The sequence below is a fragment of the Biomphalaria glabrata genome, chromosome 5 (genome assembly GCF_947242115.1).
Source record: "Biomphalaria glabrata chromosome 5, xgBioGlab47.1, whole genome shotgun sequence".
Lineage (NCBI taxonomy): Eukaryota > Metazoa > Mollusca > Gastropoda > Planorbidae > Biomphalaria > Biomphalaria glabrata.
The window spans coordinates 12,236,195-12,380,373 of record NC_074715.1 but is presented as its reverse complement, the minus strand read 5'-3'; the positions used below and the strand labels follow the sequence as shown (position 1 = coordinate 12,380,373).

General features: G+C 37.8%; 3 protein-coding genes across 10 annotated transcripts in view; 2 read left to right on the top strand and 1 right to left on the bottom strand.

The window, feature by feature from the left end:
* Positions 1-2,177, bottom strand: part of LOC106053995 (uncharacterized) — a 23,801-nt gene extending 21,624 nt beyond the window's left edge. Inside the window, exon 1 of the mRNA XM_013209696.2 lies at positions 1,356-2,177. The gene's annotated coding sequence lies outside the window, so the exon portion shown is untranslated. The remainder of the gene's footprint in view (positions 1-1,355) is intronic.
* A 1,354-nt stretch (positions 2,178-3,531) lies between these two features.
* On the top strand, positions 3,532-12,410 carry LOC106053996 (uncharacterized). 3 transcript variants are annotated; one of them, XM_013209697.2, is made up of 3 exons: positions 3,532-3,906; positions 8,533-9,181; positions 11,783-12,410. In XM_013209697.2, exons 2-3 carry the CDS (start codon positions 9,067-9,069, stop codon positions 12,088-12,090), a joined length of 423 nt encoding a protein of 140 aa, XP_013065151.2. In that variant the 5' UTR covers positions 3,532-3,906; positions 8,533-9,066; the 3' UTR covers positions 12,091-12,410. The 3 variants fall into 3 exon arrangements, with proteins under 3 accessions (XP_013065151.2, XP_013065152.2, XP_013065153.2); XM_013209698.2 differs by having other exon boundaries at positions 3,532-3,910; XM_013209699.2 differs by lacking the exons at positions 3,532-3,906; positions 8,533-9,181 and adding an exon at positions 9,225-9,434.
* Positions 12,411-29,568: 17,158 nt separating this feature from the next.
* LOC106074072 (high affinity cAMP-specific 3',5'-cyclic phosphodiesterase 7A-like) lies at positions 29,569-133,932 on the top strand. Of its 6 annotated transcripts, none has more exons than XM_056029294.1 (15): positions 73,077-73,758; positions 75,545-75,968; positions 94,200-94,260; positions 113,145-113,225; positions 117,490-117,635; positions 118,011-118,074; positions 118,222-118,317; positions 118,741-118,841; positions 119,755-119,886; positions 120,097-120,188; positions 120,785-120,866; positions 123,004-123,069; positions 123,597-123,693; positions 124,130-124,210; positions 125,214-133,932. In XM_056029294.1, exons 2-15 carry the CDS (start codon positions 75,852-75,854, stop codon positions 126,140-126,142), a joined length of 2,145 nt encoding a protein of 714 aa, XP_055885269.1. In that variant the 5' UTR covers positions 73,077-73,758; positions 75,545-75,851; the 3' UTR covers positions 126,143-133,932. The 6 variants fall into 6 exon arrangements, with proteins under 6 accessions (XP_055885266.1, XP_055885271.1, XP_055885269.1 ...); XM_056029293.1 differs by having other exon boundaries at positions 75,477-75,968; XM_056029292.1 differs by having other exon boundaries at positions 75,390-75,968.
* The last annotated feature ends 10,247 nt before the right edge of the window (positions 133,933-144,179 follow it).

Below are 144,179 nucleotides of genomic sequence, written 5' to 3'. Positions count from 1 at the left end.
GCGGCGAGTTCCTCATTCCCGCCATCCTGTCCGACGGGGGCTGGGACTCGGGGTTAAACTTAAAGTTTGTTTTGCGTTCTCTTCCAATGGACACTCCGGACTCGTGGACTAGACACGCGCCCGATGGCCGCACCACTGGGACCCCCGTCGTATTCGTATACTGTACCTGGCTAACCCCTATTCACCAGAGTTCGAACTCGTAACCCTTCGGTTAGAAAGCCAAGCTCCTTAACACTCGACCACCAAGCCTCTGAGATAATTGTAACGAATGAGAAAAATCCGTTCGGCAGATAATGTGCTACGAGACATTATTAAACAAGGTTACAATGACAGTTAGTGTGGAAACACAAACTCTAAATCGGCCCCCGAAGTGGTCCACCCAGGCAGGTAAAAAGGAAGGTTTCAATATTTTCAGAAAGAACATCAGAATGAAATTCTATCAAAGGCAAATGACAGAGAAGAATGGAGAAAGAAGGTTGACAGATCTTGTGTGGTACCCAGATAGGTGAAAGTGAGTGTGAAGTTAGATGTGAAACTAGCCTAACTAATGTCTTATATTGAATATTCTAATTGATCTAATTGTTTTGTAAAGGGTCAATCTCTTATTCAAAGTCTCAAGGAAAAAAAACATTTCTGTAAAGCAAAAATTCCTTTAGTTAAAAAAGAGTTTTATAGCCGCAGGCCTGGGTATATAGACATAATGCAATAAAATAGAAAAATGAATTAACCTAAAATGGCAAACACTCTGCGCAAGCCTGCATCCAACATAACTAGCAAAGCCCTAACCTGGAACCTCCAAGGAAAGAGGAATAGGGGACGGCCCATGAATACATGGCGCCGCGATTTGGAAGCAGATGCCAAGCAGATGGCAAGACGTGAGGACAGTTGGAGACACTCGTCCTGCTGGTTGGTGGCCCATGCCCCAGGGTGGGGGGGGGGGGGGCACGGGCAGAGATGATAAGATTAAAATGTCCAACACGCTCACTATTAAACTTCGACATTAGGATATGCAAAGAAGCAGTTCGAATCTTATAATTAGGTCCCGGTATCAATCCCCTTACACATGATTCTCTCTGTATAGCCTTACATATCAAGTGTACATGAGAAGAAGTGCTTAGCATGAAGAAATAAAACCATGTACACATCCAGCACTGCAAGTCATACCTCTGTGTAAAGCACAGAGATTAAACTATGTAAACATTTTCATAGTTTTGAATAGAAACATATTGAGACTTAACCCCACTTACCCCAGGTAAATGGTATTCACACACCATGACCTAGATATTTTTTTTATCAATCAAAAAGTAAATTGATTATTTCAGAAGAGTAACAGGTAGATCTATGGGTGAACTTACCTTCCAGCTTCTGTTAAGAAGTTCTAGATCTAGAATTTTTTTTAGTTTTATCCTGACCGTCGTATCCGAACACACACCAAGTCTAGAGTTTCACAACATAACCTGGTAGAGAAATACTGACAACTGTACCGGATACAGCCCACAGCATAACCCGTTCTCGAAGTTGGACAAATTATGTGACATGGGGCAAATTAGTCTCTCCAGCAATAATCCTGATCTACAGGTTCCTTTTTTTTTCTTTTTTAATTCTCTCTCAAATCCACCTCCCCCCGTTTTTTTTTTCCAGACTTTCTCACCACCAGCAGTTCTCACAACCCCCCCTTCCTCTGTTGTTGTGCTTACCCCAGTCCCTTTGTTCGAGGAACAATAACTCCGGTGCGAACCAAGGCCCACAATTCTTGTCAAAATCCAATATTCCAAGCGAGCAGCAGGGGCGAGAAACACAAAATGAACAAATAAAGAAATAACGAACACTCGATTTAAAACAAGATTGCTGGAATATTTAATATGATTCTATTTATATCAGACTATAGCAGCACAATAAAATGTCTCTCCCTTCATGACGTTCACAGAAGAATATTATAATAGAAACCATATCAACACATAATGCTTATAGTGAATGCTGGGAAAAAAACAACAACTGATAATCCATTCCGTCACGGAGACGAGGCTTTAAAAACAAAAAAAAAGTGACAGGTATACGGAAATGTGTTCGTTTTAAATATACATCCGAAATTAACGCTATCACCTGTTGAGGTCTGGCCAAACTTTGACTTGTAAGGCCCGAGTGACAATCCTATAATGTCTGCCACACTGAAATCTATGTCGCGCCCTAATAGGGTTGAGGGGGGGGGGGGAGGAAGCGGATCTTCGTCGTCCTTTTATCGCCTGCTTCGCTATTGTCGCAAAGTGACTGCGCAGTTATATCCCCTACCAGTCTGCAGATATCGTATTGGCGGGAATATAATCAATCAATATTGGGGGGGGGGGAAATCGATATTCGTCCTATTGATTTTAGCTGTTATTTTTTTTACGTGGCAGTGGCACAGGGTCGGATTAACAATTGCGTAGGCCCTTAGCTTTTTGACATATGGGGGCCTTTCTTTTAGGTGAGGTACCCATTAAACGTAGGTGGACTCAGCGGCGCCCTAAAAATCCCGAAATACAAAATCCCAGTCTTCACCAAGATTCGAACCCAGGACCCCAGGTTCAGAAACCAAGCACTTAACCACTCAGTCAAGGCGCCCCCTCCCCACCCCCACCCTCATTACGGTGCCGTCCTACCGACTTAAGCCTGAATACCTACACGACCAGTCTGCCCCATGAAGCAAATGAAATATGATGTCAAAAGACATTGGTGACCGTTGGTGTTCGGATTCAGAAACTAGAGATTACAATGTTTTCATACTAAACCAGTTGTATTATTTACAGTGTCATATTTGGGTCGACGAATCTTGCATGGTGCCCCAACGGTCCAACAGACTAAGGGATAGGTAAAGGTAAAAGGTAAATTTGTGGAGATCGAACCCGATGTCCATTAAAACTATTAAGTTTCCAGCTTTCTCTTTCAGAAGCTATTTGTTGACAGGTTTTCTGTCAAGCTGACACATGAGCTAGTCTGCGTTTCCGGGGAGAGGGAGCTTCTCTGTTACGCCGTCCTCCTTATCTAATAATAATTGTCTCATAATCCGCGTGAAAAGCAAAGTCGTATATTTATATTAAAATAAACCTGCCATGAACGTTTCGGGATATCCATACAAAAACTGGAGATAATTAAGCTCTACATCCTAGCTCAAACTTCCTGCTTTTCGTATGCTAATAGGACCTGTCAAAATGGGAATTTAGCTGTAGGCTAACTTAATCGAGCACCGGCGGGCAATTGTTATGCTTGCCCTCGCTGTGGCAAAATATGTAGGCCACAGCTGGGGCCGCGTAGCCACGGGAAATACTGCCTTTCTCATTAATCTTCGGACTCGAAGACAAGCCTTATTAATGCAGGCTAATTATGTTTGTTTAAGTAAAAAAGACTTTTTGATGCTTTTGTAATTCCGAGTGAAAAAGAACTCGAAGTTATGTAGGGGGGGTTTTATTTCAATTCACGCCTTCTTCACTGCGACATCATTGCGCGCCAAGCACAATTCAGCACAGAGAAGCCTGCACCTTCTAAAAACCCTCACGTCACATCCCTTTGCCGTGACGTGAACAGCGCTTGATGGCGGCTGTGGAAGTGTTGCACGTCTACCCCCCCTTTTGTTGACAGCAAGACTTTCTTCTCCACAGCAGCATCAAAGTTTTGTGTTATTTTAGAGCATCACCATGGACGCGCTCAGTAGCCATTAAACAGAGCCGAGAGACCTACACGCGGCGATGCCCCAGCACTAGAAGCAGACGAGCGGATCATGTTGATTACGTTGACCCTGCTGTTTCACGAATTGTGCAGATACCTCTATTCACTGCTGTGTCCTGAGCCTGAAGACACCCCCGCCGTAGAACAAACTCCAGCGCACACCAGCTCCACAAAGTCCGCGTCCAGATCAAAGTTCGTGTGCCCGTAAGTAGGTCAAGATCTACAATCTAGAAATCTAGATCTAAATCTAAATCATAATTTACATCAAGAGTCTCGAGTCTATAAACGTTATAAAATTACAAGGTTCAACATTAGTCAACAAATTAAATGACTGAAATAATGACTAGATCTATATCTATCTAGATCTATATAGATCTAGTTGTAGATCTATCTGTAGATTTAAATCTAAAATGTAGAGATGCTCAAAATAGGCGTATTCTAGACTAGATTTTAGACTCATTAGCCTAGAGATCTAGATTAGGATTGGGAATTAGTCTATATAATCTAAATCAAATAATGAATCGATTTTAGCCTAATTTAAATTTAGGTCCACATAAGGGTCTAAAGTCTAAAACTAGATCTAGATCTAATTATCAAACCTTACAGATCTACTTAGGTTCTTACGTACTAACACTGTGTTGAATATACTTTTTTTTCTATACAGGCCGATATCTTATAAAATGCAGACGTTACTTCAAAAAAGAAGTCCCGCGCGTGTTCCTACGTCAATTTATTCATGCATGTTAATCAATGACTTAAATTCTGTCAATTCGCTTGGTCTCTAGGCATGGATCTAATATATAGTAGGCCTATTGATCTTATCCTATTTAAAATTTAGTGGTCTACATCTTGATTTACTCTAGATCTACATTTAGATTTTAGATGATAATAGATCTAATTTATTCAATCTAATTTTCATAATTTAGATTTTGTATTTAGATGTAATTTACACCAAGATCTAGAATAATCTAGATAAATATCTAATGAACAAATCTAATGAGAAATGTCTTGGGGACTAAAAGATTTACCCTAATTTTATTAGAGGTATGCATCTAATCTTGATCTTGATTTTGATTAAGAACTTGAATATAAATCTAGATCAAGAACTAGATTAATCTTAAGATAGAACATAAAGGCCTATATCTTTTCTAATTGATGTTTCTTTACAAATATTGTCTAGATATTAGAGATCTCTATATTATCGATCTATGTAAATTACACACGTTACATAAACAAAATTATTTGATATAGTTTGATCTAGTTTTGTAGATCATCTAGCTCTAGAACTAAACATTTAGATATAGGCGGAGTTCTAAGTTTTTGTTTATATGGATCTCCGTTAAGATTTGAAGATTATGACCAATATGACATCGTAACCCAAACCTCCCGCATGTCAAAAGGGGATGGCAGCGGGCAGGTTTTGAACCCGGGACCATCTTGACCATCGAACGACACTCCAGAGCGCGTACCGCACATCCAGGCAGACGCCCCTAGTTTTTAGTAGGCCTAGGTACTTCCAATACACAGATTAAGCTAATGAGGAGACATTAGTATCTTGTGAAACAATTGTCAGTGAACCAATAGTTGATGCACCAATGTCAGTGAACCAATAGTTGATGCACCAATGTCAGTGAACCAATAGTTGATGCACCAATGTCAGTGAACCAATAGTTGATGCACCAATGTCAGTGAACCAATAGTTGTGCGAACCGTTTTTGGTGAGCCAGGTGTCGGTGAACCAGATAGGCCTATAGTTTCTTTGGTAAACCAGATAGGCCTATAGTTTTTTGGTAAACCAGATAGGCCTATAGTTTCTTTGGTGAACCAGATAGGCCTATAGTTTCTTTGGTGAACCAGATAGGCCTATAGTTTTTTGGTGAACCAGATAGGCCTATAGTTTTTTGGTGAACCAGATAGGCCTATAGTTTTTTGGTGAACCAGATAGGCCTATAGTTTCTTTGGTGAACCAGATAGGCCTATAGTTTCTTTGGTGAACCAGATAGGCCTATAGTTTCTTTGGTGAACCAGATAGGCCTATAGTTTTTTGGTGAACCAGATAGGCCTATAGTTTCTTTGGTGAACCAGATAGGCCTATAGTTTTTTTTTTGTGAACCAGATAGGCCTATAGTTTCTTTGGTGAACCAGATAGGCCTATAGTTTTTTTTTTGTGAACCAGTTGTCGATCAAACCATTTGTTTTATGAGCCTCTGTCGATTGAACCAATTGCCCGTTAAACCGATTGCCAGAAACAAAAAGTAGTTCAACCACTCGTTCATGAATCATTCGATGAATCATTTGTCGTGACTTTATGTAATCGTGCGGTAAAAGGGGAGGGGGGAGGAGACCTATCGTTCGAGTGTGTTAGGATTTCCCAATGACAGAAGTGGGCCTAACAAAGAGCTATATCACTTATATAGATATGTCACATTGCTTTTTGACAATGTTATATTAAACAGTTGAACTACACATTTATATCTTACGGTTATATCAAACAGTTGAACTACACATTTATATCCTACGGTTATATTAGACAGTTGAACTACACATTTATATCCTACGGTTATATTAGACAGTTGAACTGCACATTTATATCCTACGGTTATATTGAACAGTTGTATTTCTGTAGAGAGTTTCACTGGCGCTAAGGTGCATGACACTTCAGCCTTTCAGGTTCAACACATAGTAACATAGCTAATGGATAGAATGCAATGTGTTAGGATGTATTATCATGTATTATCTAACTCAAAATATCTATAATACAGTACAAAATAGTTGCTACCATACGTTCGCTTCTATAAAATGCTACTCTGTTTTCCTTGATAAAAACAAACAGCGGACATTGACGTTGCATTGTGTTTACATAGTCATGTTTAACAGTTTTGTTTAAATCGATGTTTAAGAAATCATTATTGATAGGTAGGTCAATATTTGACTGCCACGTTTCATGCATAGTTTCCATGGACTAGAGCATTAGTAGTCAAAATAGTCAACTAAACTTTGTTTCAAATCAAGTTCAAACGTTGTGTAAAAGGCCTCAACAATGATTTGAGACGTCGCAGAGCTATTGGTCTAAACAGTCCACAGGATGTGACGTCGCAGCTCAGAGTTCAGGTCTTGTATAACGATGGGTCTCGCCCAGACTCCTCTCTGAAGCAGCTTGATTTGTTGCCCATTGCATTGTCATTAACGTCCTTCTCTAGTAGCACATCGTGTTAGATAATGAAGTCAATGCAAAAAGAAATGTTTATTTTATCACCCAGAGGTAGTTCATTACTAAGGTTTCAATAATAATAATAGGGCATTGAAATAACTTTTGAATTTCCCTGGTGGGATGGGACTAAGTGGTTAAGCGTTTGGCTCTGAAACGAGGCGTCTCGGATTCGAATCTGGGATTTTAAACTTTGAGACTCTCCAAAGACGCCCCTGAGTCCAGCCAACGGTCATGTGACATTAACATCATCTGCAGTATACATCGCAAGGTCTGAAAAGGATACTTTACTTTTTTCCCAATTGCGCAGAATATTTAAAGCTCGGAATAGTTTAACTCATGGCTGCTCGAGCCTTAAGGCTAAACATGACACGATTAGGAAACAGTTTCAGCAGTCTGCAGACTAGTTTATAATTTTCTCAAGCATGCATCTAAATATCACTCATTCATTTCATTATCCTCAAATCGCTTATTGAGCTTGGTTTAGGCCAGGGATACATTTTAGGACAAGGGGGGCTGGGGCTGGCGTTCTCCTTGGGGGGGGGGGGGGGAAGATGTGAAAAAATCGAAAAACTATCCTGCTTCGGTTATATCCTCCTGTTATATTGAATGTGTCAGGAATAATATGTTAGAGTAGATGTGTCTTAACTAATGTGTTGAGTTACAATAAATGCGTTACATTTAATTTGTTTGGAACAATATGTCAGGTTTGTGTGTAGGGTTATAGTGGATTTGTTAGAATTTTCTGTGCTAGGATCAAAGCGTCAGGACTAAAGGGCTAGGATCATATTGTAAGAGTGGACATGTTCAAATAAATATGCTAGGATTACAGAGTTATTATTAATGCGTTAGAACTGGGAGGTTTTTGTTGTTGTTTTTTTAAGGTTAAGGTTTTTAATTCCCAATAGAAATGATGATTTCTGACGAACTTGTTTTAAAGCGAACTTTTTCAGAACAAAAAGTTAATAGGAAATATTTCTCATGGCATATATCACTGAATTACGTCTCAATGAGTTGGGACTCGAACTGAATTGTGAATAGCTGTGCACGGAAACCTTCTTCCAGATATCCACCACCCCCTCCCCCCACGTCTACTAAAGAGCTTATATCAACTCTGTCTGTCTGGTAAAAAGTTTGAACATGTTGGTTTTTATCTCCCAATTTCCATTCTCGGATCAAGTTAAAAAATTTGCACAATTATTCATTGAACCTGACAAGATATGACTCAATCAAAAAAAAAAAAAAGAATTAATTAGTTCATTAAATGCTACTTATAATGGATTCAGTCCCCTGATTACGTTTTGACACGTTTTGTTCTCCCACTTCTCATTCTCGAATCAAGTTAAAATTTTGCATAATTTGTATAGTCGATGACAATACACGAATCAATTCAAAAATTAACCAATTATAGTTAAACATTTAGTACTAATTAATTAACTTTGTTTTATATAGCAGTAAGGGAGCTAAACCCTGTAATTTGTATATAAATGTCAGTAATTGGCGGTTATTTCCCCTTACATAAGTTTTTTTTTTTTTTTTTAAGTATTCTTTTTTTTCTATTTCTTGTTCTATTTTGTTGTCCTCATTGTATTCAACCATCTTCTATTGTGCTTCTCTTGCAGATAAACATTTGATACAGTCGTACCTTCAAATACAATGCTAATTACTGCTACCATCTTAATCTACTGGCTGATGGCCGGTTTTCAATATCTTTTGGGCAGACCGGTTGAAGAGGAAGTTGAGCAGCCACCACCACGTCGTCAGAACTCCAAGCAAACCCAGAAGCCACCGTCCAACCACAAGCTGCCCACTGACCAAGAGTGCCGAAGCCTACAGCTGCGCGACATCTGCAACAACTGCTCGTTACCGAAGGCGGTCAGGAAAGCACAAGGAAACGGTGTGTCACCTCAGCTGAGAAACGTTGCGTCCTCCGCCAAGTGACATTCTTAATTAGCCAGTTCTTCCAATTCGCTCATTATTTCATCCTGATCCATAGTCTACTTTCATCACATGTGCAGCATTTAAACCTGTTGGTAATCGTACGTAGTTAGCTGTTGAGCTTCAGGCCAGATATATTGAATTGTTGAGATTTAAGAGTGTTCATTAGGGCGCAAGTGTCTTTTATTGGCCGTGCGGAGGAATTTGTCAACCCCAAAATGGCTGGCCACTACTCGTGTGAAAACGTCTTGATTCAGTGCTACGACAACCAGGCAGCACTTGAGGACTACAAGTGCAGAATGAAGCTAGAAGAGTTCTACATGACTGGAGCAAGTGAGTATATGATTATCTAGATCTAGTCGTCTGCTATAGAATAGGAAAATGGCGGAGGTTCCCGGTGTACGCGACCTCTGGCAGCATCAAGTCCGCGAGTTTAGGTGATCATGTCACTGGAAATGACAGCGTCAAAACAGATATCAATAAGAAACCTCCGCCAGAGAGAATATACAGTTCAATCAGGCGTGTTAGATGGAGATCTTGTTCGCTTTTGCTGGCCTAGAGTTTCAAGACTCAACTCTACCTGATAGTTAAAAGTACAGTCTCGGAAGGTTCTCAGCCTTTATTCTCCCAACAAGTAGGCCTACTTCAGTGTACTCTTCGTGTCTTATCTCAAAGCAGTGGTTCCCAAGCTTTGTCCTTCGCGGAACAATTCGCACATTCTGAGTATTTAGCGGAACACTTTGCTTTTTTTTTTTAATGAAAGGTTAATTTCCGTGGAGAGGGGGGGGGCGCTGTGACCGAGTGGTTAAGCGCTTGGCTTCCGAACCTGGGGTACCTGACTTTAGTTGGGGAAAGTAAAGGCGGTATGTCGTTGGCCAAAGAAACAGATGGCCTTAACATCATCTGCCCTTTAGATCGCAAGCAAGGTCTGAAAGGGGAACTTTACTACTTTTTTACTATTCACTTGGTGGCCCACTACTTAATTATTCCAGTAGCTCGGGAAACACCTATTCACGCCTCGCAGAACGCTAGGGTTCCGCGGAACACAGTTTGGGAAACACTGCTTTACAAAATCGCTAAATTAAGAAAATGTAACAGTTTTGTCTTTGCTTCAGCATAACCAACTCATTCCTTCTGTCCGTCTGTCTGGTCAAAATGACCTGTTATTTCTCCCACTTCCCATTCTCTAATCAAGATAAAACTTGCACAATTATTCAGTGTCGATGATAACACGTGAATCAATTTATTTTAAATAACCAGTTTGTGAATCGATTAGTCGTAATTAATTAATGTTGTGTTATAATTATATGGAGCATATATAAAGCTAACAGGAGACAGAGTGACTTGATATAATCTTTGTTATAAAAGAATTACACACTGGAGACTGGTGTAATAACAACTTGCTAATGTTAAGGCGCCGAATGGTGAGGAATCAATGTAAACAAGGTTTCTTTACTTTTTCTTTGATTTTACTTACGATAGTTAGGTTACCCTGTTGCATTTCTTTCTGAACAGAGCTTTATTGTTTATTTTTGTGTGTATTAGTATTAATTATTATGGCTACAATGAACGTGACCAGATGAACTGCAGAAACAGAAGTGTCTCCTGGGCCTTAGACAAAGGGATGATGGGTTGCCCAAGTGTCATGGTCCCTATCTCGACTGGGAGAATACCTGCAACACCATCTCAGTTGAACTTTCAGGAGCTCATTTTCGGGAAACACCATAGTTGATAGTCCCAAGGGGCGCCACTCCTGATTTTCCTTGAGGTCGAGCCCTTCGTAATTGTCCTAGGTGTTGAGTCTAAGATACTTACATTTCCAATCGTCTCCTCTAACGACCGTTTCCACCCTAGCGCCACTGTTAGGCTGAGAAGCATTGCGAGGTTGAGGTCAAGTCCTGAAGAGTTAGTAGAAAAAGGGGACTGTACATTGAAATCAGAATAAACTTCTCTTTTCGCGCCGCGCCACATCTGACAAAGTTCCAGGTCTTAGAAACACTTCACTCCTTCATCTGACAGTAGAAGCGTTTGTGTAAGGCTTAATGTCTAAGTCTCAAGAGCAGGCATAGTTGTTAGAGGCTTCCTTCGTTTGTTTGTGTGTGTAATCGGTAGCGATTCGTTCTTTAGCTTCTTTTAACTATTTCCGATGAATGTACAATACAAGTAAAGTAACCCTTAGGGATTGTGCGATATATATATGCAGAGGATGTAAAGCTTATCTAATACCATGTCCGACGGTTAACAAGGGTGTTGTGTGGCCTGCATAACTACCAACTGCATTAACTTTACCCTACAAATGAACATCCCGATGGTCAATATCCCAGTCAATATCGCAGTCAATATCCCAGTCAATATCGCAGTCAATATCCCAGTCAATATCCCAGTCTTAAATGGTTAGCATAGATTCGAACCCGAGATCCCTTGGTTCGGAAGTCATGCACCAGGCCCCTGTGTTGTTGACGGTCGTTGACTAATAGCACCAAACAGCTGGTAGACAACTAAACCTCTGTATGTGTATTATATTTTAACTTATAAAATCTGAAATGACTTAAACAACTTCTTTGTGAAGAAAACTAAATATAACTTTTATTACAATATCGACAAATTTAACCTGAGATGAAATGAAATAAACATTAAAACTAATCTATCTCACTACCAAAACACGTCTTTACACTCTGGCATCATGGAGTCGTCTCTCGTACTTAACACAGCTTACGACAGTCCCGCTTATCTTGCATCATTCTACAAGACTAACATTAAATTAATGCTCTCTCTCTCTCTCTCTACAATTAACAATTAGTACTCCCTTTTTATATCACCTAGGAAATACACACACACTTCATAAAACCCTGTTATACATTTTACAAATATTTATTACATTCTGACATTTATTTGGTAGTACTGAACAATAACAATGTCATTTCCGGTCTGCAGATTGCTTGAATTCCCCTGAGAAAGAATCAATGAACGTGTCCACGTCAAGGGAAGCCCTTGACCAACACCAACCTACACAAGGGTCTCCGGTATTGGAGGGAATAAAGATGGTCTCTCTGGAAGGGGATCCCGCGCCTGGAGTAGGAGTCAAGAACATTGATCAAAATCACTCATCTAGCCCTTGGAACAGGTGCGGATACCTCGTGCGCGGGCTCCTGTTCTGGAAGTATCAAGGCACTCCCCTCAAATATCGGACGCCCTTGAAAGACGCCACGGCCAGCGGAACACCATCTCTACCTCGATGGTAGCCAGGAGTTTGTATTTTTTTTTCAAGGTGCATTGGGTGATCACGTGATCGTATTTTGGAACATTAGGGTAATAGAGTGTCGAAATAGATTTCTTATCAAAGCTATCATACACGAATGAGTTTCTTGAATATCTGAGAGATTGTTGACTTGATTTATAGTTATGGCAGTAACCGATACTAGTGTCTTGAATACAGCTTCTTAAGACAAATATACTGGCTTATAAGAAAAAAAAAACACAGAAGAAAGCAATGTCAACTGTACATAAAAACATTAAAATTGTTGTGTAGACACATTAAAGTGACGTGCGGCTCATTCATTTATCAACCTGTGTTATCATTTATGTCTATATAGAATTATGTATACGTGAATTTGTGTTTTTATCGATTTGTGAGAATGTGCTTTCTTAGTTCTACTCATTATCTAGCTAAATGCTTGTTAGCTTATAAATTACACACGTGAATTTGATGGTATTGAGAAGTTTAAATAATTTTAAAAACGTATCTATATATGACGATAACAATGTTTCAGAACAACGAATTTCAGATATAATAAAGAAAATAATAATAAATAATAAAATAAACTAAACAGCCTCTTGAGCATAAGGGAGGTAATTGGTACGTGTTTTCTTAAGTTAAATATTTTTAAGGTTATCCTTCTTGGAAGACCCAACTGTAACGTTGAAATTTAGACTTATATTAGTCGCCACACTCTTAATTATGTTATATTTATTTGTAAGTTTTAATTTGATAAAAAAAAAATTGTTCGCACGAGTTATCTGGTTCTTAAGATAAGTCTTGTACAATGCAGCTAAATATAAGTTACAGTTAGGTCGTTAGGTCTAGCCTCCCTTAGAAGCAATGAGATCACCCACGTCTGCAAAAGAATTCAAGAGAATGTTCTATTATTCAACAAGCAATACAGTAATACTCAGAAAGACGAATGTCTTCCATCCCGAGGATTAAGAATGAGTGCAATGTTTCACATGGCCGTGTAAGCCCAGTTACGACCTGCATTAAATTTTTTCACACTTGGAGCGGACAAAGCCGTTGCCCGCCGGCAGGACCAGCCTTATGGTTAGGCAAACTAGGCAGCCCCCTAGGGCCTCCAGTTGGGAGCCTCGCACAGGTCCAAAAAAATGTTTTTGCAAAATGAGAGTATTGAAGTACACTAGCTTTTAAATACATTTCGTCATTTAGGTTTTTTGGGCAATTTTTATTTTTTTGTATGTCTAAGGCCGTCCCTGCAGCCGGGGAATCTATTTCAATGTTCTACTGCATCTACTGCGCCTGTCTTGTAAAGGGGCTTTTCTTCGGATTTCGTGAGAGCTGCTGATGTACAAACTAAACGATAAAAGCGTAGTGTCTGGTCAATATGGGGGGTTCTGTTCTCCAGAGTTAATGTTCATTAATAGTTCTATTACAGATGACTCAACTTTGTACAGATAAAATGCTTACTTCAATGATTTAAAAAAAAAAGTAGTTGCCGTTGATGCACAAACAATTTACATAAATATCTATTTCTCAGAAACTGCTACTAATTTTTATTTACAGGCTCATCACCATGTAGCATATATATATATATATATATATATATATATATATATATATATATATATATATATATATATATATATATATATATATATACAAAATAATGTTCCCCCTTTCAGACCTTGTGGTCTATGGGCAGATGATGTAAGGGTCATCTGTTTCTGCGGCCTACGATTGACGAGGGTGTCATGTGGCCAGCACAACGACCAACTGTCTTTACTCCTCTGGGACTTTTTCTCAATGTCAGGTACCCATAGATACATATGTATTTCTAAACTCTTGGAAGTGGTCAAATGGATGCATCATTGTAGAAATGCAACATGAAAACATATCAATTTATTTTTTATTAATATTATTATATTTTTTACCTCCAAATAATTATACGGCGGTTAAAAAAAAAGCTTTTATAAAATTGTCAGTGAGTCACATTCAAGGGACGGAATCGTATTCTTCTTTATTATTTTTATACTTTGTGACCATATCAGTTATCTCCCCTGATAGTGAAAATCAATAGTGAGCTTTGCATAGCTTAAAAAGAAATGAGGGGGGTGAGGAGAATTCCTATTAAATTTTGTTTTCATTTAATTTTTACAAAGACTGAGATTTCTAGCTTCGGGATCTTTGGACGCCTCTGAGAACACCCAGCACTAATGGGTGCCTGACATTAGATCGGGAAAAATAAAGGGGGTTGGTCTTTGTGCTGGCCACATGACACCTTCGTAAACCGAATATCAGCTCATCAGCTCCCTCTGTCTGTCTAGTGAAAGGTTTGAACACGTTCTTTTCTCTCAGACCCAATCTCGGATCAAGCTGAAATTTCGAACAATGATTTCTTTTGCCTGATAACACAAGAGTCAATTTAAAAATATTCAAGATACGGTGTTGCCTCCAGCATTCGCAAAGTATTTTTTAATTGATAATTGGCTCGTGCAGACCCAAAAAAACAAAAAACAATTAGCTAATTAACAATTGGTAGGCTAATTAATTATTTTGTTTCATATCTCGAACAAGGGAAAGAAATTGTACTTGACTGAAGCGGTGATATAAACTGAATTAGTTCCTTTTAATGGTCGCTGCTCTTTCTTTCTCTCCCTTCCCCCTGTCCAACTGGTCCAGTCAAGTGATCATAGCGTAGTGAGAAAGCTAAAAGCTAATAGCTCTAAACAAAAACTATTCGTAAATATATATTAGAAATCATACATATTCATTGTCATTGGTCCAGATCTATTACAAATTTAATGACATGACTGATCCAAACTAATTAATACAATTACACTTCATATAAGCTTAGGGTGTTGTTGTTTTTTTTTGGTGATATTACCTCCTAGCTCCAGTGCCGGCCTTTATTAATTGAAGGCCCAAGGCGAAGTGAATTTGGTGGCCCTAAACGAAATAAAATAAATAAGAAGAAACAACAACAACAAAATTACGCACCTGCCCAACTAGAGCTATATCTAAATCGACAAAAAAGTGAAATTCAAATATGGCAACTTCTGGAGTAGAGACAGAGTTAAACTAGCAAACATACAGTCCTAATACTCTACTTTGTCTGAGATCTGATCCTAGTTAGGCAATTTTTTTTCTCTAAATTTTTTTTAGTCTTGTGCGAGGCACCCACCATTTGGAGACCCTAGGCGGCTGCCTAGTTTGCCTGTGCCTTAAGCTGACCTGACCTAGCGTGCAGTGTTCAAATCCAGGACCAGTTCGGCGACAGTATGAAATGCATACTACAGGGCCAGGTTTTAAAAACATGCCTTGATTTTGTGACTCCCAGTGGAGCATAGCGCCGCAACAGTATTTGGCCATCGGACACTAACCTGTGCATTTACTCTCTTTTGGCCATTCTGCTTTAATCTGGAATCAAGTGGACACAGGAGAGGTATTTAAACTGATGGCTAAATGGGAAGTGGAAATGGGGGGGGGGGTAATTTTTCTTGCCCCCACCCCCTTGTTATGGAGTATGTGTTTGTCTGTGTTTCTATGGTGACGGTGGGAAGAGGTTAGCTATGCAGTGTGAATGATGCAAGATAGGCGTCATTGCAGTCTTAGGTAAGAGATTACTCTAGAACGCCAGAGTGAAAAGACGTGTTTTTGTAGTAAGTTGGATTTGATTCAAATTACTATTTTATACTATAACTTAAGTCTGCTGCATTTATTTCATTTTACCTCAAGTTGATTTTGTCTATATTGTAATAAAAGCTATTTATAATATTGTTAAAAAAAATGTTATTTCAAGTTTTATAAGTTAGGATATAACACGCCCTACAGCGGTTTCGTTGTCTGACAGCAGTCTGGTGCTAAAACTCAACGACCGTCCTCAACACCTGTCACAGTAATATAAAACTGACTCATTGAAGACGTTTGTTAATACTTAGGTCAAAGTTCAAATTGTCATGCCTTCGGTTTGGGAGTCGTTGGGGTACTAATGCTGATTCTTTCACGACCTCGCGCCACCTGTCTCGGCCCTCTGCTGATCTTAACGAGATATCCAAGAAAGGTCGGCCTGGGTGACACCGACCCTAGTACGCTACTGCGTTCGTTTTTTTTTTTAAAGCTTTTTAAAAAGTATTTTTTTAAATGTTTTTCTTGTCTGTTTGTTATCGATGCCATCTGGACGAACTATGAAGAGCTTCTTTGTTATCATTATTAGTCTTATTATTCAATCTTTATCAGACGACACGGAAAAAAATTCGCGCCATTTTCAACGCATGTCGAGACTGTTTAGTAGTCCAAGCCTACCGCTTACGGTGTTGGTTGTCAATAATTTAACACCGTCAAGTGCAAATATGAGATCGGGGCCGGCCCATCAATAGTGGAGAGCCTGGGCATTAATCATACGGGGATCTAGACCACGTGATCTCGGCCCGTCTCACTACACTTAATTATACAGGCGGCAAATGACGTCAAACCAGAGCCAGAACAATCTTTTTTTAATATCTCATTTGTATATGTGTGTGTATGTACGCGTGTGTCGTTGCCATGGAAACGCCAATGTTTAAATACCTTACACGGTGTTCAATAATCTTAGCAATCATTTTTTTTTGTTGTAAATTTTTGGTTTTGAAAAAAAAAAAGATTTATTTAGGTCTAAACTTGATTGAATTTAAAAAAAAAAACAAGGCCTTTCTATTACTAACAATTAATATTTTCTAGGTTAACATGTGTGCATGTTTAGTGCCTATATTTCTGTTTTAGTGCATGTATCTACTATGTATGTATCATGTATGTATGTATGTATGTGTGTATGTATGTATGTATATATGTGTGTGTGTATGTATGTATGTATGTATGTATATATGTATGTATGTATGTATGTATACTTATGTATGTATGTATGTATACTTATGTATGTATGTCTGTATACTTAAGTATGTGTGTATGTATACTTATGCATGTATACTTATGTATGTATGTATGTATACTTAAGCATGTGTGTATGTATACTTATGTATGTATGTATGTATACTTATATGTATACTTATGTATGTATGTATGTATACTTATGTATGTATGTATGTATACTTATGTATTTATTTATGTATACTTATGTATGTATGTATGTATACTTATGTATGTATGTGTGTATACTTATGTATGTATGTATGTATGTATACTTATGTATGTATGTATGTATGTATACTTATGTATGTATCTATGTATTATTAATGACGCAGCCTCTGTTTTTCTTGTTTTGGATGTTCCTTCAGAATTGAAGAGTACTACATACTAGTCATAACCTCCCGCTGGACTGCGGGGGAATTGGTGGGCATTGTATGTATGTATATAAGTGTTTGTGTGTATGTGAATATGAACACTGTCAATCTAAGGCTTTTGATTCATGCACCACTTTGGTATGCCCAAGCCTAGAGACGCCGTCTGCTACGATCCTAGAAACACCCCTACTTGGTCTGCTATGGAGGGCGGGGGGCCTGGTGGCTGAGTGGTAAAGCGCTTGGCTTCCGAACCCGGGTAAAGACTTGAATTTTTCTAATAGGTACCTGACATTAACTGAAAAAAGTAAAGCGGATGGCCGTTGTACTGGTCACATGACATCTTCGTTAACCGCTGGCTATAGAAACATCTGGCCTCATGAAAGGGGAACTATAGGTCTACTATGAAAAAAAAAAAAGACAATATTTAAAAAAAAAAAAAAAAAAAGCTTATCTTAGTGGATAGCTCCACATTTCCAGTAATTTATCTCCATGGTGTAAGATTTATTTCCCTTTTTGATATCAAACAAAATTAGTTAATTTAATAATTTATATTAAACAAAATTAATTTATTTATTAATTGATTAACTTTTAATGATTAGCGTTTTGTTAGGATCAATAAATAATTGTGAATAGTTTCAACTTGAGAGAAAGGGAAAAGAGAGAGATAACGTGTTCATAATTTATAACAGACAGACAAACGGACAGACAGACAGACGGAGTGAGTTGATAGAAGGTAAAAAGAAACAAGTAATATAAAATTTTAAAAAAATCAAACAATATAATAGTATTTGAAGTATTGTATTTGTCATTGTAAAAATAAACAGAAGAAACATGACCAGAATGGGAGAACGAATCCATGACATTCACTTTATTGCAACTTAGCCATCCAGCTATGCTACTACGACAGACAGTCAGATTGAGTTAATATAAGCTTTGTGATTAGCATCCAGAGGCAAAGAGATACAGACAGGAAGAGAAAGGAAACATTTTTGTTACATTACTGCGTGTTAAAAATCGTGAGTCGTAGCTTGAGGTCGATGACCTATACAATGAAACCAGTGCAGAAGTCATAGGTGGCGATGGTGATCCATGGTCACGGCATGAGTGGTAAACCTAGAGCAGAGGGAGGGCGTTGGAGGAAATAAAAGTTAAATAAGAGTCATGTCTTACAATGCATTCGCAGAAAAGAGAATACATCTTATAAACAATGACAAAAAAAAAAATTATATGATCTGTTGAATAAGTGCAGTTTCTAGATCTAGTTTTTTTTTTTTTGCGATCATAGTGGACCTCATTCACCAAAACGAACGGCTACGTGATAATATTGATAAAACAACGGGAACACAAACTGTCACGTGATACTCCATTGTTGATTAAAATTAGATCGTAATTTGTATAGCAGAGAGAGAGAAGCATGTGGCTCAATGTTGTTTCTTTACGATTGGTGAATGAGGTCCATTGAGTCGTATTTAACTTCATCAACTCCTTGTGAGCGAGGGCTAGATAGACCTATTAGATGGAATGCTTAACTCCTTATGAGTGAGGGCTAGATAGGCCTATTAGATGGAAGGCTTAACTCCTTATGAGTGAGGGCTAGATAGGCCTATTAGATGGAAGGCTAAACTCCTTGTGAGCGAGCGCTAGATAGGCCTATTAGATGGAATGCTTAACTCCTTATGAGTGAGGGCTAGATAGGCCTATTAGATGGAATGCTAAACTCCTTGTGAGCGAGCGCTAGATAGGCCTATTAGATGGAATGCTAAACTCCTTATGAGTGAGGGCTAGATAGGCCTATTAGATGGAATGCTAAACTCCTTGTGAGCGAGCGCTAGATAGGCCTATTAGATGGAATGCTTAACTCCTTATGAGTGAGGGCTAGATAGGCCTATTAGATGGAATGCTAAACTCCTTGTGAGCGAGCGCTAGATAGGCCTATTAGATGGAATGCTAAACTCCTTGTGAGCGAGCGCTAGATAGGCCTATTAGATGGAATGCTTAACTCCTTATGAGTGAGGGCTAGATAGGCCTATTAGATGGAATGCTTAACTCCTTATGAGCGAGCGCTAGATAGGCCTATTAGATGGAATGCTTAACTCCTTATGAGCGAGCGCTAGATAGGCCTATTAGATGGAATGCTTAACTCCTTATGAGCGAGCGCTAGATAGGCCTATTAGATGGAATGCTAAACTCCTTATGAGTGAGGGCTAGATAGGCCTATTAGATGGAATGCTTAACTCCTTATGAGTGAGGGCTAGATAGGCCTATTAGATGGAATGCTTAACTCCTTGTGAGCGAGCGCTAGATAGGCCTATTAGATGGAATGCTAAACTCCTTGTGAGCGAGCGCTAGATAGGCCTATTAGATGGAATGCTAAACTCCTTATGAGTGAGGGCTAGATAGGCCTATTAGATGGAATGCTTAACTCCTTATGAGCGAGCGCTAGATAGGCCTATTAGATGGAATGCTAAACTCCTTATGAGTGAGGGCTAGATAGGCCTATTAGATGGAATGCTTAACTCCTTATGAGCGAGCGCTAGATAGGCCTATTAGATGGAAGGCTAAACTCCTTATGAGTGAGGGCTAGATAGGCCTATTAGATGGAATGCTAAACTCCTTATGAGTGAGGGCTAGATAGGCCTATTAGATGGAATGCTTAACTCCTTATGAGTGAGGGCTAGATAGGCCTATTAGATGGAATGCTTAACTCCTTGTGAGCGAGCGCTAGATAGGCCTATTAGATGGAATGCTTAACTCCTTGTGAGCGAGCGCTAGATAGGCCTATTAGATGGAAGGCTTAACTCCTTGTGAGCGAGCGCTAGATAGGCCTATTAGATGGAATGCTTAACTCCTTGTGAGCGAGCGCTAGATAGGCCTATTAGATGGAAGGCTTAACTCCTTGTGAGCGAGCGCTAGATAGGCCTATTAGATGGAATGCTTAACTCCTTGTGAGCGAGCGCTAGATAGGCCTATTAGATGGAAGGCTTAACTCCTTGTGAGCGAGCGCTAGATAGGCCTATTAGATGGAATGCTTAACTCCTTATGAGTGAGGGCTAGATAGGCCTATTAGATGGAATGCTTAACTCCTTGTGAGCGAGCGCTAGATAGGCCTATTAGATGGAAGGCTTAACTCCTTATGAGTGAGGGCTAGATAGGCCTATTAGATGGAATGCTTAACTCCTTGTGAGCGAGCGCTAGATAGGCCTATTAGATGGAAGGCTTAACTCCTTGTGAGCGAGCGCTAGATAGGCCTATTAGATGGAATGCTTAACTCCTTGTGAGCGAGCGCTAGATAGGCCTATTAGATGGAATGCTAAACTCCTTATGAGTGAGGGCTAGATAGGCCTATTAGATGGAAGGCTTAACTCCTTGTGAGCGAGCGCTAGATAGGCCTATTAGATGGAATGCTTAACTCCTTGTGAGCGAGCGCTAGATAGGCCTATTAGATGGAAGGCTTAACTCCTTGTGAGTGAGGGCTAGATAGGCCTATTAGATGGAAGGCTTAACTCCTTATGAGTGAGGGCTAGATAGACCTATTAGATGGAATGCTTAACTCCTTATGAGTGAGGGCTAGATAGGCCTATTAGATGGAAGGCTTAACTCCTTATGAGTGAGGGCTAGATAGACCTATTAGATGGAATGCTTAACTCCTTATGAGTGAGGGCTAGATAGACCTATTAGATGGAATGCTAAACTCCTTATGAGTGAGGGCTAGATAGGCCTATTAGATGGAATGCTAAACTCCTTATGAGTGAGGGCTAGATAGACCTATTAGATGGAAGGCTAAACTCCTTATGAGTGAGGGCTAGATAGACCTATTAGATGGAATGCTAAACTCCTTATGAGTGAGGGCTAGATAGACCTATTAGATGGAATGCTAAACTCCTTATGAGTGAGGGCTAGATAGACCTATTAGATGGAATGCTAAACTCCTTATGAGTGAGGGCTAGATAGGCCTATTAGATGGAATGCTTAACTCCTTGTGAGCGAGCGCTAGATAGACCTATTAGATGGAATGCTAAACTCCTTATGAGAGAGGGCTAGATAGACCTATTAGATGGAATGCTAAACTCCTTATGAGTGAGGGCTAGATAGACCTATTAGATGGAATGCTTAACTCCTTATGAGTGAGGGCTAGATAGGCCTATTAGATGGAAGGCTTAACTCCTTATGAGTGAGGGCTAGATAGGCCTATTAGATGGAATGCTTAACTCCTTATGAGTGAGGGCTAGATAGGCCTATTAGATGGAATGCTAAACTCCTTGTGAGCGAGCGCTAGATAGACCTATTAGATGGAATGCTTAACTCCTTATGAGTGAGGGCTAGATAGGCCTATTAGATGGAAGGCTTAACTCCTTATGAGTGAGGGCTAGATAGGCCTATTAGATGGAAGGCTAAACTCCTTGTGAGCGAGCGCTAGATAGGCCTATTAGATGGAATGCTTAACTCCTTATGAGTGAGGGCTAGATAGGCCTATTAGATGGAATGCTAAACTCCTTGTGAGCGAGCGCTAGATAGGCCTATTAGATGGAATGCTAAACTCCTTATGAGTGAGGGCTAGATAGGCCTATTAGATGGAATGCTAAACTCCTTGTGAGCGAGCGCTAGATAGGCCTATTAGATGGAATGCTTAACTCCTTATGAGTGAGGGCTAGATAGGCCTATTAGATGGAATGCTAAACTCCTTGTGAGCGAGCGCTAGATAGGCCTATTAGATGGAATGCTAAACTCCTTGTGAGCGAGCGCTAGATAGGCCTATTAGATGGAATGCTTAACTCCTTATGAGTGAGGGCTAGATAGGCCTATTAGATGGAATGCTTAACTCCTTATGAGCGAGCGCTAGATAGGCCTATTAGATGGAATGCTTAACTCCTTATGAGCGAGCGCTAGATAGGCCTATTAGATGGAATGCTTAACTCCTTATGAGCGAGCGCTAGATAGGCCTATTAGATGGAATGCTAAACTCCTTATGAGTGAGGGCTAGATAGGCCTATTAGATGGAATGCTTAACTCCTTATGAGTGAGGGCTAGATAGGCCTATTAGATGGAATGCTTAACTCCTTGTGAGCGAGCGCTAGATAGGCCTATTAGATGGAATGCTAAACTCCTTGTGAGCGAGCGCTAGATAGGCCTATTAGATGGAATGCTAAACTCCTTATGAGTGAGGGCTAGATAGGCCTATTAGATGGAATGCTTAACTCCTTATGAGCGAGCGCTAGATAGGCCTATTAGATGGAATGCTAAACTCCTTATGAGTGAGGGCTAGATAGGCCTATTAGATGGAATGCTTAACTCCTTATGAGCGAGCGCTAGATAGGCCTATTAGATGGAAGGCTAAACTCCTTATGAGTGAGGGCTAGATAGGCCTATTAGATGGAATGCTAAACTCCTTATGAGTGAGGGCTAGATAGGCCTATTAGATGGAATGCTTAACTCCTTATGAGTGAGGGCTAGATAGGCCTATTAGATGGAATGCTTAACTCCTTGTGAGCGAGCGCTAGATAGGCCTATTAGATGGAATGCTTAACTCCTTGTGAGCGAGCGCTAGATAGGCCTATTAGATGGAAGGCTTAACTCCTTGTGAGCGAGCGCTAGATAGGCCTATTAGATGGAATGCTTAACTCCTTGTGAGCGAGCGCTAGATAGGCCTATTAGATGGAAGGCTTAACTCCTTGTGAGCGAGCGCTAGATAGGCCTATTAGATGGAATGCTTAACTCCTTGTGAGCGAGCGCTAGATAGGCCTATTAGATGGAAGGCTTAACTCCTTGTGAGCGAGCGCTAGATAGGCCTATTAGATGGAATGCTTAACTCCTTATGAGTGAGGGCTAGATAGGCCTATTAGATGGAATGCTTAACTCCTTGTGAGCGAGCGCTAGATAGGCCTATTAGATGGAAGGCTTAACTCCTTATGAGTGAGGGCTAGATAGGCCTATTAGATGGAATGCTTAACTCCTTGTGAGCGAGCGCTAGATAGGCCTATTAGATGGAAGGCTTAACTCCTTGTGAGCGAGCGCTAGATAGGCCTATTAGATGGAATGCTTAACTCCTTGTGAGCGAGCGCTAGATAGGCCTATTAGATGGAATGCTAAACTCCTTATGAGTGAGGGCTAGATAGGCCTATTAGATGGAAGGCTTAACTCCTTGTGAGCGAGCGCTAGATAGGCCTATTAGATGGAATGCTTAACTCCTTGTGAGCGAGCGCTAGATAGGCCTATTAGATGGAAGGCTTAACTCCTTGTGAGTGAGGGCTAGATAGGCCTATTAGATGGAAGGCTTAACTCCTTATGAGTGAGGGCTAGATAGACCTATTAGATGGAATGCTTAACTCCTTATGAGTGAGGGCTAGATAGGCCTATTAGATGGAAGGCTTAACTCCTTATGAGTGAGGGCTAGATAGACCTATTAGATGGAATGCTTAACTCCTTATGAGTGAGGGCTAGATAGACCTATTAGATGGAATGCTAAACTCCTTATGAGTGAGGGCTAGATAGGCCTATTAGATGGAATGCTAAACTCCTTATGAGTGAGGGCTAGATAGACCTATTAGATGGAAGGCTAAACTCCTTATGAGTGAGGGCTAGATAGACCTATTAGATGGAATGCTAAACTCCTTATGAGTGAGGGCTAGATAGACCTATTAGATGGAATGCTAAACTCCTTATGAGTGAGGGCTAGATAGACCTATTAGATGGAATGCTAAACTCCTTATGAGTGAGGGCTAGATAGGCCTATTAGATGGAATGCTTAACTCCTTGTGAGCGAGCGCTAGATAGACCTATTAGATGGAATGCTAAACTCCTTATGAGAGAGGGCTAGATAGACCTATTAGATGGAATGCTAAACTCCTTATGAGTGAGGGCTAGATAGACCTATTAGATGGAATGCTTAACTCCTTATGAGTGAGGGCTAGATAGGCCTATTAGATGGAAGGCTTAACTCCTTATGAGTGAGGGCTAGATAGGCCTATTAGATGGAATGCTTAACTCCTTATGAGTGAGGGCTAGATAGGCCTATTAGATGGAATGCTAAACTCCTTGTGAGCGAGCGCTAGATAGACCTATTAGATGGAATGCTTAACTCCTTATGAGTGAGCGCTAGATAGGCCTATTAGATGGAATGCTTAACTCCTTATGAGTGAGGGCTAGATAGGCCTATTAGATGGAATGCTTAACTCCTTATGAGTGAGCGCTAGATAGGCCTATTAGATGGAATGCTTAACTCCTTATGAGTGAGCGCTAGATAGGCCTATTAGATGGAATGCTAAACTCCTTATGAGTGAGGGCTAGATAGGCCTATTAGATGGAATGCTTAACTCCTTATGAGTGAGGGCTAGATAGGCCTATTAGATGGAATGCTTAACTCCTTATGAGTGAGGGCTAGATAGGCCTATTAGATGGAAGGCTAAACTCCTTATGAGTGAGGGCTAGATAGGCCTATTAGATGGAATGCTTAACTCCTTATGAGTGAGGGCTAGATAGGCCTATTAGATGGAATGCTTAACTCCTTGTGAGTGAGGGCTAGATAGGCCTATTAGATGGAATGCTAAACTCCTTATGAGTGAGGGCTAGATAGGCCTATTAGATGGAAGGCTAAACTCCTTATGAGTGAGGGCTAGATAGGCCTATTAGATGGAATGCTAAACTCCTTATGAGTGAGGGCTAGATAGGCCTATTAGATGGAATGCTTAACTCCTTATGAGTGAGGGCTAGATAGGCCTATTAGATGGAAGGCTTAACTCCTTGTGAGTGAGGGCTAGATAGGCCTATTAGATGGAATGCTTAACTCCTTATGAGTGAGGGCTAGATAGGCCTATTAGATGGAATGCTTAACTCCTTATGAGTGAGGGCTAGATAGGCCTATTAGATGGAATGCTTAACTCCTTATGAGTGAGGGCTAGATAGGCCTATTAGATGGAAGGCTAAACTCCTTATGAGTGAGGGCTAGATAGGCCTATTAGATGGAATGCTAAACTCCTTATGAGTGAGGGCTAGATAGGCCTATTAGATGGAATGCTTAACTCCTTATGAGTGAGGGCTAGATAGGCCTATTAGATGGAAGGCTTAACTCCTTATGAGTGAGGGCTAGATAGGCCTATTAGATGGAATGCTTAACTCCTTATGAGTGAGGGCTAGATAGGCCTATTAGATGGAATGCTTAACTCCTTATGAGTGAGGGCTAGATAGGCCTGTTAGATGGAATGCTTAACTCCTTATGAGTGAGGGCTAGATAGGCCTATTAGATGGAAGGCTTAACTCCTTATGAGTGAGGGCTAGATAGGCCTATTAGATGGAAGGCTTAACTCCTTATGAGTGAGGGCTAGATAGGCCTATTAGATGGAATGCTAAACTCCTTATGAGTGAGGGCTAGATAGGCCTATTAGATGGAATGCTAAACTCCTTATGAGTGAGGGCTAGATAGGCCTATTAGATGGAATGCTAAACTCCTTATGAGTGAGGGCTAGATAGGCCTATTAGATGGAATGCTTAACTCCTTATGAGTGAGGGCTAGATAGGCCTATTAGATGGAATGCTAAACTCCTTATGAGTGAGGGCTAGATAGGCCTATTAGATGGAATGCTTAACTCCTTATGAGTGAGGGCTAGATAGACCTATTAGATGGAATGCTAAACTCCTTATGAGTGAGGGCTAGATAGGCCTATTAGATGGAATGCTTAACTCCTTGTGAGCGAGCGCTAGATAGACCTATTAGATGGAATGCTAAACTCCTTATGAGAGAGGGCTAGATAGACCTATTAGATGGAATGCTAAACTCCTTATGAGTGAGGGCTAGATAGACCTATTAGATGGAATGCTTAACTCCTTATGAGTGAGGGCTAGATAGGCCTATTAGATGGAAGGCTTAACTCCTTATGAGTGAGGGCTAGATAGGCCTATTAGATGGAATGCTTAACTCCTTATGAGTGAGGGCTAGATAGGCCTATTAGATGGAATGCTAAACTCCTTGTGAGCGAGCGCTAGATAGACCTATTAGATGGAATGCTTAACTCCTTATGAGTGAGCGCTAGATAGGCCTATTAGATGGAATGCTTAACTCCTTATGAGTGAGGGCTAGATAGGCCTATTAGATGGAATGCTTAACTCCTTATGAGTGAGCGCTAGATAGGCCTATTAGATGGAATGCTTAACTCCTTATGAGTGAGCGCTAGATAGGCCTATTAGATGGAATGCTAAACTCCTTATGAGTGAGGGCTAGATAGGCCTATTAGATGGAATGCTTAACTCCTTATGAGTGAGGGCTAGATAGGCCTATTAGATGGAATGCTTAACTCCTTATGAGTGAGGGCTAGATAGGCCTATTAGATGGAAGGCTAAACTCCTTATGAGTGAGGGCTAGATAGGCCTATTAGATGGAATGCTTAACTCCTTATGAGTGAGGGCTAGATAGGCCTATTAGATGGAATGCTTAACTCCTTGTGAGTGAGGGCTAGATAGGCCTATTAGATGGAATGCTAAACTCCTTATGAGTGAGGGCTAGATAGGCCTATTAGATGGAAGGCTAAACTCCTTATGAGTGAGGGCTAGATAGGCCTATTAGATGGAATGCTAAACTCCTTATGAGTGAGGGCTAGATAGGCCTATTAGATGGAATGCTTAACTCCTTATGAGTGAGGGCTAGATAGGCCTATTAGATGGAAGGCTTAACTCCTTGTGAGTGAGGGCTAGATAGGCCTATTAGATGGAATGCTTAACTCCTTATGAGTGAGGGCTAGATAGGCCTATTAGATGGAATGCTTAACTCCTTATGAGTGAGGGCTAGATAGGCCTATTAGATGGAATGCTTAACTCCTTATGAGTGAGGGCTAGATAGGCCTATTAGATGGAAGGCTAAACTCCTTATGAGTGAGGGCTAGATAGGCCTATTAGATGGAATGCTAAACTCCTTATGAGTGAGGGCTAGATAGGCCTATTAGATGGAATGCTTAACTCCTTATGAGTGAGGGCTAGATAGGCCTATTAGATGGAAGGCTTAACTCCTTATGAGTGAGGGCTAGATAGGCCTATTAGATGGAATGCTTAACTCCTTATGAGTGAGGGCTAGATAGGCCTATTAGATGGAATGCTTAACTCCTTATGAGTGAGGGCTAGATAGGCCTGTTAGATGGAATGCTTAACTCCTTATGAGTGAGGGCTAGATAGGCCTATTAGATGGAAGGCTTAACTCCTTATGAGTGAGGGCTAGATAGGCCTATTAGATGGAAGGCTTAACTCCTTATGAGTGAGGGCTAGATAGGCCTATTAGATGGAATGCTAAACTCCTTATGAGTGAGGGCTAGATAGGCCTATTAGATGGAATGCTAAACTCCTTATGAGTGAGGGCTAGATAGGCCTATTAGATGGAATGCTAAACTCCTTATGAGTGAGGGCTAGATAGGCCTATTAGATGGAATGCTTAACTCCTTATGAGTGAGGGCTAGATAGGCCTATTAGATGGAATGCTAAACTCCTTATGAGTGAGGGCTAGATAGGCCTATTAGATGGAATGCTTAACTCCTTATGAGTGAGGGCTAGATAGGCCTATTAGATGGAATGCTTAACTCCTTATGAGTGAGGGCTAGATAGGCCTATTAGATGGAATGCTGCACCAACATACAGCTCGAATGCTGCCCTGAAAGAGAATCACAGATCGAAAGGTTCCCAGAAAGAGAATCATAAAGATCGATGGGGGGCCATAGAAGAGAATCACAAAGATATAATGCCGCCCTAAAAGAAAAAAGGATCATAGATCGATTGCCGCTCTTTACCTTAGTAAACTTGAACAGCTGAAACTATCTCATCCCAGCGACAGTTGCTCGGGGCGTTCACAGAAGGGTAATGGGGAGGGTCATGGCTTACACTAACATAATTATCTACATGCATTCCAATGTTTCTCAACCCTTTGATCGTGATGACGCCCCTGTCGACAATAGAGAGGGTACGCTCGTGCCTTCATTAGCCTGCTAGGGGTTTTGGGGAGCAGCATAAGCTCCCACAGCTGTGTTCTGAAACGGTACCCTGGCGCCGATGATTTCCTGCAGTTTGAGCTGCATAGAAGCGTTCTGCCTTGAGGTGCGCGACCCACAGGTTGAGGTACGCTGGTGTGAAATGAAACGTAATTAAGATCAGTTAAGGACAAATAAAGTTTTCTCTCGCTCTTTCTTACTTTCTATTTCTCTTGATTTATTTCTCTGTTTCTCTCTATTTCACCTCTTCCTCTCTCTGTCTCTTTCTATCTCCTTTTTGTTTTCTGACTCTCTTACTCTCACTCTCTTTCTCTCTCTCTCTCTCTCTGTGTAACTGTCGCTCTCTTTCTCTCCATTTTTTTTCTCTCTTTTTTCTTTTCTTTTTTTCTTCGCTCTGTCTGTCTCTTTTTCTACAACCAGATGAGAAATTTTCCAAATTTGAAATTAAATAAAAAGCAAAAGAATGTTAAAAATTCCCCAATCCCTTCTGTTGATTCAACGTGATTAACAACTCCCTCTTTTCAACATCCATGGATGGATCCTTAAGGGTCCTGCTCAAAGTTTATGTAAAAAACACAATCTCTCTTTGCATTTACATAGTTTTCAATGTCACCAGATCACGTTATTTTTTTCAGTCTATACACATAAGGTAAGGAAAGTAAGGGAGGTAATAACTATGTTCTAAGGTTAATCACTTAGATGACATAAATATTTCTAATCGGAATACATTTTGTCATATCAAAAGTGGCTTCAAAACGTTGGCTAAGTCTGCAAAATTCACCAACACTTTTCAAGGGATATTGTTAAAACTGTCAAGCATTTGCAGCGCTCAGAATTCACCCAGGCGGTATCTTATACTAAAAAAAAAACAAAAAAAAAAAAAACACAACTACTGAACTACAAACTGGTTTTCATAAAATATTCTGAAATGATATTCTTTCGTCGGTTTGAGGAGCATTCCATTTGATATAGTCTTGTCCTCAGCGACAATATTTTCATTACTGCGATTGATGATGTCTAAATCAATATTACTATATAACCATTATTTTGTTATTATTTGTTACAATGAAACAAACCTCTGACAGGTCGTAATGGACCGGGCACCAGTTAGATCTAAAAGCCTTACAATGCAAATAGTAATGTCATCCACTCATTAAACATTTTCCTGGCTAGGATAATTAAGCTTGGTCCACTTTTTAACCATACACCGGTAGTCTCTTCGTTTTAAGCTGTGTCAATTCCGGTGTAGGACTTCGTTATCCTTCCTGTTGTTGTTTTGCCAGGCTTGTCATCTTTAGTTGAATAGTTCATGTCATACCATTTGGTGTGTAGTCTAAATGATAATTAAAATAATGGATTCCGAAGGACAGTGCCATCGTTTGGCCTTGGATATAAGTATTCCACAATGTGCACTCAACAGACGTTTTGGTATTTCATTTTCTTCAAGCTCTTCATATTTCGTCGAGCCAAGACTAGAGGTAAGTTCAAAGTTGTATTACAGGCCTATAGGATGTACTTAAAATTATAATCTAGCAGACGACATGATTGTTAATGAGGAATAACAATAACTGAATGAGAAAGTGTCAGAAGTTCAAAGTTGATAGGTCGCAACTTTATGCTGGCATTACTGGCAATAGGACTACAGCCGGGTGTTTTAAAATGTTAAAATTGTAGGTCAAAAACTAATTCAATAATTGTTTATTTTTATATTAAAGAATTAAAATATTAGATCTATATCTAGACCTGATGTTGAAAATGAACGCCCATAGTTGCCAGTTAATACGTCACAGAGTTGCTATCAAATTTAAACTAGGCTATAAAGATCTGGATCTAGATCTTAGATGATCTATATATTGATATTCATAATATTAATATATATATATAAAAATATATATATTCTAGATTTATATAATAGTAGATTAGATCAAGAATCTATAGTTCCAGTATAAAGACTAGATCTTAAATTCTCTATCTAGATTTTTAAATAAGTTGCTAGTTCAAGAAATATATTTTCTTACTTTTTATCATCCCTCATTCTAGACAGTAACTAGTCGAATCTAAACTAACTAGATATAGGTACTATATATTGACTGTCACCTATGTGGTCCATATCTATATAAATTATAATATACTTTTTAATTTTAGCAAGATAATTTTTTTAGACCCTCATGGACCTAGTATTTCTGTATGTCAGGATATCTATGCCTAATTCAAAACTATTTAAATTAGTTTATTTATATATAATGTATGTCACAAAATATGTAAAGTAAAGTACTTTAACTCATGGTCTATTATTCTTTGTGAAAAAAAGTGTAAAAGATCTAAATCTAGATCTAATTATTAATTATTCTAAATATTTATTTTTAAGAAACATTGGCTAGGACTTCTGTGTGTTGTGTCACTGTAAATTAAGTCTTTAGATATAGATATATCTAGGATCTAGATTTATATTTTGTAGATTTTATGCATTTCTTTTGTAGAAGTAGGCTACCTTTAAAATTGGCTTATTTTAATTTCTTTAAGAATTTATCCCATCTTACCAGTCATACTTTTTCATCTGTCTAGTAGACTCTTTGTGGGCCAAATGGAAAGGGACCATTATGACATATTGAAGTCCACTATTTAAAATATATATAAATAAATCCAAACTTACTTCTATGTGTTGTGTCAGAGTAAATAAAGTTTTTAGATCTAGATTTATATTTTGTAGATTGTATGCCATTCTCTTTATAGAAGTAGGCTACCTTTAAAATTGGCTTGTTTTCATTTCTTCAAGAATTTATCCTGTATCTTACCAGTCATACTTTTCATCTGTCTATATATACTGAAGTCCACTATTTAATCCAAACTTTTTTTTTTTCATTTAAATGTCATTTAATTCAAAATGAGTTATGATTTTGTTAATCAATTAAGGAGGAAATAAAGGTAAACTAAACAACATCAAAGAAAAAAAAAACACTAATCATACTCTAAAAGTGCATTGCCTTTTATACAATTTTTTTTACCTTTTTTTTTTCCTTTACTAAAAACTAAACACCAATAATTTTTTATTTTTGTTTAAAATTGGAATTGGAGTAATATTCACTGTGATAACTGTTCATATCCATAAGCTAAATCAACCCAAGTATATGTTAACTTTGAAGTAGATCTATGCTCTAAAACAGGGGTTCTCAACATGTGGTTCGCAATCCCCTTGGGGGTCGATTGACGATTTGCCAGGGGTCGCCTAAGACCATCGAAAATATGGATTGTTTTTTACTATTCTTCTATTGCTGTATGTGTGTGTGTAGGGGGAGGGTTGTAAAAAGGGGTTGCCGAGCTTAAAAGGTTGAGAACCGCTGCTCTAAAGGCTAGTTGTAGGCCTAGGTATCTAAAATTGCTGTTTGAAAAAGAAAGTACTACAAATCTATTGTTTTTATTTCGATTCTTTAAATGTTACTAGGTTATGTTATATGACAATATATATTACATAAAATTATATAGACCCACATCAGTATTATAGAAATCTTTAAAAAAAATGTTACAATGCAAATAACTTTATAAATATTTTGTTTTTAGTCTCCCTGTATATTCTTTGTATTAGACCGAGGGTATTTTTAAAAGTCTTTTTAAATTATGTCGAGAAAAGTTGTGAGGGAAAAATAAAGTGCTAATGTGCTAAGAAAGGGTTGCTTAGAGCACACCAACATTTATAAGCATATTTATATAAATATATTTTTTGGTATCAAGGAATTTGATATCATTGCTTCAATAACAATTATATTATACAATAGAAAATCTCTTTATGGTTATGGACGCTACAAAAAAAAACCCATTTTATTTAATTTAACTCTCCTGTAGGCTTTATAACGTTAAATTATTGTTTACATGCTTATTGCTGCTTGCTGCATGTTTTTATAAAATTCCTTCCCACTATGCCTAGTACAACATACACCCATCCATCACCTGTTGGAGGGGCAGCTTTTTCTGGCTATCAAAATGCAGTTGGACAGGAATAACTGACAATTACATTAGCAGTTGACATAGGTGACTTAATAATAGCTGACACACATGTGCAGGTTCTGGGCTCAGTTTTTTTTTTGTAAGAGACAAAACTGTTCTCCATTTAAAATAAAATTAAGAATGGCAGAAGTTTAGCCGTCTGCTTCTCTGTTAACTGATAGAATCCTTAGCTTGGTTGTTTATTAAGAGTTTAATTATCTCAGTTTAAAAAGACATTAAAAAAAAAACACAGCAATAAAAAGCATTGCTTGGATTTATTCTCACATGAATTAGAAACAAAATCTGAACAACACTTTTTTTGAAGTAATAAATATTTGTTGTTTTTTTATTTTATTTTACTCAATAAACCATTATTTATTTTCATAGTTATCCTAATATTTTGTTTTGAGGTGAAGTCCTACTTAAAAGCAAGCTATCACCAGATTTTATTACTTTTAAAGATTTTGTTTTAAATTTTGGCTAAAGTGTGTGTAAATATATATACACACATAAGGTGTATATTATGTAACCAAACATCTGTTCCTCATAAGCTTGTGTGGTAACAGACTTTGTTTTATTTTTCATTTTCTTAACCTCTTGTACCTAATAGTTTTGATAAAATTAGCTGTTTAGATTTTTAAAAAAGTATATTCATGATGTCTGTGTCAGGGTTCAAATTATATGCTTGACTCTTGTTCTTGTGTTTAACTTGTCTCACTAGGGGTTTCACGTATAGGAACAAATATAACTTGATTCTTAAATTCTTCAATTCTTAAATATTACAACTAAGAACAATTATACTTTAATACACAACTTCAACTCCAGATCTCCAACAATATAATAATGATGTTTTAATATCCAATATAGCTCAAATAATGCTCAATAAATATTAATAAACAAACACCAGTCCAGGAAGTAAACGTCCAACCTTCCTGGACCGGGAGCTTTCTGACCTAACACTCTCTCTCGCACATTCAACGAAGACTTAATCACTCAGCTCACAACACGTGCAACACTTTGCATTCATAACAAGGGGATATAAGAATCATACCAAAATATCAAACTACCATTCATTCTCGCCATACCTCCCCCTGACAGTCTGAGCCCCTCTGACCTACATTTTATCATAATAAAAAATTAAAATGGTTGAAAAATAACAGGCTATTCTATTAGCTTGGTTATTGGCACATTTTGTTTTACAAGGTTTATATCAAATCCGTCTGTCTGGTACAAAATTTAAAAACATTTTTTTCCCACTTTCCATTCTTGGATCAAGTTGAAACTTTGAACAATTATGCGTTATTCCTAACAAAACGTGAATCAATAAAAGAAATCACACAATTAATTAATTAATTAGTGGTTATTAATTCATTTTGTTGGATATCGAAAAGGAGAAATAAAGCATACAGTATTGATATATGGCTGTAAATGTGGGGGTTTTCCCCATCCACGGATTAGATTAGTGTTTTTTTGTTTTTTTAAGTATTTGTATTTTGCAAGTATTTTTTATGTTGATGTAACTCTCTTGCAATTTTGATTAGATAAAATATGAACCCTTAAAACGTTGTACAATTTTTTTGGAATGAGTTTAGATAGTAAAGAGACACACAAACTCGTAGGCGACACCTGCTGGCCGGTTAGGCTCATACCCCAGTTACACACACGCTCACAACTAAATTGCATTAGTGGTTGTAGAACCAATGGTAGTGCCACGCATCTATCGATCAACACATCACGAAAGGCGTGTTGAAATCGTTGTTTTAAAAATGGTGCCTACATGTATGCATAATATATGTATGCGTTATTTTAAAAACAAAATAAAAAGTCTGTTGCACTTGACATATTTTAAACATATATCTGTTGTGTGTGTGTGTGTGTGTACATCAAATAGTGCATTTTTTTATCAAACAACACAGTACTTTTGTAACGGGACTAGGGTCGATGACCATAAGTAGCACCTAGTTGACGCAAGTTTGAAACTGACGCAGAATTGAACTTACAATATGTTGTTTAGTTTTTAGTTATTTTTATCTATTTTTAAAGTGGTTTATGTATTGTTGTTGACTTGTAGCACCAAACTCCTGGTAGACAACGAAACCGTTGTAGGCTTAATATATCTTAACTAATAAAACTTATAACAACTTGAAAAAACTTCCTTGTGAACAATACTAAATATAACTTTATTTATAACATGGACACAATTTAAAAAAAAATAAATGTAATATACTTTAGTAATAATATTTCTTATTAAAATCTAACTCACTGCAATAAAATAGCCTTCAGTCTCACGTTCTGGAGTCGTCTGTCCTAACTAAGTCCAAATGACGGCAATACCACCTACGTTGCATCATTCACAACCAATCGCTAACCTCTTCCACCGTCACTATAAAAACACACACTCCATAATATGTATGCTTACATAACAATATGCACACTTAATTTCAAACACAAGAGCTTTCGCTTACGGAGCGCGCGCGCACACACGCACACACACACACACACACACAAAGAAGTAGTTGAGGTGAAATCTGAGTTTTAGTTGCACTTTTAGGTTTTGAGACATGACAAAACATCCTAAATTGAGAAGTTTGTCTTTGGTAGACCTCCACTTAGGCTGGCTAAGTTTTAGTTGCACTTTTAGGTTTTGAGACATGACAAAACATCCTAAATTGAGAAGTTTGTCTTTGGTAGACCTCCACTTAGGCTGGCTAAGTTTTAGTTGCACTTTTAGGTTTTGAGACATGACAAAACATCATAAATTGAGACGTTTGTCTTTGGTAGACCTCCACTTAGGCTGGCTAAGTTTTAGTTGCACTTTTAGGTTTTGAGACATGACAAAACATCATAAATTGAGACGTTTGTCTTTGGTAGACCTCCACTTAGGCTGGCTAAGTTTTAGTTGCACTTTTAGGTTTTGAGACATGACAAAACATCATAAATTGAGACGTTTGTCTTTGGTAGACCTCCACTTAGGCTACTATCTGAGTTTTAGTTGCACTTTTAGGTTTTGAGACGTGACGAAACATCCTAAATTGAGAAGTTTGTCTTTGGTAGACCTCCACTTAGGCTACCTAAAATCGATAAACCACTTTTAAAAAATGTCTTTTTATCCAATTAAAATAAAGGGTTTGTGGCAAGAGGCCATCTTTAATTGATTGTTCATGTACTTGTTCATTCCCTGGTAGCGTTCCTTCTTTATTTCTTTACTTTTTAAACTCCATCCGTCTACTTAAACTCCCGAGTCTACTACCTCCTGATAGCCTCTAGCGTCAGAACCGCTGTCCAAGATTGTCAGGAAATGGATTTTGTCCTAGACAGCGGGCTAATTTATAAGGTACAAAGACAACCCTGGCTAAATGTATGTCAAGTGTACAGGTAGTAGCAATGTCACAGCCCTGAAGTAAATAGTGAATAAATTCACTATTATCTTCACTTTACCAAAAAATAATAATGTTTTGGCTTTCATTCACAGGTCTATTTTCCTCATCCTGCTATAATCTCCTTCTTTTTGTGTTTGAGTGTTGTTTTTTTTTGTTTTTTTTTAATATTAAAAAAAAAAAATTGGCTGTTACAAAGCCGGTTTTACTGCTGTGCGTCCATCCAGGGCTTCGCTCTTAAAGGCGACTTCTACATTTGAAAAATATTTTAATGAAAATATTAACGAACTATAGGAAATGAGATTAAATTTAGAACTTTATTTTTCTTCTTCGCAAATATAACATGCTTTTAGATTCATTAATATTTAATGCATTTATATTAAAACTCGTTGGGGTTTCCACAAAAATTCTTCACGAGGGCCTCCGCTTACTAAAATCCGGCACTGGGTCTGAGACTATAATCCAAATGGATCTAACATGAAAAAGATTTTGTCGTTTTTTACGACAACCTGTCCAGCAGTTTTTATTTCTTACTCTAAAATGTGTATGTGTGTGTGACAGTGAAGGTGTAACTAGATTAAGATATACGGAAGAATCATGATTTGGAACTGTTTCTTATTGGTTTTTTAAGTTAGTCGATAGTGAATGTTTGTATTATATAATTAACAACTTTGCAAAAATTACTGACACATGAGCCGACAGGTGAAAGTTTTTATATTTTCTCGGAATTCGAAATTTCGGTTAAAGTCCAACTTTTATCTTCTGTAAAGTAAGATGGGGGCTTGGAAGACGTGAAATATTTGGTATAATTTATCTTAAGTGAACTTGTGATAGTGAGAGCATTGAAGAGGTGGTCTCAAACAAGCACGGGAAATTTTACAAAGCTTACATCAACTCACTCTGTCTGTCTGTCAAGTGTATGTTTAGTAAAAAGTCTGTACACGTTATTTCTCCCACACCCAATCTCGGATCAAGCTGAAATTTTCCATAATTATTTCTTTGACCTGAAAAAACAATAATCAATAAAAAAAAAACAATTAGTTATGTATCTTTTTGGTAATTAATTATATTGTTTGGTATCTCACAAAAAGGGAAAGAAATTGTACTTGACTGATGTGGTGTCATAAGTTGAAGTAGCCCCCTTTATACTTTGTAGGTCGCCGCTTTAAATTTTGAATCTAACAACAGATAACTATACAAATCTTCTATTTTCGTAAGTGATTTGCTGGCACAGTGGTTACTGTATTGGCTTGAGAAGGCTGAAGAGTCTTTAGCGCTCGAGTTCGAATTCAGGTCATTCACCGTTTGTTTTTCCTTATAAATGCATTCCCATTCTGTGTGAGATACGGTAAAGAAATAGAGCACAGGGACACATAGTCAGATCCTTTGAATTAGTTCCACTCAAATCGTAACAAGGACGTTAGCATGTCCGCATTAGGGCCTGCAATATTTAATAAAGTTGAATGCAATAGTTTCACTGTGATTCCACATCTAGTCATCCCCCAACTATTTAATTACTCCAGGAATGGCTACTTTATCAAAACCTACCAGTACTTTTAGTGATAAACACTGTATCGAGTAATAAACACTGTATCGAAGGCATGAATCAATTAATCCCAGTGGAATACGTAAACAGGTTTAGATCTGACAGCCAGGCCTAATGATAGTAATTACTAAAGTGGGGGGTATATACTTTCTTGCTTTAGTCTATTTGGTCAAATCAGTGACCCAAGTTTAAAAAAAAAAAAGAAAGCCTGATTTATATGCATGCCACTAAAAGGCTAAGACGCGGAAGAGGAGACAGCGTTGATGTCAAAGACAGACCTTGTATATGACAACAGTGGAAAGTGTGGCGGGCCAAGGTAAGGTTATAGCTATGAACTAGATGTAGTCTTCTGCTAACTCTATCACTTTTCAGTTTGTTTGTGTTTAGGGACATTGGTACTTTCAAATAACAAGATTAAACGCTGACTGGTGTCAATTCTCCTCGCTGAGTCGTACATCCTTTTTTCTTTTCGTAGATTGTCGGTATGTAGACTCGATATTTTGTATTTAATGAAATAGTTCTTCGTTCGAGTTATTTATTTTGTTGGAGGGTTCAGATGACTAGTACACTGTCTGGGATGAACCACGCAGTATTTGCTAGATCATGCAGCTCTTCATATAGTTTCTTGTTTTGTATAGGGATGCTTCGGGGCCAGTGTCTTGTTCGAACCTCTAGATGGAGAACGCAGTTTTGAAGGACAGCTATTGAGGTCTGCTGTAGAATCGCTGATTTTTTTTTTTTTGTTATATCTAATCTAATCTAATCTAATCCTATAAGTAGTTTAATTTATTACATTATTAATGTTGTTGATCCATTGGGATCGTTTGTTCGTCTGTTTTCCTGATTTCTATGTTCTATTTAACTGAATGTTTGCCTCATTATAATGTAAGTGTGATTTCTATTTTAAAAACTGTTAATTAGAAATAAAGTGGTCATTTCTTTGACTATGAACTAAGATATTGTTGCGTATTTCACCAACATGTATTCAATGACTCTGATATGGATAGACGCTAAAGGAAGCTCAATTCCCCCCTGTTCAAAGTCCTGGACAGAAACAGATGCTGTTTTACGTAATGCGTTTACGTTCAAGAATACGGTAATTGATGTCATATGTACGGTAGGGACTCCTAGCTCTACAATCTTCCATTATCTTAGGACTAGAAGACCAAACTTTATTATGATGGTACACGGGTTGGTGAAGAAAGATTGTCGATCAAAGTGGTGTACATGTAGTGGCAGGATAGTCTAAGGAAGGAGCATTAAGAAAAAAAAAGAGGGGGGGGGAGATGTTTTATCGAGCATCTATTTAAATATCCTATATTTCGAGACTACATTTCATATCTCGTACTTGTATATTGTATGAATAGTTGATTAGAATCTGTGGTGGTGTCACTTCATGTTTTGAAAATGACGAGAAATGTTTCGGCTTTGTTTTTTTTTTCTCCAGTACTAAATCTGTTTGCTGCTGAAATGACAGATATGACACGTCATTGTTTGGTTGTTGTGTCATGTTCTCTTCCTTCCCCGTTCCCTCTGTTGTCCCCCTTTAAGTTGGCCAAGTCTGTCCTGTCAATCTGAAACTAAAGGGGGACAACTTACAGTTTACCATTCCATTGTGTGTGTGTTAAACTTCCAGTCACAAGAAGCTTAACCCAATTAAAGCGACAAGAATTTGTGTTTTAACTTGAACAAATATTTCAGAATAGTTTCATTTCGTAAATAAAGCATCGGTTTCTACGTTTTCCCTTAATAAAAAAAAAAAGAAGGCAAATATGCTTAAAGTTTTAGGCGCCATTATCTTATGTTTTATGACTTGATAATGTGATGGCTATCATCTACTGATACCAATTTATACTATGACACTTGATAATGTGATAGCTATCATGTACTGCTACTTATCTGATATGTTTTTTGACTTTGCCTGATAATGTGATAGCTATCATGTACTGCACTTATCTGATATGTTTTATGACTCTGCCTGATAGTGTGATAGCTATCATGTACTGCACTTATCTGATATGTTTTATGACTCTGCTTGATAATGTGATAGCTATCATGTACTGCACTTATCTGATATGTTTTATGACTCTGCTTGATAATGTGAAGTGTCACTTATCTTATATGTTGTTTTTTTAACTTTGCCTAAAAATGTGATAGCATAGCTATCTTGTAGTGCCACTTATCTTATATGTCTTATGACTTTGCCTGATAATGTGATAGCTATCATGTAGTGCTACGTATCTTAAGTATTTAAGTTGTAAGTTTTTTAAAAAATTGCCAAATCCTCAAAGTATTACCAAAGTCGCCATCTCCTTTCTCTGCATAGCCACGTCTATGGAGCTAGCCCATAATCTTTCATAAAGTTCCCGTAAGTTGACAATGGTAATGCTGTACCACTGCCAGAAACATCCACAATAAAAGCCATCAGGGATGCTTTAGAAACATCCACAATAAAAGCCATCAGGGATGCTTTAGAAACATCCACAATAAAAGCCATCAGGGATGCTTTAGAAACATCCACAATAAAAGCCATCAGGGATGCTTTAGAAACATCCACAATAAAAGCCACCAGGAATGCTTTAGAAACATCCACAATAAAAGCCATCAGGGATGCTTTAGAAACATCCACAACAAAAACCATCAGGGATGCTTTAGAAACTTCCACAATAAAAGCCATCAGGGATGCTTTAGAAACATCCACAATAAAAGCCATCAGGGATGCTTTAGAAACATCCACAACAAAAACCATCAGGGATGCTTTAGAAACTTCCACAATAAAAGCCATCAGGGATGCTTTAGAAACTTCCACAATAAAAGCCATCAGGGATGCTTTAGAAACAAGTTTTCCTTTCTTTTCATTACACCCAAACAAAGTGATCTTCATTTCCACTGATGATGTAAAATAAATCTTCACCAATTCTCGATCGGACCCTACATCCAGGCGCCATCGTTTTAGTTCTAATAACCGGCTTGTCCGATTAACCGGATTAGACTGTAGTAAAAGAATTTGTTTCGCTTCTTTATGATTCAGTCCGAATAAGCGGATGGTCCGATTAACCAGTGGAAATTAAACGTATTGTTTTTCAACTACACTACCGAGCACATTTTTCAATCAAAGTCTTCCTTGTGGGTGCTTCGTTCAATCCTTGACCTCGGAAATTCAGCGAAGGTGTCCAGAGAATAGCACAATGGGTTATCAATGTTTTTTTTAGTCTAGTATCTAATAACGGATACAAGAACTGTTTTCAGTCTAAATTTTAATAATCCCGGGATTTTAACCCAGAATATTCTGCTGGTCAGCCATTCGCCTTATCACCTTTTTTTTTTAAAATCTAAATTTGAAGATGGCGGCGTGTAGAGTTCGAACCCGGGACCATCGTGACAACGATCCGAAGCACATTCTACACCGATGTCTACACGACCACTAAGCCGTCTAAGTATTCCTCTTCAATGACCACATTACAAACTTGTAGAACAGATTTTCAAATATGAAGTTTAAAAATATTTTTCGATTGTTCGGCATTTGACTCCGAAACTGTCATTCTCTATACTTTGTTTTTTACCCTAATAATAAGACAAATTATAAACAAAGATTTGATGATAGCTTTTTTTTTCCGGGAAAGGGAGACTTTGATAATCGTTTGTTTTTTTCCGTGTCACTTTGAAAACCACTTATCCACTATTTTTCTAACCACTCAGAACTACTTGATCTTGTAAAGCGATGTCCTTTTTTTTTTTAATATCGCTCAGCTCGTCTTGTTTTTTTTCTCCCCTGTAGTTCAAAGTATGGAAATACTTGTAAGAGATCTAGATCTGTATTTTACTTGACTTTTTAGCGGCCCCCGAAAGTTTTGTGTTGTCTGTCTGTCCGTTCGTCCTTCCTGTTTAGATCTCGTAAACTAGAAACTCTGCAATCATGATATCTTACACCTTTCAAAGTTTGATGCAACGGCTACTTTTTTTCATTTCTGAAAGCGAAAAATTTAATTGAATCAACTATGCAAGCATCTTTTCATAACAATACACAATTTTTACAATTATTCACTATTAATAGTAAAAAAAAAAAAAAAAAAAAACTCAGGAGGCTCTCTAGAAGCGGAAATTGACACTCATCATATTTTAACACATTTATGCAAACGGTTTTAGATTTTTATTGTAAATTTTTTTTTTCAAAATGTTATTACTAGATTAAGTAATTTCTGTCATACTAACAACCTACATTTACAACAAAAAAATTTTTTAAGAGAAAAAATCTATATAGTATGCATATAATTGTACCATAATTTAAAACAATGATTAATTTATAGTGTTTCACATTATACGTGTGAACTGCACCATGACGACACTGGAAAAGGAAAAGGTTGTTTCTTTTTTTTTTTTAGGGAAAAGTTTTCTTTATGTATTTTTTTTTTTTGAGGCTTTGAAAGGGAGATTGCCCTGATTGAAGACTAAAACAAACCACTACTTGTTACTCGCCCTTATGTGTTGTACGTTCGTTGTCGCCTCTTACATCATTTATAGACCCCCGGAGAGATCTCGAACTCTATAAATCAGAGTGCTGTAGATTTATATAAGCTTAGATTGTTAATCTTCTCGATTACACTTCTTTCTGATGTCTGCAGCAAGAGGACGAACAGTAGCATACGCTGTAGTCTTAATACCCTCTTAATGACAATTTATATTGTCATATCATTCGGCTGGAAATATACAACTCCCACTTTGACAATCATGGGCGTTTCTGGTCACGGAAAAGGTCGAGGGTCCACCATGACAGATTATATTGTTCGAGAAACTAGACAAATTTAAAGGAAACATTTTTAACTTCTGGGGTTGGCAAGCTGAAAAAAACAACAAAACTTTATTTCTATAGCGCGAACCCACTTCTTAAAAAAGAAATGGTCTCGCCAATGTTGTTTCAAGGTCTGGGATTTCATTACTAAAACAACTGGTAAAGGCTTTTTTATTTCCCTTGTGGTATAACAAAAGTCTTATCAAAGACCTTTCAAAATCTGAAGTTGACAATGGCGAGAGATTAAAAATCTTAGTCTTCGTCCATCGTGAGAAACTGTTCGGTAATCCTTATCTATGACATAGTGCATTTTAAACAACGATACTTGCTAGTCATAGTCTGTTCTAAGATAGTCAATAGTAATTGATAGTATGTGTGCTACTTTAATGCAAGGGGTCTCCAATTTTTGTGCAAATCTTACATCAACTCACTCTGTCTGTCTGGTAAAAAGTTTGTACACGTTATTTCTCCCACACCCATTATCGGATTAAGTTAAATCTTTGCACAGTGATTCATTGGCATAGACAAGACATATTCAATACAAAAAATAATTCACTGATTAGTCAATCAATTACTGGTATTTTTTTTTATACCAACAAGGGAAATTAATTTGTCAGTATTCACAGATACGTTTAAATATGTAGGGTTTCGTCCCCTTGGAATAATTGAACACCTTATTTCTCCCACACCTTGGATCAAGTTAAAACTTTAAATTTTTTTTACCTAACAAAACATGAATCAGTTTAAAAAATCAACCAATTAGTCAATCATTTATTGGTAATTAATTATTTTGTTTGGCATCGAATAAGGGAAATAACTTCTAAATTTTTGAAAGACAGTTGTAAGTGTTTAGTTCTTTCCGTTGTGCTTTGTGTTTAAAAAAAAGTGTTGTTTTTTTTTTGCTTGTTTTTTTTTTGGTGGAGATAGTTTGTTTGAGGGTTAGTACTTGAGGTCTAGTTCGAATCCCGATGAGGGTTAGGAGTTGAGGTCTAGTTCGAATCCCGATGAGGGTTAGGAGTTGAGGTCTAGTTCGAATCCCGATGAGGGTCAGGAGTTGAGGTCTAGTTCGAATCCCGATGAGTGGATAGTCATTTTGAATTCAAGATTTAACTCGAGGTTTGTTCCTCGTTTCCCCCCCCCCCACCAGGTGCACAAAAGAGATTAGACCATGGCGCATTGATCATGTAGCATGGAGACCTGTAGACAAATACTACTATTAATTACTGTGGCTGGTAAATCATTGTAAACAATATATCCGTTTCCATTTGTCGATGGTACTACATTTGAATATAGGGCCTAGATTTACATTGCTAAAAACAAGGGCACATTTATTTCCTTATAAATCCCCACCCTTCTCTGATCCCGTTGATTGTATTGTGCTCCACTTCTGCCCCACCACCTTTCCTATTTTCACTACATAAATGCGCCTTCCCAATCCCCAAGAATTTACAATCCCAACACTGTTAACTCTAACCGAGTGTACAAGCCGACAACGTCAACGCGACCAGTCAGTTTTCGATATCCATCGACCCCCAAAGAGGTGTAAGTCGCCTGGGGAGACTGGACCGCTTACCAAAAAAAAAATGTCAGTTTTAAGCCTGAGGTGACACGACTGGGATAGTAACAACAAAAAATCTGTGTCCTGTGTCGATTGCCCTAGATCTATCTCGCAATTTGTCTTCCTTGATAACGTATGTGAAATATGCTCCAACTTTTTAATCTAACCGTATTTCCAATCTCTTACTAAAAAAATAGCGTAATTAAATATCCTCGAAACCATATCTTCCCTGTGTCTCAACCGCGTCTGCTTCGTTTTCCCCCATTCACAAAAATGTTTCGTTAAGTCTATTGTTATACTGAGATCCAGGGCCGGTCTTAGGGCACTGAAACCTATGCGGCCGCAGTGGGCCCCGCACTTTCATAGGCCCGCGCGAATTCTAGGTGTAATTTATTAAAAAATAAACCATTTTAACTTATTATAAAGGGTTTCTGGAATTCTCCTGAAATTGTAAAATATACAACAAATTTATGAAAATCTCCTGAAATTATTAAAATCTTCTGAAAACTGATGGAAATCTCGTTAAAGCCTATAAAATAGTCATTTCTGGGTGTCATTCAATATGGAAAACGCCAATCCTACTAGCAATTAAAAAAAACCGGCATTGTCAGCTTTCATTTAATAAAAATGTAATAATAAGTCGAATTTTAACCAAAATAAGAACTTCAAATTCTTAATTTACTTTAATTGTCACTGGCCTACAAATATACATCTAAATCTATCTCGACCTCTTAAAAAAAAAACACGATATTTTGCTAGTCGATAGTAAATCTAAAAGGCAGACTGGAATGTTTATCACTTGTTTTGTTGAAAAACTACTATCTACTGTAGATGGCTCGTAAAGCTAACTTGACAGTAATTTTGTACTTAGTAAAGTATGAATAAAATGCAAAGACGAATTTATTTTCTACTACGAAATCTAAATTTTCACTTATTATCCTTATCACAATCCCGCAATCCGTTTCGCATAGGGCCCCGCAATCTGCCGAGATCTTGCTAAACATATCAGGGGTGGGAGGTGGGTGGGCTCTTTACCCTGAAAGTTAAAATGGACAGGTGAAAGTTCAATCTTTTCCTAGGGCACCGTGACCTTATCGGTTTTGTTTTCTTTCATGAAGCATACCCCAGACATCCTCCATCCCAAGTCTGTATATACTCTTACAGAACGATGCAGTACGCGGCATTACAAACTAAACTAATACAGAGTGATTAAGTGTCTACTGAGTTTAAAATGTGTTAACATCTGCTACGACTTGGTTTCAGACGTTGAGATCTAGTTCCGTTGTACCAACGTTGACCAGCTTGCCAAGAATACCCACAATCCAATTTTTAAAAACTACGGCGTCTCAGCTTTCACGAAACAAAACCTTTTTTCTCGTCTCTGAAAAGCGTTTTGTTTTCTGACCGAGATTGAACGCTGCAAATGATTTATCGAACCTGGTCAGTTTTAAAAGCAAGTCAGACAGAAATATCTTTGTGTGTGTGTGTGTGTGTTAGGGAGTCCAATATTTCAATGCTTTAACAAAATCTATCTCTGTCTGTTTGTTTTTTGTTCACTTATTTCTCCCACACCCATTCTCGGATCAAGTTGAAACTTTACTCAGCTATTTATTGTACCAAAAAAACAAACAAAAACAAAACAAAAGGACTCAAAAAAATTAACCTATTAGTTTATTAGTTATTGGTAGTTAATATTTTTGTGTGTGTTAGGTATCGAATAAGGGAAATAAATGCTCCATCATATTCTTGGATCCGGGCACATTGGGTACCTTGCTACGCCGCTGCACTGGACCCATCTATTAAGGTTTTTTTTTCAAGCTCACATCCGTATCTCTCTGTTTCTTTTCTCTCTTCCCCCTCTCCTCTCTCTCTCTCTCTCTCTCTCTCTCTCTCTCTCTCTTTGTATCTCTAATTTTTCTCTGTGTGTGTCTCTTTTTTCTCTCTCTTTTTCTCTCAATTTTTTAAGCTCACATCCATATCTCTGTTTTTTTCTCTTCGCCTCTCTCTGTCTTCTCTCTGTCTATCTTTCTCTCTTTTTCTCTCTTCTCTCAATCTTTCTCTCTCTCTCTCTCTCTCTCTCTCTCTCTCTCTTTCAGACACACACAAACGCATTGGGGAAGCACACACTTAGACAGTCTGTTGGTCTGTCGCTGTACACTTGAACCATAAATCACATTCGTTCAACGGCACGTTGACCCTGCACGTCACTTCAACACCAGCCTTCACACACTGGGCCCGTGGTGTCAGCGGCCCCGCTCTGTCAATGCACATCGGACTAATATATTACAAAGTAGTACATTATTTTTATTTTTAACGCGCGGTTTTAACAATGTCGCCACTCTGAATTAAGTGTCTGCATATGGTACTAGCCAAGCCCTCGTTTATATAAAACTGGGTTGAATGGTACAGCTAGCTGTAAGCATGTAAATGCCTAGATCTGCCGAGGTCATAGGTCGTGTGCCCAGTGTGTGAGTGAATGATTGTTTATTGGAGGGAGAAGGTGAGCGAAAAAAAATAATTTTAAATAAAATACTCAGAAAGACACAAAGATAAAGGCACATTCCTCCTTCCATATGCTTGGACAAATTTGTACAAATGCTCCTTCTTCCCTAGCGCTATTAGAGCATGGAAAGGGTTGCCTGAGCTAGCCAGGAAAACCAGTGACTTGCGGAGTTTATGTCGTTGGTTAACATGCATGACTAAATGCATGACGCGTAGGACGTAATCATCTTCTTTTTTTTTTTAAGTCTGTATTATATAAGATTCATCCATCCATCCATCCCAGTGGCACTACAGCCCATGGAGGGCTCTGGCCTGCTTCAACACATCCTTCCATTCAGATCTCTCCTGGGCTTTTCGTCTCCACGCCCTAACCCCAAGCTGTTGCAGATCTGCTTCTACATCATCAATCCATCGCATTCGGGGTCTGCCTTTGGGTCGCATGCCTTTTGTGTTTTTGCCTGTATAGTATCGTATAAGATAAGATAAGATAATCATTGGTGGTCACAACGGATAGTTTATTATTAAACTATACTCAATTATACTGTATTTTTTTAAAAATGTATTCATAACTTTTAAAACGTTTCCTCTTTCCGATTCTTGAATTCCTATGTGGGGGAAAAAAATAATGTTCACTCAGGGCACAAGAGTCTTCAAGGGGACTTATTCAACTTACACCACCACATCTGTCAATTGTGATTTCTTTCCCTTGTTCAAGATACCACAATAAAAATAATTAGTAATTAATTAACTAATTATTAACTAATTGGTTAATATTTTTTTTATTGATTCTTGTGTTGTCAGGTAAAAGAAATAATCGGGCAAAAATTCAGATTAATTCGTGATTGGTTGTGGGAGAAATAACGTGTACAAACTTTTAACCGTACAGATAGAGTGAGTTGAATATAACCTTTGTAAAAAAAAAACCGCATAGACTTTGGCCTGATAATCAATTAATTCTGTGCGTTAATGTTTCGCTTAATGTTAGCACGCGGTAACGTTGAAAACATACTTTTATTATAAAATTTCAATTTAAAAAAAAAAGGGAAATCTTACTGGTCTAGGAGCCCGGCTTTTCTCAAGATATATTCGCGCGCTTGAAAGATAAATAGATACATAAGTAATAAAAAAAAACACAGATAACAACACTTGTCCATTTCTCTATTTAAAAAAAAAGGTAATCTTACTAGATGAGATTCCCGGCTTTGCTTAAGAAATATTTGCATGCTTCAAAGATAAAGAGATGCGTAACTATAAAAAAAAAAGATAACACCGCTTGTCATTTGTCCGATAATCAATGCCGGTTAAAGGACATGTTTTGGTATTTGGTAGATTCTTTTACACGTTTTTTCCCCCTTTCTCGGAAATTGTGCACCATTATTCATAGTCGAAGACAATATAAGAACCAATAAAAAAATAATCTATTAGCGGTAATTAATTCATTTTGTTTTATATAGAAAAGGGATATAAACCATGTAGTATTGAGAAAGTATGGCAGTGGGTGTGCGATACTTTCCTTCATATAACCTTTTTTTTTCGCTTGTTTTTATTATAATTTTTTAAATTATTTTATTATATTAATTATTATAATTTTGTTCTTGTTGAAGCATCAACTCTATATTATTGTCAGATTATCCGATAAGCTAACTTAAAAACAAATCATTATTTAGTCTTGTATTGTTTTACTCTGCTTGTTGAGCACAAGACTTTGTACACAAACACACTATCTAGTCACAACACTGAGTACAAGTGCTTGGCTTGTTCCTGTAGTACAGCGGTTCTCAACCTTTTAAGCTCGGCGACCCCTTTTTACAATCCCCCACTCTGCCGCGACCCCCCTCCCATACACACACACATACATACAGCAATAGAAGAGTAGACAATACCAATCCATATTTTCGATGGTCTTAGGCGACCCCTGGCAAATGGTCAATCGACCCCCAAGGGGGTCGCGACCCACAGGTTGAGAACCCCTGCTGTAGTAGATGCTACACTCATTAGGAGGCCAAGGTCTTTTGCTGTAAATAAACCAAAGTTTAAAGGTTATGTGTACACTCCAACTATCTACGGTCTGTGGACTATATCCGCCTTTAATTCATTGCGTTAGAGCCCCCTTCTGACCAAGAATCCCATTGAAATCAATGCTTGTGATCCTGATTTGTAAAATATAATTGGTATCATGATTTACTGATCCTATAATGTAATTTGTTTTGTTATTTTTAAGTTTTGCCTTTGTGGAATAAAAATCACCAAAAGAAATATAAACAAGATAGTCTTGAGTAGTATCGAAAGTATTTCTTATTTCGTTTACACACATGCTCGGATCAAGTTGAAACTTAACACAATTATTTATTGTACCAAACAAATCAGGAGTCTATCGAATAATTAACCAATTATTTTTAGTTAAATGATGGTAGTAATTTCTTTTTTTTTTTTGGTGTCGAAAAAGAGAAATACATGCTAATTATTAAGAGATGTGGTTGTTTATGTGGAGTCATTCCCCTTATTACGTATGTACACGTTTTTTCCTCCCACTTCCCATTCTCGGATTTAGTTGAAAATTAGTACAACTGTTCGTAGTCGAAAACAATATACGAATCAGTTAAAAAAGTAACCAATTATTAAATCAATCAGTGGTAATTAATTTTTTTAAATATATATTTAGAAAAAAGGAATTAAGCCCTGCAGTATTGAGGTATATGACAGTGATTTAGCTGTTCTTCTACTTGGATACGCTTTGTTTATTGTTTTAAAATATTTTGCTTGTTTCATTGTTTTATAAACCAACTCACCATTTCCATCCCTTCGTTTTATTTCTGGGGCCGCCACTGCACAGAATCAAACATCAAAAAGACGCACACACATTTCCAAATACAAAAGTCACAGACATGTGTCACAACATACAGTCACGCGCACACAACAAAGTGAATTTATAATTTAAATTAAAAACATAAATACCGGCGCTACTCTAGTTGACCTAATTCATCATACACGTAATTAGGCTGCAGGACTATGAGGCACATCGATGTTTGTGTTTAGGCTGTTGTTACTGTGATGTTTACTGTCCGTCCAACATGAGCTATTGTCTCGGCCTAGCTGGATGACACACAGGAGCCAAAAAAGCTGCCGTCACTGTGACTTTAAAGATGGGCTCCTGGTACGTGCTGAAAACAATAACAAAGGCCGAGGCTTATTTCTAAGCTCGAATATTCAAACACATTAAAGTGTTTACAGAGAGACCTTCCAAAGAAATCAAACGTTTTAAATACACTTTTTTTTTAGTGTACTTATTAACTAAACAAAAAAGGTGGAGGTGTGAATGCATTGCATGAAATAAATCAAAGTTTGGGTCGCTGACTTCGGAACTGACCGTTTGAAAATAACCCTACGTGACTGGACAGTCAGTGAAGAACTCTCGTAATATGAAGAAGTGTATGTTTTGAATGTAAGGCAGGTACACAAGCCGACATATGACCAAAAACAAAACAAAAAATTCAAAAGCAAATACAAAACAATTTTAAATTTAAAAAGTCTTACAAAGAGAAAGAACCGCAAAAAAAAAATCACTACCATATCACTGGATATGGCGGCTTAATTCACATTTTCCATGTAGGACAAAATTAAATTAATGAATAATCTCTAATTGATTAACTAATTAGTTAGTATTTCGATGGGTTCGTGTATTGTCATCAACTATTAATAATTGTACATAATTCCAAGTGATGTGAGAATGGGAAGTGGGAGAAAAAAAACATGTACAAGATTTGTACCAGACAGACACGCTTTGTGAAAACAACATATACAAATGTATATAGAGTCTAGTAAGTCTAGTTAGATATTTGAACATTCAATTATACTGTTTATTGGGCTAGAACCTTTGCATTAATCTTCAGCTTGTGAGGCTATTTTAAGTGGTGATGACACACAATTAGGTTAATCAGATAGCTTGGATAACAGAGTAATTTTTCATTGAATTGTCGCTTTCGATTCTTTGACGTTCAATCGGTGTGACCCAATAAACTCTAGTGTCAAGAGTTTAGATCAGTGGTTTTCAACGGGGGCGCTAGCGCCCTTCGGAGGGGTGATTTCGTGAAATTGAGGGACGCTGGGCGCCAAGGGGGTGTGGGGGGGGGGGGGCTGGGCATAAAAGTTCGTAAAGATGAAAGAAGACACTAGAGGTGCACTGAAACAAAACAATTTTTTTTTTCAAAATTAACGCTGGCAAACTGGTGATAGACAAATTAGAGTTAGCTTGCTTCTAATTTAAGAACAGAAACAACGTTAGAAATTGAGTTTAGGAATCCCCTTTATCTATTTTTAGATTTTTACTCTGAATGCTGTTATCGGAAGGTATCTATTGTCTCTAGTTCTCGCGCTCGTAAACGTTTATGATTTGATAAACAAACTAGGTTATACACCTTTTAGATTATAGTTTATTTATATATGATATGATATTAATATGTAAATGTTAATAAGAAAAAAACCACAACGCTACAGCTAACATTTAAATACTATAATTTAAGATTGACTCGAAGTGTGAGGCGCGGTGGCTGAGCGGTAAAGTGCTTGGCCTACGAACCGGGGATCCTGGCTTCGAATCCTGGTGATGACAAGGATTTTTCATTTCGGGATCTTCGGGCGCTTCTGAGGCCACCCAGCTCTACTAGATACCTGGTATTAGTTGGGGAAAAGTAAAGGCGGTTGGTCGTTGTGCTGGCCACATGGCACCCTCGTTAACCGTAGGCCACAGAAACATATGCCCTATAGACCACAATGTTCCTATAAAATTCTAAAGCTGTGGTCGAAAGTAGAAGGAATTTTAGCTTTTCCATCAACATACATGGTTCAACTGAAATATGTAATAAACTTATTGAGTAAGCAAAATTTGTGTATACAATTATAATATTAACGATCTGTTATTGGCAACATGAAAATTAATAAATAAATGACATTTTATTCAAAATTACCTTCTCACGCTTCTTTATTAGTATTTTTCATAGAGAGGGGGCGATGGCAGATTTTTTTCTGAGGAAAAAATATGAAAAGGGGGCGGTAGGCCAAAAAAGGTTGAAGACCACTGGTCTAGATGTTGATATTTCTTGATAACTATTATGAATGGTCCTGTCTTAAGCTATTTTTCGTAACAGTTCAAATGGTCCTTTACTATTTAATCTGTTTAAATACACAAGATGTATTTATAGACAAATCAGCAAGAGACTAAAGAGCCGAAGAGTCCTCAAAACTTAGCTTCATACATGACGCCGTGGCTATGTGGTAGAACCTGTAACCTCTTCTCTCAACTGGCGGTAAAAGATAGATAATCGGCCGAAGACAATTCTCGATCGTTGTTAACAGAATTGTTTCCCTTGGATTCAGTGTTGTGTTTATATTAGAATTTCTATGAATTAAAAACGTCTAAAACATTCACATCAGCTGTGTTTGTACGACGTGCAAGTCCAACGTGTACAGAGTTTTGTGTGTATAGACGACTTGGGGGCGTGGTGGCGAGTAATGGATTAGGGATAGCAAATGTGTTCTAGGGTATTGTCCCGGAATGTCGTATATACATTTGTTCTCCTTAAGTTTCAACTGAAAGTAGATCTAAAAGTGTCAGTCGACACTCGGCCATGGTCTTGTCCTTTCCTGACACGTTTCTCCACTGTCGCCTTCATTGTCTCCCATAGACTCGGTTCACGTCCATTGACAACAGGCCCTCTACTCAAGAACATTGAATGCGTCAATGAAAGGTGAACATGGGGACAAATGGGAGAGAATCGCTCGCGCACTTCACCTTGAAAGAGATCTTATATATATAAAGATATAGATCTTTTTTTTTTTATTTTCACGTGTGCCTCAATTTCAGTTCTGTCACTTCCCCATTCATTGGTTTGACTCGCGATACCATCAACCTTCACTTGTCCTATAGGTCAAGCTAGCGTAGGGTTAAGTTGGAGACACACGCGTGATTAGTTCCGACCAATGCACAGAGACTTAATGACGGTTTAACGTTATGGAGTTCTGTTCTTTTTTTTTTTTAATTATGGATTACTTTGTACTTACAAATACAATGTACTTTTTGTTTCACTAGTCCAAGAAACATTCTCTACATAATGTAGAATGACATGACTACTACATAGTGACCTGCCTCTTCATGCTCAAATTTCAAATTGGAAACTGTTACATCATCAAAAAAAACTCAGTTTCAACTATCTATTTTTATAACCTGCGTACAGACTCTTGTTTTATAGCCTGCGTACAGACTCTTGTTTTATAGCCTGCGTACAGACTCTTGGTTTATAACCTGCATACAGACTCTTGTTTTATAACCTGCATACAGACTCTTGTTTTATAACCTGCATACAGACTCTTGTTTTATAGCCTGCATACAGACTCTTGTTTTATAACCTGCATACAGACTCTTGTTTTATAACCTGCATACAGACTCTTGTTTTATAACCTGTATACAGACTCTTGTTTTCTTTTGTCTTCCTAATGTTTCTGGAACTATCTCTCGGCCTACCAAACCCCAGCATGATCGTGAAAGTGTTATGAAAGAGTTGTTGGATACCATTTTGTGCTGTTTCCGTTTCACCCCATGAGTTGCACTCTTTGATGTATGTGTTTGGTTCACTGGTGTAGCGCAGTGCGCATGCGCTCATGGACGTGATGATGTTACCAGAGATGACGTCAGACAAATATAGAACAGGAGTGTCGGATTTGAATTCAATTTGTAGTGACAATTATAGTTTTGCAAAGTGGTGTTCACTGTTCTTCTAAGCTACGTACTTTGTTGAATTCATTTCAGCGTTAATGATTGTACTGCATATTATCAATGGCTAAGAAATCATTATTATGGGACGACTTTGCTATTTTATATAAACAATATGCATGACGCAAATCATAACATTTGTCCTAACTTTAAATTTGTAAAAAAATACTTTTCTTCCCCCCACCCTCGTTAGTTTCCGACCTTGACCTTGCATTACGAATGACATCAAATGACATCATTGGCGATCGAAGTGCCATACAGCTGCTAATACATTAGCTGTCATTGAAGCTGTTTATTTATTCATTTGTAGCCACGGCGCCAGAAATGGCCAGTGATTTGGCCTGGAGTTATCCTGCATTTAGGGTTATTGAACAATTCAAGTCAGCAGCTTTATGCTACATTGAAACAAAGGCGCTGGGAGAAGTCGACAGCGGCAGAGCTTTGTATAGATTGCTTAGCATTCAAAGAGAAGCTTATAGTTGTTAATATTCAGAGAACTCGAGTCTCAGATGCGTGCATTTTCTACAAAGCTTATATTAACTCAATTTGTCTGTCTGTCTGTCTCGGAGGATTCTATTCAATGTTTTTTTTGTTTTGTTTGTTTCACTTCCCCCTCGGATCAAGTTGAAAATATGAAATAAATTATAGCTTTTATATAGCGCTACTTTCGTGCTCAGAGCATGCTCAGAGCGCTATGGTCCAATCTCATTGGTGGACCAGTGGGGGCGGGAGGGGTATCTGGCTGAAGGTTTTCCGTGCTGCCTTTAGGCGCTCAGTAAACACAATTTTACACGAGTCGGGTGTCGATCCTCTCGACCGCGCTTCCCACTAAATGCACAATATTTCATAGTCTAAGACAATAAATGAATCAATCAAAACATTAATTAGTTATCTAATCAATTAATGTTCATGAAGTAAATTTGTTGTATATTGAAAAAGCGGAGATAAACCTTGCAGAATTGAGTTATGGAAGTGATTGTGCATTGCTTTCCTTATATATATATATATAAAAGTTTTTTTTTTTTTTTTTTTAATTATTTATTTTATATTTTGCTTGTTTTAGTTTAGTGCAATTTCAGTATAAGATCTAACGAACAATTAGTATGCATACTTGTTGGTATCAAACAAAATAATTAATTAGTAATAATTAATTGACTAATAGGGTTTGTTGGACTAGTCCGTTTCGTTTCTTTGATTAAAAAGTATTGGGCCGGAAGTCGCTTTTTTCCCTATATATCTTTGTATTTTTCAGTTCTCTTTTTAATTTAAACTGTCATTATTATGCTATTATCTTAAGTGTACCTGATAGAGAACAAAATTCTGCACAAAAATACGGGTAGTTGGGATATAACCCGATAGAGGCTATAAAAAGAAAAGACCTGAAACTAGCGCGTGAAACTACACATTTACAGTACTTTATTTGATGAGTATTTTACCCAAGATCTGTGTTGTTTTTTTAGGACTAGCTTATTTCATGTACCCGCAATTTTCCGATACACAATTTCATACAGAAAATAATTGTTGAAAAAAATTGTAGTGATTTTAAACTTCAAATGATTACTTAAAAAGGTGTTACTCTAATCAATTTTGAATATTATTTTGTTATGAATGTCACTGTTTATTTTGTGTCTGTTCTAGTTTCTTAAATTTTTCTTGAGTAAAGGGGTCGTTTTTCTCCTAATGGGTATACCTGATTTCTCCAAGCAGCCTTTGTAAAATATTGGTCCTAAATAATGCTATGTTTATGATGAATGTACGTGTTAGTTCAATATATTTTATATTACTAGGTAACTATAAATAACCGCATAAATAGACGTAAGTTTAATTTTTTTTTCCGTTAGATAAAGTCATATGGCAAATTTTTGTTTATATCCTAATTCTAAAAAGGAATAATAATAGAATTATACAGTGAAAATAATCACTAGGTTTTTCTTTTAATAGTTTTGAAAATCAAACTGATAAGATTATAAAGAGAGTTTGTGTCTTTGCAGATGTACACAAGCTACATTATGAGTCAGTCCATCTCTTCTAATTGTTTAGAAATGAGTGTAAAAATGTAGGCTTCGATATTTTTAGCCTGAATTTAAGAAGTTAGAAACTTCAAACAACTAATATATTGCCTCTTCCATAAAACTTTGTACTTAAAAATAAATTTATCCAATGCTCGAAATTCAGCTTGTATACTTAGGCCCTATTTAAATCGATCCGGAATCAATGTATTAAGTAGCAATTACCCCGCAAAAAAAATTAAATGAAAGAAGATTGAGATATACATATATTTTTTGTGACGGTACGCACCGGTACGGGGTACCGGCACCTTTTTTCAATGTCGGGAAAAATGATTACTTTTCTTGTAATTCAACGTTAATTGTTAATTTATTATTAGTTGAAAGTTAGGCAATCTATCACTGAGTACCGGATCCTCTTTTTTATTTTTACAAAAAAAAAAAGCACTTTATATACTTTCAGCCGACATGCTTTATTATTAAAAACACCTCTATGTGAACTTCTCAATCATCTAGAGTCTTAGACAGTCATTATTTTAGACTAGATTTAAGTAGAGTCTAGACCTAGATTTAGTAGGCCTATTATTATAAAAATAATAATAATAATAATCAGTCATTATAGACATCATTCGCAATTTTATTATTAGGTCCAGGCATTGAAAAGTAAATCTATTAATAAACTATAATAGATCTAAGTCTAAGTACTAACTTATTAAATAAGTCATTATAAGTAGAAGTATTATAATGAATATTGTATAGATCTAGATTGAATAGATTATAGATAGATCTATAGATAGATCTCTAGTTTAGTAGATTAAGTATAGAGTATAGCCTAGTAAACGTATTACAGTATTATTAGATCTATGTCTTATGTCTATATGTAATAATCTAATAATTAAAAAACTTTAGTCTTTATTAATATCTAGACTTTTTTCTAATAAAAACTGACTATAGGCATAGCATAGGCTAGACTCGGCAATCTAGTCTCAAGATAGAATCTATACTATTACTAGATCTATCCGATTTTTATATATAGATCTAGACTAGAATTAGATTATAGATCTAAATATACTAATGGAGAGATGATATGAGGTGTTAGCTAATAGCGTTGCACAAGAAACAAACCTGGGTTTTTCTAAACTCTAATACTTGGTATGTAATAGTAAAACAGCACCTACCTAAATAAATCGTAACTAGCAATCAAAAACCTATATTTATTGTAGTATATATAGGTCTGTGGTTGTATTTTATATAGCCTTCGTAACTTCTTCTATAGAGAAATGACTTTTGTAATTTCTTTTACTGAAAATTGGGCTATTCGCGTCTGACACATATATAATTTTTATGTTCAGCAACAAACCCTATTGGTTAATTTTGGTAAATAAACAATTGTGTAAAGTTTCATGTTGATCCGAGAGCGGATATGGGAGAAATAATGTGTTCAACTATTTTGAATCTCCATATGACAAGAGTTGATAAAAGCTTTAGTAAAAACTAAAGTAGTTCTGTAATTGCTTTGGGATATTCGGGAAGAGGAGGGTCAATGGAAGCCTTTATGGCACTACTGATGACTTTACGTCATTGTGGTGTGTCTAGATGACGGTAGACCAATAACTCCTGGCCACCGATATGCTGTTAACATTACGAATCGCAAATTCTGAATGGTCAACAGGATGCGAGCTCCGATACCCAGTCGCGTTACCCCGACATACTCTTTGTAAAATGTTTACTTTTATTCTTACAAATCTCGCGCCGTCTGGTTATTCTGTAGTTACTGTCTGGATCAAAGGAGTTGTCACGTGACCGATATAACAGTTGCTTCATTTCTATTATTTTATTCTCCCGGCATTCATCATGAAATTATAAAGTCAGATGCTCAGTTGGTCGAGGCGTTAAGTTTTGACTCTTGTAAGTGCCACTTCTGTCTTGGTTTCCCAAGCCCTGACAAGATTTTTGTGTCTCGAATGACTGGAAAGATGCAATATGACATAGAAACATGTGTTCAAGATCTTCAATAAGTATTCACATGGATTTATTTCGTCAGGCGTTATTATGTAACTGTGTGTGTATGTGTATTTGTTATTAGTGTTAGCAACCATTGCTATTTACGCTATATCTGTATATATTATAGAAAAAAAAAGAGATTTTATTTAAGGCGAAAGACAGAAAAATGTAGGAATACGGTCGACAAATCATGTGTGGGGCCCCAACAGTTCACCAGACTAAAGGATATGTGAAAATGATAGAGTAATGCTGAGGTGGACAGTGGGAGCCAAATTGAATTTCCATTTGTTTAGACCCAATAACATTTTATCTTTTATATGTGAAGAATGACATGAAAAGCAAATTTCTTTACGGCTATTGAATAATTCCAATACGTGGTGTATAAGCTACACATCTGTATTATCTAACCACATCGTTACGTACAAATCAGGTCTCCAGTTTCCTTCTCTCTCTCTCTCTCTCTCTCTCTCTCTCTCTCTCTCTCAGCTGAGTAATTCGATGATCCAAAACGTTTGTAAGGTGATACATCATCTGTAGTCTGAGCGTACGATGATAGGCCGGGGAGGGGGGGGCGGGGGTTAGACATTGTCTCGTTTGAATCAATACCGTGATCAAAACAGGTCTCATCTTAATGTCTCCGGTTCTGGGGACGATGTATCTATGTATGTGTAGGGAACCTTGTCTGGCAGCCCGACTGATTGATTTGATGTTTGACTAACTTTCTGTCCCCCCTCCGTCCGTTTATCATTCTTGGTTAGCTGAGAAGATGGTACTTGAGTGTGGTAGTGTAATTTTCTTTTTTATATGCATGAACGTTTTTACCATCTATAGTTCTCTAAAATATGAAGAAGCAGGGTTGGCCTGACAGCAGTCCGTGAATCACTTTCCGCTCTAGTAGACAAAATGTGGCGGCTATTTTGAAAAAAAAAGGCGACATAGACTTACCGCTGGACATAATCTAAAGTAAAATTAAAAAAAAAAAAGATATGTATATAGATATATAAATATAGATAGATAGATATATGGAAATATTTTATATTATTATTATTTTCTTAGTCTACTAGAGTGATAGCTGTAATGTTAAAAGAGCAGGCACCATCTGATCATTATACTTCCTTTTGCTTATTTTAAATACATTGCGCTCTTCATTTCAAGAAAGCACATCACTACACTTACTGAAAATCTGTGTTCTATGTTTTTTTTTCCTATGTTTTTTTTTTCAAAGCTCTTTCCAAGTTCTGCAACTATTTCTTATCATTCCTGTGTTTACTTTTCTTTGAGCTGCAATAACTTAGGGTTTCAGTTTTTAGCCAGCCTGTTCCAGCTAATTGTGCAGAGACGAATAAACACTCTTCTTGAACCAAAATAGAACCGCCGGTACCACAAACACGACCCCCCTTCACCGGTGCCGCCACCCCCTTAGTGAAATTGATCGCGAGAAAAAAAAAAGGAAATATTTGTTGTTAAATTGAGAAAATCTCCAAAAATGGGCTTGTTACAAGGTGGGCTGTGTTGTACAGTAGACATCTTCGCATTCAAAGCTTTTAAACTGTAACATTTAAAAATAAAATGTCAAAGAATATTTTTAAAAACCATAGACTGGATTTGTGTTACGTTTCGGATATTTATTCAGAATTGAAGATTATTATATCTTAGTCCAAACCTCCTGCAGAATGGCGGCGGGAAGGCTCGAACCCGGAACTTTTGAGACGACAGCCCAGAGCGCTTACCACGCGACCACGCACATTCTGGTAACGGCGGGAAGTGGAACCCTTAGGCTGCTGTAAGAAGTCCCCCAACAGCCATACTTGTGTGTTTCAGTCACTGTCAGCCTTCTGTCTCCTACCTGTTCTGAGACACGTTGACTTCAAGTGTCAGACTAAACATGTTCTTTAATAATAACTTCCAGGTTTTGTTTTTTTGTTTTTGTTTTATGACTTGACACCGCGACAATGTACGTAACATAGCATGGCTGTGCAACGCTTCTGGCTCATAATGAAACCATCTTGTGGCTTGGAATTTCATCGTTGTCTCCGTCTGTCCCAGGGGCCCAAGTTATAACGAAGGACTGTTTCGATCCGCGCGCTAAACGAAGTCATTGTCATTAGAGTCTGTAATAAACTACTCTGTCTAAAGTGTTTCTCCACCTCCCCCCCCCCCTTTCCCATCTCTCTCTCTCTCTCTCTCTTTATTTCTCTCTAGCTCTTTTCTTCAAGAGAGTAAAGTTCTCTCCCCCTCTCTCATTCCCACTCTGTCGCGTTCTTCCTTTTTCTTTAATTATCCACCAGGACAATGTACATTCTCGTAATAGTGTCCGCTTAAGTACTTTTAAAAACTGTTTCATCACGCACTTTTCACAGAATCATCTCTTTCTACCTCCCTGTCTCTCTCTCTCTCTCTTGTCTCTCTCTCTATTCTCTCACACTTTCTAACCGTATCTCACTTTCTCCCTCCCTTTATGTTTCTCTCACTCTATCAAATCATATGATAACTTTTTTCCTTTTTTTTCCTATCTCTTGTTCCAGACTTTCTACAAACTCTAAAAATCTCCAAGTGAACTTATTTTTACAATACCTCTATTCAAGTCAGAACTTTGTGGAACCTGGACGCTAATTTAAAAAAAAAAAACAGCTCTATTTTCCTATAAATTTAACAGTTGATGTATATCTCTGAGAAAAGAATTAGTAGCTCGTTGGCCACACTGGCAAAAACTCTAGTTTGACTGTTATACTTTTTCAAAGTAAAATATAAATAAATATAAATTTGGCTAGAGAAGTAGATCTAGATCTAATTCCAACATCGGTTTTTAAAGGACTCGCGTTCGGGAATTTCCGAATGTACGGCTTTATTGATTCAAGAGTTTAATAAATTAATGTTCAGGAAAATTTTGCACATAGTCTTCTAAGTCTAGATCTAAAGGCCTATCATTGTAGATCTATACTTTCGCTTAACCAAGACTCTTTCTTAATTTAGCATTCATTATTTATTAAGAGAAAAACAATAGCACTATAATCTGTATAAAGGAGGTATTGTCTTTTTAAAAATATTTTTTTAAAATGTTTTTTTTCTTGTGTCTTTGTTTTCAACGAAGAAATGAACATAGCCTAACTACAGTATTTCCTATACGTTTCTCATCATAAGGCTCAGCACTATGTGAAATTGTTCACTACAAAAAAAAATACAACAACAAAGTGCTAGGTAAAATGTTGTGGGCACTGAATCTCTAAGCACCTGATATTCACTGACAGTCCTGTTGGTGTTTGCCTGTGTGACTTGTCAAACTAACAGGAATTTGTCACAGCGACGTGAGGACATCCCTCCTTCCTTCTTCACCCTTTTTCTCCACAAGAGTAATGTCAATTTGATCTAGACACAGACGTGAGCGCACCCCCCCCCCCCCTTTTTTTTTTTTCCATTTTTTTTTTCTCATAGATACAATGGACCTGACTGGCTCGCGTACCTCCACTAGTCGTTTAATTGAAATCGACCGGCGGACCACTAATACTTCCCCTGACCTGTCGGGGTCCTGGCCAGTGTGTGGACGTCTAGTTATCAAAAGTCCTTTTTGGAGAGAGAGAGTGGCGAAGAGCGCGTCACAAGCCCTAAACAGTTTTGTGGGGGGTTTTATTTCGTCCTTGTCACTCCTTTGTACTGACGGCAGTGATTGCGAGATGAGGATAGGCGGGCAGAGGCGTAGCTAGGGTGGGGGAGAATTAGAAAATCACCCGGGACCCCAAAAGAATGTCTTTTATATTAAATATTACGCAAAATGCAGGTCAAGCCCCCCCCGGGCCCCCAAATAATGACAAATTCCTATCTACGCCACTGCAAGGGAAGGGGTGTAAAAAACGTATGGGGATGGGAAAAAAAGGGGGAGAGATAAATATGACGAGCTACAAAGTTTGTTCGATCATGTGCCAAAATAATTACAAAAAAAAAAGGGGGGGGGGCTTAAGTTCTAAAAACATCCTAAATGGTACTAAACTAGTTCTGTCTTCATGGAAAACTTTTTTTTTTTTCAATTGATGATTTAGCTGACAATGTTTGGTTATAAATAAGGTAAATGCTTATTTTTAGTTATCATCTTCTGCTTGTCAAAACCAGTCCTCCCCAAACCGACACTTCACCTACAGACGTGGTCATTTATTAATAGACTCGAGTCGGAGAAAATATTAAAGAGTCAAGAAAAACTTCCAATTAGGCCATTCATTTTTTTTTTCAACAACTGCTTGAACATTTCTCACTTGACGCTCATCGGTAGTGCCACAATGAAAAATAGTTATTGTTTTTGTGATGTCCGTCTGTACACACGTTTAGATCTAAAAAAAAAATATAATAATAATAATAAAACAGTATAAAGTACTATCAAGCGATGGATGGGTTACAAGCAATACACTTGTAGCAAACAGTGCTGAAATAGATAATCATCAAAACATTTTTGTTTGGTCTAGATGTTTGGCCTCTGTAGACTTGAAGGCAATTAGATTGTGTCTAAACACCTAGTTTCTTTCTTAGATGGAGATTAATTTCAAAGCCTAATTGAGCCCGATGCAACTATGGCGACACAACGATGTCAGTGGAGGCTGCACGTCAGTCTCCATTATTAATGAATAGCAGACGTTAGACAAATAAGCAATTAAATGACCAAAACTTAACTCCGTTCTATCTGTCGCTGGTGAGCGACGCAAAACTAGGTTAGAATTTAAACAGCACAACAAAAAAATGTATCTACCAGCTGCGCAACGACGAACGCTTGTATTTAAATTTCCCATCATTCATAGCGACAGAAAAAAATGAAGAGAAAGAATGACGGAGATTCCATTTGACTTTCTCTTTTCATTCTTTTAAAAGTAAGAAAAGTGACTTTGAAGTGACCGACATGAAGTTCCTTGACCTTTTATTTCTTCCAGAGGGTCACATTGCTTGGTAGAGAGATCAGGTTTGTCTGACCAGAAACAAAAAATCGTCGTATTTCTCTTCTGGATGACATTCTGTGTTACACTAATAGTCTGCCATGCGATTAACTTAAAAGTTGATTATCGTGAACTGATAAGTTTAGCACTTTGTCTTGTAGTCAGGTGGAGTAGCTCATTCTTTTAAAAACAAACAAGTCCATTAGGGAAGCAATAACAGATTCTTGTGTGAGTGTCTCAGAACAGAGTCCATTGCACTGGCCGGGATGGAAGAGAGCCCCAACAAGCATGTTACTATCCACACTCCGTTGCTCTAGGGGTCGTTTTATGGCTGACACCCGCACGCCGGTATGGTTATGGGAAGGAATTGGGGGGGGGGGGGGGGGTCACCGGTGGATCCCTTTCAGACAAAACTAATAAAGGGAGCTTCCATGGGCCTGGAGTTCCAAAAGTGTTTGGCTTATCCTTAGGACAATTACAAATTACAAAGTAGAGAAAAAAATCAACTGAACTGAAACAAGTTGATAACAATTTAAATTTAAAAAAAACAAGATAGAAAATGAAATCTAACGTGTTAGATTGAAACTGAGGCCAGCGTTATTACTCGTGTATTTAGCAATAATACCAAGTACAAGTTGTCCCTTTCCCCTCCCGAACATCTTCAGACAGGACTGGCTGGTAATAACAACTCAAGTGATAATAATGTGAGAAAAGTGGTTAGAAAGAGAAACATAACTCTGGTCAAAGATTGAACGCGAGCAGCTAACGAGATCGTGTAATGAATGGGAGTAATCAGATTGTCTATTGATTCATTGAAGGCCTAGTACTAGCTTGCTGAGTGTAACATATCACTTCATTGAAGTCCAAGTACTAGCTTGCTGAGTGCAACGTATCACTTTATTGAAGTCCAAGTACTAGCTTGCTGAGTGCAACATATCACTTCATTGAAGTCCAAGTACTAGCTTGCTGAGTGCAACATATCACTTCATTGAAGTCCAAGTACTAGCTTGCTGAGTGCTACATATCACTTCATTGAAGTCCAAGTACTAGCTTGCTGAGTGCAACGTATCACTTTATTGAAGTCCAAGTACTAGCTTGCTGAGTGCAACATATCACTTCATTGAAGTCCAAGTACTAGCTTGCTGAGTGCAACATATCACTTCATTGAAGTCCAAGTACTAGCTTGCTGAGTGCTACATATCACTTCATTGAAGTCCAAGTACTAGCTTGCTGAGTGCAACGTATCACTTTATTGAAGTCCAAGTACTAGCATGCTGAGTTCAACATATCACTTCATTGAAGGCCAAGTACTAGCTTGCTGAGTGCTACATATCACTTCATTGAAGTCCAAGTACTAGCTTGCTGAGTGCTACATATCACTTCATTGAAGTCCAAGTACTAGCTTGCTGAGTGCAACATATCACTTCATTGAAGGCCAAGTACTAGCTTGCTGAGTGCAACATATCACTTCATTGAAGGCCAAGTACTAGCTTGCTGAGTGCTACATATCACTTCATTGAAGGCCAAGTACTAGCTTGCTGAGTGCTACATATCACTTCATTGAAGTCCAAGTACTAGCTTGCTGAGTGCTACATATCACTTCATTGAAGTCCAAGTACTAGCTTGCTGAGTGCTACATATCACTTCATTGAAGGCCAAGTACTAGCTTGCTGAGTGCAACATATCACTTCATTGAAGTCCAAGTACTAGCTTGCTGAGTGCTACATATCACTTCATTGAAGTCCAAGTACTAGCTTGCTGAGTGCAACGTATCACTTCATTGAAGTCCAAGTACTAGCTTGCTGAGTGCAACATATCACTTCATTGAAGTCCAAGTACTAGCTTGCTGAGTGCTACATATCACTTCATTGAAGTCCAAGTACTAGCTTGCTGAGTGCTACATATCACTTCATTGAAGTCCAAGTACTAGCTTGCTGAGTGCAACATATCACTTCATTGAAGTCCAAGTACTAGCTTGCTGAGTGCAACGTATCACTTCATTGAAGTCCAAGTACTAGCTTGCTGAGTGCAACATATCACTTCATTGAAGTCCAAGTACTAGCTTGCTGAGTGCAACGTATCACTTCATTGAAGGCCAAGTACTAGCTTGCTGAGTGCAACGTATCACTTCATTGAAGGCCAAGTACTAGCTTGCTGAGTGCAACGTATCACTTCATTGAAGGCCAAGTACTAGCTTGCTGAGTGCAACATATCACTTCATTGAAGGCCAAGTACTAGCTTGCTGAGTGCAACATATCACTTCATTGAAGGCCAAGTACTAGCTTGCTGAGTGCAACATATCACTTCATTGAAGGCCAAGTACTAGCTTGCTGAGTGCAACGTATCACTTCATTGAAGGCCAAGTACTAGCTTGCTGAGTGCAACATATCACTTCATTGAAGGCCAAGTACTAGCTTGCTGAGTGCAACATATCACTTCATTGAAGGCCAAGTACTAGCTTGCTGAGTGCAACATATCACTTCATTGAAGTCCAAGTACTAGCTTGCTGAGTGCAACATATCACTTCATTGAAGTCCAAGTACTAGCTTGCTGAGTGCAACATATCACTTCATTGAAGGCCAAGTACTAGCTTGCTGAGTGCAACATATCACTTCATTGAAGGCCAAGTACTAGCTTGCTGAGTGCAACATATCACTTGGCTCTTTTTTTTTTCAGGTTTTGATTTGGCTGTAAAAGAACAGGCCGCGGCAGGGGCCAACGTAGAGCTCGTATCTTTGTTTTGTTTGCAAGAAAGAATTCACTTTCGTATTTCAATCTAATTAAGGTGTTATTTCTTCTATTTTTTTCTGAATTTCTTGGAGTACAAAACGACGCCATTAAATCTTAACTTTCAATTCCATCACAATGTATTACATGTTGTATATTTGGAAATTGTCAAAATATGTTAAAATATCGTTCTAAAAAATACCATTTCATACTATTGCAACTTGTAAGCTTTCTGTTTCAATAGAAATTATAAGCATTTCATATCTTTAGAAATTAAATACATTAGGAAAGTTAAGCGTTTCATACCCTCAGAAATTAAAGGATTTCATATTCTTGGAATTTGTAAGCCTTAGAAATAAGAGGCATTGACGAGAATTAGAAATCGTAAGCCTTCACTAAACCGAGATAATCCTATATGTATTGCTCCTCTCCCAAAGTACAAATCTGCTATCTGGAACGAATCTCATGATTTAATAATAGAAAGTTGCATAACAATAATAGTTCGTCCATCGTGGTTCGATCATGACCACTTTCGTCATTCAGGGGTGGCACTGCGGTTTTATGCCTCCTCGTGTGTCTGGTGACACCTATGGGAGCTCTGCTGCTTGATGGCGTCCTACAGATCATTGTCGCTCAAGCTTAGGTTTCCTCCATTTATTAGCGGCCACCATAGATTTTGTGCTGTCTGTCTGTCCTTTCACGTGTCTCGTACATTTAGATCTGATAAATTCAACATGTTATTGATCTTCTGAAATCGAATTAAATATACAACGTATTGTTCTGTTCACTGCCGTATTGAATGTTGAAGACTTGAAGGTCGTTATAAAGTACTTTTATTTGTAATGTGATCCACGTTTGCGTCTGATGGTCATCAGTTATTACGATCAGAAGATGGCACTCGTCTGTGCTGGTGTATTCATATCTGTACCGAGTTTGACTATACCAATAGACAACAGGAGACATCACATGAACTTATAACAAGTCCAGCCCAGATGTTCAAACACTTTGCTACGAACCGGAACATTCAGGTCTCAGTCACTAGAATAAAGATGTTTTTACTCTGAAAACTGAAAACTCTGTATCTCTAAGTTACAGACTTGGTTAGAACTCATGATGTCCGTTTTGTTCATTCCGTCTGTCGCCTAAAGTGGGTAACTAGAATCACTACATAGAGGGGCATTGTCTCAATGGAAGTAATCCGTAGGCTCAATTGTCTGTTCTTACACAAAAATATATGTTCGGAAGCTTGTATGATCTTTTCCACTTAGTATGCTATGTGTTGTGTATACTTTGTGTACACGTCTACTTTGAAATTAGATTAAACTAATTAGATCTCCTTAGTCCGTGTTAATTTTGGACCTCTAACGAGATCATATCCACTTGGTCAACGTGATACGTGAGTACACCACACACGCACCGTAACACGCAACTCTGTTCGAGCTCGAGACTCCGTAATGGAACACCGCAGTGTAAACCACTGAGCTATCAAAGTGCTTGTAAAAGTAGAAGTTTTCACACAGTCTATTGTTAGTTTTAAAATTTTAGCGAACGATCCAATTGTCTACACAAGGCCGCCTTAGCTTGGTAGGCCCTACTGTTTCTATATAGAACGGAATTAATTAATAATGACATATTGATTGAAATAATTGTGTATTGATTCATGTGCTATCATCGACAATGTGTAATTGTATAGTGTTTCAACTTGATACGAGAATGGGGAAATGAGAGAAATGATCTGTACAAGATTTCACCCAGACAGACAAACAGGGTGAGTTGATAAAGCTTTGTAAACATTAGAAGGCACTGTACATCTTATTCCATTCGTATAAATATTATGCAGTAATCTCAAGCTTAACATCTGAAAACAAAATCATTGCGTCCCCCTCCCTTTTTAAAGTTCTTCTGTAGCCCTCACTCCCATGTTGCCCCCTCCATGAGAATATCTGGTTCGTATGATATATCAGTGTATATTAAACATAACACCTCCCAAAAATGTAATTATCGATTCTATAGGGGAAGGGAGGGGGTGAGTGAAAGCACATGTTAGTCTCGTACGCAGTTAACAAGTCAGATTACACGTGATTAGCAGTACTCACGATTGTGCAAGGCCCGAGTTGCGTGTGTCAGAGCCTACACCTCATAAGTTATGGTGTCAGCAGCAAGCTGTGACCTCTGCTAAAGCTTCAGCACAAAATTTCTTTCCGCCAACGTTATAACCACAATCCTCTGTCATTAGTTCACACTCCAGTTCCTCCTTGACCTTTCGTGCGTGCGTGTTTCAGTTGGTCGTTATGGAGCAGTCTAGATGTTAGAAAGGTAAGAGGCATGCTTACAGTTACTTCTGCTAGTCGTGGCTCTAGATCTTGCATTCTTGCAGAAGGGATGAGTTCTTATGTTGATGTAGATAGCAGTTCTGATGCTGGGTTATTAAAAACAAACAATCTCTCCAGGTACCGAGTCACGTGGTGAGACTTTCCAAATTAGCTGTTTTGTTTTTCTTGGGCTTTCTTCTTTTTTTTTTTTGGCTTTTTTTTTTTCTTCTTCTGTCAGCTCATGACTGCAACAGCGCGATGTTCATACATGACTGCAAATGTCGTGATTTTCTTACGTGACTGCAACATCTCATGTTCTTACAATATGACTTAAACAGCGCAATATTCATAAACATGACAGCAGCATCAAAATGTTCATGGGACTTCATGCAAAATGATTTGGAACATTTTGATGTCGATACTTGACTGCAATATCGCGATGTTCTTACAACATGACTTCAGCACCGCGATATTCTTCTTGTACTGCGGTAAACTTTCTTTTTTTTTTTTTAATAGTAAAAATTCAAGATTTTTTTGTTGTCTTTTTAGTTCATTATGTTAATTAACACAAAAGTTCTCATTAATATATCGAATTTTTTTGCTTGTTTAATTATAAAAGGGTGATTATAAATATGATATTTTCTATGTGCACTTTAACTACATGCACACAATCATATTTTGTATTGATCTGAGCTTTCACTTCATGAAGTCAGAATATACTAACACAGTGATCACATTACCGGAGTCCCGCTTACTACATGCTATTGATTTGTTTTTGTTTTTAAAATAACTGCATTACACAAGTAAAACAAATTGGCATTGTGTTTAAGTATGGCAGTGAGGAGCCTGCTAATTGGTTCACGATTGGAAAGAAGAAACGAATCTTTTAAACAAACAAAAAATGTATTAGCACAAACAAAGCTTTATATTGTGGTTATAACATATCGAGAATAATTCAGTATGTTTATAATTATAATAGTAATAATAATTTAACTTATAGAGCGCTGTGATAACATATCAAACATAAACACGAGAGCTAAAATGACAAACTAATTCTAAAAAAAAAAAGTTTTAAAGAGATAGGTCTTAAATGCTCTTCTTGAATGTAGTGTAGCATGTAGTCTGAGGTCAATGGGGAGTGAGTTCCAAACCTTCGGTCAGTGCTCTGAGAAAGCCCGCAGACTTGAGCTTTTGAGGGATAAACGTAGCAGGACAAGAAGCGTTGAGTCCATGGAGCTCAGGGCTCTCTGAGGGACATACGGAGTGATCAGTTCTCTATGGTACAAGGGCATCTCTTTATTGTATATACACCGATGGCAAAGTGTAATGAAATGAATTAGTAAACATAAAGTAAATAAACTCACAGAATGTGCCATTAGATCATGGTTCGGGTTGCCTGAATCAGCCAAAGACTAAGTATAGACCCTAATATTAACATGTAAGACTATGTCAACACATGGATTTAAAAAAAAAAAGGCGCGGAATTATTTTTTCTAAGGGTACATCTGTTATTTAAAACATGAATTTAAACGATATGTATGCTATGTCGAAAGTTATGAGATTTATCTGTCATTAATAACGGGCAAGTATTCGACCAACTCGGTGTGTTGTTCAGTTTTTTTTCTCTTTAGTTGACTGGTTTCTACCTTCGAGAAATACAACAAAGTGATATGGTGGTCTAAACGTTGGCTGTTTGATCAATAATCCGTTCTCAAGTAGCCAAAGGTCAAATATTATTTCCAAGTTTGCTTTTTCTTCCAGAGAGACACATTATGTGGCACGTTCTTTGCTTGACCTGCAGTCACGAATGACGTCAAAGACTCCGCGAAGCAAAAAAAAAAATGGCGGAGTGACATGAAGCAAGAGGCGGAAATTTCCTAAACTTAAAAATAAACACAAAAATGTTAAAGAATGTTAATAATATTTTTAAGGTTTTTGATAGAGACATAGAAATTATTTTGAAAAATTTGTAGAGGCAGTCAATACTTAGTTATTTCAATAAATACATTTTCATTATATGAATCAGTGTGCGCGAAGAAGTGCTATCAACAAAGCTTATATCAACTCACTCCGTCTGTCTGTCTGATACAAATTTAGAACACGTTATTTCTCCCACTTCCTATCGTATTATTATTATATTTCTTTGTTATCAAAAAGGGAAAATTAATGTTTCAGCATAGAGGTATATGATGTCCTAGCAGCAGCTGACTTATATTAACACCAGCAAGCCTAACCCCACTATCTATGGCGTCGCTAAATGACGCGCTCAAAGTCCGTCTATTATGGTGCGTCTCCATGTCAAGTGCCTTACAACTGACCAATGTTTTCTGTTCCTGTTAATTAAAAGAAATGACTTTGTCATCTTATCGCATTAATGAGCTGTTTTTGCAGTTCTGATATCACGGAATGTTCTTTTTTTTTTTTTTTTTTTTTTTACAATGCCTCTATTAAAGTTACAACTTTATGGAGGGCGGAACCTGGACGCAGATCTCAAAAACGGATCTAACTATTTTTCTAGAAATTTAACAATTGATGTATGCTGCTGGGAAAAGAATTACTTGTTGGCCCCACGGGGAAAACTCTGGTTTGATAGTTTTCATTTTTCAAGTAAAAAATCGAATACATTTAAATTTGGCTATAAATTAGAGTAAAAATATATGTGCAGTGTACCTATAACGGAGTTATTTATTTACTATCAATGAGGTAGTTCCGGATCTCTTCTTAGTCACGTGGGTGTGTTGTTTACATTAATGACCTCATTGATTTCATTGTCATTTAAACATGAAAATAGTCTAGATCTATACATCTTTAAGTAATAAAAAGTATGTTATAATAATTCTCTAATTTTTATGATTATTTAGTAGGTCTACTAGATCTAGGCTAGCACTAAATCTAGATCTACATCTTATCAAAGGAAGATATTGCCATGTATTAGACCACAGTCACGTGACATTTTATAAAGTAGGTCAGAGATTCGCAACTACCTCATTGAGATTGCTGAAAGTTTAGGATAGACTATTAAACTGCTTAATCCTGTGCACTCCCAGGGGAGCATAGGGCCGCAACCACACCTCTCCACCGAACTCGGTTCTGAGCAGCTTTCTTCATTTGCTCCTATGTCATTCCAGTAGTGACTGGCCTCAGCTTCACTGATGACTGACCTCTTCCAGGTTTGCTTGGATCTGCCCACTTTCCTCTTTCCTTGTGGGTTCCAGTCAAGTACCTGCCTTGCAACATTGGTAGCTGGTTTTCGCAGGGTGTGTTCTATCCACCTCCATTTTCTCTACTAAAGCTCTCCTTTTATTTTTACGTAAAGCGAACTGAACATTACGTTTAGATTCTAGATCTAGGAGTAGACTTCTAAATCAGATACGTATAATGAAAGGACCAATAAATAGTTACTTTCTTGTTCAATACCAGGTGGCCTAATGGGTAGAATCGTTCCTTCAAGGATCCGATGACGTCAAAATCACGAGTTCGATACCCGGATTGGGCTAAATTTTTTAAATTATTTTTTTTTTTATATTTTATTATAAATTGCATAATGGAGGTATTGTCTTTTTTTTTAAATGTATTTTTAGAATGTTTTTCTTGTTGTGGAGGTCTCTCTCAAGGAATAGTTCTGTCTCAAGGAATAGGTCTGTCTCAAGGAATAGTTCTGTCTCAAGGAATAGTTCTGCCTCAAGGAATAGGTCTTTCTCAAGGAATAGGTCTGTCTCAAGGAATAGTTCTGTCTCAAGGAATAGGTCTGTCTCAAGGAATAGGTCTGTCTCAAGGAATAAGTCTGTCTCAAGGAATAGGTCTGTCTCAAGGAATAGGTCTGTCTCAAGGAATAGGTCTCTCTCAAGGAATAGTTCTGTCTCAAGGAATAGGTCTCTCTCAAGGAATAGTTCTGTCTCAAGGAATAGGTCTCTCTCAAGGAATAGTTCTGTCTCAAGGAATAGGTCTGTCTCAAGGAATAGGTCTCTCTCAAGGAATAGTTCTGTCTCAAGGAATAGGTCTCTCTCAAGGAATAGTTCTGTCTCAAGGAATAGGTCTCTCTCAAGGAATAGGTATGTCTCAAGGAATAGGTCTGTCTCAAGGAAAAGCCTGTCTCAAGGAATAGGTCTGTCTCAAGGAATAGGTCTGTCTCAAGAAATAGGTCTGTCTCAAGGAATAGTTCTGTCTCAAGGAATAGTTCTGTCTCAAGGAATAGGTTTGTCTCAAGGAATAGGTCTGTCAAGGAATAGGTCTCTCTCAAGGAATATGTCTCTCTCAAGGAATAGTTCTGTCTCAAGGAATAGGTCTGTCTCAAGGAATAGTTCTGTCTCAAGGAATAGTTCTGTCTCAAGGAATAGGTCTGTCTCAAGGAATAGGTCTGTCTCAAGGAAAAGCCTGTCTCAAGGAATAGGTCTGTCTCAAGGAATAGGTCTGTCTCAAGGAATAGGTCTGTCAAGGAATAGGTCTCTCTCAAGGAATAGGTCTGTCTCAAGGAATAGGTCTGTCTCAAGGAATAGTTCTGTCTCAAGGAATAGGTCTGTCTCAAGGAATAGTTCATCAGCATTAGGTCGTGGTCCCTCACATAAAAACTTGAGTCAAAGCATTTGAAGCCCCCGACTCCATCTTTCTCTAAACAAAACTTCTAGACTATGTGGAGCTGGTCAGAGAGAGAGAGAAAGAAAGGGGTTTGGGGGGGGGGGGGTGTACATTTTGATTGTTTTCTGTTTTGTACATTAGTACATCATGGTAACCCAGAATTCGCTTTCATGCGCCTTGGCAACCATGTTTCCTGTACGGTTCTGTAGATCAAAGGTTTGAAAACAGTTGCAGCTAGTAGGTGAGAGCCAGCTCTAGTTAGACAAGTCTGACTAAGTAGTTTGGGATGGCGTGTACAAGCCACGTTCTAGTGATACAAGTCCCTGCAGCCTTTATTGCACTAACACATTTTATGATGATGTTTGCCGGCTAATGACAAGAACAAGAGTTACTGTTATTTGTTTCGTTTTTACAAAGAACTTGCTCTTGACGTTTGACTTTTAAAAAAAAAAATTCCACCTTGTTTATTAGGGGTTTGCGGTGGCTGGATTGTCACTCCCACTTCCCATTCTCGGATCAAGTTGATAGTTTGCACAATTATTATTGTCTTTGACAACACATGAATCAATTTTTTTTTAATTAGCCAAATTAATTAAATCAAGTAGTGGTGATACATTAATTTTGTTGTGTTTAGAAAAAGGGAAATACAATTTGCTACATTGATATGGCTGCGATTGAACGGTGCTCTCCCTTCATTTAATATAAACTTTTTAATTTTTTTGTAAAAATATTTTGCGTGTTTTTCAGTAGGCTTCCCACAAAACACACACACACACACTCCCCCCCCCCACCCATACACTTCAACCAATGACTATCTGATGACCTGCAGTTCACTTCACATACAATCTGTTTACTAGTATGTGATAGGCCATTGCCTTGCTTGATTCATTGGCTGGTGATATCTACAATTCACTTCACATACAATATGTTTACTAGTATGTGATAGGCCATTGCCTTGCTTGATTCATTGGCTTGTGATATCTACAATTCACTTCACATACAATATGTTTACTAGTATGTGATAGGCCATTGCCTTGCTTGATTCATTGGCTTGTGATATCTGCAAGTCACTTCACATACAATCTGTTTACTAGTATGTGATAGGCCATTGCCTTGCTTGATTCATTGGCTGGTGATATCTGCAAGTCACTTCACATACAATCTGTTTACTAGTATGTGATAGGCCATTGCCTTGCTTGATTCATTGGCTGGTGATATCTGCAAGTCACTTCACATACAATCTGTTTACTAGTATGTGATAGGCCATTGCCTTGCTTGATTCATTGGCTGGTGATATCTACAATTCACTTCACATACAATCTGTTTACTAGTATGTGATAGGCCATTGCCTTGCTTGATTCATTGGCTGGTGATATCCACAAGTCACTCATTGACTGCTTTCTTGACCCATAAAATTGTCTTGACTGGATGGACTAGACCCTCCAAGCTCACACCCTGCGTCTTCACAATCATTTGCCGGATTTAACCCCCGAGAAATCGGCCCTGCAGGCGCAATGATAGCTTAAAAATCAATTTTTTTTTTGGTCTTTGGCTGGTAGAGAGAGTTCCCTCTCCCCCCCCCCTCTCCCTCCGACGCAGCTTGTCACCACACTCTTGTCTTTGGAGCCGCTGTCTTCAACTTCCGGCTAAATGAGGAGGAGGAGGAGAAGGCGAGCAAGTGTGTGGCCTGGAGTTTGTCCGGCAATAACCCGGTGTGTTCATTAGAACCTATCGACCCCCTTTCCAATGGATTTGCATTTCTCAAGTGGCCGCAGGACTCGTGGCCGTCGACGCTAGTCTCTACTTCCAGCGCTGCGGACTCAGTGTGTCTTGTTGTTATCCATTTAGCATTTCTTCTTCTTCTTCATTTTTTTGTGTGGGTTCCACTTCTTCCAAAGGTCTTAGTGTGTGCTCACCCCCCCCACCCCTCCGAGCCTAAAGGGAGAAAAAAAAACTACAGCGCTCACGTGTTGCTGTGGTGAATGATGTGCGGCGATGTCACGTTGTTGTGTTCTGTTTCGCTCGTGCCGATTGATGCATTCTCTCCCCTCCTCTGCCCGCCCAGTAGACCTGGCGTGGCGCGTGTGCTACATACGAAGTGTGAGATAAAGTGCAGATATTCTCCTCAAAAAAACTCGCGGGATAATCCCGTCGCTTCATCCTCGTGCAAAGATCGTTTCAGTGGTTAGATCTAGATCTAGGAGTCAAAAAAACTCGTGGTTTTTCAAAAAGGGGACACCGCGAGACGAGTTGTTCATATCCCGAACGGCGCAAACGGGGTCGATAATTCCTCATACTTAAAGCGATGGAAACCAACCCGCAGAGATTATTATGTGGTTAGATGTTTGTGTGTTGATATCTAGATATATAAATATACAGGCACTGCTACAGGTAGGTCATCTGTAGGGTGGATTCCAGTGTAATTGTTTATTATGTAGGTATGCGCTCCCTGTGCCAGATGGCACCGCATACCTTATGTTAGATAATTCTTCGCTTTGGTAAATAAATACATAGGTTATTCTGGATACAGTTTCCTATGTGTTCTATACTCTGTGGCTTAAGTTTTAGATAATTAGTTAGCCTCGGTGAACAATACATTCTAGACATGTATTGTACAAACTTTATTTTTTTAAAGTAACATTCTGTTAAGCTCTAACTTGGAAGCAAAGTTACACTGTGCAGTAAATGTGGAACTTCAATTTAAAATGTGTTAGATAGAGGATATGCTTTAAAAATGTGTTACATCAAAGTTATGGTTTAAGCTGCGTCAAGTGAACTTCTGTAAAGTGAAGACTTTGTTACACTGAGCTTGCTTGTAGTGAAACAGATGTTGGTTGATGTGTTTCTGACAGTGCTGGCCGAGAGGAGACCTTGTCTTGGTGCTTATTTAGAAGTCAAATTCATGAAGCGCTGGTTGTGAAGGTGTATGTGTTTCGTGTGTGAATGCTGTTCGAATTTTTCATCTATACTGTTATTCTTACAGTAGTTACGCTGCTGTTGTCAACTGTAGTCAAACTGAATTTCCATTTGATTGGATCAATAAAATTATCTTATCTTATCTTCTTTAGTGAACTAATGAAAGCGGCCGCGTGTCTTTGTCTTCGCCTACGTCATCGCCTTAGTTCTACCGGCTCCGGCACTCCCCGCGGTGCCAGGTAGATACAATGTCGTGTGAACAAAACATTCATAGAAAGTCTAATTATCGGCTGTGTCTTATTTTATCTTCTGGAGTTGTCCTTCTTTGTTCCAATGTTGAGTACACTTAGATCACGGTCTGACCCTATCCTCCACGTGCTAACAAGGTCAACAGCTCCTGAACCACTCATCCACGCACACACGTACTCGCTAAGGTATCCGCCCTACTCACCCCCCCCCCTCTCCAGGCCCCGTGGCGTCCTTTGCCTTGCTCTACCATCTGCTGGATGACTTTAACAACGAGATAGAGAATCTACATTTGAAGAAAGAAAGAAAAAAACCAACACAGCAACAAAGGTGCAAATACAGACGAAGTCACGTGGGTTTCTCCCCCCCCCCCCCACCTCTCTTTCTTGCTCGTGTTTCTGTTAAGTTGCCACGGCTGAATAAAAACATGTTCCCCTGCAGTTTTGGCTACCATCGTTGGAGCATCGAGTCTTATTAGCGGCTGAGTGATTGCCTTTTTTTTTTTGTTTTTATTTTGTTCAACTTGCGTCAATGGTTGTAGCTAGGATTGCGTCAGTGATTGTTGCTTGACGCGTCATTGGCTATAATAGACTTGCGTCATTGGTTGGAGATAGTCTTGCATAGTGTGGCATCTTTTTTTTTTACCTCGTACATCTCTGTGGGGGATGATGTTACTCGAGCTTCTGTAACCTTTTATACCAAGTAGAATTTTTATTAACAGTGTTAGATTTACTTTCAAATCTATCTATCCATCTATCTATCTATCTATCTATCTATAGGTCTGTCTGTAGGTCTGTCTACCATAGATTAATGTATTCTGGTTTCCTTTATTTCTGTCTACAACCCACCCATCCCCACAGTGTCAGGTGATCGAACTAGCTAAAGACCCATACTCCGTAGGAACCACTCTCTCTAGATATAAAATCTTATACTTTAACGACATCTAGAAACATAAGAAAACTTCCATTATATTTGTAACTTACTGAACATAATTCTAGCCGTATATAAAACACAGAGCCAGCTAGCCAAGGCTTTCCTGCTGTTCATCCTCCAAAGCACCGATGTATATAGTGTTAAAGTGCACGGTTTGTGATTCTTCACATTTACCGGAGTCCAGTCTTAAACATTGATGGATATTAGAGATTTCTTCCACGGGGAGCGCTGGAGCGCCCCATGATCGCGTTAGCCATGGAGTTATTTTCTATAAGGAGGCTTTTTCCCTTCACGTTTGCGCCCCGTCTTGCCGGACAATGAGCTAACGCCCCTGCGCCACTGCCGGGCTGGTAGCTCCCTGGACAAAGTGACCCAAGTGTGTGTGACCAATGTTCCCTTTCTCCACGTGTGTTAGCATTCTGAGACACAAGGAGCAGGCCTCGGACTGGAAGCAGGTCAACGGCACCATGACTGTCCTAATTTGTGGCTGCACGGACCTGAACCACGTGAGTATTCTCGCATTCTTATACCTTTACTCAAACTAAGTTCACGTTAGCCCTTCCCTTCACTGGCCATGTGAGACCCCCTGATTTTGTAAAGTTTTAGTTTTATAAATAATTGCATGCATCAATATTACTTTTGGCGCCTATGATTTTTTCTATCTTAAGATGGTGGTGTGTGAATATGGGAACCATTGTGCTTTTTTATTTTCATCCGCTTTTTTCTTCCCTTGGGCTGGCACCGGAACTTGCAGGATGTTTTTTTGCAGAGCATTTGGGTCTTATCACGTGACTGTACAATTTTTGTGTTTGTTACCTGTTTGCTTTGACGATGTCATTAAAAAAGTTTGATTACTTTCTCCTTGTATGAAACCTTTAACAACTTTTTTGGGGTGATACCGATCATGTACTGTGCTTATAGAACTTATAGTACAAAGTAAACGTTATTTAAGTAACTCCTCATTGGTACTACTTATAACATTTCGACATCTTTGTTTGTTTGTTTTTTTGTTCCCTGTTCAATACTTACAAATGATCTTAGTGGTGTTTTAAACAACTAGTGTTTGAATTTCATTTAGTTACTTGTGCATACGTTATATTCGGAGACCTACTAAAGAAGCGAATGATATCAATTGTAAAAGTTCTGTTGTAACGAAGACATCCAATGTCAATACTATTGTTTTAACTGATACTGATACTTGGTACATAGTTAACAGTTATTCCACATCTCAGTCTGATATTGCTTACTTTCATTTATTCCACATCTCAGTCTGATATTGCTTACTTTCATTTATTACACATCTCAGTCTGATATTGCTTACTTTCATTTATTCCACATCTCAGTCTGATATTGCTTACTTTCATTTATTCCACATCTCAGTCTGATATTGCTTACTTTCATTTATTACACATCTCAGTCTGATATTGCTTACTTTCATTTATTCCACATCTCAGTCTGATATTGCTTACTTTCATTTATTCCACATCTCAGTCTGATATTGCTTACTTTCATTTATTACACATCTCAGTCTGATATTGCTTACTTTCATTTATTCCACATCTCAGTCTGATATTGCTTACTTTCATTTATTACACATCTCAGTCTGATATTGCTTACTTTCATTTATTACACATCTCAGTCTGATATTGCTTACTTTCATTTATTACACATCTCAGTCTGATATTGCTTACTTTCATTTATTACACATCTCAGTCTGATATTGCTTACTTTCATTTATTACACATCTCAGTCTGATATTGCTTACTTTCATTTATTACACATCTCAGTCTGATATTGCTTACTTTCATTTATTACACATCTCAGTCTGATATTGCTTACTTTGGATAAAAAAAACTTTAAACATACTACCATAGGCGTCATGGTATTGATATCAGATGTCTGTCTGGTCGTACGGTACGTGCGCTGGACTGTCTTTCAGTTGTCTCGATGGTCCAGGGTTCATATCCTGCCCGCTACCATTCTCCGTCGTTCTGCGAAATGTTTAGACTAGGAAGTTGATTATCTTAAACTCTGAAGGAACATCCGAAACATGTCAAATATTTTACAAATTTTACAAACAAACATGTTTCTAATCATCCCTTGCGGTCCGCACGCCTCGCAAACCCCCTCTTAGCAACACCACTGCATACTCTACCTTTCTTCTTTTAATCTCATTAAGCTGTCATTCGTTGTGTTAACAACAATTAAACCTTTAAAAAAAAAAAAAGGTTGTCTGTTTTTTTTTTTGACCACGCTATGGGTTCATGTTTTCTATCTCCCTCAATAATATCGCAGATCGGATAATTGGGCAGACTTGGCTTTTTAAATCAGAAAATGATTACTCCCTATGTTTTAGGTGTCGAGAATCGCTCCATGGCAACGAGACGCTATTACAAGGTTTTCTGTGTCTGCCTCAGAAGCTGATAATGACGGTAGTCGGGTTAGACAGTAGCTTTGGTTTAGATGACTGGCCGCGCTGTTGGGGAGGGGGGGGGGGAGGGGAAGAAGGGGGAGTCTCAAATGTACGGGCATGGGAGTCCACCACACACACGTCTGACTTAACAAATGCTTTTAACATGGTGCGTTATAGTTCATAGATGACTATAGACTTTTGTTAGAAATATTTTTTGACGTGTTACAGTTTGAGGTATTGCTAATTGATGTTTGAAGGGCGGGGTGTTGTACAAGAAGAATTGAATATAGATGAGGTTTGATGTGTGTGATTTAATTTGGAACATTTTGGAGAGAGAGGGAGAGAACAAAAACTATAAGATATAACGAGATTGGACCATTTAAAGAAATACTTTTATTGGTAAATTATTATAATAATAATTTTTATTGTCCGTAAGGAAATTTGTCTTACAATTTGTGCATTATACCAAACAACTCATTATAACTATAAATATATATGTATGTAATATATACATTCACGCCAGACTCACCCATAATTTATATGTAAAAGTTTATAGTGTTTCTATTTAAATGATCCAATTTCCAGGGGAACAAAAGAGTGTTTGTGTCTGTTTGTCTTTGCTATCGGTGTCTTGTATCTCTTTTGTGATGGTAAAATCACAAAAGCCTGATCCAAAGAGTGATATTTTATTTCTAGAATCTTCCTGAAAGTGCAAGTATACGGCAGTGTGTTTGCGTGTGTGTGTGTGCATGTGCATGCATAGCAACTTGTGTGCTTACTTATAGCAATGTGTGTGTATGTGTTTGTGTGTAAATGTGCATGAAAATTGTGTATATAAGTATCACGTGTTTGCACCGTCCATTTGTATGTTTCGCACCCACACGAATGTCTAGTGATAATCTTCATGATGTGGTGGATTATGTGATGAAGTATCCTCACTCTGAAGACATGCTAACCCTTACAGAAGTGTAGGGCAGTGATAGGTGACATCCCGCTTCTCTAACTACATGGCTAAATGTGAAGGAAAGAGCTGAAAACAAGTCTGTATTCTTGTAGGGTTGTTGGAACTACAAATGTCCGACAGTAGGAAGCAGAACATTTCTTGTCAGTGCCCACACACCTGCTTTCAGTCTCCCCGGACTCGTTTGTTTTAAGTTTTCCATTTCACTCCCGACACACAGCGCCTGATGGTAACGGCACACACAGCGCCTGATGGTAGCGACAGTCAAGATGAATGCCGGGTCTTTTATCTAGCGCTACTCCGGACTGGCAAGGTTGGGATTAACTTGGGATACGGTACTTAAAAAAAAAACACTTTTTTTTTTTTGTTAAACAGAAGGATCCTAGGTATTACATTTAAAGACCGCATCACAAAAGAAGAAATTAGAGACAGCGATTTGACCCCACGATGACCTGATAACTATTGTAAAAAAAATAAAATAAAAAAAAAAAGTAAACTAAAACTCTATGGCCATATTACAAGTGTTGGGGCTTGCAAAGACCTTCCTTCAGGGAACAGTACCAGGAAAAAGAAGAGACAGACACAGAAAACGATGGGAAGACAACATAAAAGAATGAACGGACCTGCCATTGAAAGAGGTTTTATCCAAGGCAAAAGACAGGAATGGAGATTGAAGGTCGACATATGCTGTGTGGTACCCAATGGTCCAACAGACTTATGGGATAGGTGAAGGTGAACGATGTAAAATCACATAAGAGGAAACAGCTAAGACGTAGTCCCGAACACCCACCTCTATATTATCCCATTTAAACGGGCTCATTTTTCATGCTCTAGACCTAATAAGGCCCTAAGCTATTTGAGATCTGGGTCCCCCCTTGTAGCTATTTGAGATCTGGGGCCCCTTTGTAGCTATTTGAGATATGTGGCCCCCCTTGTAGCTTTTTGGGATATGGGGCCCCCCTTGTAGCTATTTGAGATATGGGCCCCCCTTGTAGCTATTTTTGATATGAGGCCCCTTGTAGCTATTTGAGATATGGGGCCCCCTTTGTAGCTATTTAAGATATGGGGCCCCCTTGTAGCTATTTGAGATATGGGGCCCCCATGTAGATATTTTAGCTATGGGGCCCCTTGTAGCTATTTGAGATATGGGCCCCCCTTGTAGCTATTTGAGATATGGGCCCCCTTGTAGCTATTTGAGATATGGGGCCCCTTGTAGCTATTTGAGATATGGGGCCCCTTGTAGCTATTTGAGATATGTGGCCCCTTGTAATCAACATAAGACAATTTTTCATTTGTTCTTTTTTGTTTTTCAATAAGGATTGGAAAATATCCCTTAAACCATTATTAGGGTCCTTCAAATAAGTTGGGGGGGGGGGGCTAAACTATAACTTATGTTGCCTATAGGTAAATCTTGCATTGTAAGCTTGCTCTATGGTGAGGAACTGTTTCTCGGACATTATGGTCGGTTGGTCAGTGTTTCGGTTGAAATATTATATACTCTACTTTTCGCCAGACTTACATCGTATTGTCGGGCACGTGTGGCTGGAGTGTACAGTGTTAAGATTTTCAAATGGCAAGATGCCGTTGAATTGTATGCAGATGAGACGCCCCGTGACCGGAAGCGAGAGAGTAATGGAGGAAGTGTTGGAACGTGGGGAGGGATAGGTCAGGCATTTTATGCGCTATGACATTAAGATGACATGATATGTCAGGACTGAATGAACATTGTCCGCCTGTCATGGGGGAGACGCTGCTGTCAGTGCATGCCACTTTATTCTTGGCTACAGTTTTAGTGTTTTTAATGGCGTTCTATTCATAATGTCACAATTATATGTCCTCCCCACATTCTGGCCTTCGCTTCATTCACAATTATAGTTTGGATATGACGATAGGATTTCAAATGTTTCATAAATAACATAACTATCTTAAATTCAATATACACAGAAAATATCGTGTGTACTTGCTCCAAGTAAGTCTACACAGATTTAAAATTAGAATTGTGTTGAGTTTTTTTTTTTTTTTTTTTTTTTGCTGGTACACGAAATGTATACAATGTCTTGCATTTTATGGTCATGTTTTGTTAAGCTTAGGAGATGTTCACAATAGATATAGCAATGTCAAGGACGCTAATTTGAACTTTACTTTTGCTAGCTAAACTAAAAAAGAATTGGGCTATAACTGTAACATCTCAATGTGTAGCATTTTTACCCATGTATCAAATCTTTTGTATTACGACTAGTTAGTTGGGAATTTGTTGTTAAATAAAAACTCTAATGCTTCTTGCATAATATTAAAATGATTTGGTGCGTGCATTCAACAGAAGAACTTAGGAAATTTGATTCTGCAGTGCTTAAAAAAGTCCACAAAAATGTTCATATTCTGTAATAAAATGTTTAAAAAACTTAGTCTAGCAATGTTGCCTTTAATTTCTACATCGGGTGCACCAAACAGACAAGTTCTTCACATTTTTGTTTCTGCCATGTCCACTAGAGCAGTGGTAGGAGTTAGGGTTAGGGAACTTTCGGATATTACGTGACGGGTGAGGGGGGGGGGTATACACATTTATTACGATTTGTTACAAGGGTTACGGGGGGGGGGAGGTTTGGAGATTTGTTACGTAATAAAACAAACAAACAAACAAAAATTAAAATGTAATAACAAAACTCTTTTTAGATCACTTCTGTCATGTTAACAATCGTGTTTACGTTTGTTATGCTATCACAGCGCTTCAACCCACACCATGTTTGTTAACAGCTTTATACATTTCATTATTATTATTAACAGGCGCAGTGGTCCCTTGACTTGGTCCGACCTTCACTTAGCACGGGGTTTTCAACAAACAAACAAAATTAATGGAAAAAATATTCATCGTTTTTTGTTGTTTGTTTTTTTTAGTATCGTTGAACACCACGAGTTGTGTCGCTGGCTGCCCGGCTGTATATGTACAGTATTGGCAACAAAAAACAACGAAAGACATCATCAAAGCGCCGATAGAAGTCGATACTTTCCCCATCATTTCTGTCGATATCATGATGAATAATTCGACTTTTCTTGTTATGTAACTCTCCTTACAAAGGCTGGGGGAAGGGGGGGGGGAGTTTTGTTACGATTTCTTATAAGGGGAGGAAGACGGTGTTCAAAAAACGTAATTTCGGTGTTATCCGAACACTATCATTGGGGAAAAGTTCGTTAACTTGATTGAATGTTGTCTTTTATTATGTACTCAACACTTTGTTCAACTTTGATAACCTTTGAACTTTGGAAGATATATTTGCTTAGCTGGACTTATGATCTTTTTCTCTCAGTCCTTAGATGGCTTAGGTGGATAGATTTACATGTAACTTTATGTAGGTGTCCTTAGATGACTTATGTGGATAGATTAACATGCAGGGTCCCTTCAGAAGCTTTAGTCCTTAGATGACTTAGGTGGATAGATTTTACATGTAACTTTATGTAGGTGTCCTTAGATGACTTAGGTGGATAGATTTACATGTAACTCAATGTAGGTGTGACTGTTTCATGGTGAACTCTTCAGCTGCATAAAGTTAAATAAATTCGAAGCCAAGTGCTTTACCGCTCAGCCACCGCGCCTACCTTCAGCTGCATGCACAAGAAATACAGAAACAATCTTGTCAACGTTTAGGCGGGAAACTAAATTGAACACTTTTTTTTTCTCTTAATTATGTTTCCCAATATGTGTGTGTGTGTAACAAAAGATTTGTCAATACATTTTTACATAATTGGCCATTTTCTTCAGATGTGTCCATCGGCAATACTTCCACCTTCCTTCTTCCCCGGCCCAATGTTGTTTTTTTTCTCTCTCATCTGAAGAAAAATAAATTTATGGAAACTTGAACGAAATGCTGACTGGAGAAAATTAGTTTATTTCTTGTTTTTTAGTTTCTTTCTCTTCTTGGTTTTTTTTTTTTTTTTTAGGGGAGGGGGAGATAATCACAGGGAGAAGATAGGAATGTATAAATATAGCTTTAAAAAAAAGGGGGGAAAACCATTATTTATGAAGGCAATTAGTGAAGTCTTTGGTTGAAGGGAGATAATCAGAGTTGTTGAAGTATTCTAGAAATGTTTGTCTTCGGTGAAAATAACAGCACCTATTTTAAAAAAATAATAATTAAAATCTCAAATTATAGTCATTGCCCGATCAGCGCACACCTTATACCCATCTTTATCGTGAAGTAAAAAGTACTGGTACAAAATAGTTAGGTCGTATATGTATGTGTGTGTTTATAAGGCCTATAGTGACGTTGGGAAGAGGTTTGTGATTGGTTCTGAATGATGCAACATAGGTGGCAGTGTCGTCGTTTGGTCTTAGTTAGGGAGACGACTCCAGAGCTTGAGACTGAAAGGTTGTGTTATTGAAGTGAGTTAGACTTTGTTAAAGAATATTATTATTTAAGTTTAGTACATTTGTTTGATTTCATATTAACTTGATTTAACTTGATACACTACAGACTACAATGGTACTACATTGTCATTTTAAGTCTTGATATCTTAGACTACTTCTTCAATGGGGTAGTTCCGGATCTCTTCTCAGTCACGTGGCTGTGTTGTTTACATTTATGACCTCATTGATTTCATTGTAAATTTAAAAATGAAAATAGTCTAGTTCTATACATCTTTAAGTAATAAAAAGTATGTTGCAATAATTCACTAATTTTTATGATTATTTAGTAGGTCTACTAGATCTAGGCTAGCACTAAATCTAGATCTGCATCTTATCAAAGGAAGATATTGCCATGTCTAAGACCACAGTCACGTGACTTTTTATAAAGTAGGTCAGAGATTCGGAACTTCTTCCATTCCTATTGTGAGCATGCAGTTGAGACGATGTCGCCCACACCACAGTTCCCCCCCCCCCTCTCTCTCTCCACGCAGATGTTGTGTTCAAAGAAACAGCCTCTGCCATATTGTAGCGCCAAGGATCACCTGCTCCGATTTTACCTCAGGGTTGACTCCCGAAACCTTTCCCAAGATTGAGCATAGCCGCAAGGCAACATTAGTTTGAATTCCGAAATTTCTTTCCGAGTAGCCAGCCAAAACTAAAGAATCTCTTTTAAATCTTCCAATTTCATGTAAATATAAACCACAGACGTTTTCGACTGTCTGAACCTTCCAAAGACGATCCTTGTTATCAGTCAGATGGCGGCTGTGCTGCAGACCGGCCTTAACAACAATGAGTTCCACCATCGTTATCGGAAATATTCAATAAAATCGTGGTTTCTCTTTAATGAACACATTCCCTGCAAGCACCAGAATGACTTTATGATTAAAGCAATATTAAACTTTCCTTTTCTTTTTTCGGTTAACAATATTAACAATAATAAATATGAGGGTGTCTTTATCTGTACTGTAATCTATGAAAGTAACAGATTGTTAAGCAACAGATAAGGCTAATTATATTGGATACCTTTTCAATTACATTCGATCTGGATTGGAAATATTAACATTAAGCTGACAAGATAGCGGAGTGAACGCGATAGACATTTTTGTTATGAAAGGGCAGATTACCGAGTACAGCTTGATGTTATGAAATGCAGAGATTTATTCCGGAACTAATAATATAGTGGGCGTGACTTGATCTATCTCGTTCGTGACATCGATAAATTATTATCTCAGAGGCGGCACCCGAGGGTTAACCGTATTGTCACATTACGTCACACACAAATCGACACTAATGTCTTATCCGTAGTGGCGGATTAACACGAACCGCCTTTTAAATCTTGATAAAACAATGCTGATAAGTATGTGCGTACGATATATGTGACACAGTCTTTTGGTGCCTAATTGGTGACGATGTCGTTATTATGATTGTGTTTACAATACAATGCTTATTTCTCCATTGTGAATAGATAATGACATAAACAGTATCGCTTGCATGGGAATTATAAAACGACTAAATTACACTGAAGAAACTTTTTTTCTTTCTTTTAATGAACTCCTTTAAAACAAGAATTCAGTAATTCACACTACAGCACTACTTGACACATATTCTTATAAAACCACTGGAGTAATTAATCCACAACGTAATAGGACTTAAAAATACACTGATACACAGTGGCGAAGCTAGGGTTGGGGGGGGGGAGGGGGGAGAATTTGAAAATCCCCCCCCCCGGGCCCCCACTTGAGAGGGGCCGCCTATTGTATGTTTTTTACATTAAAAATTAAATATTACGCAAAATGCAGGAGCCCCCAAAGAGATCAAGCCCCCCGGGCCTCCAAACGATGGAAAATTCCTAGCTACAAGCTGATACAACTGAACTACTGACCTTTTCTATTTATTTAACTTCAACTTTACTTTCACTAATAGTTGACTTCAAAGATATAGAAGTACTCAAAACCTTACTACGACTTATCGACCCGTTACAACTCAGGACATCGACTCATTTACTTTCCCCCCAATTTATACTATTTTAAAATCGTCTTTTCTAGAATCCTAGAGACTTCTGTTCTAAATATTACTATTAGCTATGACCTTCTAGAAACTTGTACTCGAGACATTTTTTTCCTGACCTCTTTCTCTGATTGGTTAATTATAATGAGCACGTGATTACTGCTGGAACTTTCTTTTGACCTGACCTTTTCTAGAAAGAAGTAGAATGGGGCCACTGTATTGATTCCTGACAATATGCAGGCTTAGTTTTATACAACACTATTATTTACTTTCGTAAGACCACCCATCAAGTTACCAACACATTTGAAACATTTTTAGCTATTCCCGTCAAGATAAGCAATATATATATAACGTATTCTGTTTGCGTTTAAATCTCAAAAACTTCAAGCGCTTCTGATACATTACGCAATGATTATTTCCCTTTTAATGATCAACATTCTTCATCTTTTTTTTTTACAGTCAGTGGAGCATATAGGGCTACATCAGTACTTCGTCATCGGACTCTGTTCTTGGCAGCTCCCCGTACAGCTCGCGTCCATCCTGCCATCTTTGTTTCTTTGTTCCTCTAATCTACTCCTTGGTTTGCTTTGGTCTTCCAGTCTTTCCTTCCCCCCCCCCCTCCCTCTTCTCTGGTTCCGGTCCAGACCATTTTTTTGCAACATTGTCTATAAAAGAATCTTTTGTTATCTTCTGGTGTGTTCAAAAATTGCTTTTATTAAAAGAAAGAAGTTTGTGTTAATAAAACCAAAAGTAGTATCTGCAGCTATTATGAACTCGAAACTTGGCAGATAAGTCAAATCGAGTTTTTAATAACGCTTTTAGCGTTTGAAAATGTGATCTTGACAGATCATGACATGGACAGTGCAAAAACAATAGCAGACTTTTTTTTTTTCTACTGGATCAGTGGCACACATTCCATTTCTTCCAGCGTAGCAGAATTGACCTTGTATTCTCGTAATATGTGAGCTCACTTGCTCGCCATAGAGATTCATCGTATGCAGATTGACTTGAGTATCGGCTTATTAACAAAATGTGAGTGTTGGGGGGGGGGGAATATATTTCTACACCCGAGGTGTGTTGTGTGCATCAAGTTAGATAAGTGTCAGTGTGTAACAGTATCCCCCGGAAGTGAAAAGTCAAAGCTTCTTTTTCTCACATGTGTATGTGAAATACCCTTGTGTATGTGTAGAAATACCCTTGTGTATGTGAAATACCCTTGTGTATGTGTAGAAATACCCTTGTGTATGTGAAATACCCTTGTGTATGTGTAGAAATACCCTTGTGTATGTGTAGAAATACCCTTGTGTATGTGTAGAAATACCCTTGTGTATGTGTAGAAATACCCTTGTGTATGTGTAGAAATACCCTTGTGTATGTGTAGAAATACCCTTGTGTATGTGTAGAAATACCCTTGTGTATGTGTAGAAATACCCTTGTATGTGTGTATGTGTGTGTAGAAATACCCTAGTGTATGTATGTGTAGAAATACCCGTGTGTGTGTGTGTGTGTAGAAATACCCTTGTGTGTGTAGAAATACCCTTGTATGTGTGTGTAGAAATACCCTAGTGTATGTGTGTGTAGAAATACCCTTGTATGTGTGTGTAGAAATACCCTTGTATGTGTGTGTAGAAATACCCTTGTGTGTGTGTGTGTAGAAATACTCTAGTGTGTGTGTGTAGAAATACCCTAGTGTGTGTGTGTGTGTGTAGAAATACACCTCAATGTTTCTTAGTGTTGTTGATATGTCAGAGTTGTCAAGGAATTCATGTTTTGGCCAGAGACCTATGACAGCTGTCCTTTTTTTTTTTTTTTACGATCGATTGGAAACTTATTAGAATCTTTCTAGCTGAGGAGTGGAGACAATGTAATTGTACTCTCTCTCTCTCTCTCTCTCTCTCTCTCTCTCTCTCTCTCAGGCACACACGCACACCATGCTATATTTCTCTCCCTTTTTCCACTCATACACTTTAGTTAATATCTTCCTCTCTTTCTCTCTCTCTCTCTCTCTCTCTCTCTCACTGTGTGTCTACATTAATATCATTATCATCTAAAATCTAAACCTTAAACAGAACATACACACACACACACAAACTTGACAGGTGGCGCTGCAGTGTATTCTTGAACAGTAACAACTTCTTGTCAGACTTTGACTTCATTAAAATCATTGTGTGAAATTATTTGCAAATCTTTTATCTCTCTCTCTCTCTCTCTCTCTCTCTCTCTCTCTCTCTTCTCCAACACTTCTCTTACCCTTAAATCTCTTCTAGATGTGAGCCCTGCCAGAATAAATAACGCAGTCGCTGCCCTTGCTGTACGCGCTGAAACTCTAATCCACTAGAACTGCATACATTCAGCCTGCTTGGTTGTCTCCCAGCAATTAAACAAATGCAAATACACTCAGAATGAGATGTACATATCTGGGCTCATTAACACATATACCATGACATAACTGTAGTTATGAAGCCATATTACATTTTTTCACCAGCCTCCATGTTCTATGTGTATATGTGCCAATGTTTTGTCTGGGTGAATATTTCTTTAGACTAGAAGACTGTTAGATCAGATAAGTAATTACATACATGTTTAGATTTATTTTTATTTTGGAGGGATCGGTATTAGTTCTCGGTCTTAGAAAGACATTGATGATATGCGATGTTCTAGATTCTAGAAGTACCTTATCATATCTTCTCTTTTTTCTTTCCGTATCATTGCGATTTTATAAAGATTCGATTTTTTTTCAAACGTTGCAAACCTATAGTTACCTACTTTTCTTTTTCTTATATATATAAATTGAGAAAGAAAAAGAATAAAAAGCAAACTGAAGAAATGCGGTGATGGTATAATGGAACCTTAAGAGAAACCCAAGAGAATAGAAATAACGATTGTGGGAAATTTTTGAAAATAAAAAAGTAAAAATAAACAAAGCCAAGGACGCCATATTTAAAGATGATTGTTGCCAACTTCATAATTATAATTAAAACCTGCTACAAGCGAGATAGCTTTGAAATTCGATTCTCGGAGCTGGAAAGTGCATAAAACATTATTATATGGATTATTTATTAGTTTGCTTATCAATGCTTTGCGTAGTCTGCACACCGGATACACCAGAAAGCTTGCTCTTTATTGATTCGCCTCCATGTATGAAAATCTCCACTGGTGTTTTGTGTGCATGGTTTTATCACTAGGGAATCAAATGTCTGAGTTCTTCCGCTTGTAGCTCAAAGCAATGTTTAAAAAAATATGGAGTTGGCAACAGTTATCTTCTTACAGTAGAGCGTCCTTGACATTGATTGGGTTTTGTTGTTGTTTTCACAATTTCCCCCCAGACTTCCCTCCCCCCCCCCCCTTTTTTTTTCACACGTACTGGAGATTTTTAATGTAAACTAAACAATGTCAAGGACAATGAATTGTACGTCACTGTTGCCAACTTAAAAAAAAAAAAACAATAAAGAATTGAGCTGTAATTTTAGCAATATCTCAATGCGTGACCCGTTGATCTTCGTATCATTTATGACCGCTTTAGTTGCCAGTTTGTTTTGAAATACATTTTACGCCCAAGGGTGAGAGTGCAATGCTCCCTCTAGTATTTAATTATGTTGTAGTATAAATGAAAGAGATTTGTTTTTTTAAATGTGATTCTGCATGGCTAACAAGTGCACTCAAATTATTATTTTACTTTTTAAAATGCATAGCTTATCAACACTGCCTTTATTTTCTGAGACATATGAAAATCCCGTTTTGTATTTTATTAATAATAATATAATATCCATCGATTTTTTTAAAAATCAGAATAGGCCTATAAATTAAGAGTAGTGCTATGATGAATTAGATTCGTAAAGTTTATTATTGGTTTCGTTTTGTTTTATATGATTCGGATGTTCTTTCAGAATCTGATATTATTTCAGATTGGCCTAAACCTCCCGTAGGACTGGGGTGGGGAGGGTGGGGGTTCGAACCCAGAAACAGGACCATCGAGAGGACAGTTTAGAGCGCATACCACGCGACCATTCTGATGCCATTTTTTTGCCTCGAGATCTCATTTCCAAATTTTTATTGTAAAATTACTGGGGAAGAAAGACTCGATGGCCATTAGGTATAGTACACCCATCTTTATCTAGTTCACCCCTATTTGCATGATACACCCATGTTTACATAGTGCAGTGAAGAGATGGTACAAAATAGGAACACGAATCGCTCGTTGACTAGCGCGTGAGGAGCCAGTGAAAGGGGTGATAACAAGTTTTTTTTTACCATTATTTGAAAGTTGTGTGTATTGAGATAGTCCTCGGTAATACTGGAATTTCGTTTCAATTGTATACGTCAGTGGACAAGATTAGTTCGACCTGGTAGATATTAGCACTCTTGTTGTTGTTGTTTTTTATTTGGATGATGTTGTTTTTTTTCTGTAGCTGGTTTTTTTTTTTATATTATTTATTTATTAAAAATTCCAAACAATAACAGTTTCATGTTTAGCATTTTTTCGATAATAATTTTGTAAACAATATAAATTACATAGTGAATGTCGTGTATGCCGTTATGTGTGCTTTTGTCTATATTTGTAAACATGTCAGCCAGTGTGTAAGTATGTTTAGCCTTTCACTCTCTTTCTCTCTCTCTCTTTTCCCTTTGTACACTAGTGACTAATCAGAGTTGGCCTTAGCAATTCACGGGGCCCCTGGGCGAGTGTCATATCAATCGACTTTTAAACAAGCTCTAATGCGGAATGGGCCACAGTCGAGTCTCTGTCACCTAAATGTTGTCTAACTTGAATCTCGATGCCAACTTGTTTATTATTCTAGAAATCCCTAACACTGTCTGTTTATATGACGTCACTATGATGACACGTTCAAATTCCGTCATTCATGGTGCGTCACTAAACTAGTTATGTAAATCATACTATCTATCTACCCATCTATCAATCAATCTATCTATCAATCTATCCGTCTATCAATCTATCTATCTATCTATCTACCTACCTACCTTCCAATCTTTTTCTGCGTGTCTATCTATCTATGTATCTATTTATTATCTATTTATATTATTATTTATGTTTGTTTGTGTGTGTCTGTATGCTTGTGCTACGTGTGTATGTCTGTTGTGTCTGTGTGCTAGTGTCCTGTCAGCCATTGATCTGTTCAGCACACTTGAAGTGAGGTCTGTGCATTCCCCAAACTCTGTTCGTCCCACCACCCTCCTCTCCTTCTTACCTATTGTTCCCCCCCCCCGAAGTATTGACATGTAAAAGAGAAAATGGTGCGGGTAGGTGGCTGTCTCTCAGACGCTACAATGAAACAAACCGCTACCTCCAATTCAATCGGATCGAACCAGCCGGAAAATCAACTCCTTTCTACTCGCACGTCATTTCCCCAGCACTCCAGTTTCCGGTGGAATTGTGCCGTAGAAAGCGATCTCTGTTTTGATGTTTTTGCCCACATGGTTACCCTAGACGTGAATCTATTCAACTGTTAACTGCTCTCTACCATTGAGTCGACCAGAAGACTTAGGCTTTAATTTTTTTGTTCATACATTTGGAGGTGAACAAAATGGTCAAACTAAGAGAATGAAAAAGAGAGAGAGAGAGAGAGAAATAATTGTAAATGTAACGATTGTAGTCGATTAGATTTTTGTGGATGTTCAGGATTAGATATTTAGACTTCGATATCGATATTCAAAACTTCGATTTTCAGTATTCGATATTCAGATTTGGATATTCAGAGACATTTCCATAAAATGAAGGAACGACTCCAAATGTCTGCATACTCTCTAGCCAGCGTGGAGTTTCTTTCTACTATTGGTGTCATCTTATTGGCTGTAGGCTTCAAGGTCAAGGCTAAAACATCTCGTAGGATTCAATAGATAACTTAACACGTGAGTTGATTAAACAAAAAAAAACTATAACTAATTGTTGAAATTTACCTACAAGGAATGTGTTTTATTAAATCTTCACGGACACTGTATATGATGGCATCTGTAATCGTGTCAATATTTACCTGTAGATAAGAATCAAACTAATTATTGACAATTTTATTTAAAAAAAACAAACAGATTATATGTCATGATTGTTCCTAGACTTTTTAAAATAAATTCTTCTTCTTCGTTCTCATTTTTATGTTGGAGTGTTCAGATGACTAGACCAATATATGAGATGACCTGGCAGTGGTTTCCAAATCAGGGAGCTCTCCATATAGTTTTCTTTCTATTGGGGCGTTTTGGGGCCAGTGTCTTGTATGGGCGTCATTGTAAAGAGCAGGGCTTTTTTTTTTGTGATGGTACGCACCGGTACGGCCTATCGGCACCTTTTTGAATGTGGGGAAAAATTATTACTTTTATTGTATTTTAACGTATGTTATTAATTTATTAGAAGTTAAAAGTTAGGCAATCAATCAGTGAGTACTGGCACCTTTTTTTTTTTTTTTTTTACAAAAAAAAGCACTGTAAAGAGTACGGTTTTGAAGGACATGGTCTGCATTCTTTGGTGGCACTCCACATGGACAGATTTCACTGGTTCCAATTTTGAGCTTCCGGTACATATGTTGTCTCATTCTGTTGTGTCCTGTCTTGAATCAAAGGATTAGACGTTGATCTTCTGATTTGTTGTGGGTTTTGTGTTTGTGTTGAAAATATAGTATAGACGAATAGACTTGGAATGAATTGAAGTCATTTTCTCTCCCATGAGAGGTCGTCTGAAATTTGACCTGTACAATAATATATATTACATTGTTAATGAAACTGTAGTATAACATCCTAGATATATCGCAAGTTTCAATCTCCACCCAAACTAAAAATGTGGAGTTTTTCCTTTTTTTTTAACAAATTTAATCTGACTTGTATTTCTTTTCTTGGATAGATGAACATTAATTTTAAGAAAAAGAATGACTTTAATATTTTCAATGTCGAGAAATTCCAATAAATTCAACTTGATACTTCATAATTGTCTCCCCTCTCACGAGTTTTATTGGCTTTTTTTGGTTTGGGTTTTTTTTTGTTTCTTGTTGAGCTACCACCGCTCTGCGCCCATCTCTTTGGCTTGTTAGCCGGAACACATCAAACCCTGAGTGTTAATCAAAATTGTCACAGACTCGAGTTAGCTTCCACTCTTTGATGTTTGATGTTGTTGTCTCCGTAGTCCCCACCCCCCCTGTCAGGTCAGTGGTTTGTCACTCCTAACGCCGCATGACACTGGCACCGTCAGCTTCCTCAGACTGGAAAGTGATTTGCTCTGTTGCTGAAGCAGACACGCTTGTAGTTAGTCTCCTGTACAGGATGACCTCGTTATGGTGTTCATATTATAGATGTGTGTAGGGCAGATGTAAATATCAGATTATTGATCTATGTTGTTTTTTTTTTTTTTTCAGAAACATTCAGATTTCATTTTAATATGTTTATCTGTTTCTCTTTTTAAGTTTATGTTCAAAGGAGAAAAGAATTATTGTTTTTATGCAGTCTGTTTGTCTGTCTGTCACGTTTAGATTTAAAAACTAATAGCGCTATTAAAAAGTCAATGTGCTCGAAAAAAGGTTTTGATCTTCTGAAAGCTAACTCTTTTGTTTTTAAGATTAAATATACAAACGCATTATTTGTTTCCTATAACATCACTTTACAAACGCATTATTTGTTACCTATAACATCACTTTACAAACGCATTATTTGTTTCCTATAACATCACTTTACAAACGCATTATTTGTTTCCTATAACATCACTTTACAAACGCATTATTTGTTACTTATAACATCACTTTACAAACGCATTATTTGTTTCCTATAACATCACTTTACAAACGCATTATTTGTTACCTATAACATCACTTTACAAACGAAATTTAAATAGGATACGACCGAGTATTGTGGTACAACGTTTTATATAGGCGGATGAATGTTGATGTGCAGAAGAATTAACCAGCTTTAGGGTGATAGTGACTAACCCCACATCTTGACGAACTAAATCTTTCGTTATCTGAAGACCGCGATGTACCAAAAGCCACATTCTTGCCATGCCAGCAGATACCAAGTCAGCGGGAAGCACACTGCGGTGCTGTCTGGAATAATTTCACTTGTAACTTTGTTACTAGTGTGCATGATAGATCGGTGCATCCCCCAGTAATTGTAGCCAATAGACGTTTGGTGACCAACGAACTGTTCTCGACGCTCCGAGGAAACCGTAATTAAGGTAGAAAGACTTGGGAATAAGCCAGATAATGAAAATCGATTATATATACAGATATATACATATATATGTATTTGCCTACTCTTGACTCAGCTGTTCTTTAATTATCTTAACAGGGCCAAGCAGTGGCGGAAGAACGAACCGAAAGGCCATATATATATATATATATGTTAACAGGGGCGTCGATGTAAGGGAAAGAAATATTATTTGAATAATTCCACTACAGTTCCATGTGTCATGACTGGGATGGGTTTCACGGTTTTCATCCTCTTCCCTTGTTTGTTTGTTGTTGTTTTAGGCCATAGAACAGGGCTTCTCAACCTGTGGTTCGCGCCCCCCTTGGAGGTCGATTGACGATTTGCCAAGGGTCGCCTAAGACCATCGAAAAAATGGATTGTTAATGTCTATTCTTCTGTTGCTTTATGTATGTGCGGGGGGGGGGAGGTCGCGGCAGAGTGGGGGATTGTAAAAAAGGGGTCGCCGAACCTAAAAGGTTGAGAACCGCTGCCATAGAAGATCGGTGTACATGAATATGTCAAGATATTTATTAGATGCTTTCTGGGGGACGTAGTGTCCACTATAACTGCATGTTTGCGTTGGGTGGCTTTGTGTCTAATGTCTAGACTCTTCTTGTCAATTTCCCAGGTTCTTGGCGTCATTTCACCAAATTAAGTTCCCTCCCCCCCCCCCATTTTAATTCGTAGGTGAAGCACCTATGTATGCGTGTAATTAGATGGTATGTTCAATTACTGTGTGTAATTTCACCGTCATGTACCTTTTTCTTTCACAGAGGCGTGGAGCTGTCTCGTTTCCAAGGAAGGATACCAATGCCATCTACATACGTACGTTAGGTGAGTGTCAAGAGAGGGACTACATTCTTGGCCTGTGTATCATTCTCTCTCTCTCTCTCTCTTTGTCTTTCTCGTTGTCTGCTTAACTCTCTCTCTCTCTCTCTCTCTCTCTCTCTCTCTTCCTTTGTGTGTGCATATCTTTTCTTTCGCTATATATTTATCAGATACTTTCGTTTAATTTGTTTCTAGCTATGTTGGCGTCTCATTTGTTTCTAATATGATTGTTAGGGTTTTGATTGAAATAAAATATTGTCCGTTGTACAGAAGTGCCAGTATAAACTAACTAGCAAAATATTTTTTAAAAAAATACTTTTAAATTAATTTAAAGGGCTTATCTAAGGGGAAGAACTTTACATTTACAGACATATTTTTCAATACTGTAATATTTATTTCCTTTTTTTCGATATCAAACAAAATTAATTAATTACCACTGTTTAATTTAACTAATTGGTTACTTTTTTTCTCTATTGATTCATGTTTTGGTAGGAACAATGAATAATTGTGCAAAGTTTCAGCTTGACCCGAGAATGGGGCATGGGAGAAACAACTTACAAAGTGTGTACCAGACCGACAGAGTGAGTTGAGATAAGCTTTCTACCAATGAACTTGATGCTCTCTAATCACGTGACATTCTGTCTAGGAAGTTGTACTGGAAAACGCTGCATTTCTTCAGAGACCCAAACTCTCTGAGCTTCGTTCTCAAAGCGAGACATCCGCAAAGCAGATTAAGTGCGGTTTTTAATCTAGTTGGGATAACACAGTAAATATATTCTATCGAGTTATCTTCAGGCCTAGATATTTTAACTTTTTTATTGATAAATTTATTTTTAAAAAAAGATGAACCTAATGAATTATGTCATTCCAATAGAATAAAAAAACTTATAGGGCGGTATAAACACTCATTACGTACTGCACTTTTTCGCCATGCTGATTACATAAGTTCTCTGTTGGTTGACTTTAGCGTGTATATAATGAAGACAATGAAAATGGATTATTTAACTTTCTAAACACAAATTTATAGTGTATCCTTATGATAGTGGGTCTAGGCGCTGAGTTATAATGAAATATTTTTATTTTTTCGCTATTCCATGCTTGATCAGTATATCCAGGGCTTTGTTCTGTGATTAGACATGCATATTCCTATAGTAGCAGTACTCTAAATCATTTGAATACATTTTTAATGCTGACATTTCCATAGAGAAATACCAGATCAGTCCATGCCCTTCTGTTTTAAACTAGAAACACATAAAACAATACAGACTGGATGTTCTGTTCGCGCTCTTTTGTTGGTCATAATCTCGTAGCGCTTCACTCATCGGTTTCATTAGCTGATGATTTGACCCCGGCTAACGTTGTCCGCTGGTCTGAAAAGGCCAAACTCTTTTTGTCGTGCGGAATACATTATTTAGTGACCTTTAATTTGATTTTTTTTCCCTTTCTTTTTGATGGACATTGTCCGAGCAGTGGGCTACTGGTCAAAATCAATCCAATGAAAGTTGGGTTATCTCCCTTCCTCCACCACTTATCACGCGAACACACACAAAGTTTCACGGCCTTGACCTTAGCCTATCATTCTGGATGCATGGCTGGTAGAAAAGCTTTGTGACTGCGCTAACCAATATATATATATATTTATTGATTGATTGATTGATTGATAAGGGGATCATTCATCCTTGTTTTACGTAGCAATATAAAACTAAGTACTGCTATATACCCTAACATCATTAGCACATAACACAAAGAACTACAACATACCACTAAATACCACTACATACTACTATATACCACCAGGAAATTCTAATACCACTAAATACTACTAAATATCACTGCAAACTTTTATGTACCTCCACTAAATACTTATACATACCTCTTAATACTACTAAATACCACTACATGCATATAGCCCCATAAAAATACTAATGCATACCACTAAATACCACTACGTACTACTATATAGCCCCACTGAAATACTAATAAATTCCACTTAGTACCACTACTTCCTACTATTAAGCGCCACTAAATACTAATAAATACCTCTAATTACTACTATATAGCACCACTTAATGCTACTAAATACCACTACATACATATAGCACCACTAAAAACTAAATAGGCCTACTACTATATAGCACGGCTAAATACGAATACATACCACTACATACTTCAATACACCACCACTAAATATGAATGCATACCACTAAATAATACTATAAATCTCTTTTTCCTCCTCCTCCCCCTACTCACAAACATGTTCCCACATCTGCACACCAAAACATGAGTTCAAATTATGGATTATTCGTTGGTTTCCTTTGAATGAAAACAAAATGAAATGGAGCTGTTTTCTGACATCTTTGTTTTTCCAGCCCCTCAAGTGTATATCCCTATAGTGCTACATATAGGCCAGTATTATATCTTAGATGTAAATTTTAAGAAACACGATAAATCAAACCTATACCTGGTTAGCATGTGGTATACATAGTCTCTCTGTCACACACACACATGCTCAAACACACTTTGAAAAACTTTTTTTTTTTTTACAAAATTGTTTTTTTTTTTTCCCATTCAATTTCACATGGAACTTTTTCATTTAATCTTCAATTACTTCCCTTAGTTCATTTCCTCTCTTCTTTGGGAGTTCCTTTGTCCGTCTTGACTGTGTAGCTCTATAATCCACTTTTCTACTGCCTCTCTCTCTCTCTCTCTCTCTCTGATTCTTTTATGTGCTTTTTTTTTTCACTTCTTTCTTCTCTCTGTCTTACTCCTTTCATTCATCTCTTTCTCTCTTTCATTATCGCTGGCTCGCTGTTTCTCACAGTTCTGTCTATTCCTTACGTTACTTTATGTATCTCAGATCTCCCTCTTTTTCCCTCTTTCCATTTCCAGAGTCTCTCTCTCTCTCTCTCTCTCTCGCTCGCTCGCTCGCTCGCTCGTGCAGTTAACTTTGATTGCATGCTTGATTGCCTCAGAAGATACACCACCAGCTCGTGCGTTGTATCTCGTGCGCCCATCTTGTGTCATTGAAATTAATCTCGTCATCTCGCGAGACATTGGGGGTTGAGAGGTCAGGGAACCAGGTCTTGTGACTGGCGTTCCGCTCACACTCAGAATGCGCATAAACTCAGCATGTGATCACCGCCCACATAGCACAACTATAGATCACACACATAGCATTACAACTATAGATCACACACATAATGTATAACACGCATAAACTCAACACGTGTTCACCACACACATAATGCATAACACGCCACTCACTCACTCACGTAACACACCTCTCACGCAACGCATACACGCCATACACACACAACAAATAAACAGCCCACACACTCAGCAGATATACATCGCTCACCTACTTTCACCTATTTCTTAGTTGGACCGTTGGGGCACCACTCAAGATCTGTTGACCGTCTTTCTCCAGTCATGTTTTTTTGCTTCGGATAGAATCTCTTTCAGTTCCATTCCCTTCCATTCTTTCATGTTGTTCCCATCGCTTTCTCTGTCTGCCTCTTCTTCTTTTTCCTGGTATTGTTCCTTGGAGGAAGGTCTTTGCGAGCCCTGTGTACGTACATACAGCGTACTGAAGACACACCTCGTATTTATTGTTCAAAGAAAAGTAAACACAAAAGAGAATTATACTCTGTAATAATTAAAATATTTTTTTCCTCGTTTAACCCCCCCCCCCCATCCCCAGTGCAGAGACTTTATCTAAGTGCCAGACATTTAACTTTCACTTCGAGTCTTTGAACTCAAATTCAGTCAAATTTCAATAGACAAGGTCAACATGTGTGAATAAAACATTTTGCTTGATTAGAGGTGACGATTTAATGAGACTAATGATGAGGCTAATGTAGTCTACTAGCCAGCTCTTGTGACGCATGGTTTCCACCGTTGTAATCACACTAACACTGTACTAGCGCGATGCGGATTCTTTGAATAACTATCAGAAACACGGTTCCGATTTAGAATATTGACTAATTCAATGAACTTGTAACATGTACGAAGAGTTCTTCCACTATAATAACACGATATCAATACATTGGATAAAATAATCAAGGTAAGAATGCTGAAATAAAGCACTAATGCTCAACTGACTCGCGGGCCATCTTTTTAAATCGATATGTATCTTCTCCAGGTTTTAGAAAGAACCAGAATTTGAAATTATGTCAAACATATGTTTAATTTTAACTTCCCTGGACTTTTAGGAGCTATTTTTAACTCTGTTACAAGATTTTTGTGAGATCTGAAATAACAGTTTGGCAAAGCAACTAGCGATGTCAAGCAACTAGCGATGTCAAGCAACTAGCGATGTCAAGCAACAAGCGATGTCAAGCAACTAGCGATGTCAAGCAACTAGCGATGTCAAGCAACTAGCGATTCCTCTTACGGTACTATTAAATGCGTCTTTCAGTGTGTCTGTTACATGCCATTTGGCCGAGACCTGTGACGTGGCATCGAGCTATTAGTCCAAACTTCCCACAGGGTGTGACATCGCAGGTCAGTGTTGAGGCCTTCCATAACGATTGCTCTCTATTTGGCCAGCGCTAGCAATCTTTGAAACTCTCATGCTTCGTCAACAGCTTACCTGAATCGTTTGTAAGTGTTCGGGGTATGTCCCCAGTCAACAGCTTACCTGAATCGTTTGTAAGTGTTCGGGGTATGTCCCCAGTCAACAGCTTACCTGAATCGTTTGTAAGTGTTCGGGGTATGTCCCCAGTCAACAGCTTACCTGAATCGTTTGCAAGTGTTCGGGGTATGTCCCCAGTTAACAGCTTACCTGAATCGTTTGCAAGTGTTCGGGGTATGTCCCCAGTTAACAGCTTACCTGAATCGTTTGCAAGTGTTCGGGGTATGTCCCCAGTTAACAGCTTACCTGAATCGTTTGCAAGTGTTCGGGGTATGTCCCCAGTTAACAGCTTACCTGAATCGTTTGCAAGCTCTACCAACTCGATACACATGATACAATTCCTATGAGTGTCGTACGACCATTGAATCAATGCTATGTCACTGCAAGTGATCTGCTATCAATGGAAGATATTCCCTAAGCCAATTAGCCTTTAGCTTCCATGGTACGTTCTACGGAGCGAGTTCCCTAGACTTGTAGCCGACATAATGAGATTTGAATGACGTGATCAGTCGTATTTAAATGAGGCTAATGTCCTTACTGAGACCAGTTTCTAGGTTAGAAGCTTAAGAATACGTGGGATACATAAAGAAAGTAATCTGGCCCGAGTGAGAATAGCCTTTAGGCTATATTGCATTCGAACCTCTATAGGGCTGACCTACTTACTGTCGTGTCATAAACAAACTCTCTGTCGCTATCACTGTGTGAAGAAACTGCAATATTTTATAACCAAATCCCCCCCCCCCCACCACCACCACCAAAAAAAAAATTCCCTTCAATATAGTGAAATACTAACATCACGTGATTTGTAGGTCTTTCCAATCACAACCATTGTGAGATTGCAGAGGCTTAGGTCCGACCATGAAGGGGAAATCATTTACTACAGTCTAGTCTGCTGGTCATGTTCACGTCATATTGTTGTTTTTTCTCCTATGCATCACATCTCACTGCAGGGACTATTTGTTGAATCACTATTCAGTCATGCTTCTTCAACGCATAGTATCGACTATGAAAACTGTATCCGCTAGTCATCAATGCTTACTATTCATTTCTCATACCCATTTCTTTAATTTGTAGTCGCTTGTCTTTCATTTGCCCCGTAAACATACCCGAAATCACAGTAACTCCGTATCTCGTCTAGTTGGAGATCCTTTTGAAGTTGCTGATCGCAGCACTAGTTTAATATGAGGTGGGGGGGGGGGTAGCCCCTTGAATTGAATTGGGGAAATCAATCGCGCTTTGTCAATTTGCTGTCCACACAGCACCATAGTATGCAGATAATTTGTTTTTATTTATGGGGATCGCGTCTAAATGTACTTTATATAAACGCATTAATTCGAAAACCACATTTTTGTGCGTGGCAGAGCTTCCACTAAATCTAGATCCGGAGATCAAGATCTGGAGTCGGTCACGTGATTGCACGTTTGAAATTAAACCCAAACAAATCTCGGAGACAAAAGATTAAAACTAGTGAACCACGGTTGTCGTTACTGTTTGTTGACGTCATGTTGACGAGGCTATGGGAGGTCACTCTGAAGTGAACATAGTTTTAAAAGTGACTTAAAAGCTAAGTTTATCATGGTCGGCACGCTTGTAGCGCTGAGAGGAGGCCATGTTCTGTCAACGTGGACTACGAGCAAGTGAAATAAGGTCAATCCGGGTCCGTTTGATACCCTGGCAGTGTTTTGGCATAGCCCACTGTTAGGTCGTGTTGCTATCAATTAAATAGTAAGTACCCGTCTCCATCTCAAGTCTTGAACCCTTGACGCTCATTTACTACCTGATCTACCAATCAGCCATACAGCTCATCCATTCATCTTTTTTTTTTATTTTACAATTCCTCTTATCAGCTTGAAAATTCTTCATGGGCAAAATCTAGAGCATGGATCTCGAAAAGGGCTTGAACGATTTTGCTAGAAATTTTACAGTTTATATATATATATATATATATAATATATATATATAATCTTGGGGGGGGGGTACTAGCTAATTGGCCACACAGGGAAAACTCTGGTTTGACCGTTATATTTTTTTCATAATATAATAATTTAAAACTTAAATTTGGACTGGAGATCTATATATTGTTTCCGCTTATATTCACTAAAGAGTTATAAACAAATAGACATTCAGGGACATTTTGCGCGGCGTCTTTTGTACAATTTAGTCCAGACTTCTGTCTTTGTGTCTGTCTGGATCTATATCACTAGAAGTTTAGATACTCTTAGTATTAGTAGATTTATACAAGGGCTTAACCATGGGGGTTTTTTTCTGGGTGGGGGGGGGGGGGCAAGGAGTAGGGGCTGGTTAATAAATCTTCATTTTTTAATATATCATTCATTGGTTATGGAAAGAATTATATTCGCTCTTACAAAATGTCATCAGTATCATAGAGAAGAAGTAGGAATTTTCTTTTTTTTTTTTTTTATAACTTTTTGTATGTTACATTTTTAATTTCTTTGGCATAAAAAATGTTATTCATGTCGAAAGCTAGAGTTGAAACACGCAGAAGTCATTGTTCTGTATTATCTTGAATCCCTCGCTCTCTCTCTCTCACACACACTGTCACTGTCTCTCTCTCTCTCTCTCTCTCTCTCTCTCTCTCTCTCTCCTTATCTTCCCATCAGTGTTTACCCAGGGGACATAACCGCGTTATTTCGAGCTGAATGTTTTGTCCCATTTCACCAGTGTCCAACAAAAATAGTCTTCACTTCTTTCCAGCCGTCTTGTAGACATCATGAGCTCGTTTTATTGAGATAAAATTAAATATCTACGTGTCATTTCTTATTGGCATGAGTGTGCGGCGCGCGCCCCCAATCATCTCATTGTTATTCGTCATTTCGTCCCGGGGAGTGGGGGTGGAGGGGCGCTTCAATTATTACTCTGGCCAGTGGGCGAAGTGTTGCATCGGACAACAAAGGGCGCTAAGCGAACATTGCCCAAGCTAAGTCGTTTGGTTTAGTGAAAATGTCTTCTTGTGGAGGAGATGTTGAGACAATCCTACACTCTAGACCCAGTGTTGTTTGAAAACAAGGAGGATTAGCCTCCGAGTCTTGGCTTACACTAGACGTAAACACAGAGCGTGTAGGGCAACCAATTTAAAGAATGGGTTGAACTTTGGATCTTTCTAGTTGGGTTGGTGAGAGGGGGTGGGCAGAGATGGTGGATGTTTCGTTGTTGTTGTTTTTTTTTGGTCTCTGTGCTTATCTGCAACAGTTTTTTTTATTATAAATCGTGTATCAACTCCGTCTGTCTGTCTGTCTGTCTGGTACAAATTTTGAACACGTTATTTCTCCTACTTCTCATTCTGGGATCAAGTTGAAACTTTGCACAATTATGTTCCTAACAAAACATGAGTCAACAAAAAATATTAACCAATTATTTAAATAAGGTAATTAATTATTATTGTTTGATATCGCAAAAGGGAAATACATCTTATATTATTTACAGATATTACTGGAAATGTGTTTTCCCCCTTGGCCTAATATACGCTTTTGTTTTAGTATTTTTTATTTAGTGTCATATAGCTTGATATTGTTTCTCGTTCTTAGCATGCAGTGATAGTGTCACATAGCTTGATATTGTTTCTCTCTCATAGCATGCAGTGATAGTGTCACATAGCTTGATATTGTTTCTCTTTCTTAGCATGCAGTGATAGTGTCACATAGCTTGATATTGTTTCTCTTTCATAGCATGCAGTGATAGTGTCACATAGCTTGATATTGTTTCTCGTTCTTAGCATGCAGTGATAGTGTCACATAGCTTGATATTGTTTCTCGTTCTTAGCATGCAGTGATAGTGTCACATAGCTTGATATTGTTTCTCTTTCTTAGCATGCAGTGATAGTGTCACATAGCTTGATATTGTTTCTCGTTCTTAGCATGCAGTGATAGTGTCACATAGCTTGATATTGTTTCTCTTTCTTAGCATGCAGTGATAGTGTCACATAGCTTGATATTGTTTCTCTTTCTTAGCATGCAGTGATAGTGTCACATAGCTTGATATTGTTTCTCTTTCTCAGCATGCAGTGATAGTGTCACATAGCTTAATATTGTTTCTCTTTCTTAGCATGCAGTGATAGTGTCACATAGCTTGATATTGTTTCTCTTTCTCAGCATGCAGTGATAGTGTCACATAGCTTGATATTGTTTCTCTTTCTTAGCATGCAGTGATAGTGTCACATAGCTTGATATTGTTTCTCTTTCTCAGCATGCAGTGATAGTGTCACATAGCTTGATATTGTTTCTCTTTCTTAGCATGCAGTGATAGTGTCACATAGCTTGATATTGTTTCTCTTTCTCAGCATGCAGTGATAGTGTCACATAGCTTGATATTGTTTCTCTTTCTTAGCATGCAGTGATAGTGTCACATAGCTTGATATTGTTTCTCTTTCTTAGCATGCAGTGATAGTGTCACATAGCTTGATATTGTTTCTCTTTCTCAGCATGCAGTGATAGTGTCACATAGCTTGATATTGTTTCTCTTTCTTAGCATGCAGTGATAGTGTCACATAGCTTGATATTGTTTCTCGTTCTTAGCATGCAGTGATAGTGTCACATAGCTTGATATTGTTTCTCGTTCTTAGCATGCAGTGATAGTGTCACATAGCTTGATATTGTTTCTCTTTCTTAGCATGCAGTGATAGTGTCACATAGCTTGATATTGTTTCTCGTTCTTAGCATGCAGTGATAGTGTCACATAGCTTGATATTGTTTCTCTTTCTCAGCATGCAGTGATAGTGTCACATAGCTTGATATTGTTTCTCTTTCTTAGCATGCAGTGATAGTGTCACATAGCTTGATATTGTTTCTCTTTCTCAGCATGCAGTGATAGTGTCACATAGCTTGATATTGTTTCTCTTTCTTAGCATGCAGTGATAGTGTCACATAGCTTGATATTGTTTCTCTTTCTTAGCATGCAGTGATAGTGTCACATAGCTTAATATTGTTTCTCTTTCTTAGCATGCAGTGATAGTGTCACATAGCTTGATATTGTTTCTCTTTCTCAGCATGCAGTGATAGTGTCACATAGCTTGATATTGTTTCTCTTTCTTAGCATGCAGTGATAGTGTCACATAGCTTGATATTGTTTCTCTTTCTCAGCATGCAGTGATAGTGTCACATAGCTTGATATTGTTTCTCTTTCTTAGCATGCAGTGATAGTGTCACATAGCTTGATATTGTTTCTCTTTCTTAGCATGCAGTGATAGTGTCACATAGCTTGATATTGTTTCTCTTTCTCAGCATGCAGTGATAGTGTCACATAGCTTGATATTGTTTCTCTTTCTCAGCATGCAGTGATAGTGTCACATAGCTTGATATTGTTTCTCTTTCTCAGCATGCAGTGATAGTGTCACATAGCTTGATATTGTTTCTCTTTCTTAGCATGCAGTGATAGTGTCACATAGCTTGATATTGTTTCTCGTTCTTAGCATGCAGTGATAGTGTCACATAGCTTGATATTGTTTCTCTTTCTTAGCATGCAGTGATAGTGTCACATAGCTTGATATTGTTTCTCTTTCTTAGCATGCAGTGATAGTGTCACATAGCTTGATATTGTTTCTCGTTCTTAGCATGCAGTGATAGTGTCACATAGCTTGATATTGTTTCTCTTTCTCAGCATGCAGTGATAGTGTCACATAGCTTGATATTGTTTCTCGTTCTCAGCATGCAGTGATAGTGTCACATAGCTTGATATTGTTTCTCTTTCTTAGCATGCAGTGATAGTGTCACATAGCTTGATATTGTTTCTCTTTCTTAGCATGCAGTGATAGTGTCACATAGCTTGATATTGTTTCTCGTTCTCAGCATGCAGTGATAGTGTCACATAGCTTGATATTGTTTCTCGTTCTCAGCATGCAGTGATAGTGTCACATAGCTTGATATTGTTTCTCTTTCATAGCATGCAGTGATAGTGTCACATAGCTTGATATTGTTTCTCTTTCTTAGCATGCAGTGATAGTGTCACATAGCTTGATATTGTTTCTCTTTCTTAGCATGCAGTGATAGTGTCACATAGCTTGATATTGTTTCTCTTTCTCAGCATGCAGTGATAGTGTCACATAGCTTGATATTGTTTCTCTTTCTTAGCATGCAGTGATAGTGTCACATAGCTTGATATTGTTTCTCTTTCTCAGCATGCAGTGATAGTGTCACATAGCCTGATATTGTTTCTCTTTCTTAGCATGCAGTGATAGTGTCACATAGCTTGATATTGTTTCTCTTTCTTAGCATGCAGTGATAGTGTCACATAGCTTGATATTGTTTCTCGTTCTTAGCATGCAGTGATAGTGTCACATAGCTTGATATTGTTTCTCTTTCTCAGCATGCAGTGATAGTGTCACATAGCTTGATATTGTTTCTCTTTCTCAGCATGCAGTGATAGTGTCACATAGCTTGATATTGTTTCTCTTTCTTAGCATGCAGTGATAGTGTCACATAGCTTGATATTGTTTCTCTTTCTTAGCATGCAGTGATAGTGTCACATAGCTTGATATTGTTTCTCTTTCTTAGCATGCAGTGATAGTGTCACATAGCTTGATATTGTTTCTCGTTCTTAGCATACAATGATCGTGACCCCCGATTGTTAAAAACTAAATGAATTCTTGCAAAGAGAAATATTGTTGTTGTTTTTTGTTTTTGTTTTTTTAATTTGTGCTTATACAACAATCTCGGGTTCAGCTGGCTTTGATTACCTTGCAACCGTTAGGCAAAAAAAATGCATTGGAATATATAAAATTGTTTCATTTTAGATTACATTGCATTTTTAAAGCAGCTTTTCGGGTATACTAAACTATACTTTAGTATACTGTATAATATATATATATATATATATATATATATATATATATATATATATATATATATATATATATATATATATATATATATATATATATATATATATATATATTTCGCGAAATCATTTCATTCGTAGCAAACAAAGCTCTAGGTAATGATGATAAGATCTAGCAATTCTAATTCATTACCAGTTTTGTTGGCAGTTAGCACAGAATGTGACATTACAGCATTATTATTATTATTGTTGTTTGTTTGTTTTTGGCAAAGCTAAGAAAAAAATCTGGCAATGTAGGCCTATATTTCGTCACAAAACTATCTTCAACAACTAGTGGTCACGTAGTTCTGAAACTAGCGTGTCTCAGCTGAACTGCTCATCGCCTTGTTAAGCAGCAGAATGTGTAGGCCTATTTGAAAGGGAGAGGGGTGTGAGAGGTTCCTATATAAAGCTACAATTTGCGTAGTAAATCTTTCGTTAATTAGTATTTTTTTTGTGTTTTTTTTACAATACCTCTATTCAAGTCACAACTTCATTGGGGTAGGCGAAGCGGGAAGGTTCAACCTGGAACCAGGACACAGATTTCAAAAAAGGCTCTAACGATTTTCCTAGAAATTAAACAGTAGATGTATATGGCCACACGTTGAAAATTCTGGTTTGACTGTTATATATTATTGTTATATATTTTTAAAGTAAAAAAAATAAAAAAATTAAAATTTGGCTGGAGAACTAGGTGTAGATCTAGATCCAACATCGGTTTTGTAAGGACTATGACGTTAGAGCGTTTCCGAAAGTAAGGGGTAAAAATGTTCCATTGTTGTTGTTGTTGTTTTTTTTTTAATCTAAGATTCATTAGTTATTAAGAGAAAAACAATCGCTCTATAACTTGTATAAAGGAGATATTGTCTTTAGAAAAGTATTTTTAATGTTTTTCTTGTTAAATAAACCATGGCCTCATGATGGCCAACTTATTAGCACATGATATACTTAACAATGATTTCATTAGTACAAATGTGGATGCCGACTTAGCCAACATCATTGGATGATCTGACCAGGCATCGTTCTTGTGATTACTACTAAAAAGGCTTCTATTCGAGTTGTAATCGTACCATTAGAGCCAGAGCCAGGCATACGTTGTGTATAGATCTTTCCTTAGCATTACACAACCCTTTAGAGACTTGTGACGACCTTCTAAGCGGACATTGTGACTCGGAACTTCTCTGACGTACTTGCTAGGGAGGTGCTCCGAAAGGAGGACACACCATACACATTGGAACTTTAACAAATGCAAAAAACAAAAAGGTTGAGAACCGGCTTCCTCTTGTGTCCTCGTGACTTGCTCTACATCTGAGCCACATTGTCTGGTGGTGGTGGGGGGGGGGGGATGAGTTCCGTCATGTACGTGACGGGTGAGTGGTTTACTGCTGGAGTTCAAACGCTAGCCAACATTTCTGACATCTCTGGCCCTGGCTTTGAAGGCACATAGCAAAGGCTTCAGTCACTCGTGTATATGTGTGTGTGTACGTGCGTGCGTGAGGCAGAGAGTGAGATGGCGCATTCTTCGAGTATCAACGAAGCCAGACACGCGCTGATCAGTAATAGTAAGAGTGCCATTAATTTTATTACCTCTGAAGCTGCTGACAAGGGAGAAAATGACGTCCACACATAAAGCAACCAAAAAAAAAAATAAAAACACATAAACTTCCCAGTTGTATGCAGTCAGAGCTTTCTTTGTACTCAAGATGTTTGTTGTTGTTTTATGTTTTTTTTTTTAGATCGTTAAACAGATGTATCTACCAGTTAGAGAAAGCAGGGGTGGCCTCAACTGTACTCGGGGACCTAGCTGTGTGTCAAATGCGGGGCCAAACCGTGACTCTATCCCGAATACATATCATGCTAAGTTTTCATGGCAAAAGATGTACATGTCGGAACAAACTTCACAGTATAAAATAACAAGTGTTTGATTTGGAGAAATGTCGCCGACTAAATCCACAACACTGTATTTCAGTCTACAACGTACTGGTGCGGTACACTACAATACGTGGCGGATACCCAGCATATGTGTGTGCTGAGCTGATTGGGATGAAGGAATCTATATATCGCGGAGCCCCATAAGCCCCGGGGCATTGGGCAATCGCCCCCCCCCCCCCGCCCTCCCAAATGCCGCCTCTGGCGGAGAGATATTTTAAAAACATTTATTGCTAGCTTTGTATTTAAATGTAACTATTCATCTTGATCGCCGCGTCTGTCAAGTTGAGATCTAAAATCTAAAAGCGCTATTGACAATGTTGATATTAATAGATTCTGTAGTGTACTACTTTTGGTTTTCCGAAATGGAACTTTTTTTGTTTTTAAAATTAAATATGCAAACATTTGTTTTTTCGTAAACAAGCCAGTTCAGCACATAATTTCTAAACTAATCCCTGCAAGTATTTCCTAATTTCATACACTGAAGCAAATGTCATCCAAATGTCAGGTGTGCTAACAGCGGTCAGTAAACCTTTATAAACTTGTCAGCAACACCATGATTTAGATATTCATTATTAGTGATAGGATTAGTATTGAGAATCATATCTTCTCTGTCTGCCTATCCATCTTTCTGTCTGTCAGTTTGTCTATCTTTCTGTCTGTCTATCTCTATATCTATCTATCTATCTATTTCTATTCATGAAAACTGTTATGATCAGTACTGAGAGTCTCTTATCTGTTCAAACCAAAATGAAATGTTCGTCAATTCTGTAGGACTATAAACTACATACAACATTATGCCTTTGACTTTGACGCCTACTGATTAGAATACTTTGAAACCATTACAAAAACTTTAACTACCCTGGACTTGCTATGAATTTGAAAAGAGCTTATTTCTGTTTTTTGTTTTGTACTCGTCACATACAAACATAACTTCAATCGACTGATGTGACGATGCTTCTTTGGGCTCACAGACAAGTTCGATAGACGCTATTTCTTGTATGTCTACAGACACACTTCTTTTATTTTCTCCTCTAGATATAGTGATAGACACATTTAAGTGGACAGTCTTAATATCCCCGAATTCAAACCAGAAGCATTCAGATTAAAAGCTAAACAGTGGGTTCTCTTTACCACCAGACACTTCGCAATGAAAAATAGCTTGAAACAAAAAAGCACAACTTGATAGAAGGCTTGTTGGCATTAAACAATAAGCACAAATTGATAGAAGGCTTGTTGGCATTCAACAATAAGCACAAATTGATAGAAGGCTTGTTGGCATTAAACAATAAGCACAAATTGATAGAAGGCTTGTTGGCATGAAACAATAAGCACAACTTGATAATAGGCTTGTTGGCATGAAACAAAAAGCACAACTTGATAGAAGGTTTGTTGGGCTGACTTAAGGATTTGATCAAATGGTTCAGACAAGTAAGGAGATTTCTTAATGGTGACCGGTTATGCCAGAAAAGGCTAAAAGCCCTTAGGCTGTTTTGTCTGGTCACGTGATAAGCCAAAGCGTATACACGCAGAAGGTTGAGGAAGGGGGGATGCTATACTCTTCTCTCTCTCCCTCACATTCCCACACGTCCAGTGAGATCTCCCTCTGGGCCTACGCGCATGGAGCTTGAGTGAGTGTGTGCGAGCACTAAATTGGGTCAGATGAATGCGTGGCCTGGTCGATATATTATTGCGTCATTTGGAAGTTGTCATTCTTCTTTAAAACCAGCCTGGACTTGTCTCACACTCAAACTTTCTGGACACGATGCGGGCTCGAGATTTCCTAATTAACGGCTAGGCCTGCTCGGTTCCTCTGGCTCAATCTTCTATAAGTAAACATTAGTTGACATCTAAGAATTTGTATCTCAATATGTGTCAATGTTACAAACTTCCCTTTTTGGCTCCGAGGGTCGTGAATTTATTTGCATCTTCACCAGATTAAGTTTTGCTCATTGCTCGGTAACAAAGTTAATCATATTGAAACAATTTCAAATTATACATCTTCTCCCCACCCAAATTCTTTTTTCGGGTGACTATTTCTATAGCTCTTTTTGTATTTTATGGCGTAGTGGCTAAGTGGTAAAGCGACTGGCTTCCCGAGTCTCGGGTTCGTACAGTGTAAGAATGGGATTTTAAATTTCGGGATTTTCAGGATGTCTACGAAACTCTAGCCTGACATTCGTTTGGGACCTAAAGGCGGTCGATCTTTGTGTTGGCCACATGACACACTCTTTTACCGTCAGCCAGAGAAACAAATGACCTTTACGTGTGATATGTTCTATGACATGGGTCGTTTGGTCTAAAAGTACGTTTTACGCCCATTTATCACAAGAGTACAAATAAAAACTTCTTCCGTTTGATATTGGCATGTATTTCGTTGATTCCTACAGCTGTAGCAGTGCCAGGGGGGAAAGGCGGTGTGGTTTTTGGTACATATTAGAAGCCCCAGTCCCAGTTTGAGCACTGCCGTCCCACGTCATGGCACTGGTAAGTGTACAGGAGACAACGTGCTGGAATGAGGGCGGGGGTGGGGGAGAAAGGGGGGGGGGGTCTGGACTTGGACAGGGGCTCTGGTTGACGAGATGGTGTCAAAAACAATGTGCCAGGTAACAACTTATGTGTGTGTGTGTAAGTCATCGTGTTCAGGTGTGAGTCGACCAAGGAATAAGTGTATGTGTGTAGTGTGGATTGCGTGCTTGTGTAGATGTATATGTATGTCTGTGCTTAACAAATATTTCTGCGTGTCAATGCCTGCGTGAGCACGTGCGTTTCTGTAACCACACATGTGAACACGCACATGTATGTGTGTGTGTATATATGTGTGTGTGAAAGTGCTATAAATCCTCTACGACTAGTTCAACTTGTCCCCACACTTCACATAAAGGAATGTCTGTCTGTCTGTCGTGATCTCTCCCCTACAACACAGAAACCCGAGTCGTTCCCCCTGTCACGGCGTTACAAAACAAAGCCAGGTAGATCTAATACCTAAAGAGTTGGCGGGACATCCTCAGACTTATGCTATGCAGAAACTAGATCTCTTAGCTGATAAGCTGTTGCCACTATAGTGTCTGCATGCGGTCAGGGGCGGATTAAACCAGCCTGGACTCAGGGTCTGAAGATCTTCATTCTAAGACATGATCAAAGATGTCATTCGACTTTGACTTTCAGCTTTGTACAAGTAAATAACAATAAAACCCACGCACTTTGACAGCTACCAGCCGATGTTTCAAACTAGAACAAGAAAAGCATTAAAAAAAAATACTTTATAAAAAAAAAGTTTATATTAAGTGAATTAGTTTGGATCAGTCGTGTAATTAAATTAGTAATAGATCTAGACCACCAACAATAAATCTGTGCGATTAGAAATAATTTTACCAATTGTTTTTGTTTAGCGCTATTTCATGCTTTTAACTTTCTCACTACGCTATGGTGTTATCACTTGTCTGGACCAGTTGGGAACATGGGAAAAATAAAACGGATATTGGGGTGAGTTTTACCTTAAAATCATTTTTTTAAAGCATGTAGAAAAAAAAATGGAACTATCTGAATTCGAACTCTTGGGAGAACCTAGAGGTTTACTTTCCTTGAGTGAGTTGTTTTTGGCCAATTTCAAACCTAGAGGTTTACTTTCCTTGATTGAGTTGTTTTTGGCCAATTTCAAACCTAGAGGTTTACTTTCCTTGAGTGAGTTGTTTTTTCCTATTTCAAACCTAGAGGTTTACTTTCCTTGAGTGAGTTGTTTTTTCCTATTTCAAACCTAGAGGTTTACTTTCCTTGAGTGAGTTGTTTGTCCTATTTCAAACCTAGAGGTTTACTTTCCTTGAGTGAGCTATTTTGTCCAATTACAAAAGAACTTTGGAGACTTAAAAACGCGCGTGAAACTAAAATAAAAATGTAAGCTATTAAAAAAAAAAAGGGGGGGTGACAACAATGAACAGAAAGTATGTGTGTGTGTGATAGGTGGGTCTACTAACTTCACGCATGGCTAGCTTCTGTTCCAGATAAGAAACAGAGAACAGTAATATATCTTTTGAATTGTGTCTGTTAAAAAATGATTCTCTAATCCTTTATTATCTGTTAAAGACATCTTAGTGGGCAGGATACAAAAAAAAAAAAAGAGGAATAGTGGCGGTATAAGCACGCCATTTCACATTTGAAACATCAGATTTTGGTTGTCAAAGTGCTGGCTTTTATGCAGCTTATATCAACTCACTCTTGTCTTTCTGGTAAAAAAAAATGTTTACACTTTATTTCTCCCACACCCATTCTCGGATCAAGTTAGAACTTGTTTAATTATTCATTGGCATAGAGAAGGCATGAATCAGTAAAAAAAAAAACAAAAAAAAAACAATAACCAATTAGTCAATAAATTATTTATAATTTTATTTAATACCAACAAGGGAAATTAATCATTCAGTATTCATAGATACGGCTAATATGTAGGGTTTCGTCCCCTTAGATAATTGAAAACGTTATTTTTCTCATTAAAGTTGAAACTTTGTATTTATTGACCCTAATTAAACATGAATCACTTTTTAAAAAAATAACAAATTAGTCAATAATTATTGGTTATTAATTATTTTGTTATCGAATAAGGGAAACAACTTTTACATTAGTAAGATATATAGTTTAAGTGCGGAGTTCTTTCCCTTGTATTTGCTTTTTAAGAATTTTTTTTTATTTTGCTTGTTTCTATTTAAGGTCATCGCGTCCCAGCTTCCGGCAGTGGGCTCCCCACCCCCACCTCCTAAATAGAAGTCTACTTTACCCTTGTGCAAATACTGATGGCCCATGTATTATTGAAATATGCGATTTTGTATATATAGATTAACATGAAATGTATGTTTTCTATCAGCCAGTCTCGTATCAATGTCGTGTGTGAGCCTTTTGGTGGAATAAAACAAATCTCTCATAGTAAAAATCGAGGGACTTGCTACGTATTACTTTCTAAAGAAAAACATTTTTTAAAAACTTTTTTTTTTAAAGTTTATACCCTCTTTATATACCTTGTTTTTTTTCTCTTAATAACTAATGGATGTTAGATTTAAAAGCAATGAAACATTAATTTATGAAACTCTTGAATCAAGATTGCCTTACATTCGGAAATTCCCGAACCGATGTACCGGATCTAGATCTACACCTAGTTCTCTAGTCAAATTTAAATTTCTTTTTTTTTTTAACTTTAAAAAAAATATTAACGGTCAAACTAGAGTTTCCCAACGAGTTAGTAATTCTTTTCTCAGCGATATATAATGTTATATTTCTAGTGAAATCGTTAGAGCCGTTTTTGATATCCGTGTCCACCCACCCAGGTTCCCCCACCCTCCATGAAATTGTGACTTGTCTAGAGTATTGTATAAAAGAAATTGATAAAATTGACTTACGTTCTACGGTTTTTCCTGTGGTGGCAACACAAAGCGAGGTTGACATATCATTTCTAGGTTGCGCAACAGCTAAATATAGATCTACAATGTTTTAAATAGGACTTCTTTTATTTCAGGTGATGTCAAACTGCGTCCAACATCGAAGGGAGAGAAGAAAGTGAAGATCTTGTCAGATTCTGATAGAACTATGCTAGAGAGTAAGTAGGAATTGTATGACGTCAATCGCTTTAAAAAAAAAAACACTACACGATATGGTTAGAGAGTAAGCAGATCGCATTGCGTCATTCGTTTGAGTTGATGAGATAAACCAACACAGCGAATTGGCTTGGGTGTTTAATAACAGGCTAATAAAAAGATCAAGTTTTAAACCAGGAGCTCTTGCAGCTTGCGTTAGCTCGTGTTTCCAATTACAAATAGAAATACCTGAGCTCTTTCTCCCACACTAACCAAAAAAACCCTCTTTAACTTTGGCCTGAGTTAGGTCACTAATCTTGATGTTTAGTTGTACCTTGCTGGAAAGTATGTTACACAAAGTTAAAGTTAATTTAGCTTATAAAAAAAAGTCCCCGTCTGTTGTTTCAATGAAAAAGTAAAGACCTGGCGACCTATAGGGCAGATGATGTAAAGGTCATCTGTTTCTTTGGCCAGCGGTTACCGAGCAGGGTGTCATGTGGCAAGCACCGCAGCACATCGACCAACCGCCTTTACTTTACCCAGGTACCCATTAGAATTGGGTGGATTCAGGGGTGCCCTAAAAATCCAGAAATTTAAAATCCCAGTCTTCACCGAGATTCGAACCCTGGACCAAGCCAAGCGCTTAACCACTCTGGCACCGCGCCCCCCGTTGTTTAAATGCAGACAAAAAAAAAACGACTCGCGTTAGAAATTTGGTCAGTTAATTCTGCAATGTTGATTCCTTCGTTTGTCGTCTGCGTTTTAGATCGGTATCAATGCATACAAACTCTGTCCAACAGATGTCTTCAAGTCTGCTATACAATGTGTCCCGTGGTGTATGGTTCTCATCGGAGTGGCCAAACATGTTGGTATTGACAATCGCACAAAGTAAACATTTGGGAAATTTTTTATTTATTTTATCTACCATCCTATCCTATCAATTAGCCTAAATAAAAGGGGGCTTACTAGAATACTCACGAGACTTAGTGAAATACTTGAAAAGGTTTACTGAAATATTTAAAGGTTTACTGAACCACTTAAAGGAAGGGTTTACTGAACCACTTAAAGGAATGGTTTACTGAACCCACTTAAAGGAAGGGTTTACTGAACCCCTTAAAGGAAGGGTTTACTGGACCACTTAAAGGAAGGGTTTATTGAACCACTTAAAGGAATGGTTTACTGAACTACTTAGAACAGTGTTTCCCAAAGTGGGGTACGCGTTGCATCTCATCAACTGATTTTTGTTGAATACACAGTCATTATGTTCTGTTAATAAATTAAAAGGGGTACACATTGGTCAAAAGTTTGGGAAACACTGAACTACTTAAAGGTACAGCCTATAGATTGTCTCGATGGACACTCTACTTTTCATTGACTCTCACCAAGTGAAATTAGCCACATCCGTATTGTATCCACTCCATGCAAACCAGTTTTCAATTGTTTGACCAATCACCCCTGGATCTTCACGTGTGTCTCTACTCATTATCACACCCTCCAGGTGTCAGATTTTCTTGTTCACGATAGTTTCTGTTTTGAAAAAAGAAAAAAAAAGCCCTGTGTCTGGCACTGGCATGTATAAACCTTCTACATATTGATTGCAAAGATCTGGCATTGATTCCCATCTGTTTAGTTGACTGCCATATGGTACACTCGTATGGGTTTTTTTTTTCTTGTGGTTCTATAGCAGTGACGTCATTTAGGGGGAAAAATAGAAGTTTTGGGGTGAAAAAAAAATGTTACACAAAAAAAAAAAATAATTGCAAGGGAGATCAATGCATTATACGATACACACAAACAGTTGCTTATTCCTGCGCAATGGCCTCCATCTCCGACTTGACCATTACAGTCCGGTCAGATCACTTCTCTTTCTTGGCTTTTCTTTTGTAGCACTAAGTAATACTTATTCTTTAGTTGGCAACGGTGATTTTTTTGTTCGATTTAGCAAGTCCTGGATGTTTATTGTAGTGACGTAGTCCAAATTCTCTCCGCATATTTTTTTTTATTTAAATCTTGTTACGTTTTTCTGAGCTACCTTAAATCTCCCCACCCGCTCCATTTCTTCATATCGCTTCCTCTTCATTGTCTTTTGCTGTGTTTTAGGGTTTAAATTAACGTAAGCCGGATCCCGAGTAGATTACTGTGCCTAAATTGCAGCTCTGAAAACGGAATTGAACTTAAATTTCAGCTTGAACACCTCTTTTAAAACAAACAGAGGTAATACTAATAATTTCACGAAATGAAAGTGTTTGGAATACCTCACAGGTACTATTTGTTACACAATACTGTTGATGTCATCAAATCTTGACTAATAAACAAAGACTATATGTATATGTGGAGAAGATTCATTATATGCATTTTCTTTAATTTCCCCTTTTTTTTAAATAAATAAACTATCAATTAAAAAATTATCCAGTCAGTGAATTAATTATTGGTAACTAATTATTTTGTTTGATATCAAAAAAGGAAAACAATCGTACAGTATTGAGATATAAAGTTATAAGTGTGGAGTTCCTCTCCTTAGATAAGGTGCTTTTAATGGATTTTTCTTATTTATTTTGCTTGTTTGTAATAGTGACCTCTTGAATCAGAACACTGTATTAGGCCTGAGCTTATTTTTCAACATGAAAGAAAGAACAAGAACAATTCAATTGTCTCAATGAGTTTGTCTTGTAATGCCAAGACCTCCCCTCCTCTGTGAACTAAACAGAGAAACGATTCCTCCCACGCAGATGTAGACTTGAACTTTGTTCCGGGGGTGTGTTCATGTTTATTAATGGGAGATTGGCATCTCTCTCCTTGGCCTTCCCCTGGCTACTTTAGGTAACTCATTCCACACCTGATTAGCAAGGGGAAAGAATTGAGAACAAGGACATGTCGTGTCACCATATGTGATGCGCATTAAATCATTCTAGGGAAGAATCCAGAGACATAGTGCCAGAGCCGTAACTCAGGTACCCTTTAAGTCGTTGGCTTGTAGCTCCAAACAGCTAGTACAACTAAACCCATGTAGGAGTGTTGTATTCTTACAGTAGAACTTGAAATAAAACATTAAAGCTTCTTTGAAAACAAAATGGAATAGAACTGTTATTTATAAGTATACACAGATTCAACCCGGAAGTAGATATGTGTAGAAATAGAATCGAAATGATAAGTTAAACAAGATATATAACTCACATGGAGAGCGAGCATAAAGGAAGGGTCCCGGATTGCAGATGCCATACACGACAGCAGTAGAAAGAAGGGTGAAAGTGCAACAGTGCCCGGTGATTACAGATGCCCAACCTGTGACGGCAGCTGTGTATCAAGGATTGATCTCTTTAGTCACACAAGAAGTTGCAAAAAGAAAAGATCACCCCAGAACTCACTAAAACATACACGTCTTATCTATGTCATGTCTCTTGGTCTCATGGTTTCATCAAAAGCTCTTCATTGTACACATCCAAAACATCACCCTGACTTTGCCACAGTTACTTCAGAAACGTACATAGGCCTACATTCCATAACAGTGCGAAAAGGTTGTATCTCTAAGTTGTGAAAGAGTGTTCAATTGTCTCTATAGACTGTTGACGAGGCTAATGAATCGTCAGCCTCCTGCTAAATACCGGCATATTAATTAGTTCACAATATAAACCTAACATTTAAAATATGGCGTGTGCTTTTCATGGCATTTCACATTGGCATTTGATCTTGATCAGCATATTTTAAGTGGGTCCCATCGTGTGATATTCAAGCAACTAATACTACTAATAGATGGGAGTGTGTCGCGGGGGATAGGGGAAGTAATTTACTATTCTGTTGTTCACTTTGATTGTCTCCCTTGCACCGATGCACCGTAGTTCTATGGCTGAGTGGTAAAACACTTGGCTGCCCAACCGAGGGGTCTCGGGCTTGACTCCCGGTGAAGACACAAATTTAAATTAAGGGATATTTAGGACGCCCCTGGGTACACTCAACTCTAATGGATACCTGGTCGTTGTGCTAGCCACATGACACCCTCTTTATCCGTAGGTCATTAAAACAGATGACCTTTACATCATCTGGTCATGTCGTGTCATTTTTTTGTATATCCACAAGGCATCATTAGAAACTGACTAAATCTTGTGCTTGTTACATTAGTGCCTGCTATCTGTTAGGGTGGTCCTTACTTTATTTGTGTTCAGTGCCTCTACCACACTGTTGACCATACCATTGACACCAGCGAGAACGCCTTTGTAGTAGTTTGTAGTATGTAGATATTTTGGGTGTTGTAGGTGTAGGTTCATAAGACTGTGGTCATCTATGTTCCAGAATTAGTCCCTGTAGCCAGCCACAAGAGGACGTTTAGATCCAGGCTGATGAGTTTAACCAGACTACAGACCCAGCACCAAGCCGACACGCAACTCAGTCCGGAGGCACGACTTTTTGTGGACGATTTCTACACGTCACCCTCAAGAGTGAGTCGCAGTCTTTACATTTTGTTTTTTCTTAATAGCCACATCTAGTTTTTAAACTAGCAACTTCTCCAGTAAATTTGTATCTTGGTCTATTTTCTCAATCACCTCCTCCTCTTCAAAAACAACGCAACTAACAACTAATAATATTAATTATCTACCAGGACCAAACTATTGATTGACAAACCTATTCGATGACCAAACTTTTCAATGACCAAATTTTTTTTTCAGTGACAGAATTATTCAGTGACCAAACTTTTCAATGACCAAACTGTGCAGTGACCAGACTTTTCAATGACCAAACTTTGCGGTGATCAGCTGTACACGCCTTACTGTCTCACGAGATTAACTTTTGTATCATTCCATGTCTCTTCTCAGCTTTTACTGAAACATCTTGGAGACTGGAACTTTAACATCTTCCGTCTGGACGTTCTTTCTGGAGGTAGGTACTTCAGTACTAATAGACGTAGGTACTTCAGCACTAGTTAGCACCATGAATTCCTTAGTACTCATGTAGTAGTTAAGTAAAGTGCTAGTGAGTCGTGTGTTTGAAGTTGGTACCAACCAGTGACCCTGTACTCTCCTCCAGGTCGTCCTCTGTTCCAGGTTGCCTACCACCTGTTCCAACATTATCAACTCATTCAAATCTTCCAACTGGAGGCACTACGCTTGATGCATTTCTTTTGTAAGTACTTGCTTTCTCTTGTTACATGTGCTTCAGGGCACAGTCAGAGCTTAGTGTGAGGACAACAAAGTACGCTCTTCTTGGTGCGAAGTTTATGAATTTCTCACATGTAGGTCAGAACATTCGTACAATAAAAAAACAAAATGGAAATATCAGACATTTTAGTAATAGAAATTTATGCAATCTCATAATAACACAATATTAAACAGGATGCTGCGCTATATTAAAAAAAAAAATTACGTATACATATTACATTCATGTATATAATTACATGAGTCTCATAACATTGCAGTGTAATTATATACAAATAAATACTGTTTTTTTGCTGATCTCAAATCCAGTGTGTAGCAAACACATATCTGTATACTGTAAAAATAAATAGCAATTACTTATGAACTTATGATGATTTGTATGTTTTTGTAGCCCTAATAGAGAAAAATTACCATGAAGGAAACCCTTACCACAATGCCATCCACGCTGCTGATGTAACTCAATCTATGCACTGCTATCTACAGGAACCTAAGGTCAGTGTCACTTTCACTATATAAGGAGAGTGTCTTTTATTGTGAAGATTAAGGATGAGTGCAGTGTTTCACATGACCATGCAACCCAATTAAGAACTGCATATTTTCTCACATCTGATGCAGTTGAAGCATGTACGGGTCTAATTAAATTATCTTACATCTTTTGCGCCTGTCCTCTACAAGAACATTCCTCAGAGCCTCAAATGTGTGTACCCTCCAACTGTCTCTTTCAGAGGCCACCTGCTGCCAGCTACTTTCCTCTATACCAGTGAGGGTAAAATGGCACCTGAGTTGATCTTTAAAGCACCCTGTTATGCTGTCCTCCATTTAGCTTGCCAAAAAAAAAAAAGATCACTATGTGTAGATCCCTCATAATATACATGTTCTTAACGAATTGAAAAGTAACATATGGTTCTAGTTTCCATTGCTGCAGAAGGATCTAAATATGTGAGGAATCTTTTAAACAAAGACATCTCTTGTGAGCCAGTAGAAGTAAGGGAATGAACAGATATACACTTTACTTGGCAGCTATTTAGTTGTACTTACAGCTCGACACCCCTATTGAAGTATGGCCGCCAACATAGTCCCCTATCCTGGGCCTTCCTTTCCATCTTGTTCCAGGTGTAACCAAAATGTATATATTTATTGGTTTTCTGGCCGCTAGAAAGATATACGTCATAGCTGCTTCCTTTCACCACTTTTGTCTCATGAATCTTCTAGTAGAAGAGCTTTCTTCTCCCAGGACAAATAATTTGAAACACACACGCTGCCTTACTGTAGCTATTTTATTTTCAGGGTTATGTTGCTAACCCCACAACCAGCCCCTTTCCTTTATCCTGACTTGGGACAGGCAGAGTGGTCATTATGACCTCTATTTCGGAGTCTATTTAGTTTTGTTTTACTTTTTCTGCAGATGTCTGTCGCCACAACTCACTTAGAAAAGATGGCTGCCTTGGTAGCAGCCTTGACACATGACCTTGATCATCCAGGGGTGAACAACACATTTCTTATAGTTACATCCAATCCCTTGGCAGCTTTGTACCAGGTAAGCATCATCAATGTTTGTAAAAATAATTGTTGTTGTTTTTTTACTTAAACTCTAGCTATCACAATTTTTTTTTACCTTAAAAATTGAGCTTTATAACTTTAAATATTTCATTGTTCTGCTTTTTTTGTTGAACATATATTTGTATATAATTATTAATAATTGTGCTTAGTGCTGTTCCATGTCCTAATATTTGCACCTCTCTTGTAGAATAAATCAGTTTTAGAAAATCATCACTGGAGATCAGCTGTTTGCTTGCTAAGAGAAACAGGATTATTAAATCATTTACCTGCTCATCAAAGGTCAGTAAACTAGTAGACTCGGGTTACTTGGATTGTTATGTCTTGATGTTGGTTGGAATGGGGGAATTGCCTATATTTTTAAAACAGATATAGTTACTTTTCTTTTAAGTCATTATTGCCCTTTGTTTATCAAAACTAAAAATATACCCTCTACTGGGGAGGTAAGCCTGCTAGAAATGAAAGTTCTAGGCAGGTCATGATGTCCTTTTTCAATCAATTTATACTTAACTTTTTACCTGTGGTCTGGAGCTGTGCAGGTGGATAATAAACCCCCCTTCTTTTTTTCTTTTGTATAAAAATGTCTGTTGTATAACAGAGCAATGGATCTAATGTGATGTTATGATTGATAATATGTGATGAGTTGTGATGCACTCTATGCAGGGTTTTTTATTGATATGCTGTGATATGTTATAAATGTTATAATATGCAGGTTAATGCTTATGATTAATATGCTGTGATATGTTGATTGATGTAAGCTGTTATGATTGAAAAGCTATATTGTTATTGAAATGCTGTTGTGAGTGATGACTGATGTTCTTTAAATGATATGATGTGATGGCTTATAATAATTCCAATGCTGTAATGTATACTTTCAGAGAACACTTTACCCTCTTATTGAAATCATTGATATTAGCCACTGATATAACCAGGCAGCAAGAGTTTTTACTCAAGTTTAGTGTAAGTACAAAAAAATACTTCTCAGATCAAACTTTATTAAATTAGATTTCATTGTATCAACTCGCTTTTTTAATTGCTTTTATATAGGGCGACTTTTATGCTTAAGGCATTAAATCTCATAGTGCTTTGATCCTATCTCTTTCGAGGTCTAGTGGGTCAAGGTGGTATTTGGAAGAAGGGTTTCCATGCTGCCTTTAGATGCTCAGCAAACACAACTCAGCTTGAGTCAGGTTTTGTGCCCTGTTGGTTAGGTTTAGTTTAATCCCCTCAGCCACATCCCACTGTGTTCCATAGCACCAAATTTTAGCTGAAACTCTAGTGACTTGTAGAGAGAGTGGTCAGGACTTGATCAGACATTCTAAATACATGGAACTGGTATAAATGAGGTTTGTTCCCCTTTCAGACCTCTCAATCTAGAGGTCAGATCATGTAAAAGTCATCTGTTTCTGTGGCCCAGCACAATGACCAACTGCCTTTACTCTTCCCCAACTAATGTGAGATACCCATTAGAGCTGGATGGGCTCAGAGGTGCTCAAAATTTAAAATCCCAGTATTCAATCGTGGGACACCAGTTTGGAACCCAAGTGCTTTACCACTCAGCCACCCTGCCTCCTAAATGAGGTTTGACTGGACTGTTTTTTAGCGGCTCCCGAAAGGGGAAAAGACGCTATTAGTTTTGTGCGAAATGTCTGTCCTTCTGTCCGTCTGTCCCATTTAGATCTCGTAAACTAGAAGAGATATTGAAAATCCGACTTCACAATATTTTAGACCATTCAAAGTTCTGATGCAACGGCTACTTTTTTTTTCCTGAAAGCGAAAATTCTAATTTTTAAAATCAATTATGCAAGCAGTTTTTTATAAGAAAAAGCTAATTAGTATGCATTATATGTTAGACCTAATTTAAGACGAATAGTAATCTTATAAACATCATTTTCGTGAACATTTTTTCTATATAGCGATTTTTTTTTTTTTTTTTTTTTTGAGGATTCGAATATGAGATTGAGCCTTTTCAAAACAATTTACTTATTTAGTTCAAACCAAGGGTCCCGGGTTCGAATCCTGGTGAAGACTGGGATTTTCAACTTCTGAGTCTACCCAGCTCTAATGGGTACCTGACATTAGTTGGGGAAAAGCAAAGGCGGTTGGTCGTTGTGCTGGCTACATGACACCCTCGTTAACCGTAGGCCACAAAAACAGATGAACTTTACATCATCTGCCCTATAGACCACAAACTAGTTAGGCCAGGTTCACATCTAACTTTACATTCACTTTCACGTATCCTTTGATCTGCGGGACGGTTGGGGAACTACACAAGATCTGTTAACCTTCTTTCTCCATTCTTATCTCTCATTTGTCTTTGATATAATTTCATTCGGATGTTCTTTCTGAAAATATTGAAGCCTACCTGGGTGGACCACTGGTCGTGCGGTTTGCGCGCTGGACTGTCGTTTGGATTTATCGACGATCGAAGATTCAAACCCTGCCTGCTCCCATCCCCCGTCGTCCTGCGGGAGGTTTGGACTAGGAAGTAAACTATCTTCAACTCTGAAGGATTATCCGAATTATGTAAAACATTTTACTTCGGGGGCCGATTTTGAGTTTGTGTTTCCACACAAACTGTCTTTTGTAACCTTGTTTATATAAACTTACATTTTATGTGTAAATTTTTTGACAACGTAACTAAATGTCTTTAAAACAGACTGCTTGCAAATGTCTATTTGTGAGAAGAATTCATTTATATTTATGGTTATATCAGCAGCATACATATTAATGAAACATTCACTCACCTCGCCACCTTCACCTATCCCTTAGTCTGTTTAAATGTTGAGGCACCACACAGGATCTGTTGACCATCTTTCTCCATTCCTTTCTATCTTTTGCTTTGGATAAAATTTCTTTCAATAACAGGCCCGTCCATTTTTTTTATGTTGTCTTCCCATCGCTTTCTCTTTCTCATCTTCTTCTTTTTTCTGGTACTGCTCCCTGAAGGAAGATCTTTGCGAGCCCTCAGGACCTTATGACATGACCATAGAGTTTAAGTTTGCATTTTTTTTTGACAGCATGTTATTGTGGGTTCCTATTTCTATATTAATTCCTGTTCTTCAGTGACTTATGTATTTTGTTTGCATTGATTCAGAGGTACATTGAGAGTGGAGAGTTTCAATATAGTCGCAACGATGAGCACAGACTTTTTATGCTGCAGGTGAGACAATGTCTGTCAGTTAGTCTTGGTAGTAGTCGGTACATTCTTAGCACCGCTATCTCCGATAAAATAATGTATATTTTCTAGTTGAAGTTAATATTTATATCCTGTTTACATGTTTTTGGTTGAAAAATTTTTTATTTTTAAAGTACTTTAGAACTTGAGTAGAACATTCTAGAATTATAAAATACAAATTAAATTTTAATCAGCTCTAATATATCTGTTTGACTTAACAGATTAGTATTGGTTAGATTAATGATTAGGATTGGGTTAGGGATTACACTTTTAGGTCTTCTCAATGGTTCATGGCTCATACCCTGACTGCTGCCATCCCCCATCATCCTCCAAAAGGTTTGAACTAGGAAGTAGATTATCTTCAACTCTGAAGGAACACCAGAAGCATGTAAAACATTTGACAAACAGACAAATTCCACTTTGTTAATGAACTGGCGTGGCCTTTTAAAATGTGTGTGTGTTATGTTTGCAAATGACTTACACCTAAAATCAATATTTCTTTTTTTTTTCAGATAGCTTTAAAATGTGCAGATATATCCAATCCTTGCAGGCCATGGGAACTAAGTCAAACATGGAGCCGCAAGATTTGTCAGGAATTTTTTTTGCAAGGTAAACATGAAGGCATTGTTTCTAGAGTAGCATATGTTTCTAGTGTTACAACTGTTTCTAGTGTTACAGCTGTTTCTAGTGTTACAAATGTTTCTAGTGTTACAAATGTTTCTAGAGTAGCATATGTTTCTAGTGTTACAACTGTTTCTAGAGTAGCATATGTTTCTAGTGTTACAGCTGTTTTTAGTGTTACAACTGTTTCTAGTGTTACAGCTGTTTCTAGAGTAGCATATGTTTCTAGTGTTACAGCTGTTTCTAGTGTTACAGCTGTTTCTAGTGTTACAGCTGTTTTTAGTGTTACAACTGTTTCTAGTGTTACAACTGTTTCTAGTGTTACAGCTGTTTCTAGTGTTACAGCTGTTTCTAGTCTTGCAAGTTCAGTTCAATCTGAAGTTCTGTCTGAAACTAATGGTTTCAAATCTTTTTTTTTTTCCAGGTGATACAGAACGAGCATTGAATGTTGAAGTGACACCATTATGTGATAGGATATGTAACACAGTACCCAACATACAGTATGGTAAGAGGTTTGACAGTTTTCATGTGATAGGATATGTAACACAGTACCCAACATACAGTATGGTAAGAGGTTTGACAGTTTTCATGTGATAGGATATGTAACACAGTACCCAACATACAGTATGGTAAGAGGTTTGACAGTTTTCATGTGATAGGATATGTAACACAGTACCCAACATACAGTATGGTAAGAGGTTTGACAGTTTTCATGTGATAGGATATGTAACACAGTACCCAACATACAGTATGGTAAGAGGTTTGACAGTTTTCATGTCAGATGGGAAGTCAGGCTTGTAGTTAAATACACAAACATGGCTTTTTGATGGAGATCTTTTGTGAACAGTTTATAATAGATATAAAAAGCAATCCTGGATTCAAACCTTGGCCTATCTCTTCATCTTTATCAGTGGATCTATAGTTGATATTACCACCTGAGAATTTCTCTGCATTTTATTCCTTTCTTTTTCTTTTGGTCTGAATGCTAAAAAAAATAAAAGTCATACATATACAAGCCTAATAGTGTCTTCTTCTATACTAGTCACTTTGTAAAATTTTTCCTTGAAGACTTAAGTTCTATACAAAATGAAGATCAAACATCTCTGTAACTAATGGTTGAAGCCAGACCAATCATTAGAGTAGGCCTCAACACTGACCTAAGATGTCACAACCTGTTGCCACGTCGTAGAGACCTGTGACATAGCAATGAGCTATTGGTCTCCAATGCCCACAGATTGTGATGTTGCAGGTCAATGTTCAGGCCTTCTATGACAACTGGTCTCAGATGAAGAGAAATTTTACAAGGAGAAAAGTCATTTTTAGCTTTTATCACCTTTTCCTTATTTATCTTTTAGCTAGTCAAATTTGTTTTTTTTTTTGCTCCAAAACATTCATGTGATACATTGTCTTATAAAGTTGTTCCTCACACACTCATCCTAACACTTGTGTTGACATTGTGTCAAATATCCCAGTCAATGTATTCATTTCTTTTATGTTCTTCCATCCAGGTTTTATGCAACATGTTGTGAATCCTTTGTTCAAGGCTTGGGACAAATTTCTCAACACTGAGCTCTCCGCCCAGATGATCCAAAACTTGAACTACAATCAGGCCCAGTGGAAGGCAATGATGGAGAAAGACGAAGATGCACAGGAGAAAGAGGACTCAGGGGAGATGACTGACGATGACCAGCTGACATCTTCGCAGGTCGCTCAGCCCTTACCTGAGGTAGCCAGTCAGATGGAGACAGACGAAGACTCCGATGGGAAAAGTGAGGAAGCTGACATAGTGAAAAATGACGTCAACCTTCTTTACCACTATCAGAACGAAGACAAAGACTCTGACATCTACCTCTGCTCCTTAAGCTCAGGCTGTGAGCCGTCCACTTTGGGAGCACCTCGTAGGTACAGCTTCCCCCACGTTGTCTGCAAAGATCTCAATTACTATTTAGGAATAAGAAAAGAGGCCAGCAATGAGGACAGCTCATTTTTCCGTCGCCAGAGTCTTCCCACCACAGCTCTGTACATACATCCCAGCCTTTCAGCGGTTTCGATAAACATGAGCCCACGCAGTCTCTCCCTGGACACGCTGCTGGGCAAGTCCAAGGTCATAAGTTTGAGCCCAAGCATGGAGGCTGACGTCCACCATATTATCTCCCTCCAACAGCCTGCCCTCATGCTGCACAGTGGTGACTTGACTCGGTTCACATCACGCAGGGCTAGCTATGACCCCATCCTAGTGGACCCTAGCAGAAAGAATGGCCACCTGCCTTCTGACTATCTCTTTACTCCATTAAAACATCAAATGGTGCAACAGCACAGTGCGGCCATCACGGGTCTAGCCTCCAGCTGGCCCAGTGTGTCCAGCCCACAGCCTGCTGACCTGGTTAGTGAATTAAATCAATTAAACATTGGTCCAGTTTCACAAGGACACCAGTAGTAATGGCTTGTATCACAGATATAGCTCAAAGCATAGTGGCTGTATTAATCATCAAAAGGCTGGACAGTGAATAAGCCATCATACATAAAGTAACAAGTCTGATCTTGTCAAATTGCTTTATGGACTGTTAGCTATTGAGCTTAGCCAGCATGAAGGACACAAAGATAACAGGACCAATTTCAAATGGAAATAATATTACAATGCAATGCCAGCAACTCAGTGGCGCAGGGCAGAAGTGGCACTAAGAAAGAAGAAATTCTTGTCAGATACAAAACATACTGATACTGGGTGTATATATTTATAGAGAGAGAGTTATTTCAAATTCTTGTCAGATACAAAACATACTGATACTGGGTGTATATATTTATAGAGAGTTATTTCAAATGCTACTAGTCATAGTTGGCTTTAACAAAATGCCCCCCAAAAAAATATATTTTTGAGGGATAGACAGACTTACTGCTTGCCTACCAACTTCTTTGTGCTAGACATAATGCCAACCATCTCCTCTGCACTGGACATAATTTCCCTCATTGCAAGATTGTATATGGTGCTAGTTGGACTAGAAAAAACAATTCAACTTAGGGCCTGTCAGTGGCAGTTGTAATATATTTCTGTCTGTGATACAATGTCAAGTCTGCGACCTTGATTTCTATATAAAACAGTTGTGTCTGTGCTTAAAGCCACCTTTAACCCTGCATTTTAGCACAACATTCTACAACATAAATACTCACTGTGAGAACAACCTGTCTCTGAAGAAATCCAACGAGCACAGCCGAGCCGTGTATAACTTGTGTTCCACCAGACTTCTGCTAACACTTCTAGTGACATGGATCTATCGTGCCCATGACTGTGATCAGCCTTCTGTTCTCAGATACTAATGCTGAATTTTCACTTGCCTTTTAAGCAGTCTTATTTAATGATAGCATTTATGAGTCAGCTGTCTTGCCATGCTAAATGATTTGCTCAAATGTAAACTAACACTGATCAGAATGAAGTCTTGCGTTATCTAGTTACATTTCAGCCAGGGCCAGACACATCTATTTAAGTTTTATGACTAAAGTCTGGTATTATTGAGTCCAAAACAAATATTACTATCCTAGTTTGTTTTTTTTATTTAATGACCAGAGGTGAGTTGATCAAGTGGTTGAGTGTTTAACCAATGTTAAGTTTTTTTCTGATATGACATTGACATGTTGTTTTTTTTCTAGGCTTGTATTGAAGAGAGTTTCTGACTTCAATTATTTTTAAATGGCTAGTTAATTGGCCACTATTATTACAAAAAGTGAAATTAGAAGAAGAATTAGAAGCTGTGCTGGCCCCACATCTTTGCAAACCCCCAATGACTATGTATTAAAAAAAAAGTAAAGTTCCCTTATCAGACCTTGTGATCTATAGGCCAGATGATGTAAATAGCATCTTTTTCTGAGGCCCACTGTTAATGAGACGTGTCATGTGGCCAACACAATGACCAACCACCTTTACTTTTTGCCAACTAATGTCAGGTACCCATTAGAGCTGGGTGGATTCAGAGGCGCCCTAAAGATCTCAAAATTAAAAATCACACTCTTCACCAGGATTTGAACCAGGGACCTCCAGTTCAGAAGCCAAGCACTTTACCACACATCTACCATGCTTCTGACTATGTAAATTGTTGCTCAGAAAACTGTACAAGTAACTCTACCTTCCTAGTGTATCTTTAGCTCTAGAAAGAACTTAATTTGTTTTCATTCAATGGTAGATTAATATAAATGACTAACATTTATTAGTGATCTCAAGTTGTATTTATTCATCACTCAGAACTGACTCACATGTAGTAGTCAACAATCTTTGTTATCTGACTCACACGTATTCAACAATCTTTGTTATCTGACTCACACATAGTCAACAATCTTTGTTATCTAGTTGTTATGATAGTGGAACTCATCGTTCCAACTGCTCAAACATTGTATTTACTGACACTGTAGAGATGCTGTATTAACCACAGAATGATATTCTCTTAGTGTGAACTGAGTTTTTAGATTTGGTGTCAATTGAATTGTCGTTTTAATTGTTGCATCTGCTGTTTTATTATTTAGGGGTGGCACCTATGAGCTTAACAAGCACAACAAATTTAAACTAACTGGGAAATGAAATGTGAGGAGGGGGGTGAGGGAAAACAAAAACAGTTAAGAAAGCACAAAGTGTCCAGACTTGGATGTTTTTAATTACCTACCATTTGTTTTACACTGAGAATGTTGAGGGTTTTTTTTTTACTCAAAAATAATTGTTGTTCTTTGTTTAAAAAGTTGGTTATATCCCAATGGATATACAACACACAAATATCTTACGGCTGATCTATTGGCCTAATTATAAATGTTAACATACTTTGGGATTTTCGATGTTTGATATTTGTTAGGTATATAGGTTTGCGTATTTCAATCTAGAGATGTTTGTAACTCAGTAGCGTCTTAGTATAATCTATACTTTGTTTTATTTGTTCACTAGTTAAATGTAAACATAATTGTTTCCAAGTATAATATGATAGAATAATATATTTTACAATATTAGTTTAAATTATATATATATTTATATATATTTTTCTAAATTATATAATTATATTGTTTTAGAAATATCTAAATCTTCGACGTGTATAGTTTTGATCTATGTTTCATTGTGATATAAAAATTGAATCATACTGATGTAAATATATCAGATGAAATAATATATATATATGTGGAAAATACATTGCATAGAAAATGTTGTCTATAGTGTACAGGATTCAAAATTAACTTGTATGTATATATTTGAGTTTGCTTGGAACAACAAATTTGTGATAAGAATGAATGCAAATTTTAAAAATTAAATAAATTCCTCTATGTATGAGGTTTGTAAAGGACATCATTGGCTGACATCATTGACTGACAACATTGACTGACAACATTGACTGACAACATTGACTGACAACATTGACTGACAACATTGACTGACAACATTGGCTGACATTATTGACTGACAACATTGACTGACAACATTGACTGACAACATTGGCTGACATTATTGACAGTTTGGGGTCAATCAGTTTGAATGCCTAGCCAGAATTCATGTGTATTTATGTGACATAAAAAAGTATCTAATTTGCTGTAGGACTGCTTTATTTACTAGTACAGTTAGTAATACATTTTAATTTGCCTTTCATCTGAAAGTCTGAAGGCCAGTGGTCATCTAAGGAAGACCAACATTTTCCACACTAGGTGGATCTTTGCATTCAGATGACTGGCCTTTGTTTCTAGATCTCTCCATTTCTCCATAACTCTTTCAAGCCTTCTACGCTGTGAGTTGAATTGACACTGACCTATAAATTATCCATGTAAATAGTATTTTAAACTTAACCTCTTTTGACTGCAGTCTGGTTCCATCTCCTACCTTAATAATATAACACCAGATTACAGGGTAGATGTCAATAGGTGAGGAGATGTGGAGCCACTCCCTCCCTGTTGTGATGGCACCGTGTTTCATAATGACCTCTTGTGTTTCATAATGACCTCTCGTTTGGGATAAGGAGTTGGTTGGGGGGATTCAAATTGAGCGCTGATTCCCCCCCCCCCTCATTTTTTTACCACAGTCTTGTTAAATAATAAAAAAGGTCAGCTATGCCAACAATTATCTGTTGTCTAGTTGCTTATCTTTATTCTTGGCGAGAATGACATCTACCTAGATAAATGCAGTCTCTCTATATAATGTACATATATTTACTGTTTCATAATGTCCATACATCATGTTTCTATGTTTCCCTTCCATTGTGATACCAGACCTAAAGCTCCGACTATTTTGGCTCTGTTTTAGTTTTTTATATAATGTCCATCCTGCATTCCTTGTAGACTATCCTAGTGGGGGAACATTTTAGGTACAATAGAGTCCAACAATTATGGTTGTAGTTGTTCATGAACTGAAAATCGATATAGATTTTATCCACACTTGTATTGATGGTATTTCATGCATTTAATTCTAAAGAAGTCTTGAGATTTATGAACCATAGACTGTGGTAGTTCTAGACTAGGCTCATTATGTCAGTGTGTGTTCATAGTCAAGCATAACATTATATTGTATAGAGTGACAACCCTTGGCTGTCAGGGGACGATAACAAACACCAGGCTGTGATTTGATCTAGTATTTATTTATTCACTTGAAATCATTGAAAAATGTGTTTCACTAATTTTGTGTGGATTATCTCATCTTGTTCCTTTACTTAAAGCTACATTTTTGTTTCAACTTTAAGTCCACATCAAAATAGTAGAACATCTAGGCATCGTTATTCAATCTTCTTTAGTTGAGATGTTTGGCTGTTGTGGAATCAGCTTCTGTCTGTTGTAATGATCCTAACCCTACCAGCTTTCAAACCTGGCCAGGGCTAGGACATGCATTTGAAACTTACAATGACAGCATAGTTATAACTAATGACATTATTAGATTTCTCACAAGTATTATTCCATTTATTAGGAAACACAGATATCAATATCTATTTCTTGTATAAATGTTTGGTTTTAGGAAGTCAGCAGCCACACCATGGGATGTTATATCTTGGACTCTGCATATGTCAATCACATCAATGGTCATTAAATTCTGGGTGGCAAAATCTTCTTCTTCTTCTTCATCGTTCTCATTGTTATGTTGGAGTGTTCATATGACTAGACCAATACATGAGATGAACTGCGCAGTGGTTTCCAAATCAGGGAGCTCTCCATATAGTTTTCTTTCTATTGGGGTGATTTGGGGCCAATGTCTTATCCGGGCCTCTTGGTAGAGAGCAGTTTTGGAGGACGTGGTCGGCATTCTCTGGTGATACTCCACATGGGCAGATTTCACTGGTTCCAATTTTGAGCTTCCGGAACATGTGTTGTCGCATTCTGTTGTGTCCGGTCCTGAGTGGAAAGATTAGACGTTGGTCTTGTCGGGATAGCTTATAGTAAGCATCATCTTTCTTGTGATTTGGATGGGAGCTCGTCCATTTCTCATTTATTTTATCTACAATTAATTTCTTCATTTCTTCTGGATAGAGAGCAGAGTTTACTGGTGAGTTTGTTCTCCCACTCTTGGCGAGTGTGTCAGCCTTCTCATTTCCTGCTAGTTGTATGGCAAAATGATTAAGTGAATATAATCTAGTCCTAACTATTTTGTTATTTATTGAACATCAATGCAAGTATTTACTGTGAGACTTGTATACTTCCTACTGCTGTCTAGCTTATTACATATTATCATTTCTCTTTATTTCCTTGCCATTTGGTTGTTGTGTATATATTTTTTTTTATATTTGTGGATTACTTTTCTTTTTTCTCATTAATTCAATTTGTCTCCCTTGTAAGCTTTGATCAATTATTAAAACAATAAAACCTTTTTTATACCAGGGACATAATATCCCATGCCACTATTAGAAATATATCTTGATATTAAATTCAATTTCTGCCATCCAAGTTTGATACACTATAAACTATGTACTATGCTATTCACTAACCTACTAGGATGTATCAACTAAGAGCAGTAACTTTAACTACTTTAAATTTATATTGTTGGAATGAAAAGGAACAAGCCTCTTATCCAATGTTACCAACTAACTGTAGTAAATTTCTACCCAGGTAGATACATTCATATCTTGCTAGGGCTCCAACTTTCTGTGCTGACATTCATATCTTGCTAGGGCTCCAACTTTCTGTGCTGACATTCATATCTTGCTAGGGCTCCAACTTTCTGTGCTGACATTCATATCTTGCTAGGGCTACAACTTTCTGTGCTGACATTCATATCTTGCTAGGGCTCCAACTTTCTGTGCTGACATTCATATCTTGCTAGGGCTCCAGCTTTCTGTGCTGACATTCATATCTTGCTAGGGCTCCAACTTTCTGTGCTGACATTCATATCTTGCTAGGGCTACAACTTTCTGTGCTGACATTCATATCTTGCTAGGGCTACAACTTTCTGTGCTGACAAAGTTGTTAATTGTGTAATTGTTCAAATGTATCTCACTACTAGCTGATGTCTTGTACATGCATAACACCTGAATACTACCTCATTATGTTTTGAGTTCGCTTCCATTTTGTTGTTTCCTTGGCTTCATTTCCCAGACATTGCCAGACAAAATAGGTTCCATTTCCCAGACATCACCAGGTCACTTAGATTCCATTTCCCAGACATCACCAGACCACATAGATTCCGTTTCCCAGACATCATCAGACCACATAGGGTTCCATTTCCCAGCCATCACCAGACCACATAGATTCCATTTCAAAGCCATTACCAGGCCACATAGATTTCACTTCCCAGCCATCACCAGGCCACATAGATTCCATTTCCCAGCCATCACCAGGCTTCATAGATTCCATTTCCCAGCCATCACCAGGCCACATAGGTTCCATTTCCCAGCCATCACCAGGCCACATAGATTCCATTTCCCAGCCATCACCAGGCCACATAGATTCCATTTCCCAGACATCATCAGACCACATAGGGTTCCATTTCCCAGCCATCACAAGGCCACATAGGTTCCATTTCCCAGCCATCACCAGGCCACATAGGTTCAGAACTTTCATTTTTTTCTTCAGTACTAGAGTGTACATGTCATTTCAACTACCAACTATTTCCATTGCTAGGGAACCTAGTTTTAACATGCCACAGGGAATAACTGCTGAGGAAAACATTTTTCTATTATTTCAGCAAGCAGTGAATTATTCTCTAGTGATGACTTCTGGTGTAATCAAATATTTGTCACTGAATTTAAGGAGATGACTGGTAAAGACACATTATAGTGTCAGCTTCTCTGAAATCTTGAAAAACAAGAGAGGTCTTTTTATTCTGAAGAGGACAAGAGAATGTAATTACACTATTGCGGTTTGATCTATTTCTAGTAAGTTAGCTTCTGTCTAACTCTACCAGTACTTGAATATATTTTAACTAATCATATTGTGCATAATTCAATCATTTTTTTGTGTGTGCTAAAAAAAAAAGTTCCATTTCTTTCCTTGCTGACTATTCTCTGAAGAGTTAAAAGAGTTCTGTGTTTATAGCAGTGGACTAAAAGAGATTACTTGATGTCTATCTAATGCTGTTGATTTCTTCTCCTGACTATTGGAGGAAACAAACAGACAGAGCTGAAGTCATTGCTGATTATTTAACCTTTTTTTTCATTGCTGATTATTTGACCTTTTTTTTCATTGCTGATTATTTGACCTTTTTTTTTGTTCAATGCTTCTTCATTTAGCTCCATCCCACTAGACAAATGGCTGCAGTCCATTGGCTGAGAGCTGTGAATGTGATATTTATTCCTAACAAACAATGAACATTTTAATGTATTTATTTTGAATGTGTCCTAACATTCTAACAGAAATAGAATGGACAATATTTATGTAAACACTGGAGTGTGGAGCAGTGAGTGGCTTGAATGAGAAGGATGTTTACTGTATTTGTCAAGTCAAGAAGAATATGTTCATGATATTAAACTATTTTATTTTATATTAGTATTTCCCTGCTGAGAAGTTCTGTCTATTGTTTTTAGCTTCATCCATTGTTCAACCAACAATTAGCATCTCCTCGTGGAGACATACTAGTAATGGCCCATCATGAACATCATTGTATTGATGAAATCACAGAGTTGGAGACTGTGTTGATAGTGAGGTGTCTAACCATCTAACTCTAACAGTTTGATCTTAGAGACTGTGTGAATGACTAGTAAAGTAGTGTGACATATAATTTATTCATCTTGACCTCCTGTCAGCACAAACTAATGAAACTGATGAAATAAATAAAGTATTTCATTTAACAAATGGTGTTGATCATATTGTATTTCCATTTAAGTAGGTCGCCTCAGGCAATTTTTTTTTCCCATTGATGTGAAGATAAGGCAGCAGGCCAATGTCCTTTCAGGATAAAAGTAGATGATCAAAGATGATATCTACAGACCCTAAACAAAAATAGCAAATCAGTTGAAAAAAGAAAATGTTTAGTTGTGTTTGGAACATTGTAGTTCTCTGGAAGAGTCTTAAGTGCAGGGTTCCACGTTTATATAGTGTGGGAAATAATTGATTTATCTTTGCTTTTTATAGGGGATTCTCCTATTGTTTTCATTTATTTTTTTTTTTAGATTTAATGTAGGCTTATGACCAAAAGTTTTATTGGTATCTGCAGATAGTACTTTATGTATTCCCTCTGCAGCTTTTTGCTAGTTGGAACAATGTCGCCCACACAGCAGTTCCTCTCTCTCCCTGCGGCTGTCTGTTAGTTGGAACCACGTGGAAAGTGATTTTAAGCTCAAAACCCCCCTTGGCTACGGGGCAAGTGATGGTTAAATATTAAAATCTCACCTAAAAAAAACAAAATCAAACCCCAAGACATCCCCCGGCTACGCCCAAGAGTAGAAGACATATTGATACTAGGACTGTTGTAGATCCGGCTGAAATGATCTGCAAGTTATTTGAGTCTGGTTGAGATCAAGAGCCGTCCTTTGTGCTATGTGTGAACTGTATTGAGGACCTGGGGCGGGACTGGGAAATGTGTCTGTACTGGTCTTAAGATAGGACTGGTGGAACTTAAGATGCTCTGGGACTTGACGGCTGAAGTCCATGCCTGTTTGTTTATACTAGCTCCGCTCCCACGCCACACTGATGGTGCGCACAAGAGAGCACCATTGAACACATGAGAAGACATGTTGATATAAGACAGGAAGAAGGACTGTTGTGGATCCGGCTAAAGTAATGGAGGTCTAGGCTGTCTTGACTCGAGTGAACGTCCTTTGTGCTATCTGTGAACTGTATTGAGGACCTGGGCAGTGGCGTAGCAAGGTATCCATGGGCCCGGGTTCAACAATAAAGATAAGTTTAGCTTGTAACAACAAGATCGAGTAGTGTGTATAAGGAAGTCTACAAAAGACATTCCCATGAAAGGGTGCACTTTTTTTGTAATGAATACAGTTTTACGTTTGATTCAGTTAGGACTCCAAATAAGTACAATAATAGTGTCTTAAAAATCGATGTTTGCTCAGCTTCGTAACAGGATTAAACGATTATGCTCTTCCTATTGGATTTAAGAAGCGCCCAAAAACATTTTGTACAAAGTCATAGAAATCTGCAACACTGCCGACGGAATAATGTAACATCAAGTTTAAGTTGTGCTTAGCACAGTGAACATAATGCGCATATGGCTGGTTTTCATGCAGCAATGCTTGAAGGCCATCATAATGTCCACTCATTGGCCTCGCAAGTTATTTAAAAATAAATTACGATTTTTCATTACTTGGAGTATTTGTTCAGCCAATTCTGTTGACTTCTGGTTCTTACAAATTTGAAAACTTGGATATAACACTCTAGTTGGCTCTGCCTATTTCGTCATCGGAGATTACAAAACAATATCGGAAAATAATTACTATTTCGTCAACTTTTGATACGCCTTAAATGCTGTCTCCTTGATAGAGAATTTCGAGGTTTGAATCTCCTTTAGCGCCGGTAGTTTTGCTAGAACTGCATTGCTCAACGAGTCTATTTATATCGTTTGAATCTGTGGGCTTTGCTTTTCAGTTAAATTGCAACAATCATAGCAATATTAAACGAAGCCTGAGTTTTTTGTTTATATATAATGGTGTTAACTTTCTTTACGAACTCTGAACCAAGTTCAACAGAATAGGCCTGATGTGTTTTGTTAGGCAGTTGTTGTTATAATGTATTTGTGATTTCCTGTAAATAAACATATGTGCCTCGTTGAGTCGTCTCCTTTAAGTTATTACAATATTATCAGCAGCATTTTCAGGAGCAAATGAAAATAGATATACTACCAACGAAAACCAAGTCACGAAAACGGTCATTGAAAGCATCTACTAACGATTCCATGTGTAGGACATGTTTACCAAAAGTTGCAGCCGTAATTATTCACTCAAGATGACTGACATGTGATTTATCTATCTGCCACGGTGCCCTTTGTTAAAAGATATTTATTGTCACCGTTGCGACTATAAGTTATAAACAAGTGGGACCCAGTTATGTTATGCTGTTGTGGGGAAGTATAACCCAGTTATGTTATGCTTTGTCCCAGTTATGTTATGATGTGGGGAAACATGTCCCAGTTATGTTATGATGTGGTGGGGAAACATGTCCCAGTTATGTTATGATGTGGTGGGGAAGTATGTCCCAGTTATGTTATGATGTGGGGAAACATGTCCCAGTTATGTTATGATGTGGTGGGGAAACATGTCCCAGTTATGTTATGATGTGGTGGGGAAACATGTCCCAGTTATGTTATGATGTGGTGGGTAAACATGTCCCAGTTATGTTATGATGTGGTGGGGAAACATGTCCCAGTTATGTTATGATGTGGTGGGGAAACATGTCCCAGTTATGTTATGATGTGGTGGGGAAACATGTCCCAGTTATGTTATGATGTGGTGGGTAAACATGTCCCAGTTATGTTATGATGTGGTGGGGAAGTATGTCCCAGTTATGTTATGATGTGGTGGGGAAGTATGTCCCAGTTATGTTATGATGTGGTGGGTAAACATGTCCCAGTTATGTTATGATGTGGTGGGGAAACATGTCCCAGTTATGTTATGATGTGGTGGGGAAACATGTCCCAGTTATGTTATGATGTGGTGGGTAAACATGTCCCAGTTATGTTATGATGTGGTGGGTAAACATGTCCCAGTTATGTTATGATGTGGTGGGGAAGTATGTCCCAGTTATGTTATAATGTGGTGGGGAAGTATGTCCCAGTTATGTTATGATGTGGGGAAACATGTCCCAGTTATGTTATGATGTGGTGGGTAAACATGTCCCAGTTATGTTATGATGTGGTGGGTAAACATGTCCCAGTTATGTTATGATGTGGTGGGGAAACATGTCCCAGTTATGTTATGATGTGGTGGGTAAACATGTCCCAGTTATGTTATGATGTGGTGGGGAAGTATGTCCCAGTTATGTTATGATGTGGTGGGGAAGTATGTCCCAGTTATGTTATGATGTGGTGGGTAAACATGTCCCAGTTATGTTATGATGTGGTGGGGAAGTATGTCCCAGTTATGTTATAATGTGGTGGGGAAGTATGTCCCAGTTATGTTATGATGTGGGGAAACATGTCCCAGTTATGTTATGATGTGGTGGGGAAACATGTCCCAGTTATGTTATGATGTGGTGGGTAAACATGTCCCAGTTATGTTATGATGTGGTGGGTAAACATGTCCCAGTTATGTTATGATGTGGTGGGGAAGTATGTCCCAGTTATGTTATGATGTGGTGGGGAAACATGTCCCAGTTATGTTATGATGTGGTGGGTAAACATGTCCCAGTTATGTTATGATGTGGTGGGGAAACATGTCCCAGTCATGTTATGATGTGGTGGGGAAGTATGTCCCAGTTATGTTATGATGTGGTGGGTAAACATGTCCCAGTTATGTTATGATGTGGTGGGGAAACATGTCCCAGTTATGTTATGATGTGGTGGGGAAACATGTCCCAGTTATGTTATGATGTGGTGGGTAAACATGTCCCAGTTATGTTATGATGTGGTGGGGAAACATGTCCCAGTTATGTTATGATGTGGTGGGGAAACATGTCCCAGTTATGTTATGATGTGGTGGGGAAATATGTCCCAGTTATGTTATGATGTGGTGGGGAAACATGTCCCAGTTATGTTTGGATGTGGTGGGGAAACATGTCCCAGTTATGTTATGATGTGGTGGGGAAACATGTCCCAGTTATGTTATGATGTGGTGGGGAAGTATGTCCCAGTTATGTTATGATGTGGTGGGTAAACATGTCCCAGTTATGTTATGATGTGGTGGGGAAACATGTCCCAGTTATGTTATGATGTGGTGGGTAAACATGTCCCAGTTATGTTATGATGTGGTGGGGAAGTATGTCCCAGTTATGTTATGATGTGGTGGGTAAACATGTCCCAGTTATGTTATGATGTGGTGGGTAAACATGTCCCAGTTATGTTATGATGTGGTGGGGAAGTATGTCCCAGTTATGTTATGATGTGGTGGGTAAACATGTCCCAGTTATGTTATGATGTGGTGGGGAAGTATGTCCCAGTTATGTTATGATGTGGTGGGTAAACATGTCCCAGTTATGTTATGATGTGGTGGGTAAACATGTCCCAGTTATGTTATGATGTGGTGGGTAAACATGTCCCAGTTATGTTATGATGTGGTGGGTAAACATGTCCCAGTTATGTTATGATGTGGTGGGTAAACATGTCCCAGTTATGTTATGATGTGGTGGGGAAGTATGTCCCAGTTATGTTATGATGTGGTGGGTAAACATGTCCCAGTTATGTTATGATGTGGGGAAACATGTCCCAGTTATGTTATGATGTGGTGGGGAAACATGTCCCAGTTATGTTATGATGTGGTGGGGAAGTATGTCCCAGTTATGTTATGATGTGGTGGGTAAACATGTCCCAGTTATGTTATGATGTGGTGGGTAAACATGTCCCAGTTATGTTATGATGTGGTGGGGAAGTATGTCCCAGTTATTTTATGATGTGGTGGGGAAGTATGTCCCAGTTATGTTATGATGTGGGGAAACATGTCCCAGTTATGTTATGATGTGGTGGGGAAGTATGTCCCAGTTATGTTATGATGTGGTGGGGAAGTATGTCCCAGTTATGTTATGATGTGGGGAAACATGTCCCAGTTATGTTATGATGTGGTGGGGAAGTATGTCCCAGTTATGTTATGATGTGGTGGGGAAACATGTCCCAGTTATGTTATGATGTGGTGGGGAAACATGTCCCAGTTATGTTATGATGTGGGGAAACATGTCCCAGTTATGTTATGATGTGGTGGGGAAACATGTCCCAGTTATGTTAGACTGTGTTGTAACTCTAAGGCAAGCACTAAACGAAAGGCAGGAGGTACAATAAATGACGTCACAGTTCACAGATAGCACTAAGAACGTTCTCTTGAGTCAAGACAGCTCAGACGTCAATAACTTGCAGATCACTGCAGCCGGATCACAACAGTCCCTTCCTGTAGATTTGAACATGTCTTCTCCACTACTTGTGTTTAATAGTGCTCTGATGCGCACCATCGGTGTGGCTCTGGAGCGGAGTTACAATATTGTTATGACTCTACAAGGCACGCTGTCATTAGGTGCGAGACTGCGCACCATGAGACACAGGCGAGAGACATAAAATAAGAGAAGTTCAAGATGGCCGATGTAAACAAGTGTCGTGACTTAGTTAGTCCTCAAGTACATAATTGTATCTGACTATTATTCTATTATTAAATTACTGTTTTGTTCTATCACCATCGTTGAGGCTGTTGAGGTCTTTGTGCTCGCTGTAGGCAGAGTTACAGCAATATTATATTTGATAGGATTATGTCACGTGTGATGATTTCAGATTTTAAGTGGCCATGCAGAAAACAGGAAGAAATTGTATATATGTAACACTCATCAATTTAAACTAATCTAACCATAGTTCTTTGCCTACATTTTAATTTTTGTGCTAGATATTTCAAAACAAAATACAATAAATTACTCAGCCTCTTCTATATTCTTTGTAACAGATCATTAATAAAATGAGTTATTAGGCGCTTCTACGCTGTGTCTTATGCAGATAAATCAAACGGAGGTAACACTCAAATAACGAAATGCAATACCGCAGGCAAAAGGCCAACACTAGAAGATGCTGAGAGTGAATAGGGAACTATCGATTGTCGTCAAGCTAAATTTTACATCCATAAAAACTGTTGTCTTTTTTTAAATTCAACTTTTAAAGTGTTAAATTTGAAATAACAAAACTAGTTTAAATTTAAATTACAGTACAAAGTATTAGGCCAAAAATATAACAGAATTATTATCAGGTTTAAGGCTTACATTATATTCTTTGTCTTGAGTAGTAACATTTTAGAGTTGGCAACATCATCACTTATGATCATATAACTTTAGTGGTCGGATATTAAATCTTATAAAATAAATTATTTTTTATACAGAAAATCTAACTTTTAGTTGTTATTATCCAAATGTAATACAATAAGAAAAAGACTTGCAGATTTAAATAATTAAAAACATTCACAGCTTCCCCCAGCTCTATATTTTGATCCAGCATTTAGTAGTAAAGTTTCCCTTTCAGACCTTTTGATCTATGGGGCAGATCATCTGTTTCTGTTAACAAGGGTGTCAAACAACCGGCCTAATGCCCAACTAACTAATGCCAGGTACCCATTAGAGCTGGGTAGACTCAGAGGCTACCAAAGATACCGAAATTAAAAATCCCTGTCTTCACCAGGATTCGAACCCGGGACGTCGATTCGGAAGCCAAGCGCTTTAACGTTTAGCCACCGCCCCTCCGATATAGCATTTGCTCTATAAACTATTGTATTTAAAAAAAAAGTTCTTTAACTAAATAAAAAGTTAACCACGTTTAGCAATATTTTCTAACAAGTTCAAAACCAAATTTAAAAAAAAAAAAAAAAAAAAAAACCTAGTCCATCTCTATTTGGGATGCATGTTTTGTTTTGGACGTATGAAATGTTGCAGTGTTTTTGTAAAGTGCAAACTTGAGCATAGCTACGAGTAGAATTATGTTGGTGGAATGTTTGGTTGTAGGACTAGGTTTTGTGACTAACAGCTCTAGGACAAACAGCACAAACAACTCTAAGCTAAGACAAAACAACAATGAACAGCTCTAAGCTAAGACAAACAACAACAAACAGCTCTAAGCTAAAACAAGCAGCAACAAACAGCTCTAAGCTAAGACAAACAGCAATTTAACAAACAGCACTAAGCTAAGACAAACAACAACAAACAGCTCTAAACTAAGACAAACAACACCAAACAGCTCTAAGCTAAGACAAACAGCAACAAACAGCTCTAAGCTAAGACAAACAGCAACAAACAGCTCTAAGCTAAGACAAACAGCAATTTAACAAACAGCATAAGCTAAGACAAACAACAATTTAAAAAACAGCTCTAAACTAAGACAAACAACAACAAACACCTCTAAGCTAAGACAAACAAATACAAACAGCTCTAAGCTAAGACAAACAACAACAAACACCTCTAAGCTAAGACGAACAACAATTTAACAAACAGCTCTAAGCTAAGACAAACATCAATTTAACAAACAGCTCTAAACTTAGACAAACAACTATAAACAGCTCTAAGCTAAGACAAACAACTATAAACAGCTCTAAGCTAAGACAAACAACAGCAAACTACTCTAAACTAGGACAAACAACAACAAACAGCTCTAAGCTAGTAGGCCTACAACTACAACAACTATCTAAGCTAAAGAGTCTAAGCTAAAAAATACCAAACTCACATGCAAACCATAATTGCATATCATACATACATGTTTTACTTTCATATATTCCCATACATATAAACTGCCCTAAGCTAAGACAAACAACAATCTAGAGACAGAGTCTAAGCTAAAAAAAAAAAACATACAAAACACACATGCATATCAAACATACTTGTATTACTTACAGATATTCCCTTTCATACAAACATACATACTGTATTACTTACATATATTCCCATTCATACTTGTATTACTTACAGATATTCCCTTTCATACAGACAGTCTAAGCTAAAAAACAACATACAAAACACACATGTATAGCATACATACTTGTATTAATTACTTTCATACATTCCCATATATACAAACATTCATACATGTATTATTTACTTTCATACATCATACACACTCAAACCAAACATATATAGACAAAACAACACAAAACTAATAGGCCTACTAACAACATTCTAAGCTACACAGACTACAACACTAAAGATGAGCTACGTTTGGGCCCTAAGGTGAACATTTATCTGGGTCTGAATTGTTTTGCAAGACCATATTTAATTGTCCGTTGCATCGGGTATAATAGTTTGAGATGCCTGCATCGATTGGTTTTTTATCACCCCCCACAACCCCTAGACTAATTAGTTTTCCAGCGCGTTAAAATAAAAACATGGCGCGAACTTCCGAGAAGCATTGCTTTTTTTTTTATTCACGCTGAAATACGCGTTCATTTGAGCTAAGTTCTCTTTTTGGTGCACTCTGAAATACGCGTACATTAGAGCTAAGTTCTCTTTTTGGTGCATGCATTTCAAATGAGTATTTGTGTGTAAATCATAGCCATAGACATAAATAAATATAGACTGGCCGATTAAAGAGTTTTATGAAACGAAAATTTGTGACTTGCAATTTAAGTGTACTTTATTATACAGCATTTATGAGCAGTATAAAAGTTAAGTATTCATTTCTATTTCAGCCACACACCTATATATATTGTAAATAAGGAGGCAGTGTAGTTTTATTTAATCTCTAAGAATGAAGATCATGGAAATTTTCATAATTCGGAAATCCGAATACAATAGATATACATGTTTTCAAGTTACATGAAGTTACTTCCAGTCTATATTTATTTATGTCTATGATCATAGCCTCAGCTCACTCTAAATATCTTGTTAACTATGATATAAAAAAAAAGTTACAAAAAACAGTTATGCTTGCTGTAGCCAGAGTTACAGTAATATTATATTTGATAGGATTATGTTTGATGCTTTTAGATTTTAACTGGCCATGCAGAAAACAGGAAGAAATTGTATATCTGTAACACTCATCAATTTAAACTAATCTAACCATAGTTCTTTGCCTACATTTTAATTTTTGTGCTAGATATTTCAAAACAAAATACACTAAATTACTCAGCCTCTTCTATATTCTTTGTAACAGATCATTAATAAAATGAGTTATTAGGCGCTTCTACGCTGTGTCTTATGCAGATAAATCAAACGGAGGTAACACTCAAATAACGAAATGCAATACCGCAGGCAAAAGGCCAACACTAGAAGATGCTGAGAGTGAATAGGGAACTATCGATTGTCGTCAAGCTAAATTTTACATCCATAAAAACTGTTGTCTTTTTTTAAATTCAACTTTTAAAGTGTTAAATTTGAAACAACAAAACTAGTTTAAATTTAAATTACAGTACAAAGTATTAGGCCAAAAATATAACAGAATTATTATCAGGTTTAAGGCTTACATTATATTCTTTGTCTTGAGTAGTAACAATTTAGAGTTGGCAACAGCATCCCTTATGATCATATAACTTTAGTGGTCGGATATTAAATCTTATAAAATAAATTATTTTTGGTACAGAAAATCTAACTTTTAGTTGTTATTATCCAAATGTAATACAATTTTTAAAAAACGTGTAGATTTAAAGAATTAAAACATTCCCAACTTCCCCCAGCTCTATATTTTGATCCAGCATTTAGTAGTAAAGTTTCCCCTTTCAGACCTTGCGATCTATGGGGCAGATGATGTAAAGATCATCTTTTTCTGTGACCCACGGTTAACAAGCGTGTCAAACAACCGGCCTTTACTTTCCCTAACTAATGCCATGTACCCATTAGAGCTGGGTAGACTCAGAGGCTACCAAAGATACCGAAATTAAAAATCCCTGTCTTCACCAGGATTCGAACCCGGGACCTCGATTCGGAAGCCAAGCGATTTAAGGTATAGCCACCGCGCCTCCGATCCAGCATTTGCTCTATAAACTATTGTATTTAAAAAAAAGTTCTTTAACTAAATAAAAAGTTAACCACGTTTAGCAATATTTTCTAACAAGTTCAAAACCAAATTTAAAAAAAAAAAAAAAAAAAAGCCTAGTCCATCTCTATTTGGGATGCATGTTTTGTTTTGGACGTATGAAATGTTGCAGTGTTTTTGTAAAGTGCAAACTTGAGCATAGCTACGAGTAGAATTATGTTGGTGGAATGTTTGGTTGTAGGACTAGGTTTTGTGACTAACAGCTCTAGGACAAACAGCACAAACAACTCTAAGCTAAGACAAAACAACAATAAACAGCTCTAAGCTAACACAAACAACAACAAACAGCTCTAAGCTAAAACAAACAGCAACAAACAGCTCTAAGCTAAGACAAACAGCAATTTAACAAACAGCACTAAGCTAAGACAAACAACAACAAACAGCTCTAAACTAAGACAACACCAAACAGCTCTAAGCTAAGACAAACAGCAACAAACAGCTCTAAGCTAAGACAAACAGC

What these genes read in the sequence shown, in the direction of transcription:
- LOC106053996 (XM_013209697.2), top strand. Translation starts at nt 9,067, where the DNA reads ATGGCTGGCCACTACTCGTGTGAAAACGTCTTGATTCAGTGCTACGAC. An exon ending in GTTCTACATGACTGGAGCAA is followed by an intron (nt 9,182 to 11,782) that starts GTGAGTATATGA and finishes TCCGGTCTGCAG; the next exon opens with ATTGCTTGAATTCCCCTGAG.
- LOC106074072 (XM_056029291.1), top strand. Translation starts at nt 29,649, where the DNA reads ATGATAATTAAAATAATGGATTCCGAAGGACAGTGCCATCGTTTGGCC. An exon ending in TCGTCGAGCCAAGACTAGAG is followed by an intron (nt 29,790 to 94,199) that starts GTAAGTTCAAAG and finishes TTTCTTTCACAG; the next exon opens with AGGCGTGGAGCTGTCTCGTT. An exon ending in TCTACACGTCACCCTCAAGA is followed by an intron (nt 117,636 to 118,010) that starts GTGAGTCGCAGT and finishes GTCTCTTCTCAG; the next exon opens with CTTTTACTGAAACATCTTGG.